Source organism: Callithrix jacchus, chromosome 2 (assembly GCF_049354715.1).
Source record: "Callithrix jacchus isolate 240 chromosome 2, calJac240_pri, whole genome shotgun sequence".
Lineage (NCBI taxonomy): Eukaryota > Metazoa > Chordata > Mammalia > Primates > Cebidae > Callithrix > Callithrix jacchus.
Window position 1 is genome coordinate 68,179,230 of NC_133503.1, and position 121,494 is coordinate 68,300,723.

The following is a 121,494-nucleotide window of genomic DNA, read 5'->3' on the forward strand; positions in this document are numbered from 1 at the left end:
GATAAGTGTACTGCAAAAATCGAATGAAAAACACAGGCAGTAGTAACGAGCTGTCCAATAACTTTACTGGAAAAAATATATACTCTCAAGAACATCAACATTTGATTCAATTCTTGTGTGTCCTTAAAATCAGCTCATAGTTTCAATTATGAGCTATGATTTGTTAAATATAGGATATCATTACTCTTCTACATTTTTAACTGTTAACAAAGCCCAAGTCAAATCTATGAACCTGCCTTTATGCCAAAATTTTAATCCCTACTCAAAGTGGTTTGTGTTGAGTGGGAACTTTTTTCTGGTTTCCAGTTATTCTTAGGAAACTTTATTAGTCAGGGTTCTCCAGAGAGACAGAACATATTTATATATAAGTGTGTGCATAAATGTGTGTGTGTGTGTATGTGTGTGTGTGTGTGTGTATATATATATATATATAGGTTCTGTTTCTCTGGAAACCACACACACACACACACATATATATATATTCATATATATGAAGAGATTTATTATAAGGTTTTGGCTCACACAGTTATGAGGGCTGAGAAGTCCCACTATCTGCCATCTGCAAGCTAGAACCCAGGAAAGCAGGTGGTGTAGTTTGAATGCCTGAGAACCAGAAAGCTGATGGCATAGATTTGAGTCAGTTCTGAAGGCCTGAGAACTAGGTGTGCAGACAGCAGAGGATTGATGTCTGAGCTCAAGCAGTCAGGCAGTTAATTTGCCCCTCCTCCCTTTCTCATTCTATTCAGGTCTTCAATGGATGGGTGATGCCCACACATACTGGGGAGGCCATCTGCTTTACTTGATCAACCAATTCAAATGCTAATCACTTCCAGAAACACCGTCCCAGACACACCTAGAAATAATGTTTAACTATTTGTCTGGGCATCCTAAGGCCCAGTCAAGTTGATGGGTTGATAAAATTAGCCATAACAGAAACCAATAACCTCTTCTATATGCCTGGACCACAACCTGTTATTGTTGTGTCTTTGGCTGTGGTGTTTTGCCTGCCAAACTTGTTTTTTCCTAGTACCAGAGGAAAAGGACATTCACAAATCTCTCAGGATCCTCTTTCAGCCCCAGCTTGCCCATCCTTCAGCAAATGCCCAGCTCCTGCTTGTACTCACTGAGGAAGAGCATCAAAGATGGCTGCCTACTCCAAAGCTCCAGGAGCACTCTACCCCCATCCTGCTTCCCACTCTGCCTCCCACCTGTCTCCACCTGCTTGGTTCATCTTTCTTCATCCTCTTCTCTTGTGCTATCCTTGGCTCTCCTCTTCATTCTGTATGTATACTTGGATTATATCAGCCTCATCCAGGAAATAACACAGACCAATTCCATCCAGTCCCCGATGCCACAACACAATGCTGAAATTTCTGCCAGATGAGCCCCAGTTATCACAAAGAGAAGAAAACAGCAACTTACAATGCCATAGTCAAGGGGACCTGATACAAATTGAACATCCCTTATCTGAAAATCTTGGGACCAGAAGTGTTTCAGGCTCATTTGGACTTAGAATGTTTACTTAAAACTTATCAGTTGAGCATTCCTAATTTGAAAATCTAAAGTCTGAAATGCTCCAATGAACATTTTGTTTACTCAAAAAGTTTCAGATTTTGAAGCATTTTTTTATTCCAACTTTTTGGATTTAGAATGCTCAACCTGAATTGACAAATTTCACACTGCCTTGGGGATGGGTCTTGGGGCAGGAAGTTTACGGATACAACTTCACATTAGGAAATTCTAAATCCAAACTTTTTTAAAAATACCAAACTTTGGGGCCTCAGAACCCACTTTATGCAGTTGGAACTCATTATACTGGAAGTATCAGAAAACCCAACTCAAACTGGTTAAACAATGAAAGAAATTAGGCACTGACAGAATTGCAAAAGACAGAGGTTGAGCTGCCTTCAGGCAAGGCTTGATCGGGACACTCAATGATGCCACCAAGAATTCAGTACCCTCATCCTAAAGATCTCATCCTAAAGCTGGCTCCCCTCCTGGTCACAGGATTATCTGTCAGTATCTCCAAGAGTTACACAAGTTCACTACCCAGTGACTCAATGCAAGTGTCAGAATTGAGTCTTATTGTCTTGGTTGGCTAATGTGGATGCTATGTCCTTGGTTAATGGGCATGTAATCTCTGTGGTCAGGAGGATGAGAGATACTGGTTGGTTTAAGCTAATTGGGTTTACCCTCTGGAAATGGAATCAATAATAACCAACCTACATGGGTGAGAAATGCAAGATACTCTTAGGAAGGGGAAATGAATGTTAGAAAGCTAGAAATTGGGTCCAAACTGCAAGCTCCACATGTTTCCTGGATGGAGAACACATTAAAATATTAAACTGACCTCAAAATGGTCATAATAATCCATGTTTGAGCAACTCTTTTAAATATACATATATAGTTTAAGGTTTACACAGCAAAATTGAGGGAAGGTACAGAGATAGCTCATATACTCTCTGTACCCGCACATGCATTGCCTCCCCAGTTATCAATATTCCCCATCAGAGGGTACATTTGTTCCATTTGATGAGCCTACATTGATACATCATTATCACCCAAAGCCCATAGTGTACATTTGGGTTCACTCAGTGTTGCACCTTCTGTGGGTTTGGACAAATGTATGATGACAAGTATCCGCATTGTAATATCATACAGAGTAGTTTCACTGCCCTAAAAATTCTGTGTGTTCCACTGATTCATTCCTCCCTCCCCCAACCCCTGGCAGCCACCGATCTTTTTACTGTCGCCATAGTTTTGCCTTTTCCAGAATGTCACATAATTGGGATTATACAAAGTGTAGCCTTTTCAGACTGGTTTCTTTCTCTTAGCATGCATTTAAGTTTCCTTCATGTCTATTCATGGCTTGACAGCTCATTTCTTTTTAGCACTGAATAATGTTCATTGTCTGGATGTTCCATAGTTTATTTAGCCATTCACCTTCTGAAGGACATCTTGGCTGCTTCCAAGTTTTTGCAAAATCATGAATAAAGGGAGCTGTAAACATCTGTGTTCAGGTTTTTTGTATGAAGATAAGTTTTCCTGCACACTTTTGAACAGTTCCTTTTCATGCATTACTTCTTTGGAGACCCACATTTTCTCTGAAAGGTAGATGCTGGTAACTCCAATGTATAGATTACCAAACAGAGGTTCTGGCCAAGAACACATAGCTGATCAGTGACAGAGATGAGACTTGAACTCCTAAGGTCTATATATTTTTTCCTGGCATTGTCATTGACTTCCTGGGAGATGAGTTTCTAGAAAACCAAACTCAAAGCTGCCCCCAAATGGCTAAACACAGACTGATCCCAAGTTCTTCATCCCCTACTCGGTACACACATGTGCCCACTAGGACAACCAGTTCCATGCTGCCCTTGGTTCTGGGCACCCTGAATTCCAACATTGGTGAGTCTGGCTGACGGCATGACCCACTCTCAGACCCCATGATAGTATGGTTATTTTCCACTAGGCAGATTCCTTGACTGTATCCAAACCAACTCCAACCAGACTCTAAGTCCCTTGCCTCCCTCCCTTCCTCTGTTCTTGCCTCTCATCATCCAGTGTTTATTGAATACCAGTATTCAAGCTCCCTCACTTCCATTCCTCTGACTCTCCCTCCAACCACTTTCCCCTCATTCCCTCCACTCCAGCCATGTACACTCTTCACAGTTCCACAGATGCACGGGGCACACTCCACCCAGTCCCTGCTTCTAACCCACAGGGCCTATTCCCTCATTTCCTTCAAGTTTCTGCTTAAATAACACCTTATAAGCAAGGTCTTCTATGTACCACGCCCCTGCAGGAAAAAAAATCAACACATCCAGTACTTCCAGCACCATCTCTATTTTAACTTTTTCCATAACAATTATCACAACAAATGTCTTACGTATTTATGGATGTATTGTATGTCTCCCTGCTCCATGAGAAAATGAATGCCTCAAACACAGAGATTTTCATTTGTTTGGTTCAATGATGAATTCTAATAACTATTCTTGGCCCCCTAGGGTAGTCAGCAAACACTTGTTGAAATAATGAATCCTATCAAGACTGTCATCTAACAGCTACTCTCTTCCAGACAGGGGTGACACCAGCCTGAGAACTCCTCTCCAAGAGCTATCCTTGAACCCCTTTCACTTTTTTCTTGTTTTAAGAGACAGGATCTTGCTCTGTCCCCCAGGCTGTTGCAGTGGCACAATCACAGATCACTGCAACTTGAACTCCTGGGCTCAAGCAATTCTCCAAATTCAGCCTTCCAAGAAGCTAGGACTACAGACATGCACCAAATATATATACGTATATTTTGTAGAGATAAGGTCTCACTCACTATGTTGTTGAGACTGGTCTTAAACTCCTGACCTAAAGTGATCCTCCTGCCTAGGCCCCCCCAAAGCACTGGGATTATAGGTGTAAGCTATCACTCCCAGTCTTCTTCTCACTCTTGGGGTGCTCCTATCCCTCCCCATGTCAGTGATGGGGTGGCATGATGCCTAGCACTCCACTAATTCCAAATAATTCCCCTCTCCTTCTCTCTTTAACTTCAACTTTGTATGCCCTCAAGGCTGGTCAAAATTGTTTCAAAATCAATTCGTATACCCTTCATTGGTAGACTGGCACTTCACTTTGCCTGAGGCTACTTAGTATACACATTTTATTTCTGGTTTCTGTGGCTTCAGCTGACACTGAAATATAAACAGTCCACTAACACCCTGCCACACATACATCATATCACTGAATGTTCACAAGGACCATGCAGCACAAATGTCTTCGGATTTTGCAGATATGGAAACTGAGGCTCAGAGAGCTATTACTCTCTCGCTGGATAAATGATCACAAAGTACTTGTCTCTCAGTTGACAGAGCTATGGATATTATGGTCCTCTGGCCCCTCAATGCCACCCCTAAACTGTGAGTCAGGGTCTGATTGCCTGCTGTTTTCACTGTAGGGCTCTGCCTCCCACCAAGTCCTTATAACATCCCCTGTTCCCAGTCAGGCAGAGCCCAGAAAGGCTGTGGACCCTGATCAGCAGACCTCTTATCCACCGCTAAAATAAGCCGCTTGGAGAGGAGATAAATGGATGTGATTATTGGCTTCAAATGAGGTTTAGGGATTATCTGTGGATTTTCTTTATCCTTGTGGCAGACACAGTGGAGAAGGGAGGGGCTGTGATTTCAGAACCCAGGGGAGGGGACCAAGCACCTTCGTGACTTGAATTGTACCAAAGCTTGAGAGTCAGACGAATCTGGGCATGAATTCAAGCTCTGTGACCTTGGGTACGTCATTTCACCTCTCTGAACCTGCTATCTTCCTGTGCACAAGGAGTGGAGACATGCTAAGAATGTTCTTCTTTCCCATCAGAAGAGGATCACTCACTCAAGTACTGGTTTGAAGGAGTTTACATACAACCGTAAAACCTTATTAATTACCTCTGGGTATCTTATCTCCTATTGCAACTCCTCAGAAACATCTTGAAAGAGCAAACTGAAATTACTATATACAACACTGACAATAGTTATAGCAATCTACATATACTTAGCTCTTCTTAAATGCCAGCACTTTATAGTCATATTACCATTTAATCCTCTCAATAATGCTAAGAAGTAGCTTTATTCTATTCCCAATTTGCAGAGAGGAAACTGAGTTCCATGTGGCTTGCCCAATGCCACAGAGTTGGTGAGGGGTAAGACCACGCCTAGAACTCAGGTTTAGGTTCCCCAAAGCCAATATTGAAATCCTCTGCTAAGAGCCTCCACTGCATGTGCCATAATTTCAATAGCATATTCTGAAATGGGTTTGAACCAGCTTCATTAGAGTAATTTTATGTAATCTAACTACTTTTGTGAGCACTAACTATACTTGTCTCTGAGTTGTCATTTCTTCATCTGCTCACTGGGGGTGATAACGCCTTCTTTCATATGGCTGTTTTGAGGATTGAATGAGATGTAATAAACATTCAAGAAACATCAGTTTTCCTTCTTTTCACCTAAAAAAAACTAATATAAATTGATTTGCTGAAATTATAACAACTGGGATTTAAGAACATCAATAATAATAGGAAAATGAGTCCAGTGCAAAATTGATGATGTTGGAAATTGTCTACCTACCTGGTTGTGGGTTGCACAATGCTAGAATGCTGTTTATTTCCCTGACACCAGAGCTACATGACACGGAAATTAGAGTGGAAAAAGTGTCATTCTCACTGATTCAACAAACATACATTGAGCTTCTTTTGCCAGCACTGTGGGCGCTATGGTGTGTATGTGTCCCCAAAATACACGTGTTAGAAATTTAATCCCCAATGCAGTAGAACTGGGAAGTGGGGCCTTTGAGGAGGGTTTTTAGGTCATGAGGCCTTGCCCTCATGAACAGATTAAAGCCACTATAAAAAGGGCTTGTGGGAGTGAGTTCTCTCTTTTCTGCCATGTAAGAACAGAATTCTTCCCTTTTGTCCTTCCACCTTCTGCCATGTGAGGACACAGCAAGGGGACCCTCACCAGATGCTGGTGCCTTCATCTGGCACTTCCCAGCCTCCAAAACTATGAGAAAATAAACTTCTTTATAAGTTACTCAGTCTCAGGTATTTTGCTGCAGCAACACAAAATGGACTAAGACATTTGGTTCCCATCTAAACAAAACAGATATGGTCCTTGCTCTCGTGGACACTACATTCTAGTGAAAGAAACAGAAAATGAACATAAATAAGATGTTTTAAGGAGTAGTATGTGTTATTGAAATTAAAACAAAGTAATCATATAGTGTAACTTGGGGCAAGAAGAGGCTATTTTAGAGAACTCAAGCAGTTCAACTTTCTCTGAGAAATAAACATTGACACAAAAGCCTGAATATTGAAAAACAGGCACTCCTGGAAGGAGCTAAGTCCCAGAGCTGAGAATAAAAGGTATGTGTTTAAGGTCTGTGAAGAAACTGCAGCTAGTGTGGAGTGAGCAACAGGGTAAGTGATGGAATAATAAAATCAAAATAATAGGTGGCACCAAATTATGCAAAACCTGGAAGGCCATGATATGAAGTTTGGATTTCACTCTAAGTTCAACAGGAAAGACACCATTCGCAAGAGGCTAGTATGATCTGTTTCCTACTTTGAAAAGCCACATTGGACCCACATAGATATGGTGCTGCTTGTTTGGATGTGCTTTCTCCCTGCCAAAACTCATGATAAACTTTGATCCCCAATGTGGTAGTATTAGAAGGTGGGGCCTAGTGGGTGTTGTTTGGGTCATGGGGGAGGATGGCTCATGAGTAGATTTATGTCCTTCCACAGGGTTGAATGAGTTCCTGCTCTCACAGGAATGGATCCGTTCCCCCAGAGAGTGAGTTGTTAAAAGGAGTCTGGCTTCCTCGGTTTCTCTCTCTTGTCTCCTCTCCTACCATGTGACCTCTTTGCAATGCCCACTCTCTTTTCACTTTGTACCATGAACTGAAGCAGCCTGAGGTCCTCACCAGATGCAGCTTCCCAAGCATGGACTTTTCATCCACCAGAATTGTGGGCCAAATAAACCACTTTTCTCTATAAATTACCCAGCCTCAGATATCCTGTTACAGCAAAACAAAATGGACTAAAACCTGTGGGTACTTGATTTATAACAAAGATAGTACACAGAACAGAAGTGGGAAATGGCCTTTCTCTCAATAAATGGTGCTGTATCAATAGGGTAGCCATATGGGTAAAAAAAAAAATCTTAACCATTACTTTACACCATATACTAAAATAAATTTGATGTGGATTACAAATATAGATATAAAAAGTAAAACAATAAAGATCCTATAAGATAACAAAGAGAATATTTTCATAATCTGGGATAGGCAAAAATTAAACAGAGCACAAAAAGTGCTATAAAAATAGGTAAATTCAACGTCAGTAAATTAGCGACTTTTGGTTATCAAAAGACACCACCAACAGAGGGAAAGTAGAAAACCACCTGATGGGAGAAGATATTTGCAATACATATAATCTCAAAGGATCCCTATTCAGAATAATCAAGAAAGAAAAACATGTATCACAATAGAAAAGCTGACCAAAGTCATTAACAGGTACTTCACAAATAATCATTAAACGTGGAAAATTACTTCATTAGTCATTAGGTAAATTAAAATTAGAATAACTAAATATTCATAGAATAGCTAAAATGAAAAACAGACTGATAATATTAAGTATTGGTGAGGAGATGAGCAACTAGAACTTTCATACCCAGCATATAGGATTAAAACTGGTATCCCTTGGCTGGGCACGGTGGCTCACACCTGTAATCCTAGTATTTTGGGAGGCCAAGGCAGGCAGATTGCATGAGCTCAGGAGTTTGAGACCAGCCTGGGAAATATGATGAAACCCCATCTCTATTAACAATACAAAAAAATTAGCCTGGCATGGTGGTGTGTGCCTGTCATCCTAACTACTCAGGAGGCTGAGGCACAAGAATCACTTGAACCTGGGAGGCAGAGGTTATAGTGAGCCAAGATCATGCCACTGTACTCCAGTCTGGGGGACATGGTGAGACTGTCTCAAAAACAAACAAACAAAACACTTGCATCTCCCCTTTGGGAAACTGGGAGTATCCACTAAAGCTAAATATATGCATACTTTACCCAGAAATTCCACTTCTGGGAAAACAACTGACAAGAATGGCTGCATATATGTATCAAAAGTTTTGTACAAAACTTGGAAACAATGAAAAACTCCATCAACAAACTGAGATGTATTCATATAGTGAAGTACTACACAGCATGAAAAATAACATTGCTGACGCAGGCAACAGCACAGATGAATCTCAGAAACATAATACTGAGCAAAAGAAGGAAGCCAAATACGAAAGCGTGTATACTGTATAGTGGGGTGTATTTTATTTTGCTTTTATTTATTATTTTATTTTATTTTATGAGACAGAGTCTTGCTCTATTGCACAGGCTGGAGTGCAATGGTACTATCTCAGCTCACTGCAATGTCCACCTCCCAGGTTGAAATGATTCTCCTGCCTCAGCCTCTCAAGTAGCTGAGACTACAGGCACGTGCCACCCTGCCTGGCTAAATTTTTTGTATTTTTAGTAGAGACAGGGTTTCACCATGTTAGCTAGGATGGTCTCAATCTCCTGACCTCAGGCAATCCACCCACCTTGTCCTCCCAAAGTGCTGGGATTACAGGTATGAGCCACTGCGCCCACCCAGACTTTCAAATCAAGCAGCAAGGTATTGAAGGCTGCCTCTGTCAGAGTACAATCTCAGTCAAATCTCTTGACTTCTTTCTTACTCATTTGTGAAGTGGGGATGAGAGTCATACCTACCTCATAGGGTTAATATATGTCAAGGGCTTTAAAGGTCCCTGATACAATTAAGCCCTCTGTAAGTTAGCCATTACCAGGGTCTGTGTGGACTTCCCTGAGGGATGAAGAGACAGAAGGTAGATTTTAGTTCTTGTGCCAAGACTGTTTCAGTAGCATGGTGATTGCTCTTTAAATCATGGAAACAAATGATGGCATATAATGTTATTGCCACATAATGGAGTTCATCAGGCCCAAAATCCAGGAGCCAAAGACATAAAGTGCATATATACAACAGAGGAAATTTTGACCTAGCTGGGCCTTGGTTGCCTAGGTGCTAATATGCTTTTCTGTGTATTGGAGAAGAAAATTATTACAATTATTCCGCAACCATTTGGAGAACTAAATGCCAGCCTCCCCAAAGTGCTCAGAGATAAGGGGCAATACACTTCAACTTTCCAGAGTCCGTAGTCCAAAGACTTGTGCATTCCTGGATTAAGTGATACTTCTCATCCCTTTGAATTATTGCAGCAGCCTCTAAACTAGACTCCTACCTGTGTCCAATTTTTTTCCTCTTCAACGAATACATCCTGAGCACCTACACTGTCTCAAGTTCTCTACTAGGTGCTAGGGGACAATAAGAACAAGCTCACAGGCATGGTGCACTATTGAAACACTTTACAAATTATAAAATATTGATCCAGTGCTGTTGCTGTGGGGATGATCAGGTGGTGATGGCAGTTGTTAAAGCAGTTGCTCAGGCCAGGTGCGGTGGCTCACGCCTATAATCCCAGCACTTTGGGAGGCCGAGGCAGGTGGATCACGAGGTCAAGAGATCGAGACCATCCTGGTCAACATGGTGAAACCCTGTCTCTACTAAAAATACAAAAATTAGCTGGGCATGATGGTGTGCGCCTGTAGTCCTAGCTACTCGGGAGGCTGAGGCAGGAGAATTGCTTGAATCCAGGAGGTAGAGGTTGCCGTGAGCAGAGATCATGCCATTGCACTCCAGCCTGGGTAACAAGAGTGAAACTCCATCTCAAAAAAAAGCAGTTGTTCAGCAGTGCTCTGTTGCCTATGAAATAGAGGCATGGCAGCCAAGCCTAAACCAATTCCTGCCTAATTTTCCAACCCTTATTCCCTACATCAGCTTTGCAGTCATCCACACCGAACCTATAGCAGTCCCTTCATTTTCACACCCCAACGCTTTTAAATATTTTATTTCCTCTATCTGACATATTCGTCTCCTTTTGTCTGCCTGTAAAACCCCGCTTAATCCTGTAAGGTCCAATTTCACCCTCCTGTAACTCCTCCTAACAGGCAGTGTTCATCCCTTCCATGAGCATTTCTCAGTAAAGGCAGAGATATATCAGAATGACCTAATAATCAACTTCAAATCCCAGGCCCATTCCTGCTCACCAGAAGTTCAGATTCAATATGTTTCAGGCACATAATGAGTAAGAGCTCAGATTTCAAGTCAAAAAAACTCAGGTTAAGCCCCAACTCAGCTGTTTACCAACTCCATGAACTTGGCCATGTTTCTTAACTTCCCTGAGACAGTTTCCTCTGTAAAAAGGGGATAGGAATAAGAAAGAATGTCTAGTTGAGACAAAGAACATAAAACAGTGCCATAACTGACACCTGGGAAGCACTCAACAACTTATCATTGTTATTGAAAAGAGTTCCATTTTATTCTGATTTTGACAGCCTATTCACTTCTTCCCCACCCTAACCCACCCCTCTCCAGCTTGGGAATCACTGCTGAGCATTTATCAAATTGTATTATAATCCAATGTTTGTGTGCCTGGGTCTCCTACTACTGGTAAATTCAGAAGTCATGTCATAGTTCTAGATCACCAACATGTCGCACTGTATCAAGAACAGTGTCAGTATTCACAAGCTGTGTGACCTTGTTCAAGTCTATCTGTCTCTTCTGGCCTCAGTTGATTTGATATAAAATGGGGAGAATAATGCTTACCAGATAATGTCAGAAATATCAAGTGAGATCTTGAATGTGAAATGGCTTTAAATGGTGTATAGGAGTGAATTGCTATGCGTCTGCCATCTGTGATGTAAAGGGGCTATGGTCCAGGAAGGAAAAAAATTAAATGAGCAATAGCATGAAGAAAAGGAAGTTATTTTGACCTCTGCTTCTCATGTGTACATTCATTCAGCAGATATAACTCAACATCTACTGTGTGCTAGTCACCATGCTAGGAGATGAAGATACAGAGAAACATAAAATATGGAACCAGTTTTTATAAGCCTGGAAACTGAGGGTAGAGGTGCATGAGTAACACAATGTGATGAGAAGTGTAGTGGAGGGATGTAAAGGCTGAGGGATCCTAGAGGAGGGAGTAACTGACTGTGACTTGGGGGGCCAGGAGAATTTGGATGCTTGGAAAATGAGGATGTTTTCACTTGCAGATAAAGCAAAAGTAGTAAGGAGGGGAGAAAGTCTCAGCCAAAGGGAAGAGCAGGTGCTAAGGCACTGGGGTGACCCTGTTCAGAATAAGTGGTCCTCTGTCATGATAGGCAGATAGCTTGTCTTGCTAGTGAAAGACTTAAAATACTTCATAAAAAAGTTAGTTTGGAGAGCTTTCTCTGGGACATCGTAAAAGACAGCCTGGAATGAGGTACTAAAGGCAGTCAGCCCAGTGAAGGGAGTTTGCAACAGATCAGGTAGGTAGACCTGCATTTAGTTACTAGTCACAGAAATGGAGAGGGAGAGATATTGAAAAGTCAGGATGCCTTAGCGACAGATCCCTAAGTCTTCGGAACTTCAGGGCAGTACTGCCTGTGTGGGAACTCTCCCATGTCTCCTTGATTTCACGGCCACCTTTGCAGGCGCCCTCTCTCGTCTCGCCGCCAGCCCCCGCCTCCTTTCTCCGTAAGCTTGGGTCTCCCTGGGAGCGGGTCTGCCCTTGGGTGAGGCCTCTGGGCTCTGTGCCCTACAGCTCGGCCGACATTCGGGGCAGACAGAAGCGGGGTTCGGCGCCCCCCGCGTGCACGTGTGCTAGCCCAGGCAGGAGGGAGCGCCTCGGCGGAGGAGTCAAGGAAGAGGGGAGGGAGAAACGCGCCAGAACCTCGGTCCCGGGCGCCCTGGTCGGCCGCGGAGGAGCTGCAGCCTCCAACAGGTTCGTAGAACGCGCGCTCGCTCCCTGTGGCTGAGCCACTGTCCTTCGCGGGAGCGGTTGGCGGAGAGACCCCGGCCACAGGCCCCGCGCTCCAGAGCTCCTAGAAGGCGGCTTCCTCCGGCCTCTCCCCCTCCCTGGAGCTCTCAGCCGCGGGCTGCTCTTCCGGGGCGAGGCAGAGGGCGCCTCGGGCTTCTCGCTTCAGCACCACCTCGGGGACAGCTCCCGCGCCGGGCGGGGGTACGTCCCGGGTCAGCGGGGCTGACACCCGCAGACCGCGGCGGCCCGGAGGGCTCCTCCGCACCCTCCGCCCGGGTTCCGTGCCGCCGCTGAGGACCGTCCCTTGCCCCCGCGCGCCGCTCCCCGCGCCAGCACAGCGGCGGCGGACAGTTCCCTCCGGCTGCACCGCGAACAGCGAACAAAGACTCGGGGCTGGGGCCTGCAGCGCGCTGGGGGGTGGCGTGGGGCCGCACCGATGGGGGAATTTCGGCTTCTCCTAGAGCGATGTCACCGGCGAGCTGGGCGGGGGCCTAGCACAGCCGCGCGTCTCCGGCTTGGGTCTGCCGTCCGCTGAGGCCTGGCCGTGCAATGGCGGGCCCCAGCTAAGAGTGAGCAAGAGGGTGGAGGGGACGCAGGCACAGAAGGGTCCCGACTCCGCTGGGCGGGCTGGGCCCAGGCTGAGCTCCTGGCGGGGAGGAAGGAGTGCGCCGCCCCTTCTTTCCCTCCAGACCCCCACCCCCACCCCAGCTCAGAACCGTGGACTTCCAAGAGCCCAGCACAGAAGCCCGCGGCTGGCAGCTGCAATCACTGACTCCGGCTGTCCCCGGAACATCCCTAGAAAGTGTGAGGCTGAGTTTCCGTAGGGGGAGGGGGCCGAGAAGCCGCGGAGAAGCCTCACGAACGGGGTAGCTCCGGGCTCCCTCTCTCCCTCACGGCCCGGGTCCCGCCCCACCCCCAGAGAAATCCCAGACCGCGGAGAAGGAATGGGGGAGGGGGCGACCCAGACAGCTGGTTGCGAACTCGGCTTAGACCTGGGAGGTTGCATTTAGCAAGAAAAGAAGTTGAGGGCGCCCGTTAAGCCAGGAGGTTCCCAAAAAGGGAAGCCAGTTTTGCGGCAGGAAAGCAGACGTGGAAGAGAAACCTTTTTTTCTCTGAGAGCTGAGGCTGGGAGGGCCCTCAGATCACGTGACACTCTAGATCACTGATTGTCTCCGTGGGAGACCAGACCTAGGGGGCAGGGGTGATTCGCCCAAGGTCACTCAGCAATTTAGTAGCAGAGCTGGGCCTAAAACCCAGGCTTCTTAACTCCTGGGCCTGTTGCATAACATTCATAGAGAACTCTTAAAATCCCAGATGCAAGAACAGCAGAGTGGTTTACTTACTAGCATGTGACCTTGGGGAAGTGACCTTCTGAGACTATCTTCAGCTATTAAAGAGGAATGAGAAGATTAATAATGCCCACTTGGATGAGGATTTAATGAGCTTAGTGACACATAGTAAATGCTTAAAAAATGGTAGATCCCATGGCTGCTGTTATCCTTTCTGTAAGCTTGTACTGGGGACCTATTATATACCAGGCACTGGCTGTGCACTGGGGAGGCAGAGAAGTAACTCGAGGAGGTCACAGGCCAGAAAAGAAAACAAACACTTGCAATATGTTAAGTATCAAGGCAACAGGGCTGTGGGATCTCAGAAGCAGGAGTCATGAACTGTAAGGAAAGACGAAGAAAAGGACTCCAGGCAGATACAGCTGTGTGTCAAGGTCAAGAGATGTGAAGTTCCAGCCACCAAGGCAATGTTACTGTGCCAGAGAGTCCTCAGGATGTGGCCTGAAAAATGAGAGTGGAGAGAAAGGCTGGAACCAGTCTCCAAAGAGCCTTTTATTGATGGAATACTTACGGAATATATTTAGAAAAATAGACAGAATAGTATAATAACCCCCCACATACCCATCATTCAGCTTCAACAGTTGGCCAATTTTGTTTCATTTATACCCACACCCACTCTCATCACACACACCCACATTCACTCTCATCACATGCACACACACACACACACACACACTGACTTATTTGGAAGCAAATCCAAGACATCACATCATTTCATACAGAGGGATTTTAACATCAGTACAACGTCTGCCATTCAGATACTAGACCATCTTGGAAGTCACTAACTCAAATCATGACCTTCTCTCCTCAATCCGTTCTGAACATTTCTGTCCTTTGCAGAATGAGAAGCCACACTATAGTGATGAGCCACATGCATTAAAAGAAATTGTTTCAGAAATAAACAAGGGTTACAACAACCCTCAACAGGTTTTACCATGCCAGAACTGTTCACGTCCACTGCCTACCCTGGGGCGTTAGGCCAATGACTAAAGACAAATCAAACCCCATAGGGAGAAAGTGAGAGCTTCCCTTTCAAAGTAATCTGAATCATGAGCTCCTAAGGCTAGAAAGATTAACATTATGTAAATCATTGATTTGGAAATCATCAAGCCAACCAGCCACATTTTACGAATGAGGAAGAGAGGGGTCAAAAATGGGGAAGAATTGGCCCAAAGTTCCATGGTGCAGAGACCAGAACCAGGATTTTTGAACTCATAAACTTGGGATGCCATTTTCTTCTCTAGGTCAAAGAGGCTGGAAGGAGGAAAAGGAAGGGGGCAAGAAATACCCTTCTTCGTTCTCAAGAAGATGGCAATGTATGACAGTTGGTCTTGGTTTGGTTTTTGAGATTCCTCTGCAAGTTTCTCTTCCATATATATATATATATATATATATTCTAATTACTATAGCTGTGATAGTGATTGCACTATAGTGTAATCACTAAACTGTGATAGTGTAATCACAGCTTACTGCATCCTCAAACTCCTGGGTTTAAGGGGTCCTCTCTCCTCGGCTTCCCAAGTAGCTAAGACTATAGGTGTGTACCACCATGTCCAGCTATTTTTTTATTATTATATTTTATTTTTGTAGAAATGAAGTCCCATTATGTTTGTTGCCCAGGCTGGTCTGAAACTCCTGGGCTCAATTGATCCTCTTCTCTCACTTCCCAAAATGCAGCTGGGATTAAAGACATGAACCATCCCACCTAGCCTCTACCATATACTTTCTAAGTAACCTGATCTTGGTGGCACCTTCTTTCTGGCTGCTGTGCTAACCTCCCAGCTGGCCCCTTAGTTCTCATTAGCAAAAGGCTGCACAGTTAGAAGCCCAGATCTCATTTCCATGGATTTTGCCAGCCTTGCTTGCCTTAACCAGATGTACATAAAGCCTTCCTTTTTCCATTTGCCCCGAATTTGGCTGCACACCTGCCTCAGTTACAGACCTCAGCTCCTTAGAGGTGCTAAATGAGTAGTGTTTGACTCAGGTCCTGGTAGGACTCAGAGTTCTTGTGCCTTTTGGGAACATAAAGTCTCCCTGTTACTGATGAAATGTGATGGCTGTGATGTGTATGTGTGTCCTGACTGGGCTCCGGGACTCTGACTCTGCAAGTCAGACTTTTCAGTCTTTAGGAAATCCTCTGCTTACCAAATGGGGAGGGCAGTATCTCGCAAGTTTCCCCAAGTCTTAGGTAGACAATTGACAGTACGTGAAAGGAGCCCTTAGCATCCTTGGTGAAGGAAAGTCAGCAGAGAACAGCCAGTACAAGTGTCTTGCTTCTGGGAGTGTGATTTCAGTCCAGATATAGGAAAGTGATAAAGATAGTATAGCCCAGCTTATGAAATTATCCCAGCTATCAGACTGGGATGAGACTGACTTAGATGCATTATATTACCTGTAACTATATATTACCAGAATATATAAGATCCCAAAGGGACTTGGTGGACATCTCATCTTCCTTCAAGATGCTTACTCATTGAATGGCTATTCTGTGTCAGGCACGATTCCAAGTGATGGTGATGTAGCAGAACAAGACACTGCTGATCCCTGTTCTCATGTGGCTTACAGACTCACAGTAGGTACAGTCATTGATAACCATTGAAAAGCAAATGTTAAAATAGACAGACAGACGGATAGAGAAGGCCTGTGTGAACTGGTGACACTGAATAACAAGAGTCAGTCATGTGACAACATGGGGCAGCACACTCCAAACAGAGGAAATAGCTCTGGCAGAAGCCCTAATGTGAGCCTCAACTGTAGGGGGACAGATGCGAGGTGGAGTGAAGGGAGAACAGCAGCCGCCAGGGGCAGGGACGGGGCAGGGAGAATCATGCAGGCCCTTGTAGGCCATGGTCAGGATTGAGGCTTTTATTCTAAATGTAATGGATAGTAGCCATATGGCTTTAAGCAGAGGGGTGTTAAAAAAAAACTGGATGTTTTTTAAAAATGCCTCTGTTGCTGTGTGGAGAGTGGATGATAGGGAAGTGCTGGGCTGAGTGTGGGGAGTGGATGATAGGAGGCTGGAAGGGTGAGACACAGCCTCTCCCATGCGGAGGTGGTCAGCATTCAGCTTAGGAGACAATAGGCAAACAAGATCAACCGCAGCCCAAGCTAAGGACTGCCATTGTGAGAAGAGACAAGAAGATTTAAGTCAGCCTAGGAAACATCGGGGAAGGCTTCATGGAGGTGGGCAATGGATGTGGGATCACACCTGGGAAAGGAGAATGGTAAGGCTGCTGCACAGGTGCACCAAGGGGCAGTGTGTGGTAGCTGTGGAGGACATGGCCCAGGAGCCAGGCTGCCTAGGTTCAAATCCCAGCCCTGCCATTGAGAAGCTGTGTGGGTTTAGGCAAGTTGTTTACCCCTGTGTGACTCGATGTCCTCATTCTTAAAGTGGAGATGATGAGAGTCCAAATACTTATTTCAAGGGATTTCTGTGAGAGTTAAACAAGTTAAAATATGTGCAGCACTCAGACATTCCTGGCACTCAGAATGTGCCGTTTGAGTACGAGTATTCTAAATAAAAAAGGAGCAAAATGGAGATGGGCGAGACAGGCGCACATGCCAAGAAGTGTCCACTACAGCCGGGCTCGGGCCTCGAATCCCAGGCCAGAGATGCCTGCCCTGCTCTGTAAGCAATGCGGAGCCATTGAAGACTTTTAAGCAGGGGGTTCAGAGAAGAGAGGATGATAAAATCCAAAGGCCCAGAGAGGGAAGGGAACTAACCCGCAGTCACACAGCCGGTTATTGGCAGGAGTCTCTGTCCTCCAGCTCCTCCACTGAGTTAATATCTGTAGGAGGGCAAAGGCAGTAATATATTTTGGCCCATCATTGCATCCTTGGAGTCTAGAATAATGCCTAGGATGTTCTCGGTAAATATTTGTGGACTACATTGCTGAATCAGTAGCCAAATGGGCCAGGAAACGTCAGAAACCTTGAATCCTCTAGAAGCTCAGTGCTTTCAGGACAATGGAGAAATCACTCTCAGGAAAATAAACCAAACTTTCAGAGGTGTTGACGTGGGGTCTCAAGCCCTTCCAAATCCTAGGCTCTCCTGTGATCAAAGACACCGCTGCCCACGCTTTCCCTGCTGCCCCCTCAATCTGCAACAAGCATTGTTGCATAGGGCTCAGAAGTTAATCTTGGTAAAGTGCCTGGCAGATGAAAACCGTTCCCCAGACATTCAGCATGGTAATTGCCAATGCGGAGAAAATGTGTCTCTACATTTGCAAGAGGCAGGCCTTTGTGTTGCACAAAAAAACAGCCATTAGAATTCCTGTCTCTGACTCCTGGGAAGCTGCAACAGCCAGGCGGGCAAGTAGGGTCTTGCAGTTCAAGCAGCAAATGGCAAGAGGCTCCGAGGAACTCAGCCCTGGTTCTCACAACAGGAACACTTCTGCAGAGCAGGGCATGGGGCCAGACACTTCTCCAACAGGACAGAGCCTCAGCCCTGGCCCTTCCTAGATGGAGGATCTTGGGCAAACTCCACCATGTCTCTGAGCTTCAAATTCATCATCTGTAAAATGGGGGTAATACTACCAGGCCTCACTGGGTCATTTTGCACAATGACAGGCACATAAAAGATGGTCAGCAAATGTGCTTTTTTTTTTGAAAGAAAGAAAGAGAAAGAGAAAGGGGGAGAGAGAACAGGAGTCTTGCTCTATTGCCCAGGCTGGAATGCCATCTAAAAATAGGTATTAAAAACCTCTTTTATGCCGATAATTGTGCTTAACAGAGGAGACAGGAAGGAATAAGGGAAGAAAATAACAAACAGCCAACCAATATTTCATTTAAGTCTGTGAAATTCTGTGCAAATGCTGAAGAGTGATTTACTTCCAATTATGTGGTCACTTTCAAAATAGGTGTAATGTGATACTGAGAAAAATGTGTATTCTGTGGACCTGGGGTGACGAATTCTATAACTAGTCACTGAGTTTACTTGCTCCAGCTCTGAGTTCAAATCATAGATGTCCCTGTTAATTTTCTATCTCATTGATCCATCGAATATTAACAATATGGTGCCAAAGTCTCCCGCTATTATTGTGCGGGAGTCCAAGTCTCTTTATAATTCATTAAGAACTTGTCTTACGTAACTGGGTAATCCTATATTGGGTGCATATATATTTATGATCATTGACTCCTGTTGTTGCATTGATCCTTTTATCATTATGTAATGTCCTTCTTTGTTTCTTTTAGTCTTTGTTACTATTAAAGTCTATTTTGTCAGTCGAAAGTTACAACTCCTGTTTTTGGTTTTTTTTTTTGCTCTCCATTTGATTGGTGAGTCTTCCACCAACCCTTTGTTTTGAGTCTTTGTATGTCCTTGCTTATGAGATGGATCTGGATACAGCGTACCAATGGGTTTTTGACTTTTTATTCAATTTGCGTGTCTGTGTCTTTGATTGGGGCATTTAATCCATTTAAATTTAGGATTAATATTGATATTTGTGAGTTTAATATTGTCATTTAATGCTATCTGGCTATTTGGCCCATTAGTTGATATAGATCCTTCATTATGGAGATACTCTTTACCTTTTGGTTAGTTTTTGGGATGACTGATACTGGTTGTTCCTTTCTATGTATAGTGCTTCTTTCAGAAGCTCTTGTAAAGCAGGCCTGGTGGTGATGAAATCTCTGAGTGCTCGCTTGTTTGTGAAAAATTTTTTTTCCTTCATTTATGAAGCTTAGTTTGGCTGGATATGAGAGTCTGAGTTGAAAATTCTTTTCTTTGAGGATATTGAATATTGACCCCCCACTCTCTTCTAGTTTGTAGGGTTTCTGCTGAGAGATCTGCTATGAGTCTGATAGGCTTCCCTTTATGGGTAACCTGATCTTTCTCTCTAGCTACCCTTAGAATTTTCTCCTTTATTTCAGCCCTGGTGAATCTAATGATTATGTGTCTTGGCGTTGCTGTACTTGAGGAATATCTTTGTGGTATTCTCTGTATTACCTGGAGATGAGTATTGTCCCACCTTACTAGGTTAGGAAAGTTTTCCTGAATAATATCCTGAAGAATATTTGCCAGCTTGGATTCATTCTCTTCATGACATTCAGGTACACCTATCAAATGTAAATTATGTCTTTTCACATAGTCCCATATTTCTTGGAGACTTTGCTCATTCCTTTTTACTCTTTCTTCTCTAATCTTGTCTTCTCATTTCATTTCATTAAGTTGGTCTTCAACCTCTGATATCCTTTCTTCTGCTTGATCAATTCGAGTGTTAAAACCTGTGCATACTTCGTGGCGTTCTCATATTGTATTCTTCAGTTCCATTAATTCACTTATATTCCTCTCTAAATTGTCTATTCTCATTAGGATTTTGTCAAACCTTTTTTCAAGGTTCTTAGTTTCTTTACGTTGGGCTAGAACATGTTCTTTTAACTCACTGAAGTTTCTTATTATCCACCTTCTGAAGCCTGATTCTGTTAATAGAACGCACTCATTCTCCATCATGCCTTGTTCCCCTGTTGATGAGGAACTGTGATCCCCTGTAGAGGGAGAGGCATTCTGATTTTGGGTATTCTCAGCCTGTTTATGCTGGTTTCTTCCCATCATTGTAAATTTATCCACCTGTCATCTTCGTAATTACCATCTTTCAAATTAGGTCTCTGAGTGGACATCCAACTTATTGATCCCCAGCACTGGAATCTGAGCAACCCACTGTGCTGGCTAGAACAGCAGCGTTAAAATTCATGGTGCTTTTCTGTCCGGGAATCTCCGGTCTGGCTTCCTTCTTGAGTCCCTTTTTCAATCAGCTGAATAGGCGACTCTGCCTTCCCAGAGCTCCAAACGTTGACCAAAAAGGGACCTAGTCCCGTTTACTCTGCACCAAGAACCACTGCGCTGAGGTGCCAGCAAAACCGCTGCATCGACCACAAGAGTCACACTGGCGACCTGTGGGGCTCCTCTGCTGGGAATCTCCTGGTCCGTGAGCAACAAAAATTCGTCTGAAAGTGTGGCGTCCTCTCGTTCTCTGCACTTTCACTGGGAGCTACAATCCTGAGCTGCTAGTAATCAGCCATCTTGGATCTCTCTCTTTTTTTTTTTTGAGACAGTCTCACTCTGTCACCCAGGCTGGAGTGCAGGGTTGTGATCTTGGCTGACCACAGCCTCTGCCTCTTGGGTTCAAGCAATTCGCCTGCCTCAGCCTCCCTAGTAGCTGGGATTACAGGCATGTGTCATCATGTCAGGCTAATTTTTGTATTTTTTTAGTTGCATTTTAGGTTTTGGGGTACATGGGCAGAACATGCAAGATCGTTGCATAGGTACACACATGGCAGTGTGTTTTGCTGCCTTCCTCCCCTTCACCCACATTTGACATTTCTCCCCAGGCTATCCCTCCCCAGGTCCCCCCACGCTGTCCCTCCCCTATTCCCCCCAATAGACTCCAGTGTGCAGTACTCCCCTCCCTGTGTCCATGTGTTGTCATTTTTCATCACCTGCCTATGAGTGAGAATATGTGGTATTTCATTTTCTGTTCTTGTGTCAGTTTGCTGAGAATGATGTTCTCCAGATTCATCCATGTCCCTACAAAGGACACGAACTCATCATTTTTGATTGCTGCATAATATTCCATGGTGTATATATGCCACATTTTCCCAGTCCAGTCTATCATTGATGGGCATTTGGGTTGGTTCCAGGTCTTTGCTATTGTAAACAGTGCTGCAATGAACATTCGTGTGCATGTGTCCTTATAGTAGAATGATTTATAGTCCTTTGGATATATACCCAGTAATGGGATTGCTGGGTCAAATGGAGTTTCTATTTCTAAGGCCTTAAGGAATCACCATACTGTTTTCCACAATGGTTGAATTAATTTACACTCCCACCAACAGTGTAAAAGTGTCCCTATTTCTCCGCATCCTCTCCAGCATCTGTTGTCTAGAGATTTTTTAATGATCACCATTCTAACTGGCATGAGATGGTATCTCAATGTGGTTTTGATTTTCATCTCTCTAATGACCAGTGACGATGAGCATTTTTTCATATGATTGTTGGCCTCATGTATGTCTTCCTTTGTAAAGTGTCTGTTCATATCCTTTGCCCATTTTTGAATGCGCTTGTTTGTTTTTTTCCTGTAAATCTGTTTGAGTTCTTTGTAAATTCTGGACATCAGCCCTTTGTCAGATGGGTAAACTGCAAAAATTTTTTCCCATTCTGTTGGTTGCTGATTCACTCTAGTGACTGTTTTTTTTTGCCGTGCAGAAGCTGTGGAATTTGATTAGGTCCCATTTGTCTATTTTGGCTTTTGTTGCCAATGCTTTTGGTGTTTTGGTCATGAAGTCCTTGCCTACTCCTATGTCCTGAATGGTTTTGCTTAGATTTTCTTCTAGGGTTTTTATGGTGCCAGGTCTTATGTTTAAGTCTTTAATCCATCTGGAGTTAATTTTAGTGTAAGGTGTCAGGAAGGGGTCCAGTTTCTGCTTTCTGCACACGGCTATTGTTAAACAGGGAATCCTTTCCCCATTGCTTGTTTTTGTCAGGTTTATCAAAGATTGTATGGTTGTAGATATGTTGTGTTGCCTCCGATGCCTCTGTTCTGTTCCATTGGTCTATATCCTAATTTTTGTATTTTTAACAGAGAGGTGTTTCACCATGTTGGCCAGGTTGGTCTTGAACTCCTGACCTCAGGTAATCCACCTGCCTCGGCCACCACACCCGGCCCAAATGTGCTTTCAATTGTGACAATAACACTGTGGATTAGGGTTATCATCCCATTTCCCAAATGTGAAAACTGAAGCCCAGGGAATGACTCATTGATTCATCAATACTCACTGGGCAGCCGAATGAGCCAATAACTGTTTTAAAGCTGGAGAGACAGTGAAGAGGAAGACAAGGGCCATGCTTTAAGGAGCTTACTTTCTAGTGGGGAGACAGAAACCAGGCAAGTAAACAAAATTATTTCACCAAGTCATATAAATACTAGGAAGTAAAAGGCGGGACTGTACTGAGGAGGATGAGGTTCTTTAAATCCAGGGAAGGCTTCAATGAAGAGGCATTGGGCTGGCACCTGAATTAGAAGAAGGTGCCTGTGGGACAAGTGTGGAGGCAGAAGGAACAGAACATGCAGAGGTCCTAGGGCAAAAACAACCCTGACGAGATTGCAGGACAGAAACCAAGTGAGCACAGAGGAAAGTAGCAGATGGTGGGAGCAGAAAGGCTGTGAGGCTTGGGGTAGGTGAGGCCTTGCAGGCTAGGGGAGTCTCTCTGTGAGACAGAGGAGTGGCATGATCTAAATTGTGCTGAAGTCACTTCCCTCAGTCACACAGCCATTGAGGAGTGGATGGGATGACGCCCATGTCAGAGTGATCCCCTGGGCCCTCCTTCAGGCCACAGTTCCTGCTGCCATCTCTAGAACAGGTCAGCCAAGGGGCAGGCCAAGTGATGCATCTGCAGGACTCACTTGCTGGGAAATAAATCCATCAGTGCTGGAGGCTGTGTGGGCACTGCAGTGCCTTGCAGACAGCATCCTAATCCTGGGAGAATGCAGTGGGAGGGAGATGACTTCAGTCCACCAGGACTAGGGTGGGGCCAGTAAGACACCTGCCCCTGGTGCAAAATTGAAGGGGATGCTGAAAACTTGATCAAGACAAATAACTTTTTATACAATACTTCTTTAAAAAAATTAACGCAAAAACTGATGAATAAAGTACCAACATTTTCAATAAAGACAATACAAAAGAGCAGGGATAAGGGTGAGGAAGGTGAAATGAGTTGTGCATAAGTAGGATCTAATCTCGGCCCTAAGATGTTTACTCAACTGCAGGGACACTGCCTGGGCCAAGCCCTGTTCCCACTAGGAGCCAGTATCCAGAGCCAGTCTGCTCATGGTGAGCTAAAAATAAGAAAGTGTTCCTGGTAGGGGGCCCCAGAGAACACTGCCTGCCTCGGCTGTGGAGACAGAACCCCAGAGAAATTATCACACATGAGGGAGGCGATACTGGGCCTGTGCCCAGTGCTGTGTAGGACCAGACCCACCTCTTGTACGCTTTAGGAGCCTAGTGAGGTGCATTGCATCTCAAGCCTCAATTCCCCATCTTTGAACCCAGAACTAATAAAACGTAGTCACCAGGATTCAGTAAGATACTGGTTGATTTCCTCCAACGCCTGGCTACTCAATGTGTGGTCCACAGGCCGGAAGCATCAACACCACCTGGGAGTTTATCTTAGATGCACTGAATCAGAACCTGCATTTTAACAAGACCCCCCAGTGACTGACACACACATTTAGGTCTGAGAACCTGGTCGATTCTTGGCACATAAAAAATGCTCATTAAATGTTAGTGCTACTCCCCTGACTACCCAACCCTGTTAAATTCTGACTTCAGACGAGAGGAAAAACCCAAGATGTAAGAAGAGATCCTGAGGTGGACACCTCTTGCATTTTAAACCAGTTTTGAAGCCAGGGACCCTGGCCAAGCTCTTTCTATTCTTAACTGTCTGAGCCCTCCATTTTGTTCATATGTAAAGTAAGAATAATAATTATAGGTAGCTTCTATGGTTGATGTAATATTAGGAAAACACTCAGCACAATGCTTGGCACATAGTAATTGATCAGTAAACTCTTGCTGCCGTGGCTGCTGCTGGTGGTGTGTTAATGAATTTCAGCAGAGCACAGAAGACCATATGATGAGATTAAATTAATAACATTCGTATTATTATTTACCATTTGTAAAGCACTTTCGTTGACACAATTTCAGCCAACTCTAACAACCCTTTTGAATAAGCATGAGCTCTATCAATTTTTAGAGAAAAAAAATCTAGACTTAGGGATGAAGTGACTTGTCCAAGTTAAGTACGATTTAAATCCCTGAAGTCTGACACTAAAATCTGTGTCAGCCACAGAGCATCCAACAATAAGCATAAAAAATATCAAAAATGGGATAAGACAACATTAGACTGCAGAGATCCCTTTTTATTTTACAGAAGGGAAAACTGACACCCGTGGAGGGGAAGAAATTTGTGCAAGATCATTCACACAGAGCGTCAGCTCTGGTGTCAGAACCCGGCTCCCAAGGCTTCCCGTGTCCAGACCACCTCCCTTGCCTGGTTGGCCAGCCTCCACATGATGAGCCCAGCAGGCTGCAGGTGGCAGTTTCCCTGGGCAGGTCTGGTGGTCAGGGGACATCCCAGCCCCACCTTCCCTGCTAGCGCAGTCAGAGGAGGAGCTCCCGTTGCCGAGGGGAGGGCAAGGTTGCTAGGACACGGTATGCAAGCAGTCAGGTGGGAGGGGAAGCCTTTGCTGGAACTGGCACTAGGACCTGCCACCGCGATTTTCTTGCAGCTGGGACAGAACCTCCAACTCCACAGGGTGGGTCAGCAGACAAGAGGGTTGACTGCCACAGATGCCCATGTCACCGCTACACGCACATCCAAGCCAGCAGGCTGAGCCCCATTCTCCCTCAGCTCCACACCTCATCAAGCCCTGAGTCTTGCTACCTACTCCTCCTATCTTTACCACCCCAAGCCACTGCCTTAGCACCATTCCCTGTCCCCAGCCTGCTAAGAGCACCCCAGACTCCCCACCCTCATGCTCCCATTCTCATCCCTGAGCCCCTGAGGTGCCCAGAAGGATCTAGGACACAGAGCTGAACCCTGCAATGGCTCCCCATCACCCTCAAGGTGAAACTCAAGCTCCTCTAAGGCCCCTTCTAAACTGGATCTGACAAACTGCCAGTCTCTTTTTTTGCCCTGAGGCTCCAGCCAAGCCACCTTCCTCCCAGTGCCTTGAGTAGACCATGCCTCCTCCGTGTCTTTGCAGATGCTCTCCCTTCTACCTGGAAAGCCCTTCCTTTCCCACTATCCGCTGGGCCTCCACAAATCCTCAGTTCCAGACTCACCTCTTCAGAGAAGCCCTCCCAAATTCTCTAGAGCACCAGAGAGATCAGCACCCTAGAGAAACCTGCATTAGAGGGGGTGGCACATTGTAGCTTAACTATCTGCTTTCCTGCTTGTGTCCCCATTTGGCTGTGAACTTTTTATGTCTCACTCACAGAGTTAGACAAGAGACCTGGGTTTTCACCATGTGAGATCAAGGCCTCTCTGGCCTCCGTGCCATCCTCTGTGTGGTGGGGGGTTATGACAGTGACTGTGCCAGGCTAGCAGGAGCATTAGGGATTATGGATGTGAGGGCTGGGCACACAGTAAATACACTAAAGGGGGTGGCATTGCTCTTTTGTTTATACCAACACCACCAGTGCCCAGCACAGAGGCACAGAGCGCTCACTAGCAAGTGTGTGCTCAATGGGCCCCTCGCCTGCACAGGAGAAGAGCTGGTGTGTGAACAGGCTCTGTGAGAAGTGACACTCCCTTCTAAGTCGTAATGATTCTGGTAGTTAACGCTCTTGACTCTCCCTGCCTCCTAGACATAAGTCATCCCAACATGTGTTCTGCCCACTCTTCATTCATGGAACAAAAGTTTACTAAGCACGTACTATGTGCCAGATGACACACTAGCTGGTCCTGACCAGTAGGTAGACACTAAACACAATTGTACCACCTCTCCGTCTTTCCTTCCCTTCTTAAAGGCCAGCCTCCTGTCCCTACACACAGGTGGTCCCACCTTAGGACAAGGAAGCTACCATTTGCTCCCAGGTGCTTGTTCCTTGGGCAGACAGCAGGCTGCAGCTCGCAGGCGCCCACCCCTTCTCCCTTCCCAGCAAGCTGGAAACAGGAACATCTGCCCTGTTTTTAATCCAGGTGCTAGTTTTAAATTCAAATATTGTCAGCTCTCTGAGAGCAGGGACCATGCCTGGCCTTTTCACTGCCGTGACACCAGCATTTAGAACACAGCCTGGTAAAGTCATTCGCCCACTTAGTTACTAATTCATTCACTCAACAGATACTTTTCAAGTCCTGCTAAATGCCAGGCTCTGGGGAAACAGCCATGCTCGGCCCCAAGGAGCTCCTATGCTGGCAATGGAGGAGGTGAGAGAAGTCGGGGTCTGAGGGTTTGTTAGGAAGTAATGTTGCCTGGAGTTGGCTGATCCCTGTGGGAAGCTCTGATTCACTTTATACCGTCTCCGTGATCTGCCTCTCAGCCTTAGTCTTCACCTCTGCAAATGAGACAATAATATCTGCTCCTGGATCCACTGAGATCAGAGCGATGGTTACTAAAAGAAGAGGAAACCGAGAGTTGGGGGAGGAGGCGACAGGTTGTCCTGGGTGGACATTGCAGCCCCTTCAGTTGCTGAGGCTGTGGTGCCCCACTGAGTGGGGTCCTGGCTGCGGCAGACAGCAAGAGCAAGAGAGGGAAGAGCCCCAGCTCCATGCCTACCCCGTGTGATCTTCAGCAGACCATCTACCCCTCTCCGTGTTGGTGGTATTCTCATCTATAAAATGAGGATGAAACATCGACCTCCCTCATCCTAAATCTGCGATAGCAAATCGGGCGAACTTGTTACAATGCTCAGTCAGCAATGATTGACTGGCATCTGCCATCTGCCTGGCCTTGTGGCGGAGCTCTGCAAAGTCATGTAACAGCCAACCTTTGCCTTTTACAGAATGCATGGTGCCCCCTGGAATCAAGCACAGGAAAGTAATTAAAATTTGAGGAGCTACAGTACAAAAACTATCTTCACAGATGTGATCTTATTTAACAGTAATAATAACAAGCACTTATATAGCACTGAGTGTATGAGGTCGGTGCTATTAGAAGTCCCATTTTACAGATGAGGACACTGAGGCTCAGAGAGGACATCCCTAAAGCTGGAATTCAAAACCAGATATGATAGATGATAAGTCCTATCTCTTTACACCAATCAGAAATCACATTTAAGTAAGGAAAGTATGATCAGTGGTAGGATCCAAGTGCTGCCTGCACCAGTAAACAGATAGGTAACTCCTGTCAGATTGGGTGAGGTGGGCCAGGAGTTGGGTCTGACGGCAGGCAGGGCCCCATCCTGCCCAGCCCTTTGCTGGAATCAAGAGCAGCAGTGGTGGCCTCAGGAGAGGTAAGGGCATGCCTTCACTGAGGTCTGGGGCTCCAGCAAGACAATTCCCCAGAAGCTCCCTCCTCAACCCTCAACCTCCTCTCTCCCCCTCCAGGAAAGTGTGGTCCCTGCCATGCTATCTGCTCTGCTCACTGACTGAAGGCACCTGTATCCCGGCTCTGCCAGGAAGCGAAGGTAAGGGCACTGCTCATCACCAAACCCTGGATAGTGTTCAGGACATCCCTCACCCCTGGAGCCCTGATGAAGGGGGCGCGTCTTCCCCTCTGTGATTGCCAAGGACAATCCTAAGATGGAATGAGATGGATCAGTGGGACAATGTGATGGAATGGTGTTTACCTTGCATTTGCAGAGCCATTTACAACAGGGAAGCACTTTCTTGTGCATCATCTCATTCAGTGCTCCCCAAAAAACCTGAGGTGGATAGTATTATCCCCAGTTACAGATGAGAAAGATAAAGCTCAGTGAGGAGAGGACTTGCCCAAAGACACATACCTGGTAGGTAGCTAAAGCTGAATTCTAAGCTTTTTCATGTCTGTATCCCAGTGGCCTATGCACATTGTAGGTGCTTGGTACATGTTTGATGAATGAATGAGTGAACTGATGAACTGCCCAAGATGAATGGAAAGGCAGGGCTGGGCTGGCACTTGGCTCTCTTGTCACTGTCAGATCCTGTGCTCTGTCAGATCTGCTGAGCCATGGCTTCCTGCACTGATGAGCTCAACATCCCCCCTGCCACTCCCTCCGCAGCCCAGTATCCAAAGCAGCTTGTGGGTGGAGCAGTCAACCTCAGCTCCTCTTCCAGGTGGCCAGCCAAGCTCAGATCACACCCGGCGTCCCTCATCCACCTCTCCTCTTCCCCGCCACCCACATGACCAGTAATCCAGTGTGCATAGTTGTAAACTTGTTTCTTTAAATAAACAGTCTTGAGTTTCATACCAAATAGTCTCTTAAGAGGAGGAACGTCTCCAGGCCACCTCGTATTTAGCATACAGTGAGCCACATATTTGCACAGAGAGAGTGTATGTGGATATAGAGATCGCTCAATCGCTATAGATATCATTGCTCATCCAGATGGGAGCTATTTATGATGCTGAGTCATTCACAGAGAATGCCACTGAGGAATTCCAGGCTGGGCTCTGAGCCCCAGCGTCACAGACCTCATGGCTCTCTGCCTCGGCTTCACTGTTCACAAATGAGAGGTGGGAGGGGGGGTCCCCCATCACAGAGCTGGGACAGAAGGGAACATTTTGGCCACAGGAAATGAAGACTTGCTCATAAGCAGTTCTTGGTGTAAGTCATCCTCCTCCATCCAGAGCACTGCACCCTTAGGGATTATCTTTTCCAATTCCTTCATTGTATAGGAAAGAAAACTGAGACCCAGAGTGGGGAGGGACTAGCCCGGTGTCACACAGAGAGTCGGGGACAAAGCTGGTGCTAAAACCCAGACCTTCTGGCTGCTGTCTGGGGTTTCCACATTCCCAGCAACCTTCTTCAGGTTTTGTCTCCAATGTCTTGGCATTTCCTCTCCCTGAGGAGCTTCTCATCTTCCAAAATGTGGAGTTGTCACTGAGCGCTTGCACCTTTGGGCTCTCCCAGGACGAGGGCTGAATCCAGCTTGTTTGGGTACTCCAGCCCCATGCTTAGTGCAAGACTCGCACACACTGGGTGCTCAATGCGTGTGTACTGAGTGTTATATAAGCCCAAACTCAGTACCAATTCCCGGGAAACCCATTTGGAAAAGCACCCATCTATCTCCACCCTCTCTTTCTTGTCTCTAAGCCAGTTCCCTATCCATGCAAAAATAGACTCCCTCCCACTCACCACCCACCTCTGTCCAATTCTATAATGAATCAATTTTATTAATAGGCTTTGGGATGGAAACTTGACAAAGGCTTTTTGTGAAAGTCTTGCTTTATCTCCCTATATAGTTCACTTCTCAAAGAATTCTAATAAACTGGTCAGGTGGGATTTCATCTTACATAAAATATTCATCAATCCACTCTTTCCCTCCATATAGAATGTGTTAGTTTAAGCATTCAGTGATCTCTATCCTGTGTTATAGATTCTATTCAATTGTTCTAAGAGGCAGTGGGATGAGATGGAAAGAGCGTGAGTCTTGGAATAGGGCCAGGTTGAAATCCAGTTGGCCCCTTACTGGTTTTGCATTCATACTGATTACTCTGATGATTAAATGAAATAATATCTGTAAGGGGGATGGCACATATTAAGGTCTCGATGCAGGTTTGTGAATAAATGAATGAATGATTGGCTCGGGACACATATGAGCCAGATCTTGAAGGTGGAGGAACCAGCCGACTCTGCAATCTCAGTTAATAAAGTCATACTACTCAGGGAGGGTGATTTGAAAAGTCTTGGGAAGCGAACTTCAGGATTCAGCTGTTGGTTGTTGGTTGACCTGTCTCCAGTACAGAAAGGAGAATCTTTCTCCAGCCCCTTGTGCAACTGGTTCCCTCAGCTCAAGAAAAAGTTTGAGTCTGGAATCTGGGTTCAAAACAGAAAACTCCTTGAGAGTCAAGATTTTGTCATTGTAATTTCTGGATTTTGCCTTTGTCTCAACTGGAGCCTGGCTCAGGGTAATATGGAATAGGCAGAGAGGTCCACAGCACATATTCATGGAGTGAAGTTCAGGTTGACTTGAGTTGACCTGAGTTGACTTGGCTTGAGTTGCCTTGAGTTGTTCTGAGTTCACAAGTGGACTCAACTCTTGGGACCACCAAAAGAGAAGCTTCCTGGAACTTGGACTTAGCTAAGACCTGGCTGGTCTCAGAGCACAGGAGTGACTTCACAGGTGATGTTCTGGGGACATTATATGGGCTTTCCAAAGATGGAGGCCTTCCAGAGAGGACCAGGGCTATGGTCGGCACTGAGGGGCTAGATAGCACTCTTGGCTCGGTCAGGAGGCACCACAAGACTAAATGTCCCTTCGGAGTCTTTAAAACCTATTGGAACTCTGCCAGGACTTTTTCATATTTTTAAGGCAACAGATGCTTCTCTTACTGGCCTAGGAGGATCTCTTTGGGGTACCCACTTCAGCGGGAGGATGGTCTCCAGGTTGGAGGGTCAACTAGACTCAGCAATGAGGAGAGGAGACAGGCTGAGGCTGGGAGCCATGCAGAGTTTCATACTACCAATGCTGGGCCATTGTAAGTGGGTCCTCCCATGGAAGCGAGGATTTAGGGATCGGAGTGAGATATGATTCTAACTCTAGACTTACATCAGGAAGTGTTTGCTAAAGGGAAAATAACCCAGAAAGCACAGTGGGAAATCAGGCAAGGCCTCTAGCCTCACCATGTGGAGGGCACCCAGCACTGCTCCGGTCCCTTGGCCAGCCCCATCCCAGGCCCTGCCCACCACAGAACGTGGCCAGCACCTGAGAGAGACAGGAATGAGAACACCAGTGAGCTTCAGGGGGCAGGGGCTGCCCACACCCCTACCACACTTGACCAGTGTCTGTCTCTCACATGGATCTGGGAGCCCACCAAAAGAAATATATTCCATCCTCTCATCCCCCTTTGCACCCTCTAAAAATCTGCATGCCGATTATAGACATCAGTGTTTGATGAGTGAATAATTAGGTCAGAGTAAGACTTAGAAAGCCAGTGGAAGATTTCAAAATGGCAAAATGGAAAATTTCAAGATTTCAAGGTGGCCAAGATCCAAGATAGAGACACCTGGCCAGAAAAAGTAACAGAGACCCAGAAGCTGCCCCTCAGGAGTTTGGCTCATGGAAAAAATGCACTAAATGGAGTCAAGGGACAGGGTGGTGCAGTATGGGTTTGAAGTAATGTTCCTCAGCATCCTGAGCTTCTCAGAACGGTTCTCAAGGCCCATTATAGGATGGGTTTGGGGAAGGGAAGGCCTCAAAGAAGAAGCCCTGGATTCTCCAAACCCATTTCATTCACAAAAGCTTCGCTTTTATCTGTTATATATGTTGTATTTCCTCCTATGTTTTTACTGTTAAAGGGTTCTTCTGATTTTAAGAAGTTCATTTGGGAAAGCAGTGGCATTGAAAGAGCCTAGGCCTCGGAGGTGGACTGGGTTCCGATCGCAGCCCCATCCCTTTCCACCAGTGGGACTTGGGGCAGGTGTCCCTTTGAGCCTCCACATTCTCAGCCATGAGCCACCCACCCAGGTCTGTGTGAGCACAGCTAAGATCCTTTGGTACCTCCCAGAGGCTGGCACACATGTGATTGATTGATGCTGTACAAGATGACTTTAGGTGGTATACGGATGAACATTTATTATCTTAATAGCTCGCAACAGATGCATGTTAGAAACCAAACAGCACACCAAACTGTGATTTATGGAAACGATATAGCATTTCCTTTGAAAATAAAATTGTGATCTTTTTAAAAAGGCAAATCAACTTTAAGAGAAATACTAAGTGATAGGGTGGAAGGCATGAAGGCAGCATGTGAATGACTGAAATTTGGGGGAAATTGAAAGAATCGATGTAAAACACCAATCACAATGTCCGTCACTTAGGAAGGGCTCATAAAGTTCGTTCTTGTATCCTTCTCTTTAGTTTAGCTCCCTGGGGTGGTTGAACCTAGAACCAACAAATAAATAAATAAATAAAAGCAAAGCTCCTTGGGACAAATTAGATGCCCAGGCCCAGTCAGACTGGCCCAGTGTGGGGTGGGCGTGGGGCAGGTGGCCATGGATCCAGCCCTGATGGGCAGAAGCAGTCAAGTGTGGCCAGGGAGCTGGCTGCAGATGCACAGAGCAGTCAGAGGCTGCTGAGGTAGCATTTCCCGCAAAATGGGCACAGACCATCGGGATCCATGAGACAATTTGAAGAGTTATTCAGGCACAAATTAAATAGCACTGGGAGAGAGTGACTGGCTTTTCGGTTGATTACATCAAGGAGAGAGTCCCAATTGAAGGTTAGCCTCTCCTTAACCATGTTGATTTCCTTTCCAAGGAAGAGGCTTAGCCTTCAGCCGGCAACAGTATCTAGCTGGAAGTGGATAACGATGTTTTATTTTCTATGAATTTGTGTTTTACCATGGCCTTCTATTTACAGAACAGGATACTGCTTTCCTGTTTATGAGAACAATCTTATGTTCCCTTTTCAAATATATGTATTAAAGGTCAAAAAAAGAATCTGTTACTTTTGCTAAGCATAAAATGAGTAATAGTAAATGCAAGATGCACACGAGGAAAATAGATAGAGGTGCTGAATGACTGAGGGAAGAGTAACTGGCAAGAGTGTTGCAAGGGGTTCTGTGGCTGCAGAACCCATGCTGGGCCCAGAGGCAGGGATGTCTCCAGGCCCCACCACAGCCTCTGGGGAAGGCCCACCTGGGGAGGGCAAAAGAGGCCCCATCCTAAGAAGGAAGGAGATTGTTGGGCAGGTGAGCCAGAGCCTCTGGTCTGAGCCGGGAGTGCAGAGACCAGGACAGCAGCCTGGCCAGCAGTCAATGAGGCCAGGGCTACCACCAGAGGGTGGGTCTGAGACAGGCCCCAGGCCTCTGGTTTCTGACAAGGTTGATTACATCCAGAAGAGAGTCTCAACTGGAGGTTGTGATCCAGTGGTTCATCATAACCTGAATTATCCAGAGGGGCAGGAAGAAGCTGAGGATCAAGAAGAGGCAGCCTGTGCCAGCCTGGTGCTCAGGGAATCGGGTGTGAACCTAAACGGTTCACAACAGTCTTAGAAGGGACTGGGTATAAGTTAGGGTACACTGATAGCAAGCAACAGAGACTATCTCTGTCATACTCAGACAGAAAATGGGGTTATTGAGGTTATGAGATGGTACCCAGAACCAAAGGGAAACCTGGCCACAGGGATCAGGAAAGGACTGAAGCCAAAGCCACACAATGGATCTGGAAGCAGGACCTGAGGCTGGTTTTGTCCAGATCCCCTTCCCTCTGGGATGCATCAGCCACAGGTGCTGTTTTCCTCCTTGCATCACTGGGCTCGTGAGTCGCAGCCCCAGGAGGGAGACAGTTGGCCTGCCATGGGTCCCGTGTCCTCCTCTTGGCCAGCCAAAGGCATGGAGGCTCGATGGGACTGCCTCCAAGTTGAATGTGGTGGGGGTGGTTCCCCAAAAGAAAATCAGAAGGCTGTCACCAAAAGGAGGAGGTGTGGATTCTGGGCAGCTCAAACCAGCAAATGTCCACCAAGAGGAGCCCCGGGAAAACCAGGCACTGTGGTCTGGCCCCCTGTGCTTGACCTTCTGAGACTGTCCTTGAGGCCTCCTTTCTCCCACCCTGAATGGACCAAGGTCACCATCACAGTATGGGGCCAGTGGTCAGCTGTACCTGAGTATGGTGGTGAGCTGCTCCAGTGAGGGTCCTCCAATGGGCTGGAGGTCCTAGGGGAAGGGTGCTGGGCAGGCCTGGTCCTTGGCCCCAGGGCTGAAAAGGATCTGCTGGGCTGAGGAAGTCCAATGAGAACTGACTCACTCAGGGGCTGCAAAACCACCTGTCAGCAGGCCTGGCGGGGAGCACATGCGTGAAGGAACTGTGACCTGAACCGACAGGCTTAGCTACGGGGACAGCTGCTGCCAGCTCCAGCTGACCGTTACCACACAGGCACACAGCCCCAGGGTTGATGGTTACACCTGTACTGATTTGTTTAAGTGAAGGCCCAAATCAAGAGTTTTATGTGAAACTCCTCATTTTTTCATATTATCCGTTAACAGGAAAACAATTAAATATTGTGCTGATGAAACAATATGTACCACCAGTTTGTGATCATAGGGAATTTTATTCATCCACTACAACTCAGCTGAGACATCACTTCCTCCAGGAAGCCTTCTGTGACTTGCTCCTCCCTCTGCCTTGCCACCCATTCTTTGGACTCCCACAGACCCTGTATTTCCTTTTGTCACAGCACTGACCCACTGTGTTGCTTGGAAGCCATCTACAGTTCATTTGTTTTCTTCTGCTGCTTTTTGAATGTAAGCGCCTTGAGGAGACCACTGTCTCTTGTTACATCTTTGCCCCCCTCATTGTGCCTGACACACTCGAAGGGCTGTGGCACTGATGGAAGGGGGGCTCTTGGGACTGCAGGTATCAAGGTTATACTGTGGCAACAAGTTAATACTGAAATCCTGTTGTGACTTAATACAACGAAGATTTGTTTCTCCCTTGCATGATGTCTCCTGTGGAGCCAGCAGCTCTGCCGGCAGCTTTCTTCCAGCTGGTGACTCAGGGATCCAGACTGGCTCCATTATTATTCAACAGGGGAAGAAAGTGAGTGGAGAACTCACAGTCACTCTTAATACCTCAGCCCAGAAGTGACATTGGCTGATTCTTTTCACAGGCCGTTTTGGCCAGAACTAGTCACATGACCTATCTCACCATCAAGGGCTAAAAAGATGGGTGAGAGCATACAAGAATTCACTGAGTTCATGTTCTTGCAACACAAGCCCTGACCTGCCACTGGCAGTGCTCAGGAGTCAGAGGGCCAAGAGGAGGACTTGGGCTACAGGTGGGGCAGAGGCAGGCAGGGCCCAGTGTTCACAGGGAATTAGAGGTGCCTCATGGCTGGTGCAGGGAAGCAGCTCTTAATTTGCATGTTTAACTCAACACATCCTAAAAAGCGGGAAAAGGAGTGGGGAGAGAATTTCATTAGCCTGAGCTTTCCACCTTTCCTTCTTATTCCAGTCAGTAAACACTAGCAAATGAAAATCAAGTTGATGGAAAAATAGAGGTCAAATGCCAATAGGCAAACTGTTCAGAAAGAAATCGCCACCTGGTCCCTTCAACATCTCACGTGGTGCCCATGATGACCCAGGAATGACTGCAGCTGTTGGAAGGGCTCAGATGCCAGTGCACTTGGGGATATGGACCCTCACTGCTCTGACAGCCTTGGCCAGACCCTGGCCAATGGCAAGTCAGTGGGCCCCACTCAGGGGGCTCTAAGACACTTGCCCAGCTTTCTTCAGGCCATAGCACAATAGCAGATGTTTCTTTGGGATGGAATCATAGGATCTTAGATAACTCTAGAAAGAGCAGAAGATTAGAAGCCAGAAAGATCTGGGTTCAAATTCCAGCTCTTTCCTAGTCAGTCAGATTCTTACATAGCAAGACCCTTCGCCTCTCTGAGTTTCAGTTTTGTTGCCTTTCAAATGGGTACAAGGATAACACCTACCTCCCTGAACAGTTGTGCATAGTCTCTGACATTATGCATTTAATGGGCCTAATGCACAGTATGACCTCAATTAATGTCATTGCTTTTCCTTTTCCCCTACTGGGGTCAGAGGGACTGAGTCCAACCTCCCCTGACTGCAGCCAGCCAGCCACCTCTGATGACAAGCAGCTCACTACTCTCCCTACTGCCCCCTCCCCCTGCAGACCCCAAGCCTCTTCCTCCATTTTTTAGCTACTTCCACAATGCTTGTGAAGAGAGGGTGTGATGTCCCTAGGGACTAGGGTTTGAGGGAAAGGTGCCTGGCCCACTTCCCCACCTAGTTGACTAATCATGGCATTGTCCCTCAGGAGTTGTGCAAGGGAACTGAGTACAGTGAAGATGGAGAAGGTGAGGGGGTCAGGGTAAAAGAATGTGTATCCATTTCTGTTTCACAAAAGGAAACAGAAATCCATCACACATGGGAGACAGGATCAGGACTGGGGACGTTTGTCCCATAGAACAAGTCTCAGGAAGACTGCCACAGGACAATGATGGAGGTTCAATCTAGGGTTAAGTGTGGGGAGCCACAGAGCCTCAAATAAGAGCAAGCTTTCCTTCATTCATTCTGTTTCTCTACCCTCCCTGGCCCCAGGCTGAGCATAGGGGCAAGAAATGAATCTGTGGCAAGCCCTGAGCTTGGAGGAGTGGGCAGGCATGTAGATGATAATATGAAAACCATGAGTATTGCCGAGATAAAGGAAAGTTCGATGGGGACTGTGGGAGCTCAGAGTGGGGTTAGCTGGCCCACTAGGGAGGGGAAGGATGAGAAGGTGAACAGAAAGTGGGGAGAAAAGGGATGCCAGCTAGAGGTGCACCATGGCAAAGGCACAGAAGTGAAAATCAGCTTGCTGTGTGGAAGACCCACCCCTTTCTCTAGTGCTTGAGCAGGGAGTGGTGACAGGTGGGCTGATCCAGCAGCAAAGGGCCTTGCATGGCAGCCACAGAGCAGAGGCCCTATCCCAGGCTAGGAGGAAGCCATGGAAGGGCGAGTTGCTCTTCATTTTTGTTTTTCAGGAAAAAAAGTTATTGAACTATCATCTACATTCATAAAGTGTTCCCAAGATAAGTTTACGGCTCAGTGAGTTTTCACAAAGTGAACACTCCCATGTAACCTTGCCCAACTCGAGACAGAGAAACTTGCCAGCATCACAGAAGCTCCCTTTGCTCCCCTTTCCAGTCCCCATCTCCCTGCAAAAGGAGCTGCTGTCCCGACTTCTGATTTCATAGAGTCATTGGCTATTTTTGAACTTCACATAAATGAAATTATGCAGTGGCGGACTCTCACTCAGCGATAATGGAGATTCTCTTGAGTTGTTCCATGTGGCTATAATTCATTCTCATTTGCTCTAGTGAATCCCATCATGGGACTAGACCAAAATGCAGTTCTAGTGTTGATAGCCACTCGGGTTGTTTTCAGCTTGAGGCTCTTGGGAGAAGTGCTGCCATGAAGATTCTTGTATGTGTCTTTGGAAAAACACATGTACACATTTTCAGGGGTTTATGCCGAGTGGAGTCGCTACATCACAGGAGACGCAGGTTAAGCTCTAGCAGCTACTGTCAAATGTTTCTTCCAAAATGATAGTAATTTACATTCCCTACTGTAGCTGCTTGGTGGAAGTAGCAGGCGCTCCAAACCCTCAGTAACATTTGGCATTTTCCTTCTTTTCCATTTCAGCCATTCTGGTGGATATGTAATGGTTATCGTTGGAATTTTTATTCCCCAATGACGAGCAGATTGAACACCTTTTCATATGCTTCCTAGCCATTTGGACATCCTCTTTCCCAAAGTGTCTATACAAGGCCCCAGATGGGGAGGGTCAAGGTCTGCCTTTCATTTTAGAAAGTTATCTCCGGCAGCCAAGTGGAGTGACTGGATTGGAAATGGGTGTGCCGGGACCTCTGATACCAAGGGCATCTCTTAGGTACCAGGCTTCATCTGCTTCCTCTGACTTCTTAACTCCTCACAGCCACCCTTTGACCTCACAGGTCAAAAGTATTATCAGTATTTCACAGAGGACATGGCCAGGCTTAGAGAGGGGAAGGACCTGGCCAAGGTCTCACAGTGGGATGCTGAGAGGGGAGCTAAGAGGGGAACTGGGATTTCCCCACCAATCTCAGCCTGAAACAGGCAGCCCAAGGAAGAATAGAACAGAAGGGAACAAAAAGAAGGTGAAGAAGCAGCTACAAGGATATCTATCTCACTCCTTACTTTGCAGAAAAGGAAATTATCCATCTCTCTGCCTAATTCCCTCCTCTTCCTTACTCTCTCTCTGCATCACATCAAAAGTCCCCATAGAGGTGAGCAGCCATCAGGAGGTGAGTGTCCTCAGCCTGAGACTGTGTTGGAGGCCCAGCAATTTGAAGGGAGCCAGACTGGTCAGCTCCTATCTCTGCTACCACCCACCATGTGGCCCTGGACTGATCACATCACCTCCCTGAACTTTCGGCTCTTTATCTGTTTCAACAATCCCTTCCTCTGGGCCTTGTGGGGAGAAGTCACTGGTGCAAACTGACACAGTGCCCAGCAGGGTGCCTGGCATAAGTTTGCTAGGCACACACTCATTCCTTCCCTGGACCCTGCTAGGACTGGCAGGGCTCCCTGTCCTGCCCAGGCCCTCTCATCCCTGGGTAGCAGGGTCAGCCTCTTCACAGTCTCATGCAGCCACAGCAGGCTGCTGGTGGGTTCCTTGCTGCCTGAGAGCAGGTGTGGTGGGCCAGGCACGGCATCCCTCCCCCCAGGACCTCTTCTCCCTGCAGCTGCCCGCACTCAGGCTGACAGCCACACAGTGAGTCCCAAAAGGGCCTTTCTTCTCTCACGGGCTCTCATCTCAGAGCCCAGACGCCTTTATTTTAGGAGCTGTGGTTGGTAAAGTGCTTCATCAATGCCACCTCCAAGCAGCAGCCCCTGCCCCCTACCACACACAGCATGTGTTACCGTCTCACCCGTCCTGTCCTTCCATTCCTTAATCCAAGCCGTATTTTGTGAGCATCTGCAGGCGCTGTGCTAGGCACCAAGAGGCCTACCAGCTCCCTCCCTTCACAGAGTTTCCTCTGCATTGAGAGAAACAGGCAATAAAGAAGCAGATGGACACGGTAAACAGGATGACTTTGGATGGTGCTCAGGGCCATGGAGATGATGGAGAAGGCTGTAACAGAGAGGGATGGACAGTAGGCCACTTAGTCCCAGAGCAGAGTCAGGGAACTCCCAGGCCCGCTGCCTAGGACAGTGTGTTCTTCTCTGGTTTGGGCTCTTCCTGGAGGGAAGAGTCACACTGCAGACGTCCTGGGGATGGTCCCAGGATTTGGCAAAAGATCCTGGCTGCTCCTGATCCTCAGCACTTCCTCCATGCATCAGCTTTTCTTTACCCACTCCATAGGATTTCTTCCCCCCAACCGTACTGGATCTTGTGCAAACTGAGTCCTTTCCTGACGGTTTCCCCATCCCCAGAGTCAAGGGCAACTGAACCCCAGACAGGGCCAGCAGAGATCCTCAGCTCTGCGCAGGCAAGACTCTCTGTCTCCATTCTCAAGCATCTGCCTTCTCTCCCTCCTTCACCTCCTTGCTGACTAAGTCTCTGTGTCTCTGTGCCTCATCTCACTTTTCTCCTTTACTCTCATTTTCCTAAATTTTCTTCTTTTTTTTTTTTTTGAGATGGATTTTTGCTGCCCAGTCTGGAGTGCAATGGTGCAATCTCGGCTCATTGCAACCTCTGCCTCCCGGGTTCAAGTGATTTCTCCTGCCTCAGCCTCCCAAGTAGGTGGGATTACAGGTGTCCACAATCACGCCTGGCTAATTTTTGTATTTTTTAGTAGAGACAGGGTTTCACCATGTTGGTCAGGCTGGTCACAAACTCCTGACATCCAGTGATCCACCTGCCTTGGCCTCCCAAAGTGCTGGGATTACAGGCGTGAGCCACTGCACCTGGTTCTAAATTTGCTTCTTATCTGGACACTCATTTCCTTCAAATAAATATATAAATATTTAAATGCACTGAGCCCCTACTGGGTGCAGGTATGAGGTGAGGAGCTTGAGTCTAATCAAAGATGAGTAAGGCATGGACTTCCCTGCAAGAGAGATGAGTCATGCACCTATATAAGTGAAATGAGGAGGCTGAAAGTGGCCAGTGTAATAAAGGAGACACTGATGGGGCTGCAGAGTAGGAGGGTTCCTGAGGGCTTCAAGGAAGAGGTGACGTTTTTAGTCAGACCTTGAGGACAATCATGCAATTAAACGTGGGCTGACTGTGGGGCCTCTCCTGTGGACATTTGCTCAAGGACCAGCTCATTTGCCTGGAACATAGGGAATTTGAATGTCATCTTTCTTCCACTTTAAAGTTCTCTGATTCTGACTCACTTTCTTACAAATCTCACCACCTTCTCCCTCTTTCTTTCATCCGTACTTTTTTCTCCCCTACCTGTCTCTTCACAGACCACAAGACAGTACTTTTGAGTTTTGCCCTCAGTTTCCTTTTCCTTCCATCCTTTTCTCTCAAGTCTAAGTCCCACTCTCCAGCATCCTTCCTTCCTAACCTCCAGGTGCCCTGGCAGACCATGTGGACTTTGGTATCTGACGGACCAAGGTCTCAGCCCAGTGACTCAACTCTCTAAGCCTTCAATTCATCATCTGGAAACAGCCTCCTAGGGCTATTGTGTAAACCAAATAAGATAAAAGATGTGGAAACATTCCTACCGTTAATGAGTGTCTTTACTGTTAATGAAGGCTCTTTAGACTGTGAGGGACAGAAATCCAACTCAAGATGGCCTAAAGGGAAAAGGGAAAGGCTGATGTTGCCAGGTCAGACACACCTGGCCTCAGGGCTTCAGATGGTGACCACAAGGCTCTATCTCTCTACATCTCTCCACTGCCGTCCCCCATGTTGTGAGGGCCTTCCTTTGCAGAGTGGGAACACAGCCATCTCCTTCCTATCAGCTGAGCAACTCCAGTGAAAACTGGGCACCTATCTGAGCGGTGTCAGCAAAGCTTTGTGATTGAATGTCAGTGGACTCAGTCCTAGCCCATTCCCATAGCCAGGCCTGGGTCCAATGCTATCACGCGGAGCTGGTAATGATGGGATCCTTCCACCCAACCCATAAGGATCACGAGTGGGAAAGGGGAACGTCCTCCTGAAGAAGGGTCATTTCACAGTTACAAAAAGAAGAGGAAATGGTTGTTGGGAATCAAACTCCTTGAGCAATGCAGACAAGGAACACAGAGAAAGGAAGGAACAGGCTCACACCTTCTAAGTTCTCAGGGGTCATCTCCTCAAAAAGAAGTCTTCTCTAAGGGTGTGTTGGGTGCTTCACCTGTGCTCTAGCAGTACCTTATGCTTCCCCTATTATCACAATTATCATATTTATTATACTCTTCTATTTGCTTGTCTGTCTCTTTCACAGGACTTTAAGTATTGTCAGGACAAAGCCAGTGCCTGTCTTGCCTGTTACTGTCCACCTAATGTTGACAAATGCTAGACCCTTAGTAAATGATGGATGAATAGAGGGATGGAGGGATGGATGGATGGATAAGTGGAGGGATGAGTGGTGAGATGAATGGATGGACAGATGGATGAATGAATGGATGGATGGATAGATGGATGAATGGATGGATGGATGAGTGGTAAGATGGATGGGTAACAGAGAGCTGGATGGTGAACGGATGAATGGTAGGTGAATGAATGAATGAGTGGTTGAACATATGAATAATAGATGGATGATTGGTTGGATAATGAGTGATAAAGTGATGAATAAATAGCTAGATAGACGGATGGATGAATGGCTCAGATATAACTGGTAAGATCCATTTGGAAGGTGCTTAGCCTGAACTTGCTGTAAACACCAACAGAGCTGCCCCTCAAGTTGTTGATAGATGAACCCCAAGTTCAGGAGAGAGGTTAGGCTGGAAACAGAGGTTTAGGAGCTATTAACATGGAGACTCTAATGGAGTGGATCATGGTCACATGGGAGGGGGCAAAGTGGTGCAACCAAGGTCAGACAACACCTAAGTGACACGTAAACCTGGGCTGTGTGATGTCAGAGTTTGCTTTTTTTCCTTCATTTTATGGCAGCCTGGCCACTACTTGAGGTGACAGCAGAGAGTTAACATCTCTCCCTCTCCCCTCCCTCCCCTTCCTCAAGCCACTCAGCCAGAAGGGAGCAGCTGCCTGGGAGGACAGAGAGACAGATTATGTAAACTGTGATTGCCACCCACAGGAGGAGGAGGAGAGTGAATAGGTATTGAAATGCGCTTTCAATAATGCATGTCCTCCTCCGCACAGGCCCGGGGCTTGGTGGGGAGGAGAGGATCCTTAAAGGGACCAAGCCTCCTGTCCCCAACACCCACAGGCCCCCCGCCAGCCATACAGGTCTTCTGTGCACAATTGGAGGGCTCTGTGCACATCCACCCCAGGGGTCCCCAACCTTTCACCTTCAAGGACGCCTTTTTCTCCCTCCTGGCTTCAGTGGATTTGACTTTTTAAAGATTCTGTTTCCCAAACATGCTGCATTTAAGTCATGATTAATTCATTTTCCCCATTTTTTATTAATCAAAGACACTTAACTGCCAGTCAGAGCTTTGATCAGCAAGAGGTAAGCCATGAGGTGATGTCATTTCAACCCAAAGCTAAGAAATATAACAAACAATGTTGTTAGGGAAGCCGACCTTGCTGCCAGAAAATGCTCTCTCTTCCTCTAACCCCAGAGATAGAAGAACCTCAGGCTGGGGCAAGGGATCCTGTCCAAGTCTCTCTCATTTCCCAAAGGAGGAAACCAAGGTCCAGAAAGGCGAATGGACACGCCTGAGGCCACAGGATCAGTGGGACCTAAAGGCCAAAGCCTGGCCTCTGCAGTTTTAACTGACCTAGAACTTGGCAGTGAAATAGGCCAACCAGCAGACCTGAAAGTCAAGAGCAGGGAGAAGGAGAAGTCATGAGAGCCAGCACCTTCATTGTGCACTATGCGCCATACCCACTAGAAAGGGTCTACCACCTTGTTCTCACACAGCAGCTGGAGGGCTGAGATTGACATTCCCATTGTGCAGAGGAAGAAATTGAGCATCAAAGGGGCTCCATGGTTTTACATAATTCACTCAGCTGGGAAGTGAAGGATCAGGATTCCAGCAGGTTTGTCCAACCGACCGTGAAACTCTTTCCACCTCACTGGCCTGGCTGGGACAGAGGCAAGAAGATCATTCAGACCAGGTTGGTATTTCTGCTTGCCACTCACCACCTGTGTGAATTCAGCTAATAATCTTACCCCTCTGAGCCTCCATTCCCTCTGCTGAGGAACTGGGATAGCATCTGATGCCTTGACTGATGGCGGAGGATAAGAAAATGGGGCACAATATTTAGAAGTGGCATCCTCTTGCTCCATTCCCTCCTTTTCTAGTGAAAAAGCTTCCAAGCTGGCAGAATTCAGAGTGTGGTATCTGATTGCTCCGGCCTCTGGGGATCTCCTGGGCTGTAGCTCAGGAAAACTTTACCCTGTTCTTCCTCTGCTTTCAGTTAAAGGGACTGTTTTCCTCTGGTCCAGAAATTCTAAGTGTTGAGAGTGGGACAAGGGTCTCCCTGTACCTTGAATGATCTCCTGGTCACCGCCATCTGCTTCCACATCTGGTTTTGCTGCTGGGTGGGAGATGGCTTGACCATTCCCACCACACTCCTGGGAACTCCACTGATTTCCCCAACGCAGCCTAATGGAGCTGGAGTGGAACTCAGCGCTCAGCAGCTAGGGAGGGTGACCCTGTTGGACTTGCCACCATTGCTCCTCCTGGACCAGGTGGAGGTCAAATAATTGACTCTCCGGTTTCCCCTGGAAGTGGTTTTAAATGAAAAAGTACAAAAAAAAAGCTGGTAACTGGAGTGGGACACTAAGCAATTTCTTGGGCAGGAATTCAGTGCATCAGAGGCTTGTGCCAGCGGCGTGGACTGGGCTGAGGACTCAGGGATGCACAGAGCTTGGTGGAGACGGGATGGAAGCACTGACTAGGAGCACCATGCGGTTAGAGAGCTGTGATAAAGGTGTGTGCAGGGTGCTGCAAGAGCCCAGCATGGGCAAACTGACCTAGTGGGGAGGAAAGTATGGGTGAGGTGAGCTTCACAGAAGACGGACCTGTGAGCTGAGCCTGGTAAGAAATAGGCAGTTTCAGATAGTGTAGACAGAGGTAGAGACGGGACCATGTGAAAACATTCTAAGGAGGAGTCTGAGTTATTTGAATATGAGGGGATGGACAAAAGGTAGGGCAGGAGGGCGGGGCTGGGCCAGATGGTGAAAGGCCTTGAATGCCATTCCCAGTGCAAAGGGACTCCAGGCTTTGGTCATGGCCACAGCACGAGAGTGCCTGGGGTGAGACTGGTGTTTAAGAAAGATCTCTATGAGGACCAAACTGGAAGCAGATGTTACCATGCAAAAGCGACAGGCCATGCATGGATTCCTGCACGGTTGGAGAGATGTTTGTGGAGAGTGAATGAGTTGGATTTGGTGGCTGATTGGATGGGGAATGAGACGAAGAAAGGAGTCTCCCAGGATGGCACCTGCTTTGGAGCCCCTACCGGCCCCTCTGCCCTGCTCAGGGTGGGGAGAGAGGACCCACCAATGTCCAGGCCAACCCAGGCTCCCAGGGAAGCTTGGACAGGGAGGGTTTCCTGGAGGAGTAGGCATCACCTACTCCCTCAAAACTGAAGAGAAAGCTTCCTACTTGTTTTCTTGAGCCGGTCAACACACTCAGTTGCAAGTCAGCAAAATCCAACTTAAAGTGACTTCTACAAAAGGGGCAATGTGTTGGTGTGTGTAATGAGGAGCTGGACGGATGCTGCTATCTCCTACAGCTGGATCAGGCAGCTCAAATGAGGACAGCAAACCTGTCTCTCTCCCCGTCTTGGCTTGGCTTTCCTCCATGCTGGCCTCACATCTAGGCAGGCTCTCTTCACAGGGTGGCCCCTGCTACTCCAGACTTACAACCCCACAGCTCAGCAGCCCCAGAAATAGTAGGCTCCAATAGCCCCATCAGAAGTTCCAGAACTGAGTCTCATTGGCAGCTCTTGGGTCACATGCCCTTCCCTGCACCAATCACTGTAGCCACAGGGTGGATCCCACTGATTGGCCAAACCCTGGTCATGTGCCCTCTATGGGAGACCAGGCTGGGGCCTCAAACTCAACTAAACCACACTGAAGGAGACTGGGGGAGGAGCAGCTTCCCCAGAGGAAATGGGGGTGCCCTTTCTAAAATGAAGGGAAATGATTGTTTGATTGCTTTTCTGTAGCAGCTGTGGGCAAGGCAGAGTGGCCCCTATTCTTTCCAGCATCTGACACCTATATCCTGGTTTCATACCCAGGCCTCTTTAGCAAACCTTTAAAGTCCAAGAGATGATGGTCGAGTGCAGTGGTTTATGCCTGTAATTCCAAGCACTTTGGGAGTCCGGGGCAGGTGGATCACCTGAGGTCAGGCATTTGAGACCAGCCTAGCCAACATGGCAAAACCCAGTCTCTACCCAAAATACAAAATTAGCCATGTGTGGTGGTGGATGGGTGCCAGGTGCCTGTAATCCTAGCTACTCGGGAGGCTGAGGCAGGAGAATCGCTTGAACCCGACAGGTGGAGGTTGCAGTGAGTTGAGATCGCGCCATTGCACTCCAGCCTGAGTGCCAGTGAGACTGTCTCAATAACTAACTAAATAAACAAATAAATAAAGCTCAAGAGATGAACCAGAAGGGAGATGCACTTGACCTTGTGCACATTCACAATAAAACCAACTGCAGCTACTCATTCACAGACCCATTTGCCTCCTGCATGCCCTGGCCAGCCCTGCCTGTCATGGGTGATAGAAAGACGCAGACTCTGCTCCCAAGGACATGACAGTCAGTGGAGTCTATTTTAGGTATAATTCCCTGACAATTTAGTAGAGTCAAACTTACTCTCCAAAAAATACACTTTGCTGCATATTTTTTCTAGTATTTGGATGTTTTATTTGCTTTTAGATTAACTGCCTCACATGAAAATCACGAATTGAAAAGACCTTTAAAAATTCGCTGCTTACTTCTGAGTCAATTTGGTCTTCACTGATAAAAATACCTAATTGTGATCACATCTATTGCGCATCCTCACTGAGGCAGCCTCTGGGAGTTCCATGGTTTATTCTCTGGAAATCTGGATCTGAGTCCTGAGAAAACCTGATGGTCCCTTCACGGACTAAGAGCATGAGGGTGTGGAAACAGTTCTATTGGAACAGTGGCCTGCAGAATGATGGTCTGGACAAAAGAAGACTCAGGGGCATGTGATCTCTATTGTCCAGCATCTGTATGTGGAAGCAATGCATGTTGCTCCTGGGGGTAGAAACTGAAGTGACTGGGAATAGATTTTTAGCTCAGTATGACAGAGAAATATCTAGGGACCAGAGCTATTGCAAACGAATAGACTGCCATACAGGCTTTAGTGAGCTCCTCATTCCTGGAAGTGCATAAACAGGGACTCTTAGGTGGGAAGTTAGACCAAATGACCTCAGTCTCTTCCAACAAGAAGATTCCTGAACTATGGGCTGAACAGTGTTTGCATTCTGGCTCAAACACTGTTTTGCTCTGTGGCCTTGGGTGAGGTCCTCTCCCTCTCTGAGCCTCAGTGACCTAGATAACCCTCATAGCTTCTTCCTCTTCTAAATACTTTGCCTTGCTTATGTCAGATATTCACACCTGCCTCTGCACACTCAGGCAATTTCTGCCCCGTGCATATTTCGAGGCTCCAGAGCCTGAGCAAACCAGCCCACCAAACCCACAGGTATAAGGCAGCTTCTGTCTGCGCCTTCTGTTCCTAGAGAGGCTGTGATTCATGGCCATGGGGGACGCCTCCCCCATCTGACAGGTGGAGAAGTCAGGTCTCGGGGAGGAAAAACAACCACTGGAGCAGGACGCACTCCCCCCAAACACACCTGACTGGGCCTCTCCCTCCTCACCATCTCCCTGTCCCCATTATTGACCCTCAATCCACAAAGGACCCTGTGAAGAGGCCTCTCCCTGCCACATCAGGTGAAGGGCAGCCACAGAGGCAAATGCAGATCCCAACATCTTGGACCTGGGAGGTGTATTTCCCACAGGTCTCTCCATAAGTGGCCTTAAGGCTTCTTGCATTTGATTTTTACAGCAACCCTGCAAGGGAGGCATTACCATCCCCAACTTCTGGGGAGGAAAGTGCGGCTCAGCGAGGCCAACAATTGTCTGAGGCCAGCTGGCAAATAAGCTGCAGAGAGGGCACTGGACCAGGCCCACCTGCTCAGCCATGTTCCCTCCCTGGGGATTCACAGAAGCTCACCTAGGGAAGAAGGCCCCGCTCCCCCAGGCAGGGCCCTCTTGTCAGGGCAGTCAGCCAGAGTTACACCTGACCCCAGCTCCCACTGTCACTGTTTACCAAAGGACGGAGGGGACTAGGTGTGCCTCAAGCTCCACCTTCCCTCTGACCTCTGCTGGTCTTTTGAAGAAGCCACTTGCCCTCTCTGAGCCTCCATTTCTTATCTAAGCATTCCATCGATCTAAGTCTCCACACCCCTGTGTCTCCATCTGGGTGGGAAAGAAAACTTCCAGCTACACAGAGAGACACAAAGTATCTTCTACCCCTCGTCTGCCCTGAAGTGACCCTGTAATGTGGAGAGCAGAAGACCCACTTCACAGATGAAGAAACTGAGAGGCTTTAACTTGTGCCCAAGATCACACAGCTAGGAAGGCCAAAGCCAGAGATCTGGCCCCAACCCTCACTACTCAGGCAGTGCCTGCCCAGGACTCTCCTGCAGACCTGGCCAGGGCCACAGGACTCACAGGGACGTGGGGTCAGCTGGTGACATGCTTGTCAGTGGGCCCCACCAGCCGCCAGATCCTCCCTCCTTCCCAGTGCCTCACCGAAGCCAATTTCTGCACTGTCGGAGCTGCTAAATCGTCTGCTGATGGTGGAAGCCGGTCACAGGCCACTGCCTGGCGGTCCCTCTCATCCCCCAGCAAGGCTGTGGCCCTCTGTGCTCTCTGGGGCTCCAAAAACAGAACTGTGTGGCGCCAGGTGATCCAGAAGAGAGGCTATGAGAGCTGGAAGGGCATGTGAAGGGCAATGTGAGCAGAGGGACAGGCAGGGAGGGCACCGCTGCTGCAGAGCTGCCGGTGAGAACCAGCTGGGTACCTGCCCCCAGGGGAAGCACAGCCCAGCAGGAAGGAGATGATGGGACCTTTTGTGGCTGAATTTTCACAACTCATGAGAGAGGAAGGGATGATTAGCCCCATTTTTCAGCTGAAATCACTGATGCTCATACATGAAGCAGCTTGCCCAGGTTTACACAGCCAGGGAGCCGCAGAGCCCAGGTGTGAACCATCATGCCTGCCTCCCTCCCTGCCTCCAGAGATGCGTGATGCCCCCACACCAGAGAGCTAAGCAAGGCAGCCCTCCTCTAGGAGGGGGAGTTTTAGGGTGAAGCACCCCACCCCCAGCTGTCCAGCCACTCTTAGCCTCTTCCTCTTTGCCACAGGCCATGGGGCACTAAGAAGGACTCCGGTGGCTTCTTCAAGGGACCCTCATACATAGTTCTGCAGGCAGGCAAAGGATGAGCACAATCCAGTCTCTGGAGTCCTCACTCCCCAGAGCTTTCCTGGAAACAGCAGGAAGCTATTTTTAAAAGCAGCATCCACAGGCAGTAACCTGGGAGATGAATCTCCCTCCCGATCCTCACCCCTGTGGGACGGGAACAGCGTTCACCCTGTTCACAGCTCAGCCAAGAAGCCCAGGTCTGGGAAGGAGAGCAGGGACTATGTCACATGCCAGGGGAAGCAGGTGGATCTGTTCCAAATGAGCCTCAACCCTGCCAACTGGAAGGGACCTTAGAGCCCAAGGGGAACGTGCATGAGCTCGTGCTCACACACTTGTGAGTGTCAGTGCGATTGTGAGCATGGCTGGGGGTGTGTATGTGAGTTGATGGGAGCTGAGTGTCTCCATATCCTCTGCAGGCATGACATGTAGGCATAAGTGCATCTCTGTGTCTGTGAAAGCCAGTGTGCTGATGTCAGCTTGCCTCTGTGCGTGTGTGTATGTCTGGGTACATCTGAATCTATTTGTTCCTGTGTGCATGTGTGTGGGTGTGAGTATGCATCAGTGTTTACGTGTGTCTGTCAGTCTCCCAAAAACCCAGGAAATAAATGGGCAGAATTTTAGAAGTAGGAAGAGCATTCGCTCTCTCAAGCTCCCTCCCTTCTCTCCCCACTGCTCAAGTCACAGAAAGGGAAATCGTAGCTCAGAGAGAAGAAGGGACTTGCTCAAGTCCAGTGAGTTGCAGGGAGAACTGGAACCCAGATTTGCTTCCTGGCTCCCAGGGCCATCTTCTCAGTCACCCCATTCAGGCTCCATTCCCAAGGCCAACAGCTGCTCCCTCCTGTTCCTATGCAGGTGAGAACCAACGGGGCCCGTCTTCTCCCTTGGCTTTGAATTGGTTGCTGAGAGGGGAAAGGTGTCAGACACAAGTGTCTCTGTTATGGGTTCTGAGAAGAACATTGACTATGGTTCAACAAACCATAGTCTACTGTGGGGGGCAGAGCATGAATAAAGCCTACCAGCTGCCCAGCCCTGGGCCTGCAAAGATCCCAAGAGAGGCCAGGCATGGCCCCTGCCCTCAAGATACCCACAACTCAGCAGGAGGTCAGATAGGTCAACCAAAATCTATGACATGGGATTAAACATGCCTAACTGAGGTACAGACAGAATCCCAAAGAAGCACAGAAGCAGAGGCAACTGATTCTGCCGAGAGGGTCAGACAAAGCTAGCGAAAGGAGGTGGTCAACATTTGAGTTGGGATTTAAGAGACAAGTAGGTATGTCAGACACTGAAAGAGAAAGGGCCCTCGAAGCTGGGGACACAAGTTATGCCAAGGCAACTTGTCCACTTCTGACACTTTGTTCTAAAGAAATGCAGCTCCTCCCTGGTCTACCCTAGGATTCTGCTGGCTCTGCCCTCCCTGTCTCTTGTCTGTGCTCCTATTATTCCCACCATCTGGAATTTATTTATTTCTTTAGCAAATATGTCCTAGCCACCAAAAAGATTCCTGGCCCTGGAAGTGGTATAGGAGATAAAGCCATAATTTTGAGCATAGTCTCCACGTCTGAAGGAGACATGGGGGAGGAAACCAATCTATCAGCTCCTCATTTCCTGTGTGCCTGGTCCTGTGCTCAGTGTCACGAGGGATGGGGAAGCCCATGAAAGCTCACTGAGCACCACACTTGCTACCACATAGAAAGTTAAGTCCTGAAGGCCCCATTTCTGGAAAGGAAAGTTGAGGCTCAGAGAGACGGCCTGACTTGCCTGAGGTTGTACGCAGTGCTGCAAGCCCAATCAGCTCTGTGTGAGGAGTGTGCATTCTTTCCGCCAGTCTGGGCTGCCTGCCTTCACAACCAGAAACATGGGCGTTGGAAACTGCTGCTTCTGCTGTTCTTTTGCCTATAATTGTCTCCTTAGTGGGCCTGTGACACTTTCAGTTATGTTCCTTTGTAAATGCCAGACAAGCTTGGGGACCCGAGGTAGTAGGGAGCTTGTCTGCCAAAGAAAGTAGAATCAAACCTCCCCTTCCAAGGAGTCTTCCAAACCCGGCAGGTTTGAGGTCAGAGTTGGAGAGGGCAGGAAACTCAGGACATGAGACTGGGTCCCGCAGTCGTCTACGCCTTCCAGGAAAGCACCTCTTCCTGAACTCTGATGCTCAGACCAAAAGAAGGGAGAGTGCACAAAGAGGACCCAGGCAGGCTCTACACATGAAGCCCTTCGCACTCTGCTTGCCTCTTTAACGTGAGCTAAGAAAAAAGGATTAGACCGGGTGCAGTGGCTCTCGCCTGTGATCCCAGCACTTCGGGCAGCCAAGGCGGGCAGATCTCCCTGAGGTCAGGAGTTCAAGACCAGTCTGGCCAACATGGTGAAACCCCGTCTCTACCCAAAATACAAACTTTAGCCAGGTATAGTGGCAGGTGCCTGTAATCCCAGCTACTGGGGAGGCAGAGGCATGTGAATCACTTGAACCCAGGAGGCGGAGGTTGCAGTGAGCCGAGACTGTGTCACTGCACTCCTGTCTGGATGACAAGAGCGAAACACCATCTCAAAAATCAAAAGAAAAAAAGGATTAATCTGCATTGTATAGCTGCTACAAAGCTTTGGGGTTTTTTGAAATCTCTTTTGTTACTCAGGCCTCATAATCCACCTTGTGACTGGGAATTGCCACTATCGTTTTGCAGATGAGAAGGGCTGGCTGCCCGGGATGTAGAGATGAAGAAAGCACAGTCCCTGACCTCAAAGAACTGATGGTGAACACACAGAGGGCCTCTAGGGTGCTCGAGTCTGTAATACTAATAAGTATGGGGGGCTATACAAGGGACTCGTTTCCAAGATGGAGAGTCAAGAAAAGCTTTCTGGAGGAGCAGACATCTAAGCTGAGACCAGAGGAAGAATTAAAGGTAGCCAGGAAAATGGAAATAGGGAGGACTGGTATGGAATAGGTCAAAGGCTCCAGCCCAAAGCCCAGATCCCACCCCAGGACTCTTTGAGAAACACTGTTTGACACATCCATTGGACAGGGATGGTCTGGAGTGGGGATGGGAGGCTGGAGACGGTATAACTGATTCCACTGCCAAAATCAGTTAGTCCCCAGACTGAGGGGACTCTCTCCACCCCTTCCTGCCATACCCGGGCCCCTTCTTTGGAAACTTTGCCCAGACCATGGGCTAGGCTGCTACCCACCTTCTATTGCGGGCCTCTGGTTTTCCTGCCTCACATTCCCTTTCCTGGTGAGCTGGGGACCCATCTAACCTGGAGGCCCAGGATTCTGCAAGGCACTTGGCTCCCATGCATGGCTCCAGCCCCCGCGGGTTAGGGGTTCCTCCCTAAAGCACCGTCTCTGGCTGCTGTTTTAGTGCAAGATTTTGCTTCAGGGTAAATCATGCAACATTTCCCAAACCAACAGCATCCTGGCACGTAACTGAGACACACAGGGAATCCCTGGATTTGAAGTCAGGCAGGCCTGCCTCTGGATGCCAGCTCTGCCATTGATGTAGCTTGGCAAGTCCCTGTGTCTCTCTGGGCCTTGGTGTTCACAAATATAAAATGGGGTAATGACACCAGCTGCACAGAAGTACTGTGAAGATTCAAATGAAACCCTGTATGTGAACACAGCTCAGAAACGGTCCAGAGATGTGTAGACACAGGCAGGTACTATTGCTGTGACCTTGGTCATGCATAGCCAGAAACATCTATTCACTCAGCAAGTGTTTTTCCAGGGCCTGAGTGCCAGGCTCTGTGCTCAGAGCTGCAATCTAACAATGAAGGAAGTAGACACAGGGTCTGCCTCAGGAACTTCACAGTCTGGGAAAGAGGCAGACATGGACAACTTCAACGTAATGCAATTCATGCTTGGCTGGGAGGCAGCACAGTGGGCGGGTAGCAGGGGGAGTAGCCCTAGGCCAGCCTGGGAAATGCAGAAAAGTTTTGTGGAAGCAAAATCCCAGTGGAGCCAGCCAAGGCAGGGTCGGGGAAGAGTGCTCCAGAGAGGGACAATGGGAGGGCCAAAGGCTGGGGGCAGGACCACAGGGTCAACAGGGACACCACAAAGAGGAGGAGCTGAGGTTTCGAAGGCAAGCAGGACACAGCAACTTTAAGATATGTTTGAAGTTCACAGTATTTTGTTAATTTCTCTTAAACAGATTGCAAACAATGTGTTGATTTTTTTGAAAAAGTAAACACTGCCACAGCATCACATAGGAGCCTGGAGCAGGCAACACAAGAAAAAGGTTGGGAAACATAATGTTGGGAAATAGTTCAATCAATGCATAAGACAGGAATAGTGAGCAAAACAGCTCCCTTTTTAAAAAAGGAATTTATAGCATCAAAATTCTGAATCATGCTTCACTGGTAAATTCTACCAAACATTTAAGGAGGAAAGAATACCGATTCCACACAAAATATTTTTAGAAAATAGGAGGGAACCTTGCAACTCATTTTAAGAGGCCAGCATTAGCTTGATACCAAAACCAGACACAGGCATTACAAGAAAACCACAAGCCAATACCCCTCATGAAGACGATGCAAGAATCCTCACAAAATATTGGCAAACTGGATGCAGCCATCTGCACCTTATTTACAGATGCTCACAGCTGAGCTCTTCCCAGTGCTGAAATCAAAGGTTTTGTCAGAATCGAATTATTTATTTAAGTGAGTTAGTAAGAGAAGTCTCAGTTCCAAGTAGTTTTTGTTCATTTATTTTTATTTATTTACTTTTTTTTTTTTGGAGACAGGGTCTCACTCTGTCACCCAGGTTGGAGGGCAGTAGCATGATCTTGGCTCACTGCGGACCCTGCCTCCTGGGTTCAAATGATTCTCCTGTCTTAGCCTCTTGAGTAGCTGGGACTACAGGTGTGCACCACCACACCCGGCTAAGTTTGGTATTTTTAGTTAGAGATGGAGTTTCACCATGTTGCCCAGGCTGGTCTCAAACTCTGAACCTCAAGTGATCCATCTGCCTCAGTTTCCCAAAGTTCTGGGATTACAGGCCTGAGACACCACGCCCAGCTGCAAGTGCTTTTTAAAATTTCAAACTGACTTAAGTAAAAAGAATACGGTGAAGCACTAGTTTGTGGTCCTGGCCCCTCAAGCACCTGGAGCGAGGGTCTTAAGTCCACAAGGAGCCAGCTCCCTGCACCCCTCAGCTCTGCCCATAGTCTCAGGCAGGTCCTTCAGCGCAGTGATGAGATGTTGCTATTTGCACCAGGTGTTTGTTCAACCAGCTACAAGTCATCTGGAAAGAGGGGCCCTCATTCTGGGGAAGCCCAGAATTGGGGTTCAGCCAGGGTGGGTTATGCGAGGGTTTTGCATAAGCATTCCATCTTCGACTACCCACTCTTCAGCCCAAAAAACAGGATAAAAGCAATAGTAATCATTCCCATCCATGCCTCCCTTTACAGTCTATAAAGCTCCAGCAGCCTTGTCCCAACTGATCCTTGCCCCACAAAGCAGGCAGAGCAGGTGCCAATGTCACAATCACTTTACAGATAAGGAACATGAGACCCAGAGTGCAGGAGGTCGCACAAGTGGTAGAGCCAAAGCTGTGTTCAGAGCTGCAAGATTCCACATCCCGGGGCAGTTTCAACTCTCAAGAAAACCTCTCTAGAAGAAACTAGACCCTAACTTGGGTATCCCGAAGGAGTCAGGAGGAAAGGAAGCACAGGGCCAAGGCTTGGCCATGATTGGTCTCATTCACTCCCTTCTCCAAGCCTGCAAGGTAATCTCACTGACCTGAGGCCCTGAGAGGAGCCATGACCTGGTCAAGGGCACAGGAACAGAAATTCAGATCCCAAGCTTAGCTCTGAAGAAAGGCCTTGGGGCAACTCCACAGGGCATCTCTGCTGGGCTCCCACAGCAGGCAGCAGGGGCTAATTGGAAACTGGAGCCTTGAAAACTTCCCGCCCTCCCCTCTCCACCTGGAGCCAAGGCCATCTGTTCCCTTTTGTCTTCGGGCTGCAGGGGAAGATGAAACTAAATTTGAATACTAATAATACTTAACATTTGTCTGGAAAGTGTTTTGCACACTAATTGCTGATTAATCCTCCCCAGGCCCCAGAGAGATCTCGCTGTCTTTGTGTCCCCATTCTGCAGGCAGACTGGTGGCTTTCAAACAGAAAGGAGCTGGACCAGAAGGCTGGAGGATGGATTCGGGGCGTACTGTGCAAGACCTTTGCCAGAGCCTGAGCAATTTCCATCTCTACTCAGCTGGATGGGCGTGGGGTGAATAAATTCATTCAGTTCATTGTTGCTCCACAGCTAACAATAAAACTGGGAGTTGGGTCCAAATGGTGACTTGGCTGTCTACCAGCTGCTTGGCCATGGGCAACCCCAAGCCCCTCTGAGCCTCGGTTTCCTTATCTCTGTTGGTTGGGTCAGCCTTACCAATGTTACCAAGCACCCTCCACAGGCCAGCCACGGGGCCAGACACTGGGATGCTACATTGAACAAAACAGACAAGGTCCCAGCTTCCATGCTACTTGCAGTCTAGTCAGAGAGAGAGATGATAGTTAAACAAATAAGCAAGGTAATTATAGCTCGTGATAGTAAGACTGTTAGAAAACAATTTTGTAAATATGTTTTTTAAACCATAATATACCTCAAAGAATCTTCTGGGTGGTATTAAAACATGTGCTCTGAATGAAGAGACTCCCCCAAAATAGGCTGCGTATGAGCAACACATCTGTTTATTCACCGGGGCGCAGGTGGGCTGAGTCCGAAAAGAGAGTTGGAATAGGAGTTGGTTTTATAGGTTTGGGGTAAGCAGTGGAAAGTTACAGAAGTTACAGTTTAGGGAGGTTTTTTGCAAGCTGGGAAGAGGTCATAGGGTCTGGAGTAACGAAGTTGACCTCAGTTGGTTACAAAGTCCAAGAGGGGCCCTCATTCTGGAGAAGCCCAGAATTGGGGTTCAGGTATTTTTATGAGTTTTTTTTCTGGGGTGTACATGCAGGTCACAGAGCTTACCAGGCCATTCATGGCATGGTCAGTCGGCCTAAAAGACCTTACAGGTGATAGAGTCCTATTTTCATTGCAACGTTTATCTAGAAATCAGAGATGTGTTCCCCAAGAAATGGTCACAATAGACAAAAACTTAGACTGGGGAATTCTGTCAGCGTGGGTAAGGGAGAGTCATAATGGGTCCTGGGGGAGACAGAGTGCCGTCAGCTGCCCCCCCATACATTCCTGCGTGGAGGACAGCAGTATCTAGCATTTCTCACACTTTCTGTCTTTGGGCAGTCTTTATACTTCCCCAGGGCTCTTCGGGCCTTCCCCTCACCCAAGCTTCAGAGCCAGGCCTTTCTTATGGAGTTGGAGGCTGTGACCACATGGTTTTTTCAGCTTTTTCAGTTCTTTGAAGTCCTCACATCAGGGAATGAGGAGAGGCGGGGATCTCCAGGTCCCCACCACCTCGCAGCTAGCAAAGCTTCACTCTAACTTTCTTACCCATTTGGCTTCCAAATCAAATTCAACTGAAAATAGGATCCCTCAGGGAGATGGCTTGGAGTTAGGACACCAAGATTTAACTCCTGACTCTGTCTCCTAAGAGCAAGTAACCCACCTGGAACAGACCAGGCACTGTGAAATGAGGCTGCTGTCCGACCAAAGAACACAAGGAAGGTCACTTGGGCAGCAAACCCAGTGCAATGCTTGGGGCACTCCATAAGCATTTTTAAAAATTGTTTTTAGAGACAAGAGTCACACGATGTTGCCCAGGGTGGTTTTGAACTTCTGGACTCAAGCATTCCTCCTACCTTAGCTCCCAAGTAGCTGGGATTATATGCAGAAGCCACCACACCAAGCCGTAAGCATGTTTTTAATTTTTCCTCAAAAAAGAACAATACAACTTTCATTTTCCATGAACTTTAAAGATACTTTTGCTACAGAGTTTAGGTATTTTTATGAGTTTTTTTTTTCATTTGTGTGAAGTTCAACCTTAAACAGTTTTTCTTTTTTCTTTTTCTTTTTTCTTTTTGAGATGGAGTCTTGCTCTGTCACCCAGGCTGGAGTGCAGTGGCACAATGTCAGCTCACTGCAACCTCTGTCTCCCAGATTCAAGCGATTCTCCTGCCTCAGCCTCCTGAGTAGCCAGTATTACAGGCACGCACCATCACACCTGGCTAATGCTTGCATTTTAGGAGATACAGGGTTTCACCACGTTGGCCAAGCTGGTCTCAGACTGCTGACTTCAGGTGATCTGCCCATCTCGGCCTCCCAGAGTGCTAGGGTTACAGGCATGAGCCACCTCACTCAGCCTCAACCTTAAACAACTTTAAGGTGATATGTTTGGTAATGTATCTGTGATCTTCAAAAAGTTTAGAGTTTTGGGAATGAACAATATGTGAGATAAAATCAAGATTCCATTAAACATTATTTTCTCCTCTGCACTAATTTTGCAGTGAGACGCCAATGGCAATATACTATTAAATGACATTTACTGTCAAAAATAGGAAGTTCACTGGAGTTACTATGAAAAACATAAGCCACTGTAACTTGACACAGTGGCACATTTTTCCATTTTAGGACATTTAATTATATATAAATCTCTGGACTATTACATTCAAACTCATTTGTACTGCCAAATGTGGCACTTTAAAGAAGTTTCTAGAAAATAATGGCAACCACTGTTGTTCGTGGGGAAGTTTATCACCCCGTACATAAGAGATTAAATGTAAATAAAATGTAAACATGCAGTACGTTATAGTGACAGATCATTCTTACCACTCAGAAAGGCCAAATGTATCTATTTCTGTTTTGAACAAAAATGATTACTTTTTATTTTTCTATAGCACACATCCTTTGACATAAAACAATTACAATATATGTCCATTCTTTTATAAGGGAAATTTTTCAGAGATCTTCAAAGCATAAAATATACGTTCTTTTTTTCAAAGACTGACAGAAGTGCTTAATCACTAAAATGCCAACTTCAGCAACTAAAAATTAGTGACTCACTATCCTAAAATTAAAATAGCTTTTAAAAGCTAGTTATAGGTGTTTTACAGATAATAGATGTGATAAGACAAGAGTTGGAGAAGTTTTAATCTGCATCTTTTCTCAAGGTATTTAACAAGATACAATAGAGCTGGGTTGCAATATCTTAACTTCACCACCAGGTGGACCCTGCCTGAGAAGGCCAAAGGAAGGCAAAACAAAGTCACAACTCAGGTTTCCAAGCCTATGGCTTCTAAAAGTCAGTGCATCCCATTCATTTTAAAACAGTAGATGTCTCCTTCTTTCATTTAAGAACCCAGTGTCAAGTCTTCCTTTCATGGAGGATGAAAAATCAGCACCATCCATCTCAGGGAAAAATAGAAAAAGCCCCTCAAGCACTGTTTTCCTAATGCAAAGGCATGAAGTTCTTGTGAGTTAGCCAGCTGGACTAAGAGGGTGTCACCTCCTCTGTATTAGCTGGTACCAGGGAAAAGGGTAGGCATGAAGAGGAAGCAAGGAGATTGTCTTGCAAGAATCTCAAAGGAACATCTCCTGTTTGCACACATGTGGGAAAGTGAATGGGCCAGCACATAGTGCAACAAGACTTCTTTTTATAGTATACTCAGCTCACAGAGTTCCCTCTGTGCAGGACACACAGGTGCCCTCTGCAAGCCACACAGCAGCCTGACTATCCTTATCTCACAGGGAAAACCATGGCCCAGGAAAGTGGGTCACTCACCAGCCTCCTGCACAGCAGTTGGCGAAGTTGAGATTTGAACTGAGAACTCTTTAACTATGAAGGGCTGTGCCAGGAATGTTTTAAGGAAGAAACAAGGAAAGCATTGACCTTCATGCTTCAATCCAAGAAGCAGAGACCTTGAGATGAGTCTAAGGCAGTGGCTGCTGGAGGCTCCAGTTCCCATACATACCCTCTGGTGAGCTTCTCAGCATACATCTCAGCCCATCCAAGCTCCCACACCACCACACACATCCCCCCAAAACCTGCAAACCTGACACGAAGACAGACACTCAGATGCATAGTCAGAACTCATGGTCACACAGAAGGACACTTTATGCACACTCCCAGCAGGTGCACACACAGGTTTCCACACATGCTTACATGGGTACCAGCACACAGCAAAGCACAAAGGTGCACCTGGGAGAGTCACACTCATGGAGAGGGCATTATACACAGGAGAAGTACACATCAGAAACACACAGCCTGAAGCTAAAACAGAGGCAACCAGGGTACACCTGACGTGGGGTAAACCTGCCCCACACCCCAACTACCTGGCAACCCCCACTCCTGCTGCTATCAAGAACCCTATGTCTGAGCCCTAGATTCCAGGGACCGCCCGCCCCCCCACCCCCACCAGCCTCCTCTACACTTCAGGCTCAGAGGATCGCAGTCCCTTACCAGCAGGGACACGAGTGCCTCTCACACAGAGGCATTCTCTGAAGTGGCTCTCAGATGGGTGAGAGGGCCACAGTGCCCCAGGCATGGGGCCGGGACAGCAGGTCTCCCTTCTTTCCCTTAGACCAGATAGGTACAGTGGTTAGAAGCGGAGACTGAATGGGAATCCCAGCTCTCCTCCTGCCCGGCTGGGAGTGACCTTAGACAGGTCTTTTTTTCTATGAGCCTCAAATTTCTCATTAGCAAAATGAAGGTATGATACTTACCTTGTAAGGTTTTAGTAAGAAGTGAAATACAGTGTAACCATCCAATAAGAACTGAATAGATGTTGATTGCCTTTCCTTTGACCCCAGTCTTCTAGTACTCACTGCTCAATGCAGCAGACAGACAGACACCATTCAATCAGCCACAAGCATTCCTCTTATAGGCCCTCCCCTCCAGGAGCTAAGAATTGCAGTGAAGACAGAGATCTAAGCAGATGACGACTGTCCAGCATGGAGGGCCTTGAAGGAGGCCACACTGCTGGCATGGTGGGAGCCTAGAGAAGGAGATGGCAGAGCGATGGCACAGCAGACTACCCAGAGCTGTGCGTGCCCGCAAGATTGGAGCTACAAGGCCACATTTCTACCAAAAGCACCAGGTGATAATCATTTCCTCGACAGCTCCCACTATTGACACTTACTGAGCACTTACTCTGTACTAGAAATCTTACACGTCTCCGTTTAGTGAACTAGTGCTCTAATCATATAGTAAAGAACCTGTTATTATCTCTTCCTAAAGAAAAGGAAACCAGGGGAGTGCGCATGACCTGCCCAAGGTTACAGAGGTCAGGATCAAGGCTGACTGCAAACCACACCCTTCCCTGACATTCCCAGCTCTCAGCTCTTGCAGCAACTGGCCCTGCTTCCTGATCGTGCCTTCCTCCCCTAGTTCACTGGGAAGACACACAGTACCGTGGTGACCCTCATCACCGTCTCTGCAAAGCCCAGTGCCCTGTGGAAGGATGGCCATGGGGGCTGCATTCCTGGGCTCCCCTGACCCTCCTCCCTTGGCCCCAGCCAGGCCCTCCACCTCCAAGGCCCTGCTTACCCGCCTGCACTTGCAGTACAGCTGCTCAGTGGCCCCAGCACAGGCCTGCACCTCTGGGTATTAGGCAGCCTCCCCTGAGCCTTGATATCTGCCAACTCTGCCCTTCTTAAACTCTCTGGCTGAACACCCAATTCATGACAACCATTTCACAAAGGAAGAAACCAAGGAAAGAAAGACCAGATCCTAGAGGTGAGGGCCAGAGCCCATGCTCTGAAAAGCACATCCCACCAAGGTTCCCCTCTAGGCCCTGGGGCAACTGTGAGTCTAGAGACCCCTCTCCCTACCTCATCCTTGGGAATCAGGAGCCACATCTTTAAACAGCTCATCCCTGCAGGCTGAGCTAGGATTATAGCAGGCTTTCCAGAGAACGAGGTACCCGGCGAGATGAGTCAGCCAGCCGGTCAGGGTCAGCGGGTACGGGGAGGGCCAGTTGGTCAGGCAGACAGCAGCAGCCACCCAGGGTCCAGAGCCAGTGTCTGAGGCAGCCAGACAAGGTCACCTAGTCAGACATCCCCGGCTCACAGCCTCCTCCAGCCCCTCTCCAGCTCTGCCTTCCCCACAAGCCTTTGATGGGTCCTCAAAGCAGCAACCAGGAAGCCCTGAGCTGTAAACACCGTCCCCCGCAAGGAGCATACACTGTGCTCTCGCACATGCACACACCTGCGTGTGCTTATTGTGTAAATGTCCCCCCAACACGCACACTCAGCACTGTGCATGTCTGGGCATGCACACACCAGGCACACACGTGTGCGTGCTCACTATGGCATGTTGCCCGCATCACGTGTTCACAGAGTCAAGCACGCTGGCACACGCACACACTACACACACTCACCAAGGCACACTCACAACCTCCTTCCTGCTCATGTCTTAGTAAATGAAGACAGGATTTTCCCTGCTGATGGGGCCCCTGAACAAGGGAACTCCAATCCCCACCATCACCTAAAGCTGAGAAAGCCATGGGTCAGGGGAGGCCACTCCTTACCAGCAAGAGGTGAGTGAAGGAGCAGGTGAGTGAGGTCAGGCCCAGGGTCTCACTCCGTGTGAGCCAGGCCGTGAGCCAAGTGTGCTCCTTCAAAATTAGGTGCTGGCTCCTTTCACCTGGGTTCTTCCAACTAAGGGGAAAGCCTCGGCAGAGAAGGTCGTTGTCCCCTGCTTGAACCCTGTGCCAGGTGGCTGGGCAAGCCAGTGGTGGGGAGGGTTCCCAGGAGCACAGAACTCTAGGCAGGCCCCAGTCCCACCTCTGAGACCTCCTTTTGTCCCCCAACCCCCCACACAGTGTTCTCTGATTCACTGCCTCTTCATTTGGGGTCTTGCCCCGTGTGGGGCAGATTTGGGGGCAGAAGACCTGTGTGCCTCCCCAGAAATGACCCTTGAGCCCACCCCAGCATCTCTTAATGATCTTCATTAAGAGGGATGAGGTTTCTGTGCCATGCTATCTAGGGACTGTCTGGCAGACTGAAGGCACTGCCCAGAGGGGAATCACCAATGCCCAGCCAGAGGCCAAGGAACAGGCCAAGAAGAACGGCCAGAGGCTGCCTGGCAGTTTTGAACGTTATCCGCGGGGTGGGGACAGGGGCTTATTCACAGAAATGGGGGCACCCAGAAAGGCAAGAAGCTTGTTTCTTCATCAGGAAATGTGTGTCTACCACATAGCGTTGGTCATGCATTCATTCAACAAATCTTTACTGAGCTGCTACTGTGTACCAGCCACTGGGGTTAAAGAGGCCAACAGGGACAGACAAGAGCTTGCTCTCTTGAGGCTTCCATATGGCAGGAGAAGACAGTCAACAAGTGAACAAATGGAAAAAATAAAACAAAGATTATCAGCTGTGACTAGGAGGGTGGCTTGTTGTATAAGCAAAGTCAGAGAAGCCCTCTCTTGGGCGGCAGCCTGAATTTGTCTGGCCACCTGAAAAAGAAGCCACCAGCAATATGAAGAACAGGGAGAGCAGCCATGGGGCCAAGGGAGCAGCAAGTGCAAAGGGCCTGAGGCTGGCGGAGCTTGCCCAGGAGCAGAGGGACCCTGTGAAGCGGAAATAATGTAAATGAATTTTAAAAAGCAGGGCGTGGATTTAAAAAGTGCCTTTGCAGGGGCAGGAAGGGACCAGATGATGCAGGACATTGTGAGGATGACCAAACAGCACACTTGTAAATTCCAAGGGCTGGGAAGATGAGTCCTTGTTGAGGGCTGGATTGTATTTCAGGAAATCAGATTTCAATGCAGGATCCCCCTAGGGTGGATGGAACACACCAGAATAGCTACAGAACTGAGGCTGTCTGAGCTTGAGGCTGCCCCTCTGCCCAGAACATTCCCTAACAAGGATCAGTTCTTAGAAGGGAAAGCCCGAGGCAGGCCCACACGGTGACCAAGAGAGCCTTCTGTGCCCATGGAGGCACTTGCCTGCAGCTTCTGCGGTCAGCAGATCACTCTCCTGTATGTTTTCTCATTTTATCTTCACAACCACACTGTGTGGGATTCAACAGCAGACACCTTTTCCAAACCAGAAAGCTCCTTAAAAGGGAATCACACATGTCCCTCCCCTACTTACAACCCTACAAGGATCCACTATTCTTGGACTAAAACCCACAGCTCACTCTGGGGCCCTCGAGGCGCCACATCACCTGCCTCCTGCTGCCTCTCCGACCTCATTTCCTGAACTCTGCCTCTGCTCCCATACTCCAGCCACATGGCCTTTGGTCTCTTGCTCCAAAGCACCAGGTTCTTTCCTGCCCCAGGGTCTTTGCACCTGCTTTTGCCTCTCCTTAGCAGGTTATCCCATCAGGCAAAGGTCACCTCCTCATGAGAGCCGCTCCCCCTAGAGTAAATGCCCCCAACACTTCCCCATGTGTTATTTTCTTCCGAGCAATGCCTGAAATTATCTTGACTTTGCATACTTAGGTAGTGTCTTTGCTTCTACTGGACTGTGAGTATCTTAATGGCAGGGACTCGTTGGTGCTGGTTCCATGGGCCTGGTACACTGGCTGGCACAGAGAAAGAGCCCAAGGGATATTTGTGGAATAAATGGATGAGTGATGTGCCCAAGGCTGCATGACTGTCAGATAACAGAGACACAAGTTATACCCGGGACTCCGGGCTGCTAAGGGCAACGTTTTCTCCTAGAATTCAGGGACTTTGAGGGAAACCCAGGATGAGTGGGCCTGGGTCCCAAAGAAAGGGGAGTCACTTGTGTTCCTCCCAGGTTCCACCCCTCTGGCTTCATCTCCAGTAGTCTGCAAGAGGCAGATGGCCTGTCCCCTTACCTCCTGAAATCAATCAGGGCTAGACCTTAATGAGGGCACTAAGTGAGGGCACTAGGGTCTGACCCTCCTGCCCACACTGCTCCTGTGGCCTTTTCCTTCCTTCATTTTGAGGCTTGGCTAGAAGCTCTCCACTTATGGCCATGCACGCACACAAACACCCACATGCACTCTTACCCCAGTGCCTGGCCAAGTCCTCCCCAAGGGTGGGGGTGGGGCCCAGCACTAGCCATTTTACACCCCCAGATTCCTGGTCTGCGAGTCCACAGGACATGCGTGGCACATCAGTTCTCCCTGCCCTGCGGGTTCCCAGGGCTCAGGGGCACCTGTGGTCAGCCCTGCAATGGGATGAAAAGTCAAGAGGGCTGGGTGGAGCATCAGAACACCTAGGCTCTAGCTCTCTCCACCTCCCTCTGCCTTCAGGACCTTGAGCAGGTCACTTCCATCCTCTGAGGCTCAATATCCTCATCTGCAAAATAAAAACAGGGTGGATTAAATGGTCTCTGAGGAATCTTCTAGCTTGAAAGAGAAAGAAAGATTTTTTGGGACGCTGGGCATTTATTGAACACCAACTGCATACCAACCCCAGATACTGGACATGTGTCAAACACCTACTGTATACCACAGCAAACCCATGACTACACCTGGGCTCAGAGGGACAAAGAGACTTGCTCAAGTTGTCACAGCTAGCAAATGGGAGAACTGGGACTTGACCCAGGCCTGCCTAATTTCTCTTCCCCAACTGTTCTAGGAGATTTTGCTGCCTCAGCGCCCCTCCCCCAACTCAGTGTCACTCCCCCATGCTTGTAAGTTGGCCTTTTGTTTTCTCTGTCTGAAAAGTGTGCTTTTGCACTGAATCCCTCCAGGGCTGCTGGAGTGTGATTTGCTGCCTGACAGCTGGAAGTCAAAGCAGCAAGGTGAACTCCAAAGTTCAGGGGCTCTGAAGGTCTCCAGGGGCAGTTAGACCAAGCTGGGCAACCCTGGGCAAGTTGATCAAGCTCTCTGGGCCTCGGCTACCTCATAGGTAGTGCAGGGAGGCTACTTCTTATATTTAGGAGGTGCTGAGATGAATCAACGAGGTTGTAGCACCAAGGAAGCAAAAGGGAGACCCCTTTGGGGGCCTCATCCCAGGCGACATGAGGCCACTGCAGGAAGTTTCTGAGCAGGGGAGTGCTATGATGCGAGGAGTATTTTAAGAAGATTCTTCTGGCAGCACAGGCCAGGTTGAGTTGGAGGAGCCGCGTGGGGGAGTGTGAGCGGCGCCCATGCCTGGAAAACTTTGCAAATGAGGCCCCCTCTAGGAGCCCTTCAGGATCAAGGAAATCTGAGAAGCAGGGGCTGGGTCCGAGGTCTCCTCGCCCCCGACACAGGTTGCATCTACAACCCCAGGGCTATCAGCATCCCCAGAGCAACTAAAACAGGTTCCTGGTCTATCACAAGGTGCCTTCATTCACAGCATGCTTGCCCCACCCAGAGCCACCACCAAAGCCGGGATTTGAACCCAAGTCTTTAGGACATTAAGTCCAGCGCTCCTCCATCAGAGTTAGATACTCCAAGCACCTTGCCTGAGCCTCAGATGGCCATCTTACTGCCCTCACCTCAGCCCAGCACAGGATTAGAGAGAATAGGAGGTCCTGTTCAGCAGGAGACTCACAACTCCTGCAGGGGCATGAGCTGCAGAACTTGCCCAGACCACACACAGGCCCCACTATGTGGTGCCAGTCACAACAGAGTTAACCCTGGCATCCCTGATTCTGCTAGTCAGACAACCACCATGGCAGAGGCACCAACAGACACTGTCTGGGACCCCCAGCCCCTCTCCTCCAATCCCTATATCTGGCAGTGCCCCTGTGAGGTTCAAGCCTTCTCAACTGCCAGCGAGTTTTATGGCCTCTGATGCTGATGGAAGCAAGTCCCTCACCTGGCAGCTTCATCACAGGGGTAATGGTCACTGGTATTCATTCAACAAACAGTCTGTGATGCTTGCTTTGTGCCAGGTCCTGGGGCCAAAGAGATGTTTCGACACAACCCTGCTTCCACAGCCCCAGGCTGACAACAAAGAGACACTGCAGGAGATAGGAGACAATGTTTGTCCAGCCAGGACACTCCTAGAAGTCTCCCCAGAGCCCACTATACCTACAGGGAGATCTGAGGAGGTAGGCAGGACAGCCAGACACAGGGGCTGGCAGGGGAGAGGAAGAAGTATCCTCAGCACGTGCAAAGGATGAGGCATAATGAAGGGCCCCCCAAAAGAGGGACAGACTGCTACAGGGGGGCCCATCTACCCAAGGGGGTCAGGAAGCATCAAGCAATGCTGAGCTGAGTCTTGTTCAGGAGTACAAGTCAAGGGGAAAGGAGGAGGCCAAGGCGTTCTAGGAAAGGGAGAAGCAGGTGCAGCACAGGCAAGGGAGAGCAGGGTGTCTTCTGGCAATTGCAAGGTGTTCAGCATGGCTAAAGGAGAGGGCACAAGGGAGGCATGGGCAGAGTGAGAATCAGAGGACTCAGGGGCTGTTTCAGATGCTGGGACAGAGCCACAGGCTGGGTGGCTGAGGGACCTACCCCTAGGGAAAATTCATTCTAGTTGGGGAGACGAAATACACACATTTAAATGAATAAACAATGTTTTATTTAACAAATAAACAAATTTGTTTTATTTAAACAAATAAACAATATTTATTAAACAAATAAAGATAAAATAATTCCAGACAGTGGCAAGTACTACAAAAACCATTAAACAGAGTAGTACAATGGAAAATGATATCCTGCTTTAAATATAGTGATCAGAGGGGCTGCTTTGGGGAAGGGACATTCAAGCCAGAGTGTAAACACCAGGATGGAACCAGCCAGGCAGAGACGAGAGTATTCTAGGCTGCAGAGAGCATGTGCAAAGATCCTGAGGCAGTAACAAGCTTGGCAGCCCAGGGAAGGCAGGGAGTCCATGTGGCTGGAATGGAATGAGTGGGGAGGGCAGGAGGAAAGGAGGGCAGAGAGGAGACGGCTCAGCTTGCGTGGGCCTCAGAGACCCAGGGAGTGACTTTGGACTGCATTCTACCTATGCTGGATTCTTCTAAGCCAATGAAGACTTTCAAACAGAGGCGGGTGGCAATCTGATTTACACTTCTCAGGGTCCCTCCTCTGCCGCTGGAGGCTGCGTTGGTATGTGTTTTAACAGCGGCCAGTGCTGCCATGTGTGCAGGACTGATGCTTCACAGGTGGAAACAGAGCACAAAACAGTCCATTTGCTTGTCTGGGTGGCACTGACCTGTGCATTGTCACCAGCCAGCAGCTAGAAGGGTGTTCTTTAAGTGAGGACTAGTACGCTGGCTACCCTTGGGTGAGGACAGGGGTGTGCGCTCTGATTCCATAGGGACGCCTGATGGTGAGTTTCTCAGCACCGGACCTCTATGTGCACCTTCATGGGACTGATGAAACAAAGGCCCAGAATCTTCCTTAGGCAGAGAAACATGGACCCTTCATCTCATGCATGCACCCAAACCCCACGCTGGATGTTAGAGGCACAAAGACTTGACTTTGAGGGGATCTCAGCATGGCTGGGGAGATAACACTCAAGCAGAGACTCTCCCTGAGCACGTAGGTGCTACTGTGCTGGACAGGAGACCACACTGACTGTGGGAAGCCTGGTCAGGGAGAGAAGGGGAGAGGCTCCTGGAGTGAAGCCCTCTGCCACAGGTCCTGTTTGGGGTCATTATGGGATAAGCCAGGCTTTGGAGCTGGACTCACCTGAGCATGCCTCTCGACGTTATAACTCCCCACCTGACTCCATCTCCCCATGGAAGCACCTTCCTTGCCTTGCTTCTGCCGTTGGGGTCATGGCATGTGTAAAGCACCAGATGGGCTCTCAGCAATTAATATTTGAGGAAGGGTGAGTCCCATCCTCAAATAGTAATGGAATTGTCCCTTTGGGGGAATGACTGTGTGACACTGAGCACGAGAAGCATGGTTTTGCATACCATCTGTTTCCCACTGAATCAGGGGCTCCCTGTGCTCCAAAGGGGTCGCATACACAGATGTCATCTTTGGGAGTGACACAGCGGGCCACACTACTGCATCAAGGCACATCAGTGCAATGGTGTGGCTGAGTCAGGAACCCGCTGTTGATGCTGATTAAAATGCTGGAGTTTTTTTTCACCAAAGTGACAGGGTTTTTAAAAAATTTTTGTTTTTAGCAAATTAGAGTTAATTCAAAGATTTCCCTGTAACCACGTCACACTCAGAATGATCTAGCATCAGCCAGATATGGGGCCCTCAGGTGAGAGGTCTCCCATGCAGGGGGCGAGTGAGGGGGTGGTATTTGGGCTGTGCCTTGAAGAAAAGGAAGGGCTGGTTGTATGGAAAACGCAAGTCTGGCAGGAGGATGTGTGGGTGGGAGACAGAGGCAGGAAAGCTGCAGCAGGCGCAGGGAGCATCCAGAGGTTCTTTCTGGCTGGCCAGAGCAGACGAGGGCCGCAGTAGAAAGGACCTTGACCTTAGCGGTCAAGGTCTAGTCTAGACTCTGACCAACACCTCAGCACTTCCTCAGAACACCCCCTTGATGCTCCACATCAAAAGGTGCATGATCAAATACGTTCTAGAAATGCCACATGCTGTGTCGCCTCTCAGAAAATCATTATCCTCAATAGCACAGTAAAGGCCCTGAGAAGTCCTGCAACGGGGGGAAATCTGTTTGATTTCATTTAGCCCAGGAATCCCCACTCATTTGACTAAGGGCACCCTTATTCCCAGAACCCCCAGTAATATCTGCAACATCCAATTTGAAAAACGCCACCATAGAAAAGGGTGAATTGCTGAAAAGGGCCAAAGCGATGTGCTCAGAGCTGAGCTCACAGAGGAGGTGTGAGTCAGAACCAGGTGAAGATGGGGCTCAGGGAGCCAGGCTGAGGCAGAGACACAGCTAGGAGGCTGTGTGTGGTGCAGAGTGAGGCTGGGAAGGCCCGAGGAACCAGAGACAGGAGGGAGATGGTGGGGCAGAGAAGCAAGAGATCACATGTGGTGAACAGTCAGACTTAGCATCTGAGCAGACCAGGGATTTGAGCTTGAGGAACCACAGAGATGGTAGAGCCGCTGCCTAAGGCGGTTCTGGTGGGAGATGAGAGAGTGAGTTCGGGACATTTTGCATGTGAGGAGCCTGTGGGCAGGTGGCTGTACCTTGCTGGAGACAAAAGTCACTTTCCTGTCTCTTCAAAGTTACCCTCAGGTTGAAAGGTGGCCCCCTTTGGTTTGAGCTGGGGCACCCCTTAATGAAACACACCAGAACCATTCATTCATTCCTCCAGTAAACAGCTGTCAGGTCCAGCCAGGGCCAGGTTGAAGTGTCAGGACACTGGCATGGAAATGAGGGCCATAGTGAAGCCTGCACAAAGGTCCAGTGAGGCTGCAACTGACTGCCCAGGGCAGGTGCCATGTGTCTTGGATCACAAATAGTCACACAAGGAGAAAGAGTATCCCAGGCAGAGGCACGTGCAGCTTGACGTGTTGAAAAGGGTGTGGAGAAGAAACACGTGACTGGAGGGAGATTCCATCACAAGAAATCACTTCAGGGCCTGGGCCTCAGCTTTCCCATCTGTGAAATGGGTGTAATATCCCCCACTGCAAGGCCCACAGAGGAATGGCTGAAGAAGCTCCCTCACCTACACTCCAGGCCCCACCAGGCCTTGTGCCAACCACGGGGGTCACCAAGATGAATGAGTCTCTAGACGAAGATGGGCTTCTTCGTGCCACTGGCACAGGATATCTGCTTTTTGCCCTTCAGGGTTTAGGAGGTGGTTATTGCTGGGATCAGTGCCAGGACTGGCCTCAGCTCCCAGGAACTGGGTTCCAGATGTGTGCATCTGGGAGCCGCGCTTCGGTCCTGGCTCGAGTATGAGGATCCGTGGGCTGCTCGAGAAGAGGCAGATGTATTTTGACAAGTCTGCCACAGCTTCTGCAGCATCCTGAGTCAAAATAAGCCCTTCTCTTGGGCAGCCCCTGGGATGGGCTATTTCTGCACCATGTTTCTTTTTTCCACACAGGGGGCTGAGCGGCAATGATTCCAGCTAAAAACAGAAGCTGCCCCAGCTGGAGCCCACAATATTCCCCTCAATGACAGAAACCTCAGTGCACAGCCTGTCCTGAACTCAGAAAGTCTTTCGTGTGGGCTCGAACTCAGATAATTTCCCCCGAGGGGAGGCAGTCCAGCCCCAGGAACACTCTGATAGTCTTCCAACCCCAGGCGGCTACTAATAATAAAAATAAGTCCTTACATGAATATGAAACTTTACCAATGACAAACCATTTTCTTGCCCCTACAGTCACTTGTTGAGGGGATTCTATTATTCCCATTTTAACGATGAGCAAACTGAGGTTTAGAGAGTTGATCTGCCTCTGGAGGGATGGAAGAGAGAAGATTTGAGCCCATACCTGTCAAACTGTCTTGGTAGAAAGAGCGAGCCTTCAAGAGAGAAAATGGAATTGAGGCAGAGGTGGCTTCAAACACTTTCTCAATTTGACCAGATCAGCACCCAAGGGCTGGTGTTCTTGCTTTCTGTGCCGGGCACCACACAAAGGCACGTTCACACACTGCATCTCACTTAATCTTCTCAACAGCCCTGGAAATGGTGATTGCTGTCACTTTTTTCTGGATAGGGAAACTGAGGATCAGAGAGACAAAGTGTCTTCTTCCCATTTGGCTACAATAAACGCAGGTTTAACCTGGGGTCCTGTGCATTCAGCAACCAAGCAGAAAAGTCCTTTGCCTCCCTGGCTGAAAGAGCTGAGGCCAAGGACCAGCTAGGTGGGACAGGAAGTAAGGCTGGCCCCAGAGAAAGCAGCACCGGCAGGTGAAGGTGTCTCCCGGGGTTTTCCCAGGAAGCATCGGCATCTCTGCGACTGCAGGTGGTTCTGTAGGTACCACGCTCAATAGCAGGTTATATAGTGAGGAATTGATGCCTGATTTTCAGTTCTCCTTCAATACTTCAGTTGTGTCTGTGAGAAAGTCTCAGTGTCCCCTCAACACCCTCTAGTGTTAGCCCCCTCCCTGTCCATGACCAGAGGTCTAGCCTCAGACCTGAGGGCCCAGGCCCCAACGCGTGGAGCCAGACAGTACGCGGGTTTCCTTTTCACTGCGTTTATGTGCATTATTACCTTCTGTTAATAGCAAGTGATACTGGTTTTCTGGTCTAAAGTGCCCATGTGAGGTTTCTTTTTTAAATAAATGCAACGAAGGGTTTTATTTCGGCAGGTGTATGAATGAGAGAGAAATGTTAAGTAAATAGCATTGGTGATTGGAGATGTGGCCAATGCCCTGGAGGTGCTACTCTACCAGTCAAGCCGGGACACGCTGGCTCCTCACCCCTGGGCCAGCCCTGGCCCCAGCCTCACATGGTGGCCCCGGAAACAGCTGCGAGAACCCCTGAGAAACTGACCCCAGTGCCCCTCATCAGAGAGACACCCAGCCTCTCATCTTTCAGGCTTGTACAGAAGCTGTCTGGAGCTCCAGGCCTCAACCCTACCCCATCACCTGCTGAACAAGCCCCAGTGCCAGGCCAGGCCCCCACTGCCTTGCTGACAAATGTCTGTGTACTATGGCCTGAGATACACTGGGGAGAAGGGAGAGGAGAATCTCCCGGAGGTAAAATTATGAGAATAGCAACTTGAATCCATAAGGGGAGACAGTACAAAGTCAGCAACTGTCTGCACCAGCCCCTTCTCTCACGGACATCCAAATTCAAGCCCTTCTTGTGATATATGGGAAAGGAACGTTCTGGAACCACATAGCCAGAGCACAGATCTCAGGGGCCTCTGACGACTGATGGCCCTGAGAAAGCACCTGCCCTTTCCTCCCTTGCTTCCCCCGCTGTGGAGTGCACTGTGGATCCCCACTTCCTAGGTCTGTTGAGAAGTCCCCTGAGTTCATTCGGGTAAAGAACTTACAGCAGCCCCAGCCCACGGCTTGCACCCATGCATGGTACCTGTTCCTCCATGTCAGGCACTGGCTAGCAATTCCCAGGTGTTATCTCAATCCTGGCATCAGCCTGGCAAAGTGGGCTCAGAGAGGTGCAGTGCCTTGCCTCAGATCACACACCCTGGAAGTGCTGAGGCTGGGTAGGAGTGCCAAGGCTCTCCAGCTTCATGCCTGATGCCCTATCCCCAGTACCCCCAAGCTCCTACCCACATGTCCTTGTCCTGAGGCCTCCACTTCTCACAGCTCCTCCTTCCCTTGACCAGCTCTTTTCTCCTTTTATCTTCCACAATGAGAATTCTTTTCCTTTTTACCAGGAACAGCCAGGCCTTCATTTGCTGGATTAGTCTTAAAGCTGCCTCTTGATCCCAGCCTTTCTGCCCCCTTGCTGCCTTCCATCCCAGCCTAGTTTCCTCCATAAAGTCACTGGGGAAGCAAGGACTCTTGATGGCATGAGACAGAACCTAACTCAAACTGGAGATGCACAGAGAGTCCACATAAACTCTCTGACCTCAGTTTGCCCTTAAGTGTAATGCGGTCATAAAGGTACACGGAGTACAGTTGATGTCAGGATATAAGGAGGCAGAGGTGCATGGCAAAGCCTTAAGAACTGTGCCTGGCAGGTGATAAGCACTCATGATCAGCGTACTATTCGTATTATTATTATTGTTATTACTGCTACTCAAGGGATGAGGTTCAGAGACACTGCCCCATCTTCAAAGAACTCACTGTTAAGAAGGAAAAGCATAAATATGTATACAAATATAAGTAAACATCCCAAGATCACAGTAGTCTATGATACAGCACAGCCAGAGTGAATTTTGCAGTGTCAGAGTGACACAACACTGCAGTCAAACAGGTGTACCATGATCCAGCGCCACAGTGGGAGCGAAAAATTACACAATCCATTCATTCCACAAACATTTACCAGGTGCCCACCACGGGCCAGGCGCCGTGCCAAGGCATCGCGGCTGCAACAATGGCTAGACAGACGTCATCTCTGCCCCTGGGGGACTCCCACCCAGCAGAAGAGATAAAACCAGAACAAATAATTATCGAAGTTCAGTGGAGCTCAGAAGAAAAATTGTATTAGGCCATAAAAGGTCTGCCAGAAAACAGAGCTTAGTCTGAGGGTGTAGCCAGCAAGACTTCTTTCCTGAAGAAGTGGAGATTAAAGGGCATGAGAGTCGGCAGGGAGAGCAGCTGGATGAGACCTAGAGAGTATTACGCATGGTATTTAGGGGTGACATCTGCCTTCTACCACAAGGCAGAGCAGTCGAGGCTCAGTTCAGAGTTGAAATGTGTAGGGTCTCATCCCAGCTCCACCACGTGCTAGCTGTGACCTCTCAGCCAATATAATACACCTCTCTTAGCCCTAGTTGTTTCATCTGCATAATGATCACAATGTCAGTACCTCACTGGATTAGGCGAAATAACAAATGTGAACTACTTAGCACAATACCAGTCAATCTTATTTTAGATGCAAGTAATAGAAAAACAAATATAAATGGTTTAAAGGCAAAGGAGTTGTATCTGTTTACATAACTGAAAAATTCAAGAGTAGATCTTTGGATTTCAGGAAGGGCTTGATCCAGGAGCTCACACAATGTCACTGAGGTTCAGTCTCTCTCTATTAGTGCCTTTTCTGGTGTGGCTTTCCTTTGGAGCAGGCTCTTTCCACACTGTGACCCTGCAGCTCCAGGCTTATGCTTTCCTGACTCAGTAAGTCCAACAGAAGAGAGGTTTTCTAGTATTTCCAGGATGAGCCCCAGGATTGGTTCTCATTGGACCATCTTGGATCACATGTTCACCCCTAAATCCCAGGCCCATGGCTTACACTCCATGCACATTACCTGTTCCTCCATATCAGGCACTGGCAAGCAATTCCCAAGTGTTATCTCAAGGCTAGCACCAGCCTGGCAAAGTGGGCTCAGAGAGGTGCAGTGCCTTGCCCTAGATCACATAGCCAGGAAGTGCTGAGACTGGGTAGGAGCCCAGGCTCTCCAGCTTCATGCCTGGTGCCCTGAGCTACATGCCAGTCTCTAGAGTTTGAGGGAAAGAAAATTTAATTCCACCCAAACCATATGGCCAGAGAATTAGGAAGAGTGGTTTCCCAAGGGAATATTAAGATGCTATACAGAAGAAAGGCTACCAGAGAAAACCGGACAACCTATGTGTACCATAGCAACCACACAGAGACACAGGGTGACCGTGGACAGTGCAGAATAATCCCTCAGTGCCATCTCATCCTACTCCCAGCCATGGAGTGAGCCTCATCTCCCATTCAGACATCCTGGTGCCAGAAGGACAGAGAGGTTAAGAGAGCAAATTCTGGGACTAGACAGCCTAGATGCAAACCTGCGATAGCACCTTCTAGCTGTGTGACCTTGGCAAGTTTCCTGAGCTCTCTCTGCCTCTCTCCTTCTCTATAAAATGGGCATAACAATAGTACTTACCTCGTAAGGTGGTGGCGCGGCTGAGATGAGGTAACATAAATAAAGCTCATGTAAACTCATTTTCATTAAGCACTCAACTGTGTGCCTCACACTCAGCTGTGACTTCCGTATAGTCCTCATCTACTCTTCATCACAGACATGAGTTTTTGGACCCTTGCACTTCTGATGAGGAAACTGAGGCTCAGAGAGGTGCAGTGACTTGCCTGCAGTCACCCAGCTAGTGAATGGCTGAGCTGGAGCCCAGTCCCAGGCTTTCAAATGCAACATCTGAGCTCCCGCCATGCTCCACACGCACAGAGCCAAGCCGGGGAATCTGACAACCCAGCAGCCCAAGTGGAGAGAGAGCAGGTTTCCAAGGAGAAGGAGGAGAGGTGTTGGGAACATGCAGTTATTTACAGGATGCCGTGTGGGCTGCTGCATGCGAGAGGGAGCTGTCCTGAGGTGAGGAGGGAGCGGGAGAGGCTGGGTCCTCAGTTTCCTCATCTAGAGCCAGAGATGATGATGGCAGCCCCTCACCAAGAGTGGGCTGTTGAAAGGACACGGCAAATGTGCAGGGCCTGCGCACAGCGGATTCTCAGGAAGGTGAGGTAGTGGGGGAGGGAGGACCAGCTGGGGTGTGATTAGGTGGCTGTTGTCTTCTTCAGTAGAACCAGAGCCTGACCCAGGGACCATGGGCCTCAGCTTTCCCAGAAGTGAGGAAGGATCCTTCACTGCAGGCCTCGGTTCTCCAAAAATGGCAATTTGCTAAGGAAACTGAGCTGGCAAACACAGAGAATTTAGGACTGGGGACCCAAGAACTGAACTAGGGACTCACAGCAGATTCTACCTGCTTCTTAAAAGCTCTCAAGGGCCCCATCCGAGTCTGATGGCATCCAGGCCTCTGGCCAGGGCAGATGAGGCCCCAAACAATCTGGGACTCAGTTCCTATCACATTCCCTGCCACCTGGGCTCTATTCCATCCTGGGAACAAGCCGAGCTGCATCCCAGCTCAGGGGAGCGCCCTTCAGGCCACACTTTCTGCCCCAGATCTTCAGCATGGGCTTCATCCAATTGTTCAGGTCAAGCTCAGATATCACCTCCAGGAGCCTTTCTGGGACATCCCTGCCCTGTCTTTCTTTCTCAGAAAAGAAACTGGTTTTATTTCTGCACAGCACTCACCACTCGGAATTATCTTTCCATTCACATATACTCCTTGACTTACAATGGGGTCGTGTCCCAATAAACCCATCAAAAGTTGAAAATATTGTAAGTTGAAAATGCATTTAACACACTGAAACTACCAAGCATCGTAGCTGAACCTAGCCTACCTTAAACATGCTCAGACACTTATGTTAGCTTAGTTGGGCAAAATCGACTACCACAAAGCTACTTTATAATAAAGTGTTGGATCTCTCATGTAATGTATCGAATGCTATACTGAAAGTGCAAAACAGAAGGGTTGTATGGGTACTCGAGGTATGGATTCTACTGAACGTGTATTGCTTTCACACCATTATAAACTGAAAAAAATCATAAGTCAAACCATTGTAAGCCGTTGTAACTGTTAATTGCCTGTCCACTCCCACCAGAAACATCCCATTAGGCAGGGCCCTCTGCTGCCTTATTCACCCTGCATTCCAGCTTAGAGACATGCCTGGCGCAGAGCAGGTGCTCAGGGAGCAGTGTCAAGTGAATACGGAGGTGCTGGTCTCTGCTGGGCAAGGGCACGATGGTTGATTCCAGCTGCCGGTTGCTGCGCGCCTCCCAGTGCCACGGCCTGTGTATACACTGTCTCAGCCCAGCAATGTGCCTGTAAGGAAAGTGTCAATGTCCCACTTAACCAATGAGGAAACTTAGTCTCAGAGAGGAAAGCTGACTTGCACAGAGTCACACAGTGAGGGCATGGCAGTCTGGATACAAACCCAATGCCCCTTCCTGCCATTCCCTGAGGAAAAAAGCTCTGAAGAACAGTACCTTACAAGAAGTGAGAGAACTCCTTTGGAGAGACCTTCCTGGAGCCCCAAAGTGCTCAATAGTGAGAACTGGGAGTCGTGAGCTGGTACCTGTGGCGATGATGACCAGAGCACACCCATACCTGGCTTACCTCTCTTCTGAGCACAGGATGACACCACTCTTCCCAGCCCCTTGCAGCAGGCAGGCTCAAGGCTCTAGGCCTGACCAATGAATGGTGAATAGGCCAATGAATGGTGTGGCTATCTCTGAATCCACAAAGATCCTGGCAGGAAGCATGGACCATTCCATCTGGCCCATTCGAGGAGAGCTACATCAAGGCATGGGCAGGGCGAACAGATCCCACAAGTATGGTGCAGCTCTTGGGGGCTAGTGTCAGTGGGGAGCCTGAGGGGTGAGGAAGGAGCAGTTGCCAAGCCTAGAGAGGGTGCAAGCAGGAAATGTACACAGTAAGTTACACCAAAAACATCCCAGTGACACCCTGATGGGGCCCAAGCATGGAAGAAACCTGTGGGCTGCAAAATGCAGAAAAGCTTCTGACTTCAGCTGAGAGGCACTCTCTGATGGTGCTCTTTTCCTTGCCTCTAATACCTGCCAGTACCTCTTTGATAAAACCCAGGAAAGCCAAAGCCTGTTGACTGATCTATGTGCAGCAGCCTCCTGGGCATAGGGCAGTGGGGGAAGCGGAGGAGGAAAAACTGGAGGAAGAAACAGAAGCTAGCCTGAAGCATCACTCTCCAGCATGGAAACCTTGGTGGCACACAACTCCTTCTTGCTACCACAGAAGCCACGTTATGATGGCATCACAAAATGATGGAACCTCCATGAGCCTCACCAGCCTAGCACAGTGTCCCTCCTCCAACTACAGCCTGGCATGCTCTGATCATCAGAGTGGGAACCAAAACAAAACACAGCAAAATCAACAACAAGCTAAGGAGACACATCTGAGAGGTTATTGCAAAGAAAAAAAGCATCTCTGGAAAATATTTGAAACTTGATGACTTGGAATCAAAAGGCATAGCCAGAGCAGAGAGGTCTTGAAATAATGCAGTCCAAAAAACACCCTGAAAGTCACCTTGGGAAGGCCTGTGGGACCAAGAATAAGAGGTCTTTCAAATGCATCAAATGGAAAGAGGCCAGATAAAGAACCGGCAAGGTGCTTAATGATCACAGCTCTGAGATAAAAAAGAGACATCCAGGAGATCTGAGGAAGCCTCAGCCCCAGTCCCAGCTGAGGAGGACCGCAGGGAAATCCCTGCTTCCAAATGGTCTCTTGGAAGTGGGGGCACCAAAGGCACTGCTCTTGCAGGCAAATGTTCCAACTCCAATTGACAAACTAGATGCAGACAAATTGCCAGGAACAGATGGCACCCACCCAAGAATGCCGATGCCACTCAAGGGTGAAATTGCAGAGCTGTTGGCCAAAAATATGTGCATCTTCAAGGTGGTGTGGAGATAAGAACTGGGATCTGTGGATATGATGTTTGGACTTTGGCAAATCTTTCAGCCATCACTACCATTGTGAGCTCCCTCTCTTTCAGCCAACGTGACTGTGGGGACCAGCTTGTAGTAGGTCAAGATGCAGCTTAGAGATAAAGGATAATCAGCATCTTCTCGGAATGTGAGAATATTAAATGGTGGGGCTTCCCAGGATCCGGACCTGCCTGATGAGAAGTTTTGTGAAGTAGGGAACAGACACACAGCTCCAAAGTTACAGATTCCAGCAGGTCCCTTCCAGGTGGCTGAGACAGAAACCTAACTCAGAGCAACTGAAGTAGAAAGGCAGCATTTATTGGCTCACATAACTGAAAAATGCATGAGCAGAAAAAGCTTCGAGGCACATCAGGACCGGGGCCCTCAAACACTGTCATCGGGAATTTGTTTCCTGCCCTTCTCTCAGCTGTGTGCTTCTGTGCATTGGCACTGCCCTAGGGCAGGCCCTTCCCGAGTGGTGGCAAACCAGTCGCCAGCTGCTCAGGCCCACATTCTGCCAACCCTGCTAATCCCATAGAAAGAGCCTCCTTTTGTTAGGCACTGTGCCTCATGCCTGTAATCTCAGCATTTTGGGAGGCCAAGGCAGGAGGATCACTTGAGCCCAGGAGTTCAAGACCAGGCTGTAGCCCCAGCTACTGGGGAGGCTGAAGCAGAGGCACTCTTGAACCCAGGAGGTTGAGGCTACAGTGAGCCATGATTGTGCCATTGCTCTCCAGTTTCTGTCTCTTTAAAAAAAGAAAGAAAAGAAAAGAACAGCCTTTTTCCCATTGGTTCCAGCTAAAGTCCCAGGGCTGACTCTCATTTGCTTAGCTTGTATCACTTGCCATCCTAGAGCCAATCACCATGGCCAGGCAGCTATCCAGCACTCTAATTAGCTGGCTATAGATCTAATGCTCACCCATGGCAGTGGAACATAGAGTCACCCCACCCAAACCACAAAGACTGAGGGTAGAAGAATAAAGGAACTCCAAGCAACACCAGACAGGTCAACAATGTCTTATCACCACAGTAAATTACACCAAACATCCCAATGACAAAATGCCACAGTTATAGGGCCAGTGCATGGAAGGTACTCATGGGGTTATATGTGTGGATAAGAAATTTAAAAAAATTCTTCAGAAGGGGCAAGTGCAAGATTTGAGCAAGGATTCCAGAGCTATTATTACTCTCTGTGGTCCAGAAAGTGGCCTCAGTCTGCAAATCCTGCTCCTGAGAAGGGGGACCTCAAACCCCATGGGCCAGGACAAGCTATTTCAACCCCAAATAGGTGGGGGCAATGCCAGGCCTGTATTCTACCTCTGGAAATATTCATTGACAATCCACAATCAAAAAAGCCTTGGGCTTGATGTTGGGGATTCAGGGATGAGCAAGGCATGCCCTTGCCCTCAAGCAGCTTAAGATCCAGCAGCAGGAGACAACCAAAGAGAAAAAAGGGAAAACAGGCGCACCGGAGGTGTGGAGGGCTCTGCAGCAGGGAGCGCTATGTGGGAAAGAATGGAGGTAAACAGGTTGACAAAGGAAGTGGAAGTCAGATCAAGAGGGGCCCTAGTGGGTTTGGACTCAGTGCTGCAGGTCATGGTGAGTCATCAAAGGCCTTTCAGCACAGGAGTGACCAAGTAGGGTGAAGCTTCACCACCTTAATGGAGCTAGATAAAGGCCCGGTGGAGAGTCACAGAGAGGATCAAAAGGCTGGCAACAGGCCTGGGCGGGAGATGGCAGAGGGAAGGCTGGGAAGCTGAAGGTGGGGAGAGCCTTGATCAAAGTCAGGCAGGGGAGCACAGCTGCTTGCTGATGCTAGACCCAGGTGGGGACAGAGCAGCCCTGTGAAGTCAAAGAGAATGTTGCTTTGTTCAGTTTCCACCGGGAAAGGTGAATGTGGCACACATGCACCACAATGTCATTTATATAACCATGACCCCCTCAAGAAGGAGTGTAGGCTGGAAACAGGAACTAAGTCACTAATGAAGAGGTTTTGGTACAGTCCTGAGTAACAACCACAAAGGAAGGCAGAGGGTCACCTGCGTGTCTGGGGATGCTCCTTAATCATTCATTAAACAACCACTTCCTGAGGGCCTGTTTTCGGCCTGGTCTTTCTCTGGGCTCTGAGCGCTGAAGCTGGCATGCCCCTGCCTTATTCTGCCATAGCCCAGCACCTGCTGAGAGCACCCTGCCCCTGAGTGTGTTTGCTCGAGCAGTGTCCACATCTCCTACTGGAAGAGACAGAAATTTGTGTATTTTCTCACCATGTATCCGCAGCAACTAGAAGAGTCCTGGCATACAGTAGATGCTCAGTATGGGTTTGCTAAGTAAAGGACTCCCTCCTCTTCGGTGAGTCCCATCCTCCAAGAGCTCACAATCCAGTAGGGAATTCAGCCAAGAGAGCGACCTTAAGTATAAAGCTTAGTGCTACGGTGAAGGGGTCCACATGGACGCATGAAAGAAACCCTGGTTCCGTCCTATTTCCCAAATTAGATTTTTTTTAATGCTCTAGCTGAGCCATGATGGTCAAAGCAAAGGCTTGCCAAGTGCACAGAGCAGACAAAGGCAATCCACCCAGAGCAAACGGCACAGGCAAAAGCTCAGAAACATGGCTGAGGTTGTGGTGTGTCCCAGACTGTAAGTCAGTAGGTGTTGATGGGCACAAGCGGCGACCATGAGGCTGCAGAAAGCAGTCAGGGTCTGATCACAGAGGGCCTTGAAGGCCAGTCTAAAGGGCTTGGATTTTATACTGAAGGCAATGGGAAGACATTAAAGGATTTTATGTTAGTGAGGATCCTTTTGATTGCAAGTAAACAAACAAACAAAAAACCCAAAACTTCAAGTGGCTTTAAACAACAAACAAAGAGAAGAGACAAAAGTAGAAGCCCCAGAATGGAGTCTCTCTGGCCCTCTCGGCTCATGTGCCTTCGATTGATCTCTGGGGCCAGGGGGACCAGATGTGCTGCTCAGTCCAGCCCAGGTCATGTGATCCACCACCCATGGAGCCAAATGAAATACACAGGTGGGCTCCTCCCAAGCCGACTCCTCATGAGGGAGGAGTTGGCTAAAAAGCTGTGACCACAGCATGTTTTAAGGAGAGGAGTGATGCAGTCAGATCTGTGTTTTAGAAAGCTTCGATTCTCCTACAGGTCTGGAAGCCAGTTAGAGGGTAAAGGAGAAGGCGAGAGCAGAGGCAGGTGTGATGGTTGGAGGCTGGTAGTGAGAGCATGGCTGAGCCAAGCTGATTGGAAGTGAGCAAAGGCCTGCCCTGGAGGGAATTTCTTATGTAAGTCCTTAGGGCGCAGCTCTGAGTCCTGACCTTCAGCTCCATCACTTTTGATCACCTTGAGACCTAGAACGTCCAGCCCAATCAAGGACCAGCCTGTGATGAGGTCCCCATATAGGGTGCCCTAGCAGGATGACCCAAACTCTGGGACCAGTTGCCCTGAAGCTGCAGATCCAGGCTCAGCTTCTAGAAACCCCCAATCTCCCTCGGGAAATGTGGCCACCTGCAGAGACATGCCAAGTTCACATGCTGTTGCTGCTGCTTCTTGGCGGTGTTACCCTGAACAAAGTCTTAACCTCTCTGATCTGAATATCCTTATCTGAAATAAAACGGAGGTAATGATATTTAAGGTAATGAAGGCGAGAGCCTTGGGATTAAGTCAGATAAAGATTATGAATCACCTTCCCTGTTGAGGCGCTCAGTCAATGAAAATCCCTTCCTCTTCCGCCCTTTAAGCTTTTCCCTGGCTTAATCTTCCCAAGACCTCTCCAACCCTTTTCTTGTTTGCCAAATAAAAGGGGGTTTTGTTTTATTTTGTTTTTCTGCCAGAAAGAAACAACTGGAGGTGGAGTGGCCCAGAGCAGCCATTTTTAGATTTGTGGGTGGAAAATTCTTCCTGTTCTTGGACCTGAAGTCTATGTCCCCTCTTGACTTTCATCAGACAGTTCTCATTGGGGACACAAACATCCTAGGCCCCTATGTGCAGGAGAGGAAGGGAGGAAGCCAAGAAAAGGAGCAAAAGAAGAACCATCTCCCCGATTTTCCTCTGAGCTTTAAATTCTTTCTTTTTCATTCCAACTGAAATACATGCAGAGAGATTACGAGGTATAGTTCTTTGACCAAGATGATCATAAAAGGAGGTTTTGTCTAGTGGTCTCTGTGCCCTGAACTCCAGAAGAAAATATTATGCCTTGCCTGGGTGTTGGAGAGAAAGAGAATTAATATTTGCTGAGGCTATGCTGCTGTTTCCTAAGCAGTGTTTGATTGGAGCCACACAACCACCCTAGGAGGTAGGAATCACTCCCCCATTTCACCAATGAGGACATAGTCTCAGGGAGAAGTCACACACCAGGGTCACATGGGAAGGGGCAGAGGACTAGTGAGATTTAACTCCCTGTCTCTGCATGGCCAGTGCCTGTGGCTGCCACCACCATGAAACCTCTGAGATGACTTGGATGGCCCCAGAGCTTTCGCGCATCAGGAGCAGGGGGTGCCAGCCACTCCTGCCCCTTCCCTGCTTTCAGCCTCCAATTCTGTCTGGCTTGCAAGCTGTGTGTGTTCGATTCTCCTCCTCAGAGCTCTCTCTTCACTGAAACTACACTTAACATGTTGAATGGTCATCAACTATCTGCCAGCATCTGTCTTCTGCTTGCTTCTGTGTGCTTCGAATCAGAGTCTAGGATCTGGAGAGTGTGAACTGGTCCGTGTGTTAGCGCTCACTTTGTTCCACAGTGACAGCATTTGCATCTCTCACTGTGGAACAAAGTGGGGGAGAGAAACTCCAAAACTTCTTGTGCACTTCTGCCTGGGAGAGCTCTTGGGGTGCTGTAGGCCCTCTGTACATGTTAGATAAGAGAATGAGTGAGTGAAGTATACCTGCTACATAGGGTTGTCGGGATTATGTCATGGATATCAGCCTTTTAAGCATATGTCTTAAAGGGTTGATATTCATGACATAAGCCTGACAACCCTATGTAAGTATACGGCTTAAAGGGTTGATATCCATAACGTTCCTAAAGCAATGCTTGGCACACAGGGTGTTTAGGATGTGTGGAGCTGGGTGCTGAATTATACCTTAAAAAGAGTACTTACCTAGGAGTGAGAAGTTTCATTAACTTGTTGTGTGACCTTGAGAAAATCCTTTCCCCTTTCTCAGCCTCTGTTTCCCCATCTGTAAATTGAGGACACTGGGTTAGATGACCAGAAAGTTATCTTTTCATTACTAGTTTTTTAATGCATGTCCCATTGTCTCCCTCATCCAACCCTCCCCCAGTCACACACACACACACACACACACACACACACACACACTCATCTATTAATCTCCACTGCCCCTCAGCACTCTCTCTCTTTCATTTCCTTGACCAGAGGCCCCATAAGCTTATTAAGCTCTGTTGTCCATGTTCCTCCAATATTCCTGCTTTAACAAAACAGCAACAATGTCCTTTTGAATTCACTTTTATCAACGAGCAAGATCTGTTTTGTGGGCCAGAGTGTGCTGGTTCTAAATGGAAAGTAGAAGTCATTTCCACCTCACTTACTCCATAAATGCAGGGTTCTGTCGGCTGCCTCTGCACCAAGATGGAAAGAACATCTATCTTCACAAATGTAGGCGACACCATAGAGGCAGCCCTTCAAGGGACAAGGGAAAAAAGCTTTCCATTCCAAAAGGAACAGGAAGGCTGGAAACTAAAAATTCCTCCTAGAACAGGAACAAAATCACACTCTAGGGTCACTTCCAACTTCACAATTCTTGACACTGAGATTCATAGAATTTAAGATTCTAAAGTTGTGAGTGAATGTATAATTAGTTGATTTGAAGCTTCTATGAATCCTCAAATATTCTACGGTTCCATGATCCAGTTTTTCTATAAGATGAGGGTCCAGGATCTTATGATTCTCTGACTCTATTGACCCAGGGTAAGGTTTTTTTCAACCAGTGGATGAGTCAGAAACACCTGGGGAGCTGGGCAAAAGATGCAAATTCCTGGGCTTTCATAGCAGAGATTTTGGTTTGCACCACGTGGGATGAAGCACAAGAATCTGCAATTTTTTAACAAGTCCCCCACTCCAGTGGTTCTGAGTAGGAGTGGGCTACTCTTTGACATATAGTGTTGTAGGGAGCCTATAATTCTGCAATTCTAAATGTGATTCTAAAATGGTCTTTTGCATGATTCTAGTATCCTGCAATAACGGTTATTCTATTTCCCTGTGGCTAAGAAGATTCTAATGTGTAAAAACTGTCTTTCCAAGCATGAGTTTCACAGGTGGAGAGGAAAAGGAATCAAGTTTCCTGAGGGTGGACAGACATTCAGGAAGGGCACCCTCTTGAGAGCAAGGAAAGCAAACTTTGATGCTACACAGATTGTCCCTGGGCAAGTCCAGAGCTGGGACTCAGAAATGAGGATGCTTGGCTGGGGTCATTGGCTGGCTGTAGTGAGAGGCCACCAGAGAAGAGTTCTTGATGGACAGGAGCATCCCAACACATCTTAAAGAGTTGAAAGGACTGAGATTGGAGGAAGGGAGATAGAAGTCATAAATGAGAGCTAGAAAAAGAACCAGATGCAAGAGGGGAAAGATTTGTTACCAGAACATTCTTCCTTTGATAGGATGGGGGGCAAGGGGACCGCAGACTGGTATGCAGACATGAAAATGCAAGGTTTCAGGAAAGCACCAGATGAGAAGGAGCTAACCATGTGAAGATATCTAGGGGTACAGTGTGGGCTGGAAGAGGACTGCTTTGACATGCTAATGAGTGCCTGAATCTGGGAGGGTAGGACAGGATGAAGGCTCACGAGGAGGACCTCTGAGGAGGTGCTGGGCAGATGCTGGGTTGGGAGAGAGGCTCTGAGTTAGGGACAGGGCTTTGGGATATGGAGGAGCTCCACAAGGGAATTTTTACAGGGACTCCATGCACCACCAATGAGTCAGAGTTCAGATGTTGAGCCTGGTACCCTCTTTCTGTGAAACAAAAGTGAAGAATGAACCCAGGTGGCATGGCTTCTGCCTGCAATCCCAGAGCTTTGAGAGGCCGAGGCAGGATTGCTTGAAGCCAGGAGTTTGAGACTAGCCTGGGCAACACAGTGAGAACTTGTCTCCACTGAAAATGAAAAATAAAAATCAGCAGACTTGGTGGTGCACTCCTGCAGTCCCAACTACTGAAGAGGCCGAGGTGGATCACTTGAGCTCAGGATTTTAGGGCTATGATTGTACCACTGCACTCTAGTCTGGGCAACAGAACAAGACCTTGTATCTAAAAAAAATAAAATAAGAATGAAGGGTGCTGGGGCTTCTGCAGCTCCCCAGGTGGGAAAGGAGCCAGTAAGTTGGAGTAATCAGGGCCCCTCTGCTGGGGGCAGCATATATAAGGAGGGGTCAGTCACTCTCTGTGACATATTTTGCCTGCATACCTGCCCAGTGGTAATGACACATTCCTGGCTGTACACACACACCCTTACTGCCCTACACAGTAGCAGTGACACACGTTCCAGCCCATTATGACACACTCATACCTGCAACCTTACCACTGATGGGTACTCAGGACTACACCATTTCATACTGACAGTAACGCCCTGTCACCTGAGGCATCCCTGGCTGACAGCAGCACTTAGACATACACCAATATGCAGAAATGGTGACATGTCTCCAGAGTCTTTGTGCCCGGCACAGTCTATGTAAATGGTGCCCCCTGTGGTTGTGCAGTACACAACCTGCACAGCTGTATGTGGTGCTCTTGCCTTACAGCTAAATGCTCAAGCAATGCCACTGACTTATCCTCCTCTAACAACACCACACTTAGGTCTTTACCATCACACACCAACAACACACTCACACCAGTCACTTCCCTTCGGGAGGGAAACACCACCACACACTGAGAGTCACAGACCCACATCTGCCCTGACACACACTGATGATACACAGTGCCTGTGTCACTGCACAAGAGTGCTGCCACTCTCCCACACTGCCGGACACTCAAATACACAATTGCACGCTTATGGGTTCGCTTTCACACTGTGCCATTCCATGTTGAAGGAGGCAGACTGGGACCCTCACAGTGATGGCATCTGGCCATAGTCAGTGACGAGAGGGAAGACACTCATCAGATGAGCGAGGTGGCCTAGAGCCCTTCTCTGTGTACCACCCCCGCAGTTCTGTTTCCTTGGGCACATGGCCAACCTCCCAAATCAAGACCAACTCTGCCCCTCCAGGCTCACACTAGAATGACAGGATGTGAAGTCAGTGTCTGGAGCATTTGAATGTCTCCCTGCACCCACCAGTGTAACTCCCGGCAAGCTTAGGACCAGTCAGCGAGCTCCAGATCAGAGCTGGTGCCTGGCATTTCCTGGACACCCCCCTCACCTCCCACATGGCATCCAGGATGCCCTCTGGTCTGAGGCAATTGCAGGGAAGAAATGGGCTGACCTTTGGACAGGTGCTTTATGCAAGTTTTCTCACTGATCACCGCATTTATGGTCTGTGACAGTTGTCATTCCTCACACATTGTTCCTCAGTCCTCACACAAAGTACTAACATTAGCTCTCTTGATTGGCTTCCTACTGAACATTCAAGGCATATACATATCATCTTATAAATCTGTTCAAATCTGGACTCCTCCTCCTGCCCCAAGGGCTCATAAATAAAAGTGGAAATTCAGCTCCAGCCAAGATAAGTCACCTGAAGCAGAGCCACATCTATATTTTACCAGGTGACTCTTAGAAGCTGTCTAGAGAGCAGGCTCGGCAAGGACCTACGCTGGGCCTATTTGCACTCCCGCAGGATTAGAGATGCAGGAGATAAAGGAAATGCTGGCAACCCACATGACATAGGACCCCAATCTGGGTGTGAATTCATGGCAGGTTTTTTTTTTCTTTTAGTGAGAAACTGGAGAACAGGGAAGACTATAAATGCCAATGCAAAAAAAAAAAAAAAAAAAAAAACTGCAGAGCAAAAGTTACATTTCCATAGGCTGTGGGATGTGTCAGGAGAGAAGCAGCCCCACGTGCTGGAAGGACCACAGAACTCAGTGTCAGGCAAGCCTGGTCTGGAACCCTAGCTCTGCCAAAGACTCATTTTATCTCCCTGGGCCTCAACTTTCCCATCTTGAACATAAGCTCTTGTGTAAATTAAATGAGAAAATGTAAATTATATAAAGCATCAAGGTTGACACCTGAGATATAATAAACTCAAATATTCACTATTAGTAGTATTTTAATCATTAGGAAATGGTTATCATATTCAGCAACTTTTTCAATAACGGTAGGGCATTTGGGAAGCATGTCAAGGCTGGTAACACTGAATAGGGAGCAGGTACTCATCTGTTCATCATCTTTCTTTAATGTTTAAAGTGTCATGATTTACCCCCTCATTGCTGAACAAAACGAAGTCACCAAAACTTGGCTGAGCTGTCTTCCTCTTCACCAATAAGATGTTCTGTAGCAAGACACAGTCCGTGTCAGCTTAGGCAGTTTTTTATAGACTTGAAGATGCTTGGGTTCAAAAGGGCGTTAGCTATCAGCTGGACCATCCTCCCACCCACCTGCCATCTTCAAGAGATGGAGAACCCACAACCCCACATGGGGCAGTCCATGTATTGGGGCTGGACAGCTCCAATGGAGAGCAGATTCCTCCTCTCAGAGCTTCTGCCTGCTTCCTTTACCTTTCCCCCATTGCCCTAATTCTATCGTCAGCAGTTGAAAAAGCAATAGTACTACTCTTCCCCTGCCACAGTTATTCATCCATTCAAGCACTTCCTTAGCACCTACTTTGCCAGGCAAGTTACTAAGTGGGGGAATTATAAATTAAGCAGGAATTGCCAGCCCTTCAAGGGCTAATGCCCACTCAGTGTTCTTTCTTCCAGGTGAAAGGTCCTCCAATCCTTCAACTTTCCCTCATTTGACCTGATTTCCAGATGCCCACCAACAAACAAAACCCCTTCTCGAGCCTGACATACTCAAGCTTGTCAAAGTCCATCTTAATGTGTGGTTCCCAGAACTGAGCTCAGTATTTTCCTTAACCCTCAGCTGAATTTGCAGCCCAGCTCAGTTGACTTCCATGTCAAAAGCAATATCAGTTGTGGAAAAACCCCAATTGTAACCAGGGAGCTGCCAGCCACATCCTATTTACTAAGCATGTTCTTGAAATGCATAAAGAAAGAGGGGACGAGGAAGACTGTGACTCTTGAAATGACATAATGTCAGATCTCTATGCTCAGAACTCCCCTCAGGCATTAGTGGAAAGTCTAAGTCACTCTAATCAAAGAGCCTCCCTGCCACTGCCATCCTCCTCTTAGTATCTACCCTAGGAAAGGGAAGAAAAATAAAGAATAAGCATTCTATGCTGATGGCCCAACACAGTGCTAACCATGGAACTCAGCCCTAAAGGAGGGGCCTTCCTTACACAAAGCCTATAAGGGGAGAACAGACATAGGCTTCAAAAGGTGATTCTCCAGGTGCCAAGGATGGGTTTACCAATGGCCTCTGACTTGCAGGGGCTCTCTCACTTTAAGGCCTCTGCTGTGATCATGTGTGAAGGGATAAGTTCCCTGTCATTGGAACAAAATCACGTCTCCGCAGCTCTTGTTGCCCCTTCCTTGGAAAGAAGACATCCTCTTAGAAGCAGAAGTCATCTCCACTCTGACATACACTGATGAATGTAGAAACTCCTGTAGATCTTTCAAAGGCCTTGTGCAAGGTCCCTCCTTTCTGAAGCCATTTTCCTACACAGCGGGCTGGATTCAAAGGAGCAATTGGGAGCCAAAAGATGGCAGGCAGAATAAAGAGGCTCATTAGGAGAGAGTAACAAAACAAAAAAACTAGTGCAAGGGGAAGAGGAAAGGCTGGGGCTGGGAGCAGATGTTGCCCTGCCTTTTGGAAGTCCTTTTCCTTTCCTGGGCATAGGAGGAAAAGAAATGACCTTCTAGAATAAATTTTGCCAGAGGAGTCCTTATTTTTCACAGGATATCAGATCTCAGAGGGATTGGTGAATGGCTTGCCTAAGGTCCACTGCAGTTTTGCAGCAGTCTTCTCTCTCTGGGTGCACAGTGGAGGTTCCTGACCCACTGTGAGGGTCTTGCCCACACACTCCATCAGCGTTTCCTGAGTGCTCCCATGGCCGGGCGCTGTGCTGGGGGGCTGCAAAGATTACCTTGCCATGGTCCAGTCCTGAAGTTGCTCAAGGGCAAGAGGCAAGCAAACAGGTGGAATGGAGGTCGCTGAGGCAAGGGTTTGTCTAGGTGGCAGGAGCCCCGAGGAGTGCGGCCACTCTGCCTGGAGAAACCAAGGAGGGCTTTTCCAAGGAGGCAAACTTTGAGCTTTGCTTTAAAGAACTCTTCTTGCACTCGTTGCCCCCACCACTCCTCAGGAGCAGTAAGCCTGTGAGCCTGGAGCTGTGACTGGGATGTCTGGCTTCAGGGGGACAGCAGGGGCGTCTGCAAGGGGAAGGAGAACCGTGTAAGGTTGGGGAGGGAAGGGTGGAGAGCGAGAAAAGCGGGGGGAGAAGGAGGGAGAAAGGAGGGAGGAGATGGGGAGGGAGGGGGAGAGGAAGAGAAGGAGGGGACAAGGGGGGAGGGAGGGAGGGAGGGAGAGAGAAGGAGGGAGGAAGGGAGGGAGGGAGAGAGAGAGAGAGATTTGAATTTCCCATCTGGAAGGGGAGCGGTAGCACGTCAGGGACCGGCTGAGGGGCGTGATTGGAGGGCGCCTTCGGCAGCCGCCCGCGGCAGGAGCCGCGGCCCCAGCTCGCCTGGCGGAGTTGCACGCGGCGGCAGGAGCTGGAATAGCAGGAGGAACCGCCTCGTGGAGTCGGGCCGGAGCCCTGCAGTGGCTCAGACGGTTGCAGGGACCTCCAGGTCGGTGCTGGCCGAGGGCCGGGAGGGCGGAGCCGGGCTGTGGGCAACAGGGTCCCAGCTCTCGCCTTGGGGCCTCGGGGCAGCTCGGGAAGCTGGGGAGCACGGCTTTCGTGGGGACAGTTCCCCAAGGCTGGCTGGGCGCCGGATGGGGACTGAGTGGCGGTAGCGGGGACGCTCCCGAGCGCGCTCTCCGTGGTGCTGAAAGGACAGCTCCCTGAGAGAGGCGGCGAGCAGGCGGCTGCGAACTGAGGGGAGGCGTGGGCCCGAGCAGGGGATCCCGGGCAGAGCCTGAACGGCCGAGCTCCCGGAGCCAGGACCGCCCGGGCTGCGGCGGGAGACTCAAGTCTGAACCCAGAGAACAACTTTGAGCTCGCTGGGGTGGGGGACGTCGATCTAAGCTACTTCTGGCTGTGCTTAACCCGGAGCCCGCCAGAGCACGCTTCGCCCCGGAGGAGGGAGCCACCCCCGAGGGGTACAGCTCGTGCTCTTGGAGTGAGTCAGAGGGCGGCGGCAGGGAGGCGGACAGACCGCAGGTGGAGGGGAGGAGAATGTAAACGTCCACAGAGGAAGGGGGCCAAGGGGACTATTCGTCCCTTCTCGGAGGAGCCGCAGCTTGGGCAGCGCACGTTCCCAGCCTGGGGTCTTCGGGAACGGTCCCTTCTGTGCTCTCGCTCTCGTCGGCCCCACTCTGCCCCCTCCCCCAGCAAAGTTTGAAACCGGGCTGGGCCTTGGGGTTGAAGGTGTGTGTGTTCGGGGAAGGGACGCTCTCCGTAGCCCACCGGGAGCTCCCGGGCAGAGCTGCTGGGTGTGTGGGTCTCCGCGGCGGTCGAGAGAGGGGCACCGGGGTTCCTGTCCTCTCTTCTAACGGGGAAACGGGAACCCCCGGCCACTTCCGCTTTTCAGCCGGAGCTGGCTCCCTACCTCCTCCCATCCTCCGCTGCCCCTCCCCTCCCCCATGCTTCTCCCATCCCGGGCCGCGGGGTGGGGACGGGGAGGGGGGAGTGACATCCCCTGTCTCTGCCACCGCCTTTGGCGTAAGGTCCCCTGCCAGAAGCAAATGAGTATTGAATTGAGTTGCAGTGAATATAGCTCAGACTTGAGCCATTAAAAAAAAAAACAGCCACAAGGACAACCACTGCAGGTGCCCGAGTCGGCTTGTCAGACGGCGGGGCCCAGTCCCGAAAGCCTCCTGCGGCTCAGATGGTTGAGCCCCAGCCAGTGCCTCCGCTGCCTTTGGGCCGGGACGGGCTCGGAGAGAGTCGGAGAGGGGAAGCTGAAGGCGTCCCTTGGGTCCCCGGAGCGCTAAAAGCACGGAAACCTGTACAGCGGCCTCCCTCCCTCGCCTCCCGCCTCCCCTCCCCCAGCGCAGCATCCCCCACCCACCCCCACTCCCACCCCCACCCACCCCCACCCCCCTTCCCGCGCAGGGATAGACCGAGGCTTCCCGCAGAACCACTAAGGAGCGCCTCCTGGCGGCCCGGCCAAAATCCTCAACTGCCGGCAACCTGCTGGACCTCAGCATTCCTGCAGGCATGTAGCAAAACATCCACACACACGCCTGCACACACGGGGTCCAGAGTTGCACACACGGGGTTATACTTTCAACGCATACACCGTCATGCACTCGTTGACATGTTAAATTCAACCCAGCACACACGTCCTCAGGATCTACCATGTACCAGGAGATATAGCATATTCTGGGGACAGAAGAAATGACCAAGATACTGGTCCTGTCCTGAGAGGAGCTCAGAGTGACCAGGAAGGGAAAGACACAGAGAGAGAGAGCATGTGCTGCAGACAGGCAATACTGCCCTAGAAAGTGCCACGGGTCTCCAAAGGGGAAGACGCCCTTACATCTCACCAAGGAGATATGGGCAATTGGATGAAGGGAGGCCTATTTGAGAAGGATCTTTGAAAATCAGCGCTGATGCTGATGATAACGATGACAGCAATGATGTTAAATAATGCGTACAGAGCACCTACTCTGTGCCAACACTGGGCTGAGCACTTTATTTGCATCCCCTCATTCAGTGCTCACTACAAGCCTTGGAAATAGGTGTTGTTGTCTCCATTTCACAGATGAGAAAACATTGAGTCACTTGCTCAAGTTTACTTAGTAAGTGATGGAGCCAGGATTTGAACTGGCAGAGATGAGTGTAAGAGTTTCCAAGGCTGTGTGAATTGCATGCACAAATGCCCAGACATTTTCAAAAAGAGTACCTGTTAGGAAATATGTGCTGAAGCAGAGCCCTGTGCAAGAGGTGGCTCACGAGCAGCAAGGAAGACGGGTGCTAGGCTGTGCAGGCCTTGAAGGTCAGCACAAGGACTCGCATCAGTTTAACAAGGCCATGGGGAGCCATTGCAGGGTGTGTATGCATGAGCAAATCTGCCCTTTACAAAGATTAATTGGACAGCCATGTGGAGGGTAGATGAGAGCTGGGGGAGAGACAATTAGAGGTTACAGACAAATCCAGAATCTCTAGGACCTGAACCAAGGCATTAGCAGCAGTTGGAGAGTGGAGGGTGGGGATACAGGCAGCATTGCAAAGCTACAGTGTCTGGTCTCCTCCCTTGGCACTCCCATCCCAATTGTACTCACCAATTCCTTGTGTGATCTGTCATCCAGCTTCTACCTTCCTAGCCCAACTGAATGCTGTGAGACCACATGCTGGGACTCCCTTGTTCCCTGCCACAGCCCACCCAAATAGTGTCTGGCAGAAAGTAGGTACTCAAGGAATATCTGTAGTATGAGTGAGTGCGTGAATAAATAAATGAATGAATGAGGAATCAGTTGAGGTGACTGGAACAAGGCATGCTAGAGGAAAAGATGGGTGTGTGGGGAAAGCCAGGATAAGACTGATCTTTGGACAGATAGAATTTGAGATTATCCATGTGACAATATCCAGCAGAGAGTTAAATGTGCAGATTTGGGGGAGGGGAGCAAGAGAGAGGGAGGTATCTGTGGCTAAAGAAGTGCACTAAACCTATAGGGGTAGATGAGATTCCTGAGGGAGACAGAGGAGCAGTGGGAGTGGCAGGAGGGGAGTTTGTTTGGAGATCATCTTTGCTTTGAAGGAAAGAAAAGGAGTCAGCAAAGAATGAGAGAAGACCTAACTGAGAAGTAGGATGAAGACCACAGGAGTGCTGTGTCATGGAATTCAGGAGGAGATTCCAAAAGGCTGACAAAGGTTGGGGGAGGGAGTCAGCAGCAGCATGTGATTCAGCAGAGAGATGGAGGAGGATGAGACCTGTGAAGACCCTCTTGGATCTGGCAATGGGAAGGTTTCTGGTGACAGATTATGGCAGTTTCAGGGCTCATAGGGAGGCAGCAGAGCTCTGGTCTCACAGAGAGGTAGACCCTGACTGGGAGATGAAGACGTGGAGATGCCGGGTGGAGACCACTTCAGCACGAAGTGAGAGGACTGGGATTAAGGGAAACGCAGAATTTAGGGAAGGAGTTAGAGAAGGGAGGGAATAAAAGCAACCTATGGAGAGGAGATGGAAGATATGAGGAAGAGGGAGTGATGAGGTATAAAGAGAGGGAATCCAGGGCACAAGTGAATGAATTGGCTTCAGCCTAAAGGAGAGGGCTTCTTCCTCAGGAGCTAGGAGGGGAGGTTAGGGAGCCCCCACTCACTGACATTAATTGTTTTATTACAGCCACCATTTACTGAGCACCCAGCATGTGCAAACACATCCCATAGAGTAGTTCTAAAATTTCAAAGTGGCATTATAATTCTCATTTTATAGAGAAGATCAAGTATCAACGAAGTTAAGTCAATTAATCACTAGTGCACAGTTTAAAAAGTGGCAGATTCAAGATCTGAGTTATGCATGCCTAACCTCAGAACTCATACCCCTTATGCTTTGCCCATGAAGTACGGGGAAAGTCACCTGCTGAGGGGGAGGAGGCATTCATAGTTTGGGCCTTGAGAAAAGGAGAGTTGGTTTGGGGCGCATAGACAGAGTGAATGGGAGACTGCTTAACACCTCAGAGGTCCATGCTGGGATGGGGGCAGCAGGATTTTTGGGCAGACTCAGGAGTTTCAGATAAAGAATCCCAGCAGGCTGAAGAGGAGCTACTTAGAGCCACAGGGATGTGAGCATTTAGAAGACTCAGTGGTGAGTAGAGTTACTTTGCAAACTGGGGGAGGGATGGCAGTAGCAAACAAGGTCTGATGAATGCACGTATGCAAGCAGGGGTGGCTGGAGAAGGTGATGGTTTGGTTATACAGAAATGGCATGTTGAGTTTGAGTGGTGTCCACAGACATCCAGGAATGGGTATCCAGGAGAAGGTAAATGTGTTTTTTAACTTATTTATTGCCTATTTCTCTACACATTGTGCATGTACCCCCGCACTCACACACACATACATACCTCAGAATGTAATCTGCATGAGGGCAAGGCTTTGTCTGTCCTGTTTCCTGTACATCCCCAGTGCCTAACACATATAGTAGGTGCTCAATTAATACTTACTGGGTGAGTGAATACAGAGGTCTAAATGTCATCAGTGTCAGTGGTCATTAAAGCCCCTAGAATGGATGAGTTATCCCAGAGAAAGTTTAGAAAGAGAAAAGAGGCAGGGGCTGAGGAGTCATGGGGAAAAAGCTTATGTAAGAGACAGGAGGGGGCCGGGAGCTGTGGCTCACACCTGTAATCCCAGCACATTGGGAGGCTGAGGTGGGTGGATCATGAGGTCAGGAGATCGAGACCATCCTGACCATGGTGAAACCCCGTCTCTACTAAAAATACAAAAATTAGCCAGGTGTGGTGGCACACGCCTGTGGTCCCAGCTACTTGGGAGGCTGAAGCAGAAGAATCGCTTGAACCCAGGTGGAGGCTGCAGTGAGCCGAGATTGCGCCACTGCACTCCAGCCTGGCAACAGAGTAAGACTCCGTCTAAAAAAAAAAAAAACAAGAGAGACAGGAGGAAGAAAAGGAGTCAGAAAAGGCAAAGGAAGAGAAGAGGAGAAGAGAGGAAACAGTAAGGGGAAGCAGGGACAGGAAAGAACTGAAAAACCAAGAGAGAAGGAGATTTGAGGGTGCAGTGGGATTGTCAGCAGTTCAAATGCTGCAGACTGCTTCAACAGAGGCACTGGAGGAAGGGCCTCGAAGATCGTCTGGTCCAGGAGAGAGACGTGTCAGAATCACCCCGCAACTTAGGGATGAGGCTGCAACTAAAGCCTGGGTGCCCTGCCCACCAATTTGGAACTTCTCAAATTAGGGCCCTGCATCTCCCACCGCCACCTGGTAATTCCTTGAGCTCTATGTAAACACAGAGTAGGAACCTAAGAGTTTCTAAAAATCACTTAATTATTAAATTGTTCATTTCCTGTTCTTAGAAATGAAGTCTTTTCACAACGTCTTAAACGAAAACATCTTGACTGAGCTGAGCAACCTTCAAACTCAGAATTCTGGGTCAGGCGGTGGGTTCGCCTACATTTCTTAGAAAGCATGGAAAGCCTGTTCCTTTTTGGCTTGTTCCACAAACACATAGTCAGCAATGGCTGACGTTTTATGAGTTCCTGTGACACCCAGGCACTTGAGCGGTATCATTCATTCTCCTTCAAACATCCATAAAAAGGAGGCCTTAATACTCCCCCATTTTGCAGAGAGTGAACTGAAGCCTGCCCAGGGACCCACAGCCAGTAAGTATAGGTGCCTGGATTTTGAACCAGGTGTGTCTGATGCCAAAGCTCCTAGGTTGTTTTTTTGTTTTGCTTTTTTTTTTTTTCTGCTACATCATGACTTTCTCTTCCCTAAACAACCTATCAGATGAGATGGCCTGATCACGTAGATAAGCTCTTGGGCCCCATATCATGAAATAATCTCAGTCTACTGATATGACTTCTCATCTTGAGAGAAATGAAGAAAATCTATCAAAGAACAACCAGCGACCCTGAACTCAGCCAGGTTGCAATATCTGCCATGCTTTCCCAGGAACCCTTTTTCTTCCTACAAGGCTGTGTGGAACAAAAGGCCTTGGGGAGTAGGCCTGGCCTCAGCTTGCCATGAAGCTACTTCACACATTGGATAGCTCACAGATGTCTCCTCCGCACTTGAAGAGATCTGTGTCTGTTAAAGAACCAGTGGAACTGAATGGTCGAAATACAAAGAAAATCCCAAGTTAGAGCACTGGGCTTCAGCTTCTCGGGGATGTAGGGAGGAGGGTAAGGAGGCCAAAGGGGAAGGCTCTTCCTCCCCCAGCGCTACCATTGGAAGAGTTCCACTTTCACATCTCTTTAATATTGAGATTCCCATTAAGATTTTATTTGGAGAACACTTCTAAGGCAAAAAACATAACCGTAAAAAATACAATAAAAACTGAAAGTTGGTGATTTAGCAGGAGGGGTAGGGTACTGTTTGTCGAGTGCCTGCAAGGCCCGTGCTAGGTAGTTTAAAAGCCCTAAGCTCCCAGAAGATGATAATGTCTCCAACACTCCCATGTGTAATTCAAAATACAAATCAATATTAAGCTACAAAACATAAAAATTACATGTACACTACAATAAAAATAACTTATTTTCCATTTGTCTAATTTCAAAAGTCAGGATCTGTTTATCCAAGCTGGCTGTTCTCATTTGCTCAGTTGCCTCCGACTGGCTGGGGCCATAACACAGGCTGGTCTTTTGATGGGATGATACTGTGGTCCGGGCTGGGCCCTCTCCAATCTCCATGGGAGCCCTGGGAAAGGGCATTGCCATTTCTCTCTTAGAGAGGAGGACACTGGGGACTCGAGCAGGTTAAGTGTCTTGCCATGGCAAATAAGGAAATAACTGTGGCATTGGAACCCAGTTCTGCCTGACTCCAAGTTTCAGGCTCTTTCCAATGCTCCTGGCATCAATCAAATCTGAACAAAGGGTCAAGATGAAGGCTTTAAAATAGGAATCAAACCGCTTTCAAAATGCTATTTGGCAGCACCTTCGTGTCTGCCCAGTAAATCATTCTCTTCCATCTCCCTTTCCCTCTACCAGGGCATTCAGTCTTGACCTCAGAGCGACAGGTGCCTTGTGTCTGAACCAGGGTGAGGCTGCTGTCTGTCTAGCTTCACCGCCCTAAGTGTGAAGCGGCCTCTCCCGTCTGACTCCCAATTCTCTTTTGCAGGTTGTCACATCTTCCTGAGCCAGGCCAGCCAGCAGCGCTGCATGCAAATTCTGCCGTGGGCTAGGACACGCTAACCAGAGCCGGCGGTATGGACTTCGTCATGAAGCAGGCCCTTGGAGGTGAGGTCCAGCTCCCCACCGCGCGCCCTCAGCGGGTCGAACCCTGCAGGGAAGGTGCCTCGGCTCCCTCGGCCTCTCTCTCCCTCGCCCTGACCCCTAGCTGATCACGCCCCCTTCCTGCCACCCCTTCCCCCTAGGGGCCACCAAGGACATGGGGAAGATGCTGGGGGGAGAGGAGGAGAAGGACCCGGACGCGCAGAAGAAGGAGGAGGAGCGGCAGGAGGCACTGCGGCAGCAGGAGGAGGAGCGCAAGGCCAAGCACGCCCGCATGGAGGCTGAGCGGGAGAAGGTCCGGCAGCAGATCCGAGACAAGGTCAGCTCCGCCCGCCCGCCCGCCCGCTCTGGGGAGGGCCACAAGCGGGTAAAACCGGTTCCACGAAACCCTGAATCCCAGCTCTCACCTTCCCCTTAGCTCTCTCTGAGCCTCACTCTTCTCATCAGCAAAATGGGTGTCACAAGGACACCTCCCTCAAGGCATCCTTCTGGGGATTAAGAGAATGCGCGCAGTAGGTACTCCAAGAGGGTGGACCCCCCCTACGGTCCACCATCTCGCACTGCAGATCCTTGTGACCAAAAATGAGTGCAGTTCCGAATTTGGGAATGCTTGAAAAAAATACCACAGCATCCTAAGCACCTTGTGCTGATAGGTGTCACTCCCGGGGGGTCTGGGGCTGCTATCCTATGCCAGACAGTCCCGTGCATGTCTGTTAGTGCCGGGCATTAAATCAAAGCTAGAAGTAGTCTTTCATTGGTTCAAGCCAAGTTTCATCATCAAAATTTGGCTCAAAATATATGAGCAAACACCCGGTGTTCAGACCTTTGGGGATTTCAACACAGCAGCAAGTTCTGATGGACAGGTGTTAATTTTAAAGGAAACTCCACGCATGATCTCTCCCATTGAGGACTAGGCATCATCCTACAGGGAAACATCCTTATCCCCGCTTTACCAATGAGAGGACTGAGGCTCGGGAAGTTCTCCTGGCCACCTCAGCCAGGGCTGCATGACCATGAGACTCCACTGTCTACTTGCCCACCCGGCTTCATGCTCATCTCTGCCCTCCTCCTCCCCAGTATGGGCTGAAGAAGAAAGAGGAGAAGGAGGCGGAGGAGAAAGCAGCCCTGGAGCAGCCCTGCGAGGGGAGCCTGACCCGGCCCAAGAAGGCCATCCCCGCAGGCTGCGGGGACGAGGAGGAGGAGGAAGAAGAGAGCATCCTGGACACAGTGCTCAAATACCTGCCCGGGCCGCTGCAGGACATGTTCAAGAAGTAACCAGGCCCCCTGCCCCAGCCCACTCCACCTGTTACTACTTCTTTTTGGTTCTTTTCTTTTTATTTGGTTAAGTCTCAATTCTGAAGGGGAAAACCTCAGTTGGCCTCTGCCCCCCTTCCCTGGCCAGGGGCTCCTCCCCCTCAGCTCCCCCTCACACCTCCTTTCATTCCAGGGCATTCACCTGCACCCGACTCCCAAGTAGCTTGAAAAAGGGAAGACAGTCTTTCCCCAGTGGAGGTGAGGGGGGCGTTGAACCCAAGTCCAAAGGCACTATGGGGCCCCCTCAGGAAGCCTAAGGTCATGCTAGTATGGTGACCCCCATACATTCCTTCCTGCTCCCCACTGCCAGGAGGACCACTGTCCCCAGCCAGCCAAAGTAATGACACATTCCAGCCCTGCCCAGCATGCTGACCTTTGGCCTGTGACCCTCAGTGGGCCCCCAGGTCAGGGCAGGGGCACTGAGTGGCCTGGCTCTGAGGCAGGGAGTCAGGGGAAGGCCCAGAGTGAGAGACCCTGGGTCTGACCAGGCTGGTATCTGGGCAGGAGGCTGGGACTCTCCTTCTTCCCTCTCCTTGGTGACACCCAGCCCAGGGGCACCCCCTCCCCCAGCCCCCACCTGGAGAGACATGGCCCCTGCCAAGCTGGTCCTTCCAAATGGATCATTTGTGGACTTTAGCTCACTTATGGAGGAAGCCAGGTAGGGAGGCCCTTTGTTCCTCACCCTAACCCCAGTTAGGTCCCCCACTGCCAGGCTGGGCCCAGCTTGCTCAGTCAAGGGGCTGCTCAGGCCCCCAGAAAACACTTGGAGCCATCGGGCAGCGATGGTCTATGCCATGGGGAAACCCCCAACTGGTGTGGCCATGCTACCCCCATTCCTATCCACCCCTCTCCCCACCATGTCCTGTCCATGCACTTCCAGGGCCCATGATCCCCAGGAGGACCTTTCCTGGCCAAAGCCCCAAGCCTTCGGTAAGAAACCAATTCCCACTTGATGAAGGCTTCCCTCCCTTCATCTCATTGGCCAAGGACAAACTCTCCTCTGGGATGTCTGGGACTGGCATTTGTCTCCCACTCAAATTATCAAGGCTTTCTGCTCAGTCAGTTGTGTGGGAATGGTGGGGAAAGAGGGGTCAAATGAGGGAGAAAACTGTATCCATGCATGCTTGATAGTGGCAGAGACTGCATCAGAGATTGTGTGTCCAGAAATCATATGCGTATGTGTAGGGTTAGAGTGTGTGTGTGCCTTGAGATTGTGTGTGTGGCAGTTATATCTGTGTGTTACAGATTGTGTATTTAGTCTTGTCTATGTGTGCCTGATTGAGATGTGTATTTGAGCTGAAATTGTACATGTGTGTGCTATCCATCTCATGTGTTTTGAGACTGCATATGTTAGTTTGTGTATGCATGTGTTTTCAAAACAGTATGTGTATCGGAGTGATGGGTATGCGTTAGGTGTTAGGTGTGGTGGAAGCATGTGTTTGAGGGAATTATGAGATATTTGAAGGTTGCTGTGTGCACGTTTGGGGGTCTGTAAAGATAGTTGCGTGCATGGACGTGTGCCTGGGGAGAAAGAATGGGGTTAAGATACCCCCTCCCAGCCCTGAGACTATTGGTCACTGTTGACCACCTCCAACAGGAGACCTTGTCCTTGGCCTAGAGTCCTCCCACCCTTGGGGGGTTCCTGCCTGAGGTACTCAGAATCCCACTGTGACAGACCCAGGCAGTGCCCCAGGAAGCCATGCTAGGCCCCCACCAGGGCCTATCCCCAAAGCAGGGGCCAGGGAGGGGGCGACTTGCCTGCCCCTGAAGCCCCTGTTCCCATTGGCCCCAGTTTGCATTCTGCAGGTTTTCCATTTTAGTGGATTCTGCTTTTATTTCAGAGACAGACATGTGTCTTCTCTGTCCGTTTCCAATAGTTAAAGCCATATCAGTTAGACTGCAATACTTTAAAGACGAGACAAAACAATCCATATGTTTAGGGAACAGAAAAGTCCCCTGGTCTGTCCCTTCTTTGGGGAGCAGGGCCTCGGCAGCTCCAGCTCCCTGGACTTACCTTCCTCCCTGCACCCCCACCCCCACCTTGTGCTCCTATGTCCAGCCCCCCAGGGGCCTGTGTCTGTGTCTGTGCCCGTGTCTGTGATGGGGAGCCACCTCGCACCCCTGTTGTCTGCTTGTCTGTTTGTGTCTGTTATCCTGGGCAGGATGGTCAGTCTCAAGAACCCTGGGGTCCTGGGCCAGAGACAGGCAGGGCCAAGTCTAGGGGGCCACAGGCCTCCCCAGCCCCTGTGTATGAGCCCCACTTGGACACAAGTATTCAGAGAGGTCCCCTGCCCCTGACACTTGACAGGGGTCTTCAAACCTCAATGATGATGCCAGGACACAGAGAGTACCAGAGGGGTCGGAGAGACCAAGGCACAGGGTGCTTCAGATGAGCAAGAGAACCCAGTCAAACCAGATATCCCAGCTGGGCCAGAGGGATCCCAGACCCTCAGAGGGCTGCCCTGTTGGTCTCCACAGTGCAGTCCCTCTGTATTTCCAGAGTGGGATCGGGGCTTTTCAGCCCCACTCTGATGCCTGCCCTCCAGGATGGCTGCTTAGTCTAGTTTCATGTCCCAGACCCCTCTATTCTGCTCTGGGACAGCAGGACTTGAGGTCTTCCTGGGGGTGGGTATGGGGGAGAATTTCTGCCTGGCACACACCTGGCTCTGACCACTGCCAAGTGATCACTCTTAGACCCAGGGGAACACAATGACAATCATGACTGATACAGACCTGGCTATGGAGAGCAGCTGATGCATGGCCCAGAGAGCATGTCTGCGTGCAGCACGTTGGTAGTGCACAGAATACATGAGGGGTGCTCTAGGAGGATCGGGATGCTCACAGGGTCGCCTGGGAGGTGAGGTGTGTGTCAACGCACTGGATGGGAGGGAAATGAGTGTGCACACACAAATGGGTCAATGTGCATGTGACAGACAGGGGAGAAGAGGCCCCGGAATTCAGCACACATACAACACACAGGGGAGAGAACCCCCAGGTAGGAAAATAGGAAGGAGCAATCATTTGTAGGTGGATGAGAAAGCAGTGAGGTGCAAGGGACGTGCACCAGGTGAGGTGGGCATGCAAGCTCTTGGGGAAGGCCCCAGGCTCTGTGCCTGGGAGGCACTGCCAGAGAGAAGGAAAAAGGCGGCTGCAGATCACCCTGTGCTGGGGATGGTGACAGGTCAGGATCTCCCAACATGGACATCCTCCACTGCAAGTCCAGAAGCTCCCAGAAGGTATCCTTAACAGCAAAGCTGTGCAGGGTACTCCTCCAGATGGAATCAGGAAGTCAGTACGCCATCCCAGGTGTATACAAAAGAGAGGATGGGAGAGTGACAGAAGCATTGTAGCCCAGGGCCCCTATCAGGGGGACAGCTGGTGGGCAAAGCAGCCACCCCACAGGCTTGTGGCTAGAGTACAGTGGGGTGGACCCCCCAGCCCTAGAGCCCTGGCACCCAGCTGGCAGGGTTGCCCACCCCCATTGTCCACCTGCTCCATCCTCTAGGGTTCCACAGGCCCTTGACTGCACAGGGAGGCTGGGGTCAGCCTGGACTCCCAGGCCTGAGGACATGCCTCTCACCAAATGTCCTCTGCTCTAGTCCTACTCCTGTCACCCCACGCTCTTCACTGGGGAGAGAATGGGAGGTGCTCGTGCTGGCCCTGGGTGGGAGCAGGGAGTTCTAGTGAGACCCAGATGAGATCGACCATCCTGCTCACATAGGGGAACCTTTCCCACATTTGTGCTGTGTCATTGTTGCTCTGCTTCCTTTCAATGTGTCAGTGCCTGGGGGGAGGGAAGGAGCACCCCCTCAGCCCCCCGAACCTGACCAAAAGCCATGGCTGTTGCTCCCCCCTTTGTATGATGCAAATGCTGAGATGTACAAAATCAACCATAATGACAAAGAAAAAGACCTTGTACAGCAGCGGTCTGTCTGTTCTCTTCTGTCCATCGGCTCCAGCAGGGACAAACAGGGGCACCAACTCACTAGGGGGTAGGCAACTCGCAAAGCTCAAGAAGCCCCAAAAATCTTCAGTGTTACCCTGGCTTCTGGCCAGGACCCCATGAAATGACTCTTGAAATCAACCGTGGCCAGAGTCGGGACTGGGCTCGGGTTCCAGGATCGCTCTGCCTCCCTGCCTTCCAGAACCAGTTCTTCAGCCTCAGGAGCTGAGTGGTCCTCAAGGACCACCCCCTCCACCCACACTCACACACCATCTCTGACCACCCTTTTCCCCAAGCCCTTCAGGGTGCCGCTTCCTGAGAATGTTGCCAAGTCACATGGTGGAAAGCGACCTGTCCTCATTCATTCCCCTAACACGAAGGGAGACCTGTTCTCCACAGGCCACATGCAGAAGGCTGGGGTCCCAGAGGAAGGACACCACTCAGCATTCCTCCCTGACACAAACACTTTCCAGGCCATGGTGAGGAGTCAGGATTATTCCGGAACCCCCCTCCGCCCTTACCCTCACCCTAATACCCTGCCTTAAGTTAGGCCCCACTCGTCTTAGCTTGGCTGGGCTCTTCCCATGGCCACACAATGGTCTCCCAGTTTCCACCCCTCTCCTTCCATGCACCCTTTGCTGACACCCTACCCCTGCCTTCAAGGTGTATCTAAAATGCAGACTTCATTCACCATGTCACTCCTGCCCAGGCCTCCAAAGGCCTGTACGATGGCACCTACCTATAGGATAACATACAAATTGCCCAAATGGCCCTGTGCAATGTGGCCTCGACCTGCTGATCAGACCCACACCCACCTCTGTGTGCCAAGTGCCCCAGTCCCCCATCCATACCATCTTCTTGGTGTTTGCATATCTGCCCCCAGTGCCTGAGATGAATGGTGCCCTTCCCCTTCTTGGTGCTCCTGGGAGCTTGGAGCTCCCTGAAGCTCCAGCTCAAACATCATTTCCTCTGTGAAGCCCACCCTGATCCAGCCCCTGTCCCCCTGACCAGAGCAGAGGCTGTCATTGTGCTCACAGCCGCAGAGCATCATGTCTGAGTGTTCAGACAGCGCTGGATGTGCTTACGGCTCTGTCACCCAGCCGAGTGATCTTGAGCAAGCCACTTAACCCCTCTGAGTGTTTGCTCACAAGTGAAATGGGATGATAAGCATTGCTCTGATCTCTGCGCTTGTTATGAAGAGTAAATGGGGTCCTGTACACGCTTTGAGCACCACATGCCAAGCTTTCAGTGAATGGAGCTCTGAAAATTCTTTTGAAAGAGACATTGCTGCACTGGTCTCCCTCACTAACTTGGGAGCTTTATAGGGGCAGGGCTGGCCTGTGCTCTGATCCCTCTCTAGCACCCAGCATAGGGTCTGCCCCACAACATGTTCTCAGGGACCCCACTGCTGATTCAGGCCCCAAGATATCAATCTCTGTACCATCTACTTGGTAGCCACAGTCACTCTTCTTTTGGCTCTTTGTACTTACTAGACAATGTAGGGAGGGGTGCAGACCCTGATCCCCCACCTTCTATGTCCTGATGTCACCCTCTTGCCTGTTCTCCCAGATCTACCCACACCCCTGGGTTAGCACACTGTGGGTAGCAGGGCTTTGGACTCTCTGAGTCAGAAGGAGCTCAGTGTGCAATGGGAAGCTGTGGTAGTGATTGATGGCTAAATAACAAATTATTACAAACTTAGAAGCTTCAAACAACACAAGTGTATTATCTCCATTTTTGTGGGCCAGGAGTCCTGGCACAGCTTACCAGGGTCCTCTGCTTCGGGACCTCTCACAGGGCTGCAGTCAAGGTGCAGGCCAGGGCTGGGGTCTCATCAGAAGGCTCAGCTAGGCACAGCTCACTTCCAAGCTCACGTGGCTTCTGGCAGGATTCAGTTCCTGTTGGATGGAGGGCTCCAGTTCTTGGCTGACTGTTAGCTGAGGGCCATCCCCTGGCCCTTGCCATGTGGGCATCTCCCCTGGGGCAGCTCACAACAGGGCAGTTTGCTTCACCAAATCGTGCAGGCCACAAAGGCAACAGAGAGAGTCTGCTAGCAAGATGTAAGCCATGTTGTTATATAAGCTAATCATGGAGGTGACCCCTGTCACTCCTGCCATCTTCTATTGGCTACAGATAAATCACAGAACTCACCCACACTCATGGGCAGGGGATTACACAGGGTGTGAATACCAGGACAGGGGATTATTGGAGACATCTTAGAGGCTGCCTACCATAGAGACTGGGGCAAAACTCCCCTTTTCCTACAAAGCACTAGAGTAGAGCAGGGCGTTGGAGGAGCCAGAGCTCCAAACCTCTTCAGCTACAGGGTACCAGGGGGTAGAGGAAACGTCTCAGAGCAGGAGCAGCAGCCAACAGCAAGTTCTCCTGGAGTCTCTACAAGACTGAGGTCATTCCTAGAGCCCCAGACTGGGCTCTGAGGGCCTTCCAAGGCTGAAGACTGGAGAGAAAGAGAACAAAAGGGTTTGTGGCTTCCCTGAGAGTCCATCCATCTGCTCTGCCCAGCACCCCAGGCACTGTCCTCCTGAGTCCCAGGCCCACCTCCAGAAACAACCCAGCCCAGGACACTCAGACACTTACCCTCAGCTTCTCATCTCTCCACCCAGTGGATCACAAGGGTCAGTAAATGCCAGTATCCTCTCATTTTCAGTCCCAAATATCTTCTCCTAAGAGACTTAATCTTCTCAGGTAAAATGAGTTTCACGGGGCTTCTACCATGTGCTAGGCACCAAGCACACTAATCATACAGCCTTCCCTTCAGGAACTTACATGCAGAAGGAGGAGACGATGGAGAACAGACCAGCCGCCCACCACAGCATGAGCAGTGCCATGGGTGAACTCGGGATCATGGTGCAGGCTCCCTGGAGGGGTTTACATCTGGGATGAGTCTTAAATGAGGAGGAATCAGCCTGGTGGAGAAGGAGGGCACCTCCAGGAGAGGGACTGGCATGAACAAAGGCATGGATCAGACAAAATAAGTTCAACCTGGGCAGTGGGAATTGAGGAGACAGAAACAGAAGGCGTCCGCATGAATTCATTGAGCTCTCAGTGAAAGGCTGAGAGGTCCGGGACTTCAACCCAGGTGCCAAGAAGTGGAGCTTGGACTCAACCTGCAGGCAATGGGAAGTCACTGAAGGGCATTGAGCAGAGGTGTAACATGCTCAGATGTGCAGACTGAGGATGATCAGCTGGGGTTATGAAGAAGGTGAACCCCAAAATGTAGCCATGCCTTGACTATTGACTTCACTGCAGGATCAAAACACAAGAAATCAAGAAACCTGGGATGGGAAAGGGGTTTAAAGTCAAATCCATCCTCCCATGCAATTCAGGAAAACCTCCTGTGCCATCTTTGGTAGAGGGCACAATCCTGCTTACATTCCCCACAGGGTCGGGAAGCTCATTCTAGGCAGGCAGCTCCCCTCTTTCTCCTAAACCAAAAGCTGCCAGGAAGTAGGGGGTTAATGAAGCCTCCCCCAGCATCCCTTAATTGACTGCAAAATCCTGCTTCCAGACCACTCACTTAGCACTTGTAATTAATTGGGGCTTCTTGCTTGATCTGAGAGATGATGCGATACCCGCCAGGACAATGTTTTCTCAGCTGGGATTCTCCAGCTGGAGACGAGCCGCTACACACCCAGCCTCTCCACAGGCACTGGCCAGGGTATGAATACAGGCTTCAGCTCTTCCCTTCCGTGTGAGCTCAGGAAGGGCCCTTCCCTGTCGGAGCACAGAGCCAGCACATTGCACAGACGCAGTGGGTGGGTCAGAGCTGGTGTCACCATCTCCGTGGGCCCCAGATCCAGGACATCCACTGTATCCTGGGGCATGACCAGGGGTCTGCAGCTCTTGGCCACATCAACTCCCTGCTGCTTTCTTTGTGAGAGGCACTTAGCATGGCCCTGTTTGCATGAGAGTCAAGACAGCCCGTGCGAAAGTACATAAGACAGGGGAGAAAAAGGGAGGGCAAGGGAGCCCCCACTTACCAAACACCTGCTGTAAGCCACACACCAGGGCTGAGTGCTGTAAAGCCGCCTGCTGTCCTCATCCCAACAGGAATCTGTGAAGTCAGTCTTCTCCCCACTTTACACATGAGAAAGCTGAGGCTCACAAGTAAAAGCATAAAATGGGAATGAGCACAGGATTTGGACTCAGACAAACCTACTTCCAATCCTGATTCCTTCCATTTGATCCTGGGTAAGTGCCTCAACAGCCCTGAACCTGGGTTTTACCTATTTTTTAAAATTATCATGTATAATAATACATAATAAAAATTACTGTATATAATAATGTCCACCATGACCACCAGGCCCATTGAGGAAATCAAATAGAATAATGCCCACAGATCCCCTAGCACAGTGCCACGTACATAATACCTACAACATGACAGCCATTGCTACTAAATGCTACTATTACTAAAGCAAGACTGATGAAGAAAAGTAACTAGAGGGGAAAGGAAAGGAGGAAGAAGAAATAAAAAGGAGGAGGAGAAGAATTTGTTATGAGAAAAATCCTCCAGTCATCCAAATAGTAAACTGGGAAGCCTGGATTTAAAAACAAATCTGTCTTGTGCCTTTTTATGTAACCCAAGACAGATGAGAGGCAAGGGTTAAAGTGCGTTAGGGGACAGAGGAAATAACTGACTCCTTCAGGAAGCTCTCTTGACTTTTTAGCTCAAAAGAGACCTAGCAATGTGCAGTAGTTGTCTGTTATTGCATAATAAATTACCCCAAATTATTAGTTGAGTGTGGTGGTGCACACCTGTAGTCCTAGCTACTCAGAGGCTTCAGGATGTTGAGCTGCAGTGAGCTATGATCACGCCACCGCACTTTAATCTGTGCAACAGAGTGGGACCCTATTTCTAAGAAAAAAATAACCCCAAAACTGAGTGGCTTCAAGCAATAAACATTTATTTTCTGTCGATTTCTATGGGTCAGGAATTCTGGAGTGGCCTAAGTAGTTCTGGACTGGGGTCTGTCATGAAGCTGCGGTCACCAGGTCAGCCAGCGCTGCAGTCTCATCTAAAGGCTTGACTGGGCTGGAGGATCCAACTCCAAGGTGTCTCAGTCACAGGACTGGCAGCTTGTGCTGACTATCAGCAGGAGGTCTCCTTTCCAGAGCCTCTTCATAGAACTTCTTCAGCATCCTCACAGTATGGCAGCTAGCCTCCCCCTGAGTTAGTAATCCAAGAGAGCAAGGTGGAAGCTGCAATGTCTTTCGTGACCTAGCCTCAGACATTTACCATGCTTTCTGCAGTATTCTATTAGCCACACCAACCAGTTGTGATTCAATGGGAAAGGATGATATACAGGGCATGAGCACTGGGGGAAAGAAGCTCCCTGGGGAGTGGACCCCTCCCCTTTCAGGCTGCCTACCTCACAATGCAGACCTCAGCCCACTGGCAGCTCTTTCTTCAGCCCTTAGTTAGCAAACACGCCTTCATTCATCCATCGATTGAGGAAACATTTCCTCATTCCTTTCTGCCATCAGCAAGTGCTCTCCTGCCGAGGGCCTCATCCTGGCCAAATGCAGGCTAAGCACTGCCTTTCAGACCCATGCTGACATGGTCACCGGAGCCTGTAGTCCGGACATCAAAACCAACACACAGCAAGCAGTCTATCATGAGAAAACACTTGGAACCTGGTTCCAAGCCAGGCTTCCTTATTTATTTATTTATTTATTTTATTGCATTTTAGGTTTTGGGGTACATATGAAGAATATGCAAGATTGTTGCATAGGTACACACATGGCAGTGTGATTTGCTGCCTTCCTCCCCATCACCTATATCTGGCATTTCTCCCCATGCTGTCTCTCCCCAACTCCCCACCCCTCGCTGTCCCTCCCCTATTTCCCCCCTGGCAGACCCTAGTGTGTGACGCTCCCCTCCCTATGCCCATGTGTTCTCATTGTTCATCACCCACCGCCAGGCTTCCTTTGACCTTGACCACATTGTCTCACCTCTCAGGCCCTCTGTGAAAAGAGAAAAGACTTGCACTGCCCAGTCATGGCAACAAATGTGTTAAAGTGCCCAGCACAAGGCAAGTTCTCAATAAATGATGACCAAGACTGTTAATATTACTATTCTAAATAAACAGAACTTGCAACCCCAAACCCGGACAGCCACCCACTTAGGCTTCCCCTGCCCTTCAAGAGAAGGCTGGGCTCTTGGATGCCAAAGCTGGCCCCCAGCTCCTGCCAGCCATCTTCTTCAAGGCCTAGCTGAGCCTTGCCTTGGCTCTGCCAGTCAGAGGCTCCCCAGCTGCCAGCCCTAATCAGCTGCTCCAGCCAAGACCTCAAATTGATTTGCCAACGTTTAGCTGTGATGCAAGAGCTCTTCTTGACTTGCAGCCAAAATCCATCTGTGATAGCAAAGTAATCACCTCCGTGGCGGTGTCCGGAGAATGTGATAGAGATCTAGGACACAAAGTCTCCATCCTAACACCCGGAACCCCAGGGTCACTGCAGCACAGCTCTGGTCCCACTGCCTCCTCCTGCACCTGTACAGCCACCATGTGTGTCCTCTGCAATAGCATGTCCCTTCCTGCACTTTACATGGTCTAATTCTGTGGCTCTAAAACTTTGCAGCACAGGAGACTAGCGTGGGGAAGCCTGGCTCTGGCCCCCCAACAATATGATTCAATTGGGATGGGGTGCATCCTAGGCATGAAGGTGCTTCTTAGTTTGTCAGACACCGGGTCTTGCTCCGTCACTGAGGCTGGAAGGCCATGGTGTCACCATAGCTCAGGGCAGCCTTGATCTTTTGGACTTAATTGATCCTCTTGCCTCAGCCTCCCTAGGAGCTGGGACTCCAGGCATATGCTAACAAACCCACCTAATTTTTGTTTTGTTTTAAGAGATGAGGCCTTGTGTTGCCCAGGCAGGTCTTGAACTCCTGGCCTCAAATTATCCTCCTGCCTCAGCCACTCAGGCATTGGGATTTTCAATTAACAGCTCTCTAGGTGGTTCTGATGGGCAGCAAACTTGGGGAACTGCTGACTGCTGGTCTAAGGCACACGGCACTGCCACCCCTGGATGCATGCACTCAGCATGACTCATTTAGTCTCTTGACAATTATTTATTGGGCACCTACAATGGCTGAGCACTGTTCTAAAGACTGGAAATGCCTCTGAGAACAAAATCATTGCCTACATAAACTCAACATGCTAGTCAAAGGCAGTGGCCAAGAAACAAGATAAGTAAAATTTATAAACTATTAAATAATAATAAATGCTGGCCAGGCACAGTGGCTCACACCTGTAATCGCAGCACTTTGGGAGGCCAAAGTGGGCAGATCACCTGAGATCAGGAGTCCAAGACCAGCCGGGCCAATATGGTGAAATCCCATCTCTACTAAAAACACAAAAATTAACCAAATGTGGTGGTGCGCACCTGTAATCCCAGCTACTAGGGAGGCTAAGGCAGGAGAATTGCTTCAACCGGGGAGGCGAAGGTTGCAGTGAGCCGAGATCATGCCACTGCACTCCAGCCTGGGTTACAGAGCAAAACTCTATCTCAAATAATAATAGAATAAGTGCTTCAGAAGTCACATGTGGCCAAAGTGGCTTTTGAATGACACCTGAGTCCCCCACATACCAGCTTACGGCAATCTGCCCTGCCTACTGCTGAACAGCTCTGATCCCTCACCCCAGGCCTAGACTGAGTCTCCACCTCAGCCATATAGTGACCCCAACTCACATGGTACCCCCAACCCTAGCCACACACTCAGTCTTGACACCAAGCAAAGCACAGAGTGAGGTTTAACCCTAGTGGCAGACCCAGCCTGAGGTTGTCATTGTCTCTGATCATTTGCATGGGCCCCAAATTCTCCCATGAACCCAGGTCTTGCCTCCTCGAAGCACTGCATGCAGAGAACAAAGCTCCCTAATGCCTGTCTAGCCCTGCTGCCAATCCCAAACTTAGCTCTACTCTCCACAACTTTCCCTACAGAAAACCCACTGGGTTTTCTAAGGATTTTTACTACTGGTGTCTACAGGCACAAGAAAACATATGGGCTAAACAGATGGGAAAAGCCTCCAAGCGGTAAGGTTTTTGAAGATGGAAGGTCTCTTAGAGAGCATCCAACCTCACCCCCTTACTTTACAGCGAGGCCCAAAGAAGTTCATAAGTAACTTGCTCAAGGTCGTGCAGCAAACCAGCAGCAGAACCAGAAATGGAACCCAGGTCACCTCTCAGCCCAGTGTTCCCTTTCCTGCCTCCCTAGGACAGAGTAGGGGATATCACCCGTCTGGTAAAACAGTGCCCAGAATTTCCTCTGGAAAACCACTTCTCTATTCTCTGCCCATGATTTGGGCAAAATCCAATCCAATCATCGCCAAGTGCTCCCCTGGTCCTGTGATTGGTTGGGAGCCAGACTCAGCACCCAATTGGGTGAGGTGGGGCAGTGAGATGTGCTGAGACCTCAGTTCCTCCTCCCCGGTGCGCTCAAAACTGGGGACCGGGAGGCACAAGTGCCACCTGCCTCGCTGCCATCTCATGTGGGCTGGGGATGACGCCAATCCCGAATGAGGAGGAAACTGTGAGATGAAGAGAAATGGAATTGTGGGGGCATAATCTGAACATCCATCAAGCTGAACCTGGAAGAGTTCCTGCCTCTGACTTTTTTAGTTCCATGAGTCAATAAAATCCCCTTGTACCTGAAGCCATCTGGATTGGGTCTCTGTCATGTGCGGGCCAGACACTTTCTGGCTCTCCCAGAACTGTGCTTCCTACATCAAACCCTCCTGCTCTCAGATCTCAACCATCATTTTGCCCTTGGTTTCTCCCAACTCCTGGAGCTCCATGGGGCATGGTCCCACCCCCAACTGGGCTCTGTCTTCTCTAGTGTCCTCCACATTGTGGCAGGCAGAACCCCCCGCCTCCACCCCCATAAAGATGTCCACATCCTAACGCCTGGAATCTGTGAATATGTTCTTACGCAGCAAAGAATTAACGCTGCAGATGAAATTAAGGTTTCTAATCATCTGACCTTAAAATACTAGATGATCCTGGATTATCTGATTGGATGCAATATAAATACCAATGTCCTTAAAAGTGCAAGGAGGCAGAAGAGCAAGCCAGGGTGATGGCAGTGTGAGGACACAGCCCAACATTTCCAGCTTTAAAGACAGAGCTGAGGAAAGTGGGCAGCCTTTAGAAGCCAGAAAAGGCAAGGAAACAGACTCCCTCTGAGAGCCTCCATGAGGAACACAGCCCTATCCACACCTTGACTTTAGCCCAGTGAGATTGAGTCTGGTCAGATTTCCAACCTCCAGAACCCTAAGAAAATAACTGTGTTGGTTCAGGCACTGTGTTTGTTACTGCAGCAATGGGAAACCGATATGATATGGCACTCAAGAGGGTGGTTGACAAACGCTACCCGAGGCCCTGGATCAGCTAAGCACAGGCCTGACTCTGAGACGGGCTCTCACAGTCAGCTGGGGCAGAGGCCAGAACTGCAGCTGACTCTGACACAGCATGCTCAGTGCTGTAACGCAGGACCTCACAGGATGCTGCTGGAGTCCAGGGTAGAGACACCCAAACCTGCTGGGGCATTTCCTAGAGGACGCAGAACCTGAGCTGACTCTCAGGTTAGCTGGGAGTGAACACCAAAAGCCAGGGTGTGGGGGTCGGAGGCAGGCATTCCAGGCAGAGGGAACTGCAGGAGCAGAGGCTCAGAGGTGGAGGAAGCCTGGCCCCCTGTGGGAACTGGAGGGTGCAAAGAGCTGCAGGGGGATGCAGAAGCAGAGGCTGCAGTGGGGGGCCAGGCTGTGCGGGCCTGGAATGCCAAAACAAGAAGGGTGAACTTCATCCACAGGGCTGGGGGCCACTGGAAGTTTCAGGCAAGACAGAGACGTAGAGGGACAGCCGGACCAAAGTGAAGACTGTGAAATGGTCCAGCAGGGAAGGGAAGGTGTGAAATCTAGGGCTTTGGGGAAGGTAGTGGAGGGAGACGCTAGAGAGCTGACCTCCCTGCAGGGGGTCAGAGGAAAGAAACAGAGCTGAGGATGAGTCCAGTTTTCTGTCCCGGGTTAGTAACCTCCCTTAAGACAGGCACCACAGAGGCAGAGCAGATTTGAGGAAAAGATGAGAATGCAGGAGTGTGTGGAGCCCAGAAGCACCCCAGGAGACATCCACGAGGCAGCTGCTCAGCAGAGAGGTCTGAGCTGGAGATAGGAATTCGAGTCACCACCAATGGCCAGGGAGTGCATGGTAAGGGGGGAGAGAAGAGGCATGGGGAGCTGAGCCACCTAACAGATGTCTTTCCACATGGAACAAGGGAAAATGCTATGGTCTGCAATATGGGAGCAGGCAGAGGCCCCAAGACTGCGTATAGAAATGGCAGAATTCTCAGAGACAGACAAGGAGGGGTGTGAGGGTCCAATGGATCCCCAGCCCCCAAGCCAAGGAGCCCTCAGGATGGGGATGCCCCTCAGAGTCACCCTGGGGACCAGCTCTGACATTGATCCAGCTCCTTGCCTGCATCCAAGGTTGCCCAAGGCATCTCTACTCCAGGGAGCAGCTATGGTGACAGGTGTAGGCCCTGGAGAAGCCCCAATATCAGCCTTCCCCCAATCAAATGAGACCAAGGGGTTTCCTGGTCCAGGCAGAGCCAATCCCCGCTCCCCCACACAACACACAACTCCCACAGTTGGTTTTTCCCTTCCCACCAAGCACTTCAACGTTGGGAGCATTTAATAACTGGCTGCCAAATCCCCTGGGGACAGGCTAATGAAGCTGCCTCCCTGCCTCCAGCCTTGTCTGGGGCCTTGGCCCCTCCCCACCTCTCCCCGCCTATTCCACCCCTCCCAGGGCCCTCTCCTAAACCTCCCGCCCTGTCCCCTCTGAGCAGTGGGGGCCCAAATTGTTTTAGATGAGAAAGGGAGGCAGAAGATTCAGGCCAGAAAGTGAAGTCTCCCTCTGTGCCTCCTGTTCCAGTGTCCTCAGAATATTTGCTGAGTGACTGTGGGACACAGGTGCACCACCCACTTGCCATGTTTCTGGGGTGCTGCAGACTACAGCTGGGTTTCTGGCCTCCAGCGGCAAAGGGGTCCTAGCATGGAAGAAACGGTGCTTGTATGTCAGACGGACTCCGGGGAGTCTGGCTTCTCTACCTTCCAGTGTGTGACCATGGTGGAAGTTTCCTAGCTTCCTAGAAGCTCAGTTTCCTCGTCTGTGAAATGGGAATGATACCGCCTCAAGCAGAGAGTCTGGAAGGAGACCATGTATGGATGGCACCTGACACAGGGCCTGGTACACAGAATGTTTGCAATAAATTATATGTCAGAATGTTTCCAATTGCACTCCTTGGCAAGGTGAGGTATCCAATCAGGGTGTGGTGGTTGCCCCGGAAACACAGGTTTCTCTACACAAAGGGTCAGCAGATGCCATGGGGACTAAGCTCACCTCTCTGGTTTCCTCTAGGCTGGTTTTATCCCCCAGGGGTTGGTACTAATTTCTAAAACCCCTTTCTTCCTCTTACTTAATCACTGCTAATCCCCGGAGGGCTTGGTCAGGCAGAGTCCCTATTTCAAGCCTGTGAGTTGTGGAAGCTCACATATACTTCCTCCAGATGGCAGTCAGAACTGTGTGGGGAGGGGAAAGGAATGTCCCCACCCTGTCTAAGCAGCTCGCACAGCAACCATGCCTGTTCCCTGACACAGGTTTCCACCCTCAGGGTGGTCATTCTGCCTCTCAGGAGGGCTCCTTGGGCTGTGTGCCCTTCCCCACTTGCCCCAGCTCAGGGACCTGGTGCCTTTCTCAGCCCAGGCTCAAAGGAGATCACTGGGCAGCTCTGTCTCCTGCAGACCAGGCTGCAAACTCCTCTAGGGTTCTGTGAAGAACACCAGCTGAGCGTGTTGGCCATCTCTCTTTCTTCTAAGAGCAGAACCCCAACATTATTTTGAGGGACCACCCTTCATCTCAACTCCTGTAGTTCTAGCTCCCCTGGCCAACTTCAAAGGTGAACCAGAATGGGTTAAAGGATGACCCCATGAAGCAAGTATAACCAGTGAGAACCCCATCTGAAACTTTCACAAGAACCAGTGGAAAAGCAGCACCCCTCCCTCCCCTCCCCTCCCCAGCCCTCCTCTTCCCTCTCCTTTGGCTGAATGGCCAAATACAGGTCTGGAGCTGCCAGTGTTCCTCCTGCCAGCTTCTAGGAAGGGCCCACCTGGGAAGGACATTCATACAGGGGAAAGCAGAGCTGAGTGCTGGTGGCAATCATATGTCTGGGTCTTTGAGGGCCAGAGCTGAAGCAGGAGTGAGTCTTGGGAACAGGAGCACTCATTTTGCTCATTTTGAGGTGAGCTTTGATCGCTAGGCTCAGAGTCACATGGAACTGGGTGTGAGTCCCAGCTCTGCATTCTGCATGCCCAACCTGTGTGACGTTCAGTTACATCCTCTTTGAAATGGGGTTAATGCCTGAAAGCAAGCCAGGAAATCCAACATTATTTCCTTTGAGTGAATATACTACTCCAGCTTCTCCACTTTGTGAATCCCTACCTGGCCTTCAAAACCGTTCTTTAGTGTACAGTTCCAGGGCATTGCTGTACATTCCCATTGTTGTACAACCAACAGCACCATCTCCTTCCAGAACTCTTTTCATCTTGTTAAGCCAAAACCCTGCACCTCTTAAGCACTCACTTCCCAATCACCCCAGCCCCTGGCATCCACCATTCTGCTTTCTGTCTTTGTGATTCTGACTCCTCCAAAGACCTCATGCAAGTGGAGTCAAACAGTATTTGTCCTTTCGCGTCTGGCTTGTTTCACGCAGTGTCATGTCCTCAAGGTCCCTCCAGGCTGCAGCATGTATCAGGATTTTTCTCCTTCCTAAGGCGGAATCATAGTCCATGTGTGTATGGGCACATTTGGTGTCCATCATGGACACTCCGATTGCTTCTTTGCTTTAACTACTGTGAATAGTGCTGCTGTGAACGTGGTAGACAAATGTCTCCTCGAGTCTCTGCTTTTATTTTATTATTTATTTTTGAGACAGAGTATTGCTCAGTCACTCAGGCTGGAGTGCAGTGGTGCAATCTCAGCTCACTGCAACCTCTGACTCCCTGGTTCAAGCGATTCTCCTGTGTCAGCCTCCTGAGTAGCTGGGATTACAGGCACCTGCCACCATACCCAGCTAATTTTTGTATTTTTAGTGGAGACAGGGTTTCACCATGTTGGTCAGGCTGGTCTTGAGCTCCTGACCTCAAGTGATCCACCCACCTCGGCCTCCCAAAGTGTTGGGATTACAGGCGTGAGCCACCACCCCTAGCCAACTCTCTGCTTTTAATTCTTTTGGGTATATCCCCAGAAGTGGAATGCTCCCTTATATGGTATTTCTATTTTTAACTTTTTGAGAGACTGACATGCTGTTTCTTCAATGTTTAAATGTTGATAATTACTGTATTTCACCAGTACTAAGCAGTACATATTTTCACATATTAAAATCACTGAATTTAGGGGCCATCTTACAATTGCTGGATGTCAGAATTTGTAAGCTTTATTTTCTTGGTTGTAGGTAAAATGGAGTCTTACCCTGCAATCAGTGTCATAGTAGATTTGATGAAATAGTGCAGTAATGGTAATGTAGATAAATGTTTTTAAACATTTGCTGGCCAAAGAGAGCACACCTGAGGGTCAGTCAGACCCCGGGACTGCAGGCTCAGGCTGGAGCTGGCTCCCCCTCAGTCCCCAGCTCTCTGCTGCCTCATCCCATAGAGCGCTCTGTGACCCAGTCCTCAGCCATCTACCCTTCGCTGAGGAGAGGACCTCAGATATCACCACAGGGGCCTCACACTGGTGCCAGCAAAAGTAGGTGCCAATAATGCATATTGAATGGAGGAAGCCAAGCAGAGGAATGATTTCAAGACAAATTAGAGTCAAAGGTGGCCTCATCGTCCACCTGGACTCGGTCTCGGGGCCAGGGATGAGGGTTTACTCCCCAGGGCTGACCCAGCAAAGGATCTGTAGCCAAGAAGTCATTCAAAAAACCAGCTTTCCAGAACCCATAGGCCAAAAGATGGTGACTGTCCGATGGGGCTTTGAGAGATCAACAGCTTAAGCCAAAAGAGGAAGATTTTTGACACAGACCAAAAATCCTGGGAGTCTTGCCCCAAGGAAAGTCAGAGAGGCAAGCCCAGTCCTTAGGGGTCCCAGACCCTTTGAGCAGAGAAACCCACGTTTCCAAGGCAACCACCGCCTCCTAAGCAGGCGATCTCCTCTGCCAAGGAATGCATCTTAAAATATTCTCATGTTTAATATATTAAGAACAAACAGTGTACTAGGCCCCGTGCCAGGGGCTTCATGAGCACGCTCTCACTTAATTCACACAGGGAGAATCCAGTCCCCGCTTCAGATCAGACGTCAGCAGGGTGCTCAGGCTCAGCAAGAATAGAAGCCTGACCCCAAGGTCACACACAATTTCATGCAAATCTGTCTGACCCCTGATTTTTTCCCATTTCCCTGGGAAGCTGGGGCCCCTTTGATGCTGGACCCACTTTGATGGACCCCAGAAACATGGCTGGTGGGCCATGCAGTGTGTCTCCAGGCAGCCACACAGACACACGTCACATGCAGTCACATGAGCCACATTCCCGAATTTAGCACAAGCCCCCACACAGGCTAACTAGTCCAATGCCCCTTCACCCTCTCGATGGAATGGCAGGGGCTCCCAGGTAGAGGGAAGTGGGTATCTGGTTTTTGCTAGCATCTGCTCTCCTTTATTTTGCTCACAGCATCTCAGTTTCCCTTCAGGAAACCTCTTTTCCCTAAGTTCCCATGGAGAGGGGCTGCCTTTATTCTCCCAGGTCTAGGGATGACCCCATGTCCCAGGCCTGGCCCATGAGTGTCTGCCCCTGGGGTTTATCCTACAGCTATTACTTGCTGGGTGTGGGGCCCAATCTTTCTGCCAGTGTTGCTGAGCTGGCAGGCTGTGGGCCTGGAGCTGCTGGGGGCAATCTTTAACCTCAGTAGGGAGATTGCCTAAGAGTGAGGTCAATGCAGAGGAATTAGAGATGGAGACAGGTGTGTGTGTGGAGAGGGAGATGCAACCCACCCTGAGGACTTCTCTCCCTTCCCTTCCACAGGTGATGATCCCAAAATTAACTCTCCATAAATATCCTGCATGCTGAACTTCACCACAGTCTTTTTTCCAGGAACCCAACCTGTTACAGTTGCTGCTGAACATGAGTCAGGAAAGCAGACACGGGTGGAGAGTTTGGAGCTGAACCACCTGCTGCTCAGCTGGCAACGAGACGCCTGGCCCAGGTGATGAAGGATGCTGGACTTGTGAAAGAAATTCATTAACTGGTGTGATGTATAAGTGTAATAGATTTGAGAAAGATGGGGGTGGAGGGTTGGAAGGGAAGTAATATAACAGTTGAACTGGGAGGCTATTGTTAAACCCACTTGATCTGAAAAACAATAACAAAAAGCCGAGCCTGATAAATCAGCATTTAAAGGCCAATGTGAAAGCCAGAGGCCCTTTTGTTGGCATTTAAAGAGGCATTCATCTGCAGCAAGAGGGCAGAGAAAGCAGAAACCAGGCTTGGGATCCACAGAAGATGCAACTCCAACCAAGGTGGGTCCCCCGTGCCAAGGCCAGGGCCCTGGTTAGAAGAGAGTGCACCCCTGTGGCCAGGTGCAGTGGCTCATGCTTGTAATTCCAGCACTTTGCAAGGCTGAGGTGGGTGGCTCACGAGGTCAGGAGTTTGAGACCAGCTGGGCCAACATGGTGAATCCCTGTCTCTACTAAAAATACGAAAATTATCCAGATGTGGTGGCACACACCTGTAATCCCAGCTACTCAGGAGGCTGAGGCAGGAGAATTGCTTGCATCTGGGAGGCAGAGGTTGCAGTGAGCTGAAATTACTCCACACGCCACTGCACTCCAGCCTGGGCGACATAGCAAGCCTCTGTCCATTCCCCCCAAATAAATAAATAAATAAAGACAGTACAACCCTGTTGGGGACATCTAGGTTGAGGCACCTACAAACAATGGACTCTCCAGATCCTCCTGAGCCCTCTGAGCCTGCAGGAATGCCAACCCCGCTGCTGAGGGCTGGCATTCCCTCCCTCCTTGCCTGGACACTGTGCAGAGGCTTCTCCCCAGTCACACAACACGTCCCTGGCTCAGGCTCTGCCTCATCTGTCCTCCCGATCACTAGGACAATGACTAGGATGAAGTCACAATAGCAACCTGCTGTGGGCATGTTGGGTCTGATGAGGAAAGATGAGGCTATATCCCAAAGGAGCGGGAGGACCTGGCCAGCACAGGCCTGTGGGAACATGGGACTGGAATCCAAGGGTGTCTGCTCAAGAAGTCAGAAGGTAAGATTGGATAAAGGAGCATTTATCAACTTGGGAGAACTCTCCCAGGATACAGGATTTAGTACTCTCACCAGTGGCCCAGGAGATGGTGCAAACTCACTACAGATGGTTCCTAGAAACATGGGAAAAGCAGCAACCAACATGAAGTGAGAAATGACAGGGAAGATGGTGAGAAAAGGCACTTGGAGGCCCAGACAGGTGGACCCACCAGAGGAGATGTGCCATGTAAGGCTGGAACTCCCAGAGGCCTATGCTGTACACAAGACCCAGATGACATCCCACCCCCAACCCAAGGCTGTTAGGAATGCACCACTTAGAAGTTCAGTGACGGCTCCTCTCTGGGGACCAGGGCTGGCAGGAGGAGTTGCCATGGTAGAGCCAGACTCACTCACAGCAATTATCCCAAGGACCTTGGAAAACCAGAAGCCATCTGCCTTAGTGCTGCTGTCACAAAATATCATAGGCTGGGTGGCTTATAAAGGAATTTATTTCTAACAGTTCTGGAGGCTGGGAAGTCCAAGATCAAAGTAGGTTTGGTGTCCGCTGAGGGCCCACTTTCGGGCTCCTAGATGGCACCTTCTTACCATGTCCTCAGAGAGTAGAACAGGCAGGGAAGCACACTCGGGCATCTTTTCATTAGGGTGCTAGCCCCATTCATGAGGCTCCACCCTTATGACCCAATCACCTTCCAAAGCCCCTACCTCCTAATACCCTCGCATTGGTGATTAGGTTTCAACCTATGAATTTTGGGGAGACACTAACATAGAGACTATGGCACTGTCAGAAGGCAGGAAGATGTCATTGTGGTGAGTGGTAGGGTAGAGAGAAGGCCAGGGGAGCCTGACCTGCAGAGACCTGTGGAGTGAATACAACTTGGCATCCCTAGGGGCCACATAGATGTGAAGCCAGCAAGGGTATTACTGTATCTGCATAATTGAAAACAGCAAGGATGGATGGCTGGGAAGCTAAGGACAGTCATGTTAATAAAAAGAAACAATCCCTTCCCCAGTGTACATCCTAAGAGAGTTCTTGGACCTGGAAACTTGATTGACAGAAAGCCCATGTCCCCAGGAGGAAGAACCCCATGATTGCCCACAGCAAGTATTCCCCTATTTCTTCCCAACATATCTCAGGTAACTGTGTACTGGGGAAGGGGAAACCCAGAGCATTAGCATGGCCCCTGCTAAGAGAACCAGGTGATAAATGGAGTTCTAGCTTACGTCCAGCTCACAGTGGGTCCACCGTCCCATCCTCAGTGGTCTCTAAATGTATAATTGTAATTGACATACTTAGTAATTGACACAAGCCCCCTTATCCATGAGGTAAGAGCTATCACAGTGGGGAAATCCAAATGGAAGCCTCTTAAACTGTCCCTTCTGGCCAAGATGATAAATAAAAAGCAGTATTATATCCCAGGGGATGGCAAAGACGAGTGTTGTTCTTAAAGATGTAAAAGATGCACGGATGGTCATTCCTATTATAGTCCCATTTAATTCACCAGTCTGTTCCAAATGAAAACTACCAGAAGTGCAACATGTAGTAGCCCAATTGCAGCTTCCTTGCTAGGTGTGGTATTGCTGCTAGAGAAGATTAATATTAATTCAGGGGACCAGGCACAGTGGCTCATGCCTGTAATCCCAGCACCTTGGGAGGCCAATGCTAGTGGATTATCTGAAGTCAGGAGTTCAAGACCAGTTGGTCAACATGGTAAACCCTATCTCTATTAAAAATACAAAAATTGTCCAGGCATGGTGGTTCATGCCTGTAATCCCAGCTACTTTGGAGGCTGAGGCAGGAGAATCACTTGAACCTGGGAGGCAAAGTTTGCAGTGAGCCACTATACTCCAGCCTGGGTGACAGAGCAAGATTCTGTCTTTAAAAAAAAATTGACTTCAGGTACGTGTTATGAAGCCATTAATCTGGTGCATATGTTCTTTTCCATCTCAATCAAGAAAGAATGAGAAAGAGTACACATTCACATGAAAGGGACAACAGTATACGTTCACTTTTCACCAGGGCTGTTATGACCATTCCAAAAGATCTAGATCATCAGACAACCTGCAGAACATCAACCTGACCCAGTACACTGATGTCAACATGCTGATCAGGCAGATAGGCAAGAGGTACCTAGCATGCTGGAGGACAAAGGGTGAGAGAGAAAACTGCTAAAGATTGAAAGGCCACATATCAGTAAAATTTCTAGGAATTCAATGGTCTGGTGAATACTGGGGCATATCTACAAAGTAAAGACAAATTATTTCATCTTTTACCTCCCACCAGTCATAACAGCTGATAGATAGGTAGGTCTGGAGACAACATATTCCATAGCTGAGAATCCTGCTCCAACCCTGTATGCCAGTGCCCTGAAAGGCTGCCAAGGCGCAGAGCAAGAAAGGACTCTGCAGAAGCGTCAGGCTGCTGGGGCCGTCAGCCCTATCCCTTAAGCCACGCAGCTCAGCAGACCCTATGGTGTCAGCCATGTGAGTGATAGGAAGAGATGCCAGTGACAGACCCAAGCTCCAGTGGGAGAATCCCTTAGGATCTCGAGACTCCCTAGGATTTAGGAGCAAATCCTTACAATTAGCAGCAAAGGATTATACACTTTTGAAAACAGGTCCTGGTGTGTTTGTGCTACGAGCCCTGGTGTGACACAGAACACCCAGACTTGAGACACCAAGTGATCAGGCAGCCAGAACTGCCTGTCATAAGCTGGGTCTGACAGACCCAATCAGTCTAACATGGTAGGGACATCCCAGATCAAACATGAGCAGGCCTTGAGGACACCAGCAAGCTATGCGGCAAGTAGCCCAGCCCCCACGTCATCCACACTGTGGTACCAGCACCCTCAGCTCATACAAATGGCCACATGGGGGACTCCCATGCCACCAACTGAAGAGGATAAAACTGAGATTGGTTTGGCTTGGCATGTGGCAGATGACTACACTGGTCCCCTCCTGAAAAGACCAGGAATAGAGACCTTTTCCAGATAGACATTTGCCTTTCCTGCCTGTGGGCTCTCTACTCAAGGGTTTATGAAGTGTGTGATTCACTGGCACAGGATGCCACATAACATCACTTCTGACTCAACAGCCCATCTTATAGCAATAACCCTGGAGGGGCAGGAGTGGGCTGGCCCATGACCAGGGACCCACTGGTAATACTGCCCACCACATGACCCCAGAGCTGCTGGCCCGATGGTGCATTGTGATGGCATGTCGAAGACAGAGCTGCAATGTCAGTTCAAAAACAAGCCTTCACAAGGTTTCAGTACCACCCTCCAAGACGCAGTATCACTCCAAGTCAAATACTACATATGGCACTGCATCCCACTGGGCAGAATGCACAGGTCTAGGAACTTAGGGGTAGAAACTTAAGTGGCCCAGTGGCCCACTTACAGAATTTGTGCTTTCTGTCCCTCAGCTCTAGGTTCTGTAGGTCTAGATGTCCTTGTTTCCAAAGAGACAATATTTCTGCAAGGTGACAAAGCCAGAGTCCCTCAAAGTCAAAGAACTGCCACCTCCTTGGCACTCTGGATTTCTTGTTCTTGCATCAGGGGGCCAGAGATAAGAAGAGGAGTCACATCCTGGCATCCAGAAGGGGTTGTACTTGGGGACTGGGAGGAATATGTCTGACATCCAGGTGATGCCCTTGGGTGCTTCTTGGTACTTCCTTGCCCAGTTTTGATGGTAAGTTGCCAAGTATAGGAACCTTGGCCTAAAAATGGCATGGTGACCAGGGTCTAGTTCCCTCAGGTAATCAGGAGACCGACAGAGATGTCGTCTGTCGGTGATGTAGAGTTAGGTGATCTATAATGGGCAGGGGAGTGGGCAGCTAAGGATGTCAGTTGCAGCCCTGAGA

General features: G+C 49.1%; 1 protein-coding gene across 3 annotated transcripts; it reads left to right on the plus strand.

Moving 5' to 3' along the window:
- The first annotated feature begins 12,156 nt into the window (after positions 1–12,156).
- On the plus strand, positions 12,157–101,278 carry CPLX2 (complexin 2). Of its 3 annotated transcripts, XM_035290543.2 has the most exons (5): positions 12,157–12,407; positions 27,837–27,916; positions 95,929–96,047; positions 96,185–96,360; positions 97,119–101,278. In XM_035290543.2, exons 3-5 carry the CDS (start codon positions 96,017–96,019, stop codon positions 97,314–97,316), a joined length of 405 nt encoding a protein of 134 aa, XP_035146434.1. In that variant the 5' UTR covers positions 12,157–12,407; positions 27,837–27,916; positions 95,929–96,016; the 3' UTR covers positions 97,317–101,278. The 3 variants fall into 3 exon arrangements, with proteins under 3 accessions (XP_035146434.1, XP_035146435.1, XP_035146433.1); XM_035290544.2 differs by lacking the exon at positions 27,837–27,916; XM_035290542.3 differs by lacking the exons at positions 12,157–12,407; positions 27,837–27,916 and adding an exon at positions 88,608–88,823.
- The last annotated feature ends 20,216 nt before the right edge of the window (positions 101,279–121,494 follow it).

What these genes read in the sequence shown, in the direction of transcription:
- CPLX2 (XM_035290543.2), top strand. Translation starts at nt 96,017, where the DNA reads ATGGACTTCGTCATGAAGCAGGCCCTTGGAG. An exon ending in CATGAAGCAGGCCCTTGGAG is followed by an intron (nt 96,048 to 96,184) that starts GTGAGGTCCAGC and finishes CCTTCCCCCTAG; the next exon opens with GGGCCACCAAGGACATGGGG. An exon ending in GGCAGCAGATCCGAGACAAG is followed by an intron (nt 96,361 to 97,118) that starts GTCAGCTCCGCC and finishes CCTCCTCCCCAG; the next exon opens with TATGGGCTGAAGAAGAAAGA.